The following is a 124,687-nucleotide window of genomic DNA, read 5'->3' on the forward strand; positions in this document are numbered from 1 at the left end:
TCCACATTTCTGATGCAAAGAGTGCTTTCTCTCCAGGGTACTCTCTTTAGACTGCCTCGCTAGTACAAAGTCTGCCTGTTCTGTGTCTGCACCTCTGGCAAAGCCTCAGCAGTTTGTAAAACTGCTGAAGACCCAAGGCTCAGTTTCTGGTCTTGTTTACAAAGACCTATTGCACTTGTTCTAAAAGCACAATTGCTCACAGCAGGCCCGAAGCTGTACCTCCCTGGGTCTGAACTCAGCAGGACTCACAATCATTCCAAGAGAAAATCTGGCAGCTGCACAGCCAGGTAAGGGAGCACCCAGAGAAGAGAGTTTTCCAGAACCACCAGAAATGCCCAGAACCAGCAGCGAAGCGGTCATCCACTGCCATCCCAGCCCAGGTCAGACCAGCTCACTACAACTGTCCTGTATGCTGAGGAATCGCCCACTACTCAGGCAGAAGCGATGCACTCTCAAGCTTCCTTGATTCAATGGTTTTATTTTGCATCACAATACTTCCAGAGGACAGAGACATGCACATTTTACATCTTCATCTTTAGCTCTTTCCCCAACCCTTTAAGAGAGAAAAAAAACACCTGCAAATTGAATCTTTTTAGTAAGTGCCAACACTGTTCTGGGCTCTGGCTAGGAGACAGTCCCTGCCCCAAAGAGCTTCCACTCTAAGAGACAGAAATCCAAAGATGAGGTTCACAGGGAAACAAGAAGGAAGGTAATGTGGTTTGTCATGCTGCTGGTGCTATACACAGAGACTGGTACAGCTTTTTGTGCTGGCAGTCAGTACAGAGACACTGAGCAGACACACACTGCACATGACACATCTTCCCTCTGCAGGTGTTTGGAAGGGAGAGGGTAAAGAAGCTCTCAAGAAAGTTCTAAAGGCAGCCCTGTGATGAGGAAGGCATTTGTTCTATGTAGAAATTTTTGCCTATTTACATCCTTTTTTTAAAAAAGAAAATAAAATTCTAGTCGAGATGCCCAAACCCACCCATCACATCAGCTGCCTCACAAAAAGGACATTTTCAAACAATGTGTTTCTAAAATAAATATACGTATCCAAAATGTGCAGTTCCTTACTGAAAAGCAGCCATGGAGTCTGATTAAAGCAGCAACTGTTCAGAACACCTTTCTCTTCAATAACACATGAAGGAGAGTCCCAAGCAACAAAGAACAGATCCTTAATAAAAGAAACATATAGGATTGTGTTCTTTATAGGAAAGGACAGAGCATTTTCCTCTTTGCTAAAAAAACAGTGCTGCATGATAAACCCCTGCTCAAATCTTCTGGGGTTTCCAAGCAGTGAAGCTCCATCTTTTCACTTGTTAGGAAAAAATAATTAAAAAAAAAAAAAGCAAAGCACTATCCCCTGACTGAGCAAAAACTTTATCTTTCTAAAAGAAACACTGAGCTGCTCTTTCTTCCTCTCCCCAAGCTGAATTCTTGTGTATGGGAACAAGACACTGTCCTACAGAAGGACTGTCACAGCACAGGGAGCCAGGGGCAGCTCGACCACAGCCAGGAGACTTCTGCTGCACCAGTTTGGGATGGTCCAATGTGGAATCAATGTTTTGCTGTCAGCACCTTGTATTTCAAGGGCTAGTTCATTGCCCTGAGCTCCTGCTGTCAGGAGCTAGGCTCAGTTTGGCCAGTATTAGTCACAGTGCTCTAGGTAATAGGAGGCAGGGTACCCTGTTCTGCATCTCATCAGGCAGCCATACCACTCTAGGAAATCAGTCTCCTTCTTGAAGGTTTCATTCAGGTTTTTGTGGTCTTGTATGTCCTCTTACTTTGTAAATTATTTTTCTACCTATTTAGGAGGAGCAACATGCCCAGACTAACAACAGTGGTCAAGTAGGCAAAGAATAAAATGTGCACAATGCAAGCTCTACATAGGTTTACAATGTGCTGGTCATGCATAAACCCCTACAGATCCTGGCAGGCATTTAAACTTTTAAGTTGATGGAAGATCAAATTGCTAATGAACTGACTCCTGAAGGGACTGTAGCCAGCTTCAAATCACTGGTAGGCTCTGCATCTGATGACAGAAGACTTAAGTCATGTCAAATCACTGGTCTCCTACTTTAGCCCGTTTTGCTGTCAAGGAAAGATGCTGCAAGAAAAGAAAAGAAAAACTGATTAGCATATACAGCACAATTGGACTAAAGTTCAACTACAATGTGTTCAGTCATTTCAAATTAAAGAAATTCTTATACAAGTATTAAAGACAACCCTTCCCAAGCTCTTCTTGTTACTGATACTGCTAAAATAAACCTATGAAATTGAAGACCTACAGTGTGATTCTGGCTTGGTATAAAATACAATCTTCTAGTATTTCTGTAAAAATGCAGATAAAGGTGTGTGTGCTCCCAGCAACACAGCTGCACACACACTAGGAGTAGGTGCATGAAGTACAAGACTTTAACTAATGTATTAACACTGCAGCCATAGTTGCACTGGACCGTTGAACCTCCAGGCTCTTCAAGGCCTACCAAAGTGCAGAATGAAAGCATGAAGGAAGTCACCCCAAACTTAGCCCATGAAGAGGTCATATCATAAGGGGACATTATGCCGTTTATGGGATGTTGCAACATGTAAATACATGAGCCAAAAGGGAACAGATCTGATATAACTGGAACATGAGCTCATCTCCTTTTTACACCACACTTGCAGAATGCAACAGGACAAGGGGGAATGGCTATAACCTGCCCGAAGGGAGACTGAGCTGAGTTCTTAGGCAGAAGCCCTCCCCTGTGAGGGTGCTGAGGCGCTGGCACAGGGTGCCCAGAGAAGCTGTGGCTGCCCCATCCCTGGCAGTGTTCAAGGCCAGGTTGGACACAGGGGCTTGGAGCAAGCTGCTCTGGTGGAAGGTGTCCCTGCCCGTGGCAGGGGTTGGAGCTGGAGGAGCTTTGAGGTCCCTTCCAACCCAAACCAGTGTGGGATTCTAAAAGGTATGTGCATGCAACGGAATTTGTAATAAAGCCTTGCACAAATAGCAGCTTTCTTTTGCCATTTCAATTTTGAAAAGAGCAGATTTTTATTATTTTTTTTAGTAAATGTAATTAATGCTCAAAAAAAGGCTCTAAATCCACTCAAATTTGCAAAGCATATAAAGACTCTCCTAAATTATTATGTAACCTATAACCACTGCCTACCCATAGTGCTCCTCAGAAAAGTCCTACCAAGTGCCTATATTCAAGTGTAAAATGGTTGAAGGCTTCGTTTACTAGTGATACTCTATTTTGTAAGTTTGAGATCATGTCTGTTGGCTGGATTATAAGGAAAAAGCTTTCATGAATCAATTCAGTATATTCCTTTTTATATTATAACCACTAAATTAACAAAACCAAATTATTTTTGTACCATTAAATAGACAACAACAAAACACGAACACATTAGAAGTTCAGATGCAAGAGTTGCTAATACAGCAATGGTACCATTTGGGCTTTATGCTGATCCTGTACTGCTACTTGCTGGTAAAAATGAGGTGCCAGTTCCAAGAGCCATGCAGATTCTACAGCAGTCACATCTCTCATGTAATATTTCGCAGTCTGTATGACTTCATTGTAGACTACCCTAGGAGAAGGAAAATAAAATTTAAAAAGTGTTTGCTTTATAGCAATGAGGGAGAGAGATGAGAACAGCATTATGTTGGTGACAACAGTAAAAGAGGGACATGGAGCTGCCAGATCGAGTCCAGAGGGGGTCACAGAGATGCTGCGAGGGCTGGAGCAGCTCTGCTCTGGAGCCAGGCTGAGAGAGCTGGGCTGGGGCAGCCTGGACAAGAGAAGGCTCCTCAAGGGGAGACCTGAGAGCAGCTCCAGTGCCTAAAGGGGCTGCAGGAAACGTGGAGAGGGGCTTGGGACAAGGGCCTGTAGGGACAGGCCAAGGGGAATGGCTTTAACCTGCCAGAGGGGAGACTGAGATGAGCTCTTAGGCAGAAGCTCTTCCCTGTGAGGGTGCTGAGGCACTGGCACAGGGTGCCCAGAGAAGCTGTGGCTGCCCCATCCCTGGCAGTGTTCAAGGCCAGGTTGGACACAGGGGCTTGGAGCAAGCAGCTCTAGTGGAAGGTGTCCCTGCCCGTGGCACAGGGCTGGAACTGGAGGAGCGTTAAGGTCTCTTCCAACCCAAACCTGTCCGTGATTCTATATTTAGACTCGATATTTATACATAAATCTAGTATGTAGTTTCACAGTATATACTGACAGATTAGTACTTACAGAATGACAAGGAAGTCTTTATGTTATCATGCAAACTCTTACCTCCTTCCCTCTGGTTTTCAGAATACTTTACATTAATACAACCTTTAGAGTACCATTAAAAACACCTTTGCTTACTATTAGGACATCTGGATGCAAGGTGTAGAAGAAAAAATATTTCTTACACTGGAGCCAAGGGGGACTCTTAACAGATACTTTGGAAGAGAGAATATTAGTTACTCTGTGATACCATTAATAAGGATTCAAAAGCACCAAAACCCTGGACCCATAACAAGTAGGGCACAAACTACAGCATGACTATCTCTGGTGCCTGTCTACAGACAGTCAAGATAAGGATTAGAGGTAGAAAACACCTTTAACTACTACCAGAACATTTCCTGTAAGAGATTTAGAAACAGAAACCCCTGTGGACTCTATCACTGCTGCCAGCATGAACCGCTTGCCAGCATGGACAACCTATTTCTGAAGTCACCCTTCAGCAGGAAAAGAAATTTTTACCAAGGAAGTGCAAAGCCACGTTATCTGGCCTCTACACACAGTAGAGCTGCAAGCCCACAAGGTTTGGGGCCTCTCATTAATTGGCATTTTGCTCCCAAAAGCAAAGAGGAACAAGTCCAAAATTCTCTTCTCTGCCAAATGCAGCCAAGACACACAAACTAATACAACTAAAGAGAAACCTGAGGGAAAAAAAACAAGAACACATTCAATATACACCTGTAACAGAGAGACAAAGCCTTCAGTAGAGGATGGTTGCCCAGGCAGCAGTAGCACAGAAATCAGAGTTCCTGAGCAAGTTAAACTCCTGTGTTACAGGACCAAGGGAGCCAGTAGTGTTTTTCAGTTGGTTGTGGCAATATCACAAGACCTACAGAGCTACACGCTGCTTAACTCAGCCCTGAAGAATCAGTACAATGAGCTGGACTCATTTCTGCTTTGTGAGCCAATGTAATTAGTGGCCAAGTTCCAATCAGTTATACTTCTGTAAATCCAACACACCAGGTGGAGGAGTCCAATTCAAAGATAACAGATGACATTGGCCAAGTTTATCTTTCGAAGTCTCAGCAAGAGGCAAAGAAGGACAAGAGTCCAAACACCTCAGATGGATCATGCTGCCTGATTGTTAGGAATGCATCTATTTGTCATCTGAGCATCTCTGACACACAAAATGAAACTGTAAAATCCTCACTAACACAAAAGTACAACCATTTCTTTCCTCAACCTGCTAAACAGCCAGAACTTGTTGCATCAGCCATTTGCAATTACTGCAGCACCTACCTGACAGAATATTTCATAGAATCATATCCCTAATAGGTTTAATAAAAGTAAATTAACCCTAGTTCTATATAGGTACAGAGACTACTCAAAGAGCAGCCTGCAGTGCAAGATATGGTGCCCGTTAAAGCAGGGTTACCTGACTCTGCTTCCCAGCCTCTGCAGGTTTTTTTGGCAGCTAAATGTCACTCTATTTCCCTGATTTATTTGGACACTGCCTACACAAAAATTTGCAAAGGAAATAGCAATTGAATTCTCACTGGGGGAACCATGACCTTCTACATCTATTCCTCCATTGATGGGGAAAGGTCATTCATGAAAATGTCTGGATGCTGAAATTGTCTTTCCAAGATCACAAAACAAGTGAAAGCAGTTTAACTTACCAGCGTGGAGGTTTCTCTGCATACAACACTGACGTGGGGTGGATATGAAGTTCCTGGTCATCACGGATAGTCCTTGAAAGCAAAACAGCATTTCAGACTGTACATCTATTCATTGTTTAACAGCTGTTTCCTTTCATCCCCAGTAAGAATGTTAATAAAAGGGAACAACAAAAGAGCTGGAGAAAATTAAACCCATTTGTGTTTAATGAACAGATGAAACCAAGCTTAAATCCTGCGCAAAGGAACAATTGACACTTTAATGTCCTAGGAGTTCTACCTATATTAAAATGAAAAAGCAGCATTTCAGGCTTTTATTAAGTGCCCCTGAAGTGCTTACCACGCTGTTGCACTACAACTGTACTTGCTTACATTAACACAAACTAATTACTCTTAGAAACAGCTTCCCACTATCAGCAACTTTATTTACATTTGCCAAAGAGAAGAGATAAACACTAAAGCAGTTTGAAAATACAAAACTTCACATATTTAGTAAATCAACTGTCATGTGTTTCTTATTGTAATTGTCTAAAGAAGCATCTGTGTGTTGACTATACTCAGACCTATCCAGTCAAAGGAGCTTTTCAACTAAGCAACAGTTGTAATGAAACTATATATAGTTACCTGTAAGCTCCAGTAGAGTGGAATTTAGCTGCGTTTGCAAAGAATCCAGAAACTATGCATCTCAAAACAGGATCTGGATCACCTGAACAGAAAAATTTTCCTCTAAAATAAGTCAATGTATTGGTAAAAATACCTAACATACCACTTAATCATCTCAAACAACTTTTTACAATGCATCATGCTTTAATAATGAAGGCTGGAAGGAAGACAAGCCTTGCAATCTCTTTTGACTTTAATTTCACAGCAAATCAAGATCGCCACGTAAAAATCTACTGCTGCCACTGGTGTCTCCCTGCAGATAGTTTCACAGTCCTAAAAGCAACCTTGCAGGACAGCTAAAAATCAACCTCTGATTTTTCAGAGCAGTTAAAGACAAGTGCTGAGAACTGTTCGTGGCCTCCCTGCATGCGCAGCGCAGCTGGCAATCAGCTTCCAGTTGACTGTACATCATTTTGAACGTACTAGAAATATGGCTTATTGGAAACCCAAAAGAGGGAACAGAGTGATCTATTTATGACTGTTTTGGTAAATCTGTCCATTCAATATATAATCTGTGGCTATAATCTCTTGCTGGAAAACATAACTAATAAAGATCGGACTAAATGTTAATTGCAAAAATTGGCTAAAATGCTCTTCTGTGCTCATTTTTAGGAGAAAAATCTGGGTTTAGTTAACCTTATTTTTTGGCCAGGAAGAAAAGACTTCAAAGATTACAAGAAAAGCATAAAGAGACTGTCAGTTTGAGAGACTATGATCAATATGTACTGGACAACAGGTTAAAAACAATGTTCACCTTCACTAGACTTCTTTGGCACTTTAAAGCGGACAAGAAGCTTTTTCAGCTGCTCTCTTACAACAGAAGCTCTTACAAGCCCTTTGTAGTTCAGAAAGTGCTCCTGACACCACTGAGAGCTCTTGCTGTGCTGTACAGTAAGAATAATAAAAAAAATCACAATGAGATACAATCAGCAAAACAAAAGCCAATCTCTTTGGATCACATAGCCTTGTTCTGCCTTTCTTCTGACTCCTACAACATATTTATTATTGTTTTCCTGAAAAGTACCTATTTACATAGAAACTAACAAGGATACCTAGCCCAAATAGCTACAAAACATATTTCAAACAACTTCTAAATAGTAGCAGAACAAATACTATGGGGTATTTTCAAACAGATGCGCTTGTTTCTTCATATGTGGTGAAAGAACAGCATCAGTCATTCCTTTCTCATACATAAATGCACCATCTCAAACTAGTATGTTTTCAACCTCAAAATGTAAACAACCTTTTTGGTACACAGTTTTCACTGGTCTTCTCTATGCAAAGAACTATTTCTCCAGAAGCCAGCACTTACTCCAAGAGCCTCTCTCTGCATTTGGCTATTTCTAAGAGAATTATGCAGATATAAAATTTAAAGGGCAAAAATTCAGTTGGTGCCTGACTGATTGCTTTGGGCCTGGGAAGAGAGAAGTCAAACACCTGTGTGGTTACACCGCAAATATATTAATACAGAAGTGTTTCATACCAGCAAAATATACTTCTCCAAAACAGGTCTAGCACTTCACAACAGTTAAGTAAAACCTGAGTTTGCAGAGAAGTACTGAGATGGTGTCAAACCTTTGGGTAAATCCATAAGGTCAATGAAGAAGAGGACACGATTATCAACGAGGCAATTTTTTTATAAAAGACTGCTAGATTTAGATGCAGTTTATAATCACTAAAACTCAGATATATCCAAAGAAAAGATGAGAGAGTATGAACTTCATTAGGAATCTGGATACCTGTTTTTCCAAGCCCTTTCAAAAATCCCAGTCTCCTTGAAAAAATAGTTGTCTATCTATGAGACTTCTGTGCTGTATCCAAACCAAACTGTTTCTATTCCCTGTTCAGAGGAACTACAGAAGGTCTGTGACAAAATATGACCAGAATATCTTTTAAAGCAGAATTATCAATAAATAAACTTGGTAAGTCCTCAGCTTTGAGGAAGCTGTATCCAGAACTTCCAGAATCAGAAGTGAATTCAACCAGAACACTTCAAGTTCTTCCCATTCCTGCAAGTCCACATACACCTGAAGTGACTTACTTTGACAAAGGCTTCATACACATTAAGCATAGTGAGATGATCACCCTCTTCCACAGCAAACTTTCTGTGTCGCCTGGCCTAGAGAAGAGGAAATAGTTTTTAACAAGCAAACTGATTTTTGCAAAAATTGGTTCCCTTAATGTACATATTTTCTGGTGACTGTTGCAGTTCTTACCATACAGGGTAGTTCCTGTAGGCAACAGCAATGTTTTACTAGCCCACCTATATTCAGGAGCACTTCTAAAACTGAAATTAGAAAAATGAACTGAAAATGAACCCCCAAAATCCAAGAGAAGGATGCGTTAAAGTGAGGCTCCAGCTATATCCTAATACTTTGTTCTTAAAAGGAAGTGGTGTTTGGGGAGGTTTGGGTATTTTTAGAAAACCCATATGCTGAGCAATATTGGCTTATAAACTTTCATATCTCTAGTCTTCAGAAGGAGGCTTTTAACATTAGGAAAGATCTCCAATGTTCCCACTGTTACTCAGCTTCTTTTACCTATAACCAACAGGCACAGTTCAATACCTTGTTTTATTTTCATACAAACTTGCAATCTGTAACAGGTTTCAATAAAATACTTGGCAGAATTCCAGAAACATGGAACTAACCAGAAGAAAAGGAGACACAACCGAACTTACAGCCTGAGACTTTTGATTTGGAGGGATCACAAAGATGTTCTGAATCTGCATCATGGCAGCAATTGTCAAAATCTCCTGGGAGCAGCCAAAATTTCCTGAGGAGAAATTCAGTACAGGAAATCACCTTCCATTCAACTTACCCACATACAGAATAAAAAGGAAAAGAAGAATATATTTTATAATACATAAAACCAAAATACCTGAACTCCTGGTTTTTTTTAGTATAACAGTGAACGTTTTAATGGAAAACTTTAAAGACAAATGTGTTAGATTTATTAGAGACAGCCACAAGTTTAACCAATTTTTATCACTAAACACCATACCAAGATGAAGCATACAGTTTGTTTCAAATTTAGCAAATGTCTAGTATTACACTACCATTACAAGTGGCAGTGTCCTCCTCTCCTCATCACAAGACTAAGAATAAAATCCGACTTTTTTCCTCCTACCTGATTCCAGAAGCATCTTTGCAAACATAGGATTCAAAGGAAACTCTGCTATTCTCATTCCAAGAGGCTCTGTTAAACGGCAGTGCATATCCAAACCTGCAGTATATTAATCAATGTAGCAATAATACAGGCAAAAGAGCACAGAAAGTCTTCTTTAAGGATTTAATAAGTACTAAAAAGCAAAAATTACAACCTAAAATATACCAAATGCACCTAGGAGGTGCTGAATGTATATTAAACTAAGCTTTAAGGCACTCCTTAATACCCAAGGCCTTGAGTGATATGATTTAGTGTAAGGTGTCCCTGCCCATGGCAGGGGGGTTGGAACTGGATGATCTTAAGGTCCTTTCCAACCCAAACCATTCTATGATTCTACGATTTACTCTGCTGTGGGACAGTGGGTTGTTCTGGCTTTTTTCAAACGTACTTGAACACAGAAGTTTCTTCATTTTGACCAAGTTCCATTGCTACTGCCAAAGACTTAGCAAACCTACAGTCAATGCAAATCAAAGTCAATGCAATGTCCAGAGTGCCTATTAGCTGTTAGACTTATGCATCCTCTATTTAAGTATTTAGCAACATCTTTGTTCATGCAGATGGGAAGCAGAAGGAGTCCTCATGAGAATGAAAAAAGGTACAGTTATGGAACAGGCACAACTGTAGAAAGAGGAAGCACTGATGGTGTGGTGGGGTAGGGCATCATTTTTCTGAGTCACATCTGCTGAGCTCATGGAGGAAAGTATTTTAACTTTACTATAATCTAAACTAGAGATGTGCAGCTGATGAAGACTGCCTACAGTTTAGTCTGCCTCATGTATCAGTAACTGAATTGTCAGCCATGTTCCAACTGTAAGCTTTTTACTGGCATTGGGACAGGAGATAGCTATGACAGCTTGCTTTTTGATTCCCAGCTATCACTGAGCAACCCTGCACATTTATCATTTTAGTTGTGTAGCTTCCTACAGTCAAACACCTGCAGTAAGGTTTACCCACGCAAGCCACTAGGTCCTATTCCAACCCAGAGCACTATGCTGAAATTTCAGGAATGATTTAAACGGAAAGACATTTCCTTTGCAAGAGGACATAGGAAATAGAATTAATAAAAACAGCAAGAAGAAAAGAGCTCACTACAAAAGGCAGCAAAGAGTAAGAACTGCAAAAGAAAACTGCAAGTCAACCAAGTTGTATGAGGTACAACAAGGAGGCAGAGCACAAGAGAAAAGCTACAGTTGGGATGAAGGAGAGCTCATGAATAGGACTTTGGAGCACTGCTGATTGCATAAGTAACCTCAGCAGAGAGGACTGAGGAAACACAACTGTGGCCCATGCATTATGTAAACATTATTTGTCAAACCATGGTGCCAAGACCTCCACAGTTTTACTTCAGCTCTGCTTCCCAGAGAGAAGCAAAACCACAAATCAAGTCAAGGAATGCAATCTTTTATAAGTCATGTCAGCATATCTAAAACCACACATACCTCTATCAAGTGTTTATTATTTGATATGCTATCATCTCACTTATTATGGCAACGTAGTGATTCACTTGCCACACCCTTACACTGTCCAACCAAACCTAATAGGCCTTTCATATGTCACAATATTTTCCTCAGAAACAGGTATAAAAGGCAGCTTGTGTGAAATGATGAAGTGATATAAACACCAAATCACAGACACTGCAAAAATGAAGGTCTGATAGCTTTCACTTAACGAGTGCAATATGAGAGGTTTAAGAGCTACCACAATTACCACCTTAGAATATGCAGTCTTTCATCTACAGAAGGGTAACTGCATTACTACTAGCAAAAAGGATAAATTACCATCTTTTTAACTTTCTACATGTGCATCAAGCCAAAATCCTTTGGCTTCTGCTTAATCTTACAAATTTCAATGCAGTTTTGCTCATGCACGGATGTCTTTGCAGCGGTAAGCCTGCAATGGATACTAGTTCAGAACAGGTAAAAGTTGCCTTGAAATCATCCTGGAAGCAACCATTTTATTGTATCTATATAGGAAACTGGAGATCTTAGAAAAAGATGCTGCAAAGATTTTTACTGAAGATGCTCATAAGAAACTATTCACTTACTGTGGCACTAGTATGTTACAGGCTGAGGGATTAAAACTCTATTTTTAGGTAGAGCGGTTGTTTCTGATAGGTGACAACTCACAAACGAATCTTCAACAAAACCCTGGATCTGAAGCGAAGCTAAAAATAAATCCATTTTCTACCTGCTTATTTACTTCCGAAATGATTCTTAAAAACAATAAACTCCAACTGACAATTCAGACTTTCAAAGCATCAAAGGAGAAGGCTGAGAAGAGATACTCCTGACTGTAAAAATCACTGTATCACTGTAAAAATAATCAGTCTAAAAACAGTGATGTGTTTATTCAACAGAAGTATCTCAACCTGAAGAGCATCTGCTTTTCTGTTGGCACTGCACTGGCACAGTAGGGTCCTGACCCCCATTTGCATGTAATTACAATGCAAGTGTTGAAATACAGGTTCACACTTGCATAAGAGAAATGTAATCCTTACTGCAGCTGCAAACGCTTGGGAAACTTACAGGAAATCTCCATAATAAACCATCTAACACCTTAAACTTCAGCAATGTTTAAGAGTGAATCTGAACACCACACACATTTCTTTACATCTTCATCGACATCAGCATTCCTCTGCTTTGCTACAAAAGCTGGGCAGCCAAGAGAGTAACAGCTCTGTACTGCTCTGTGAAGTTACCATGAGCATAACACTTTTGCCAAAACATCAAACAGCTAATCAGTAAGTTTTCTGACCTTCCCTCTCCACCTCCCCAGGTGTTTTTGGCTGTGAATTCATCTTTGAAACGTGCTTCTGAGCCACTGTGAAGGTCCTTATTCCAAGCTTGGAAAGGCTGCCAAGAACCGAGTGCCTGAAGCAAAACCCTCCTTTGCAAGATGGAGCTGAATCAGCACAGAGCAAAATTATGGCCAAGCAGAGAATAACAGTTCCATGACAATAAGACAGCAGACTGCCACAAGTTACAACACAGCATTTCTAAGTGATGTCAAAATAGTCACAAACCTTTGGATGCTTCCAACGTTTACACAGTCTCCATCACACTACCCTTTTCTTCATGTTTATATTATAGGGCAAATATTGTTAACTTTGAATTAACTACAAACATTGAGTTAGAGTCAAATTGTTTCATTTTCACTACTTCTTCTTGTGCCAAGTTGTTATGTTTAAGTTTGCTGCATTCAAAAAGATTAAATAGCTGTCAAATACCCCAACAATATAACAGCCCTTCCTATAAACAAAATCAGGCAGCATTCATTCCACTCACAACAAAAAGGAATCAAAAACTGTGTATAAAAATATTACTACAGTGTGACTTGAGTGTTACAGGTATCCAACAGCAGCATAATGAATAAAACAGAAATTAACACTTTTACAGTCATAGAATACCTCAAGTTGGAAGGGACTCAAGAACCACTGAGTCGTGCTCCCTGCTCCTCGCAGGACTACCTAACACCAAACTACATGACTAAGAACATGGTTCAGACTCTCTACTGAATTTGAGAACAAGCTGTGATCAGTAATTCATAGAATCCTAGAACAGTCTGGGTTGAAAGGGACCCTAAAGCTCATCCAGTTCCAACCCCCTTTAAGGTCTGAAGAAACACAGAGGATCTGCCTAAGAGAATCACACCAACATCCTCAGCTCAGAGCCCTGTTCCTACCAAAGATAAATAGCTGGTTCCTCCCATGAAGGTGCAAGGAAATACACAGATAATAGCTATAAAATATGCTTGCTCAATCTAAACACTTAATCTGTAGTTTATACTCTATGAAATGGATTTATAGCTGCTCCCAGAAAGTTACTGCTGCCTTTTGCTTGCTTACCTGTCTGAAACAACTGGAGGAAAAGAAAGTAAGTTCAGAGGAGACTTAGGTACATTTTAAAAACATGCCAACAGACAGCTTCCACCAGTCAAGGCTGCGTTATCTCTTTGTCAAAGCACAGCTCTCAAATGCAAGTTTGATTAATGTCCATCCAATCACCAAATCCAAATTAACAGGTTTTTTCATAACTCATGTAACTTAACTCTCAATAAAGCAAAGCATAATATTTCTCACCTCCTAAGGCATACAGCAGTTCTAAAGCTTGCACCATTGACTGGGCAGGAGGTGGCTGTGGAGAAAAAAAAAAAAAGCTCATTATTTAAAGCTATCATCACAGAACACAAGTTATCACAGAAATTCTTACACCTTCCTCTTCTACAAAATCTTGAAGTTCTAATTACCTATCTTTCTACTCCTGTATAGTAAGGAAAGAGGTCTCAGACTCTTGCTTTCACCCTTCCACTGACTGCAATGCTGCGAGTCAAAATCATCTCAACAAGCTTAACTTCTAATGCCACCATGTGAGTTTTCCACATCAATACAAGAGTAGCTAGAAACTTTACAGAAAGCAAATCTAAAACTTGATACTGCTCTTTTTAACAAAACAGACAAGCACTGGTTTAGTTCTATAGGTATCTTTTCCCTTCCCCCCCTTTTTCTTCATAAATTCAATGCAAAGGGACTACAGTTAGTTTGCAGAATCTGTTTGCCTTTCTAGGCTTTTCTTGACTCGCCAGCAATCTCTAGAATACAAAAAGTTGTTGTTTCGAAGTTGTCACACACATTACTTGCACTAGTTGATTCCCAATGCCCAAAGCTGACAACAAGTTATGCTTTCCAAATTAACAGGGCAATGGTTCTGTGTGTTACCAACCAGTCATTTACTGATTTTCCTTCCGAGTAAGGAAAGACGACAGATTTTACAGCCTAGGACTCACTGAAAGAAAGGGGAACCTGAGCACATTGTCGATGCCCAAAGCCTTCAGCTGCAAGATGACGGGTGCAAGGTTACTGCGCTGCATCTCGGGAACAGTGGACTTGGGCAACTTTTCAAAGTCCTCCTCTGTAATGGGAGAAAACAAAGCCATTCAGGACTGAGATTCAACTCCACCCTGTATAGTCAAGAACACAGAATCATACCTGTTTCAAGTTAAAATTATCAAGTATGAATTAACAGGTGTTAAAAGAACTCTAACTCAAAGATGATCTTTCTCCAATTACTGCATTTTAAAGATGATTTCTTTTAAACAGAAAATTCAATGGTTTTGGCTACACTGCTGATTCGGCAGCTGCCCCAACTGTACTTCTACTTGAAATGTTCTTCACAGAAATCTGCAGCAGCAGCTCCAGAAGTCCTTATATTAGAAACATAGAATCACAGGCTGGTTTGAAGTGGAAGGGACCTTAAAGCTCCTCCAGCTCCAATCCCTGCCACGGGCAGGGACCCCTTCCACTAGAGCAGCTTGCTCCAAGCCCCTGTGTCCAACCTGGCCTTGAACACTGCCAGGGATGGGGCAGCCACAGCTCCTCTGGGCACCCTGTGCCAGTGCCCCTTTAGGCACTGGAGCTGCTCTAAGGTCACCCTTTAAGGAGCCTTCTTTTCTCCAGGCTGACCCAGCCCAGCTCTCTCAGCCTGGCTCCAGAGCAGAGCTGCTCCAGCCCTTGGAGCATCTTTGTGGCCTCCTCTGGACTCGCTTGTGCATCTTTTATCATTCTCCTATCTATTGCTGAAAGAAAAAACACACTTTTGTTCTTTATCTAACACTAAAGCCACTGTAAAGCAAAATGGAAGTCACATCAGCAAGTTCACCTTCCCTACATATCAGATTACTGACCTGTATAAAGCCTGTAACATTTACCAGAGCGGTTCCGTCCTGCACGTCCTGCTCTCTGATTAGCTGAAGCCTTAGAGACTGGAACCACCACAAGACATTCAATGGCTGTTTTGGGGTTATATGCACGAAGCTTCACAAACCCACAATCAATTACGAATACGATTCCGCGAACCGTGATGGAGGTCTCTGCAACGTTGGTGGCAACTACCACCTACAGACAGACACAGTGAGGACATGGTGAACTCCCCAGTCTCAATTGCACCATCAAGGCCTTGCATCTATGAACCAGGACTCAAATACAAGCCACGTGAAAGATCTCAGTAACAGACAGTTCCAGTAAACACACTGGAGTACAGAACGATACAGTAATGCAGCAGACAGAACTGTCAGCTTGAAATAGCCTAGTTTTTACAGCTTCATAATCACTTTCTTATCCAAATTTATTCTCTCTTCATAGAAGAAGATCTCGGCAGTGTTTGCAGAGAAAAATCACTGACTGTAAATCAGGTGTTTTTATTTAGCAAACTATGTGAGAACAAGTATTTTCTTTCTTCTCAGTTCTATTGAGCTGTTCCCTGTCACACTGGAGCAAGGCAGGGGATAGGAGGAGAACAGAGTTAAGTGTCCCATGTTCAGTATCCCTGGACAGATACACTTACTTCCTGAAATATCAAAAAATAATTATTCCCAGATGACAGAGAGAAACCTAGTCCTTATATCACCTGAAATTAAAAAAGTAAATCTTGGAAGTTAATTGACTAATATCATACCCTAGAGAGAAAAGAAGTATTCTGTGGTTCTGTGGTTTATTTATACTCAATGCTCTCCAACACCAGATGAACAGTTCTACTTTTTAGTCTGCAGTATGAACAAAATTATAAGAAGTCACCCTGTGTAATTCTGTGGGCTTATCTCAGCCCCAACACAGGCTCTGTCTAAGAAGAAAGCATTAATCATGACCAATTATATAGCTGACTATATATTTTTTTCTACTAAAACCAGGCAAGTTTTAACTTGTTTCTTAGATGAAAATACAGCACTTACCCACTCTGACACTAATTTTTCCATTAGAGGTAGGAAACAGCCATAGACACTTAGACCACAAAAAGAAATAAAACCAGGTAAAAGACTTAAGAGTATTAAGAAGCTGCAACTGGACATAGAGAAATACGAGGTTGTACAAAGACTCTTGAAAATTGAAAGTTGATGAGGTTAACAGGAAAGTTAGAATTAACATGTCTAAGACTGATCAAAGGTGGTAAGGGAAGCCAGAGAACATGCTCTTGGTTCAGTTTGAAAACTGATAGGCAGTGTTAGGAGATACAGAAAGACTCCTTCGGTAAGTGTTTGCAATAGTCTCATGATGTGAGCCAGACATACGCAATCTGTGTAATGCAGATACCCCTCTGGGTGGTAGAAATTGAGACATACACGGCAGCCTTACCTTCCTGACATTGTGAGAAACTCTCTCAAACACTTTCATCTGCTCAGGAGAAGGCAGCCCAGCATACATGGGGAGAACACGGAGGTGTCTTTTCATTCCAGTGCGAGAGAGGGCCCGAGCCTGTTCTATGAGCATGGAAACAACAGTCTCCACTTCCTCCTAGAGCCAGAGCATGACAGGGGACAGAATGTGAGAGGTTTCACTTTCATACCACACAGCTGTCACCTACATACAAAAAATGCACCAAAATGCCATAGTTCAAATTGTTCAAACCCTGGGATCTTCTGACTAGCTCAATTTTGTAATATTCTTACATAAATTGCTATTCATAATAAATATGTGTTCACATTAATATTTTTGTTCATTGTTATTTGAGACAATGTCACATCACAAATACATGAGCAAAATCACCAGGAAAGGACTGAACAAAGCTCAGGAGGAAGCAGGCATATTTTCCTCCATCACAACTTGTGAGAGCAAAATAGGAGGCCAATCTATTTTGACAGTGCAGTATGCTGTGGGTCTTGATCAGGAATGACACAGTAACTTCATTAGCACCTATTGCTCAACCACACTTAATCTCATAGATCAACTGTGGCATCTCACTGGTAAACACAGACAACAGAGGATCAGACATTGCCTCCTGAGATACCCAATTCATTCTTCTAAAAATTACATCAATAGTGAAGATGAAGAATTTTTTTTTGAAAATATGCAAGATGTTGTTGAAGCTCTTCAAGGTAGCTCTTTACTGGAAAAATGATATGCTACTCCTCAGCTGCAAAGTGAGCTGACAGGCATAAATAGAGAGGAAAAGACAAGTAAATTTGTATCTCACAGAAATTTGTTTGTCTGCCATGTTAATGATGTTAAGCCCAACAAATGTAAATTCCATTTGCCTTAACTATTAGCAATGACTCACTGTCAATTTAACAACTTTGCAGGTGTGACTAGCACCAAAACCCCCCACACTATTCCATTTATTAACAAGGCTGAAAGTATTAAATGGGAAAAACTGTTCATCACTAGCTTTGACAAATTCAGGCCATACATTTTCTACAAGTCTTTGTGACTGGCCTAATTCTGCTCCCATCAATGTAAAAACGTCTGTCATCTTTAATGTGACTAAAAGAAGCACAGCTAAGGAAAGCAGGAGACTCAGGGCACTTCGCAAAGTTAACAATTCAGTGTTGTAAGGCAACAATATTGCTTACGTCTGTACCTGCCCAGTTAAAAATGCCAGTATATCACCATCATTCTCCATCTGGTGAATTTTCATTGCAGTTTCCACAGTTGATTTTACATAATCTGGAACAGGACTACAAGGAGAAAATAGGAGAGACATTAGCAGAAAAACAGGTAGAGCCTCCTCATTTCCATAAGGAACAAAAAGCAAGCTAGCTTTTGGAAACTACACAACAGCCATACCACACTTAGCTCATGATGAATCCTTGGGAATAAGCAATTAATTTGTTTCCTTTCCACTACAGAAAGCCTAAAAACATGTCAGCTGCTATAAGCTATATCCAAATGTTTGCCAGATTGAAGGTTACACCTTCTGGGAACATCTAAGCTCTAACATAGATCAAATGATACCACAGTTGCATACCCTCCTAAGCACCATTGACAAGATCAAACACACCTCTGTATGTAAAAGATGTCCACTGGAAACGTTCTCCCTTCCACAGTAAGTATCACGCTGGTATCTTTGCTGGGGTCACCAGTATCATTTTGATTAAAGAAATTCTTGAATTTCTACATTAAAATAAAAAGAAACACTTTCAGTTTGATATTTCAAAGAATGAAGGGAGAAACCTCAAGACATGAAGAAGTTCAATTACTGCAATTTGGGTGTTTTATTCATAAATTTGACAGCGCCAATTTAAAAATTTTAGATTTAGGGTTTGTTGCCTTCTCTCCTGTCCGGGATAAGGCACTTGACACACACAGAGTCTTGCATGTTTATTGTTTTTGAGAAGCAAAGATTAAAAAGAGGTAATAAAGTTACTTAGAAGAACTGATGACTGCTGGACAAAGCAGATATATAAACTTCATAATGGATCTATAACAGCAGCAAAGTCAAAGCTAAGAAGAACTTGATTGGTCCTCAAGGTTTTGGGTAGGGCTTGCATATTCTCCATTTCTGGATGAGCAAGTATATTTTACAGCTCTTACTGAACGCCACCATCTCACTTGGTAAAAGCATAGGCTAATTTAGGTTTTTGTCTTCTGCATTGCAAGACACCTTCATAAATTCAGTTTTATTGCCACAAAGTATTTTAAATGCACAATAGCAAAAGAATGAAAGTTAGGAACCCAAATAATCGATCTTGACTTTCATGACCATTATAGAGATACCATAAACTTTCTGTATTTAAACAAACATTAATATAGTCATACTAACCATTTTGTTATTATTTTTACATTACCTGTAAGCTATTTGAAACATGCTATTTTTGGCAGTTAAAATTTTGCAAATGCAGAGTACTGTAGCATTATCTAATGTACAGAATACACAGCAGTGCAAGTGCTACCAGAGCTTACAATCAAAAATTTATGGCATGTGATATTTGCCACTAAAGGAAATCTCAGTACACCCACACTTTCAGTGCTGCACACAAGCTCTCAACACCGCATCTCATGAAGGACACAGGGGAGTGAGGAAAGAGGAAAAGTACAGAGAAACGCAAAGAACACAATAAAGGAAATGGAGCAGCTGCCTTATGAGAGGCTGAAAAGGCTGGGGCTCTGCCTGGGGAGCAGCAGTTTGAAAACCCACACAGCTGAGGTGCACAGAATCAAAGGTGACAAAGTAAGTAAATGTAAAACTGGTGCTGGTTATTGTTGTGTTAATAAAAAAAAAATGTGAATCCCATACTAATAGAACCAGGAGGTCCTTGATGAAACGAGCAGAAAAGGAAGAAATTAAATAAAGTACTGCATTACACAGCAGGTGGCAAACTTCGGAAAATTGCTCTCACATGATGTCCTGAAGACTTACAGCTTCATCGAGCAGATCTGAAGACAAATTAACAAACAGCAGGCCCATGAACACATACTAGAAGGAAATTGCAGGAATGCACTGTGTAATGTCCCTATTGCAACCACTGCAGGTGCTGAGGCAGCTCACAGAGAACAGACCCACAGCAGCTGCATGGGCTCCCACACTCTCCCTAACCAGCATGTCCTACTGCTGCTGCTGCTCCAGAAAGAAGACTGGGCTGGATGAAACACTTCTCTGATCTAGAAGAGCATGTTTTCTGTTCCTACTCAAAATTAAATTAACATTTTTAGTAAGTTACATAAGTTTCCACAGGCCACAAGTCAATCAAGCGAACTAGTAGGATCTCACTGCAATTGAATCTACTCATTTATCACTCATTTTTACTGGTCTGTGGTTGTCTCAAATTACTCCCATCAGCAAAACAGAGATAAACCAATGTCTCTTACTAGACTAGATTAAGCCAAGGGAACATCTTTTCATGCAACAATACCAATGGGGGGCTGGAAGGAGTGGGGGAAGGAGGGGGAAGAAAAACAGACATCAGTATATGAGAAGCAGATTCATATTTATATTCACTTCCAAAAAAAGTTTGCTAATACAAAATGAAAACCAAATGCAGCAACTTAACTACTGCAGACTTTTTTCCTGCATTCTTTCCTCTCTTCTTTGCCACTCAAACAGCAGTAATGTTTCACAAGAAGCAAGCCCCACAGAGAATATATATATATACACATATATATATTCATATACATATATATATATAAGTGGAGTTGCCACTTAAGGTCAATTTATTTCAAACCACACTGGAGCTATACCTCTGCATCCAAGGTGGCTGAAGCCACAATCAGTCGAAGATCCCCACGCTTCTTCTGAATCTAGGATAGAGACCAAGAACACCCAGAGTAAAAACTGTTTTCTGAGATATAAGGCTACAACCAAGACTACCAATAACTGCTCTTTAAAAATACTTTGACAATACAAAACAGCTGAGGAACTGAAGCACACTCATCACTCCACAGATCTAACAGCCTGATGGCTGGAGGTTTATATATTCATTTTAAGGGCATTCAGCCTGTAATCATTATTGTTTACTTGTAATTTCTGGTAGGAGTCAGATCTTCACCAGGCTGAAAGTCAACAATAACCCCCTATGAGATCACTTCACATGATCAGCAGCAACAGAATGAAGAACACCTTTTTGCTAATAAGGAGACATTTCAGCACTGGGGGGAGGAAACACGAGGATCCTGAGTGACAGATGTCTACAGTAAATAGTTGGGCATGTACAACAGGCTGTAGGATAATAAGGAATCAGAAATCACCCTCTCTCAAATGGATTCACTAATCAGCCATCAGGATCAGAGGTTTAACAAAAAGGATGAAAATGAAAATGATTACAGAGAACATTAAAATAAATAACCTTTCTCAGTAAGCCAATGGCAATATCTGTATAAAGAGTCCTTTCATGGGCTTCATCCAGCATGAGGACACTGTGAACAAAGCAGAAAGATTAAGATTTCAAAAATGGCTTGATGATTGACACTAGAATCAGTGTCTTCCCATCCTCCAGAAATATCATTATTTTAAGTCTGCTACTGGACTATTACTGTGCACATCCACTTAGAAAACTGTGAAAGTTAAAAAATAAAAATAAAAAAAATCACAAAACAAGGTAGGGAGAAAAATGTAGATAACGTGGCCCATACACACTCCTCTTTATTCACGCTAGCTTTTGGAAAAGAGTAGAAAAAAAGGGTCTGGCTTTACTGCACTGCACGGCTTGCCTGCATACTGGAATATGCCTGCTTTTGTTGTGATTATTTTTAATTTGATTGGCATCAGAAAGAAAGTTAATTTAAAACTAGTAAATTAAACAGTTCTTCTAAAACCCACTTAGCTTTTGTTCCAAAACCACAGCAGCAAATCTTGCTGAGTTTGGTGTTGCAATGATCAACTGATTTTCTTTGTCTTTACAACATCAAGTAGTCAAACTCCTAAAGTAATTTTCACATCTTTTGGTATTTAATTTATAATAACTATACCTCAGCCTAAAAAAAAAAAAAAAAAAAAAAAAAAAAAAAAAATCACTTATTTATCAAATTACAATTCAGCCAGCATTCATTCCATGGCTCCTTACCTGTATCTTGTTAATAAAGGATCAGCCATCATCTCCCTCACCAGCATACCATCAGTTAGAAACTAAAAGTGAATACAAATTAAAATGTAAACAAAATCCACCAACTAGTCTGAATTAGCCACATGATTTTTATAGATTACTGTTGTGGTTGAAGCCCAGCTGGCACCTCAGAACCACCCAGCCATGCACTCACTTCCCCTCTTGTTCCCTCCCCGCTCCTGAGGGATGGGGAGGAGAATCCAAAGAATGTAAACCCCACAGGTTGAGATAAGAACAGACCAGTAACTAAACTATAATGCAAAAATACTACTATTACCGCTAATAAAAATAGTGGTAAGAGAAAAAACAAGGGGAGAGAATATGAAACTAAAAGGGGAAAGGAAAAAAAAAAAACGGTAAACACAAGTGATGCCGAATACAATTGCTCAGCACCCAGCAACTGATACCCAGGCCTTGCGGGTGACTCCCCCCAGTTTCTATACCGGGCATGATGTGCTGTGGTATGGAATACCCCTTTGGTTAGTTTGGGTCAGGTGTCCTGTCTCTGTTTCCTTCCTGCTGTCTGTATTTCTGAATGCTAACCGAGAGGTGATCAGACTGACTGGTTTCTAATCAGTATTTAAGCTATTTTTATATTAAAAAATACAATAACAGGTTGGCAGCACTGGAATGTGGCAATAGAAGTTTCTTCACTGTTGTCTGTAACACAGCTAAATCAGCTCTACCAGTAACATCCCGCATGTCAATGCAATGCTGACCCTCTCAAAGTAGACCACGTAATATCTGACCAGTACACAAACCTTCACATGTCAACAAAATGCAACATATAAATTTAATACTTCCTACTAGCCCATGGAAACCCAACCAACTTTATGTAGTCATCAATAGTTTGATCTGGGATTCCAAATGTGGCCTTGAACTAGGCAAGAACTGGTGTGCAAGGTGAAAACCTCCAGATTTCCAACTCCAAATGATTAATCATCACAATCAAAAAAAAAAACCTAAACCCAAATCCCAAAAAAAAACTCTGAAGATTTCAGCTGCATTTAATGAACAAGCATCTCCAGTTCTTCCGCTTTTAAAAGGGCTACTAGCCTCAGTAATCAGAAATCTAACTAAATTGTCTCACTCATCATCATTGCTGTTCCAGCATAAGCAGACTCTCATCTGTATCAACACAAGCAACATTAATATTGCTCACAGTACTGAAGAACAGCTGCAAAGCTTACTATTGAATCCACATCACATTGCACTCAGTCAGCCTACTCATCTCATGTTTTATCTGTGCTTTTAACCAAAATCTATTTTTAGGGTGGCAAGGATACTTCAGCTGTGATTCACTGCAGCCTTTCCCTATGACTTTGTGTGACGCATCAGGTCACACCAGCACCGTACCAATATCTGGTCACATCTCCCTTGAAAATACCCTTTAATTTCACAGTGTGGCTGCCAGTCTAGCAGAAAAGAACACGTACACACTTAAGTAAGGTTTGGATAGCCACAGCCTTTCCAAGCACACTTTCGGGATACCCACCTGGAAAACTGCAATGTATGTATTCTCTTTACTGGGCATCATAAGGTTCTCATTAATTTTGTAAAAGTACTTGGAGAGTTTCAGCTAACCCTTTCAGAGTAACCACACACTGTTCATATTTCACCTTAATTCTTGTAGCTTGTGGATCCGTGCAGTCATCAAACCGAATACAATATCCAACTTCATGCCCCAGCACTGCACCTCTTTCATCAGCAACTCTGCTTGCAATCTGAGAAAAAAAAGATTTTTACAAACAATAGACAGCTCACAGCACATTTCTTCACTGTATCATTATTTTTGTAGAGAATTGGCATCAAAACAGGAAATAGAGCTGATGCTTCCAAACAATTATTTGTTCTCATTCTAACAAAAAATTCTGTTTGACATAAACAGTGCATACTGAACATACAACTGGTAAATGCTTTTAAATATTTTAGTGTAATTTAGTAAATGTTTTAAGCTGCTTCTAATCAGGAAAGCCATAGAGATACCTTTCTGTGATAAGCACTCTGACAGACCTACAAAGGCAGTTACTCCACCAGTCACAACGCTGAGAAAGGACCACCTCGCAGCAGTTGTGGGAGTGCAATTTAAGAACAGTCGGTATGCAAAAAGGGAATGAATGCAGGGATTTGGCACACAGAAAGAAGTTACCAGGTAAGCTGATCTGTCCCTGAACTTACTCAGACTTTCTTTTAGTTTTGTTTTGGGTTTTTTTGAATAAAGATGCTACTGTACTGTATAAAGATAATACAGAATCTTCTATGCAGAAAACAGATGACAAACTGGCAGAATAATTAAAACAAGCAACAGTACTACCCTGGACCAGTTTTAAGCCAATAGCTCCTTTAGCTAAAAATCTTGAGTTATTTAGACTTATTCTACAGATTATTAGATATTATCACGCCATGGTTTCAGCAAGCTACAAGGACATTTAATACCTAACAGCACAATAAAACCCCACAATACATACATTAGTACTAGTAGAATTCCAAGGGCAAGCTACTTTCAGTCATTTGAGTGACATTCTAAACCATACCCACAGGCAGTGAATTCATGACACTCCCCCCCCCCCCCCCCCCATACTCTAGATGAGAAAGCAGATTAGCACACCTCTTAAAATAAAAGATCACTTTCAATTCAAGACAAAGCAATCATCAACTATATCTCTCATCTCCCTGTAAAAGCCATACAATCCACACAGTTTGCAACAGCATTGCAATGGAAAATCCTACTGTGTCTATGTACTAAGCCCTGCTTAAGTAATTGTTTTATTTTAGGCTTAAAAATAATGTATTAAGACATGAAAAAGAAACGAGAACCAAGTTTATTGTGAGAAAACATTGCAGCATACACAACATCCCCTGTAGAACTATGCACTGTCAGCTGGATGTTCTGTGAAGGAGAAAAGGGAGGACACTGCAGGCAGACTGTCCAAAGCACAAGATGCAGATCACTGCTGTTTCCCTCTCCATGTTGGATACAATCAGAGAATACTGGATGAGATGAAAGGGCAAGCTGCATAGCAGCTCAGTCTACTACATTTTCATGGGAGGCATAAGCTGATTTGCTGCAGGTACACTTTAATACATTATAAAGAACAAGCAAAATGAGATTTACAAAACTGCACCACAGTTTTCTGTAAAAGGAACGCTGCAGCAGAAACTTCAGCCCACTGGGTCAGTGTTTGGCAGCAGTTATGAAAACAAGGAGTACTGGATGTTTTCCATACAGACTTTTTTTATACTTATTCTTTATTACCAGAGAGCACAATTTGTTTCCCTTGGCATCCCCTCTTCTTCTTCTTGTAGTACATCTAGCTGACATTATGCTTTCTCAGACCTCCTATGTATATATGTCTATATAGGAAAAGATATATATATATTTATACAGTAAAAGACTTCTCACAATAAAATTGTTGTTTCTTTTCCATGACATTCTTACAAGGCAAAAAACAAACCAAAAAAACATGCAAATTAAAACCTACAACAAAAAAATAATACAGAAAAGAGATTCAAAAAGCTTTGGTGTGAATTGCTAGAAAGAGGTACACAACCTCCTCTTTCTTTCAACAGCTATGTTACTGTACACAGATTTACCATCACTACTTTACTTTGTGAAAAAGTTAAGGTTCACGCACAGTTCTTGTCCAGAATCAATCACAGCCCTGCACAGGTCTAACTTTCATACGCAGTTCTGCCGATTCCACACAATTTTTTTTTCAAAGCTTCTACACCTGCAATTCTGGACTTGGAATTTTTGGCAAGACCTACTAATCTAGTTGAATTCAGCATATAGTACCAGCAATTCCGTGAGGAAGGAAATATCTGCTCATCAGGAGCACATGCCAACACCATTCCTGCTAATAAACTGGAAGTTATAATGACATTGAACTGGAAAAATAAGGACATGGAGAAACTCACTGAAACAGCAGCAACCCGACGAGGCTGCGTCACTCCAACAACTCTTCCTTCAGCTGCCCAGCCAGCTTCTGCTAGGTACTGCAAACAAATATTGAGTGCAAGAAATGAACTGGTCATGCTGTGACTGCAGTGAGGTGTTAGTTCTCCGCACTATGTGCTTTTTGCTGGTTGTGACACCATCTGATGCACATCCTCAGACAAAACAGTTACTTAAGAGACTTTGTGCGTTTATTAATCTCACCATTAGAAGTAATACAGCATAATACAATCTCTCCTAAACACATACTATCAGAAAGCACCTACGAGCAGTTCTTTCAGTTTTAAGTATTTTTTAACTTCTTAATTTTTCTCTTCTTTATTTTATTACCCCTTGAAGAAAAAAAGCTAAGCAGCACAAGCCCTGATGCAGATGACATTCATCACTGGTCTGCAATTTTCCAAGTTACTCAAGAACCAACTTCAAAACATTCTCAGACTTTCTACATTCCCTTCACAAATGAGAAAATTTTGCAAACCCGTGAAAAATACAACATTCCAAAAATTCCCAAAAGGAAAGCTCCTAAAAAAAGTGTACTTTATTTCCCTACTTAAAAACATATTTTCAGCAAAATTTTAAACATTACTGATTATCAACACCTACTGCTGCACAGTAACTACTATTTGTACCAGAATAAACTACGTGTTGTCTCCGGTCCTTTCCTGTAGAGGAGGGAGGTTTTACATTACAGACATACCAGCTGCTTTTATTTCTCTCCTCTCAGTCGCACACACAAGCACAGGGGACTTCCCTTCTCACAGTACAGATCCGGGTTGCTGGTTTAACATTTCATGTAAAATACCCCAAGGGAATACCTGATTTTACCAAGTTAAACAGACGCTTACTTGTGGAATCTGGGTTGATTTCCCACAGCCTGTTTCCCCAACAAGCACCAGAGTTTGATAGTTCTCCACTAGATACAGAATGTGATTTCTTAGCTGAAACAGAAGATGACATTCAAGTATCAAAACCAGACGTGTACAAAAATAAGAGACTAATTAATGACAATATTTACATATCAGGCAGAGACAGTAAATTCATTTTACATGGATTTACTGCCAAAAGCTAAACAGCCCTTTAGAAATCCATAAGTGACATACAGAACATATAGTAAATAACACAACCTGTAAAACTGTCAGTAACAGCTGTCAACCAGGACAATCAATTCCAATAAATAAAGAGATCAAGGTAATAAAATTTTTACTTTATGTTGTAAAGTGATTCTATATTGCTCTTTCAAAAAAAGGCATAAGAGACAAACATCATACAACAGATTTAATATACCCAAAAGAACTTCTTTACCTTAAAAATAGGCAGCTTTTGTCTTTGTTGTTCAATAGAAAGGGAAGCATAAGGATTATAGATGACAGATATGCTACTGCTCTCAGCAGGATTCTGTCTCTCCTCTGAGACACTGACACCAGGACCTTCCGTGCCTAGATAATATAAGTCAATTTTAACTGGAAGAACACACTTCTGTGTACCACAGTACAACCAAAATAAATATATTCCTGATGAGTAGGAATAATGGGTAGCAGCATATATCAAAAGACTAACTTTCCTATTAAAATAGTCAAAATATCAACTACAGTAAACAAATGCTTTCAAATGAAATCTGTGTCTTCTGCTGGTTAAATAGAAATCTAATGTGAATAAGTATTTGGATTTTAAAAGGATGATAATTGAGGGAAAAACTACATAGGAAAAATATACAGCAAGATCTTAGGAACTTTCTTCTTTTTCTGTGCAACAGTTCAGATACAACTTCAATACCCTTCCCAGAAGTATATCCATGAATTTTAAGCCACCCATTCAAACAGGTAACAGAACTTCCCTTAACTAATAACAACCATATAAACATTCAACCTTGCATGCTTACGAAATACACCAGTTGTTTCACATCTGAATTTACCTCAGTAAATTAAACTTAATTTATTCCTGCGGCAGATTACCATAAAACTACTGACAATCAAAAATGCTGAATCATGCAAATTAACTAGAAACAAACCCTCAACTCAGTAAGAGAATGTACCACATCTCTAGCTACAGATTCAACTGGGAAGGTATGAGGGCAAGAGAAAATTCCCATGTTTTGCAGGATTTGCTTGTTTGGGCTTTTCCTATTTCTCCCACTGCTTAAAAACAGTTAGTCTTTATTCAAGTTTTATAGCAAACTGATTGAATTAGAAGAGTGATTAGCAATGATTCCAGGAACTATACACTCCCCAGGCACCCTGGTTTCCGCTGGGATAATTAACTTACTTCCTAGTAGCTTACAGATGGAAAAGTTCAGAATCAGGGACTTGACTATCTGGATCTTGACAAATCAGCAGAATTAATGAACATTGCTGCTCATCACGTACCAATTTTCTTTCACAGCATTTTCTATGTTTTTTTTTAATACACCATTGCCATCATGTTGCATACATATACATGTTGTATCTACAACATATTACTATGATATTCAAATGATTAAGAAGCTCTTTGCTAAACTAACCTTGCCTATGAAATACCTTTGCAAGTCACAGCATACCACAACACAGTGGGCAACGTTTTAAAACTGCCAAACTCACACCCACCAAGCTCCCCTTGGGGCAAGCAAATGGGAAGGTACCGAACTGCCCAAACCACAGGGGAACCATCACTGAGCCACAGCACAGCCGAGTCTCACAGGGAGCTCTGGAGGACTTCTAGATGAACACTGCTTACCACAGAGTCACTTACAGGGGTTGCTCAGGTCCTCAGCTGGATGGAGACCCCACAACCTGACTGACTGCTTGTTCCACAGCCTGACCACCCACAGAGCAGAAAAGGGTTTTCTTGTGTTTAAGCTGACTTTATCACATTTCAGCTTGTGCCCACTGCCTCTGGTACTACCAAGTAGGCACTACCAAGAAGAGTCTGGCTCCATCTTCTTTACCCTCCCCTACAAGGTACTTACATACATTGAAAGGATACTCCTGAGACCTCTACAAGCTGCACAGTCCCAGCTCTCTGAGCATCCCCCGTCACATCACATGCTCCAAATTCTCAACCACACTCGTGGCCCTTCACTTAGTGGACCTCCTTCAGTAAGTCCCCGTCGTGGTGCTGGGGAGCTCACAGATCACCCAGTGCTGAAGGGAGGGATCACCTCCCTCAGCCCAACAGCAACGCTTTTCCTCACCCAGCCCGGGATGCAGGCCACCTTCTCTGCTGTCAGCGAGCACCAAAGGCCCGCACTCAGCTCACGGCCCACAGGGCTCCGTGAGCTCCTTCCTGCTGAGGGGCTCTCCCTGCCTGTGGCAACTCCCAGGACCTCGCACCTGCCTTTAACTTCCTGAGGTTCCCCTGTGCCCTTCCCGGAACCCGCGAGGGGCAGCGACCCCACCGAACCATCACCCCCCCAGGCTGAAGAGGGGCTGCACCCCGCCACCCCCGCTAAAGGGCAACGCCGGGCTGGAGCCACACAGACCCCGCCGCTCTGCAGCCCCGGCGGCAGAGAAGCAGCACGTTTATCCGCTGCCCTCGGGGCCTAAACGCCGTGCGACCCCCAGAAGCCGCTGGGGGCAGCGCTGCGGCCTCGGCTCAGGCCGGGGGGGGGGACCCGCCCGCAGAGCCCCCACACAGCCCCTCACCCGGCTTCCAAAACCTCACAGGTCCCACGGGCGCCGCCATCTTGGGGTGAGAGGGTAACCGGAAGCGGTAGAGCGCGGCCTACGTGACGCGCCGTGCGTTGCCATGGTGCGGGCACCCCGCGGGGCTTGTCCCCGGCCCCAGGCGGCCCCGGGGCCTCAGGAGCCAATTGCTTTTGTTGGGGGAACCACAGAACCCCAGCCTGGTTTGTGTTGAAGGGACCTTAAAGCTCACCCAGTTCCAACCCCTGCCACGGGCAGGGACCCCTTCCACTCGAGCAGCTTGCTTCAAGCCCCTGTGTCCAACCTGGCCTTGAACACTGCCAGGGATGGGGCAGCCACAGCTTCTCTGGGCATCCTGTGCCAGCGCCTCAGCACCCTCACAGGGAAGAGCTTCTGCCTTGTTTCTAACCTGAACTTCCCGTTTCAGTTTGAACCTGTTGCAGAATGACTCTAAGAGCAGGACCATAGAACACTGGAGGACTGTGCGAGCAAGGCAGGGGGTGGCCCCCACAGGTAACCGGGAACCGGACATGGGAGGAGAATGTGGAGGAAGCTGTGTGGGGCTGACCAATACTGTTGTGCCAAGGAGGAGTGGCTGAATACCACTCCTACATATATGTAAACTGCGTCACAAATGAAGTAGAAGTTTGCTTATCACCCATATTGGGTTGGCCTGTCTGCTTCTCCTCGCCGCTTACATGAACCCATCACCCCTTGTCCTGTCACTGCAGTCCCTAACGAAGAGTCCCTCCCCGGCATCCTTGTAGGCCCCTTCAGACACTGGAAGCTGCTCCGAGGCCTCCCTGCAGCCTTCTCTTCTCCAGGCTGAGCAGCCCCAGTGTTCTCAGCGTGTCTCCATACGGGAGGTGCTTCAGTCCCTCATCATCCTCGTGGCCTCCTCTGGACTTGTTCCAACAGTTCCATGTCCTTTTTATGTTGGGGACACCAGAACTGCACACAGTGCTGCAAGAGGGGTCTCACCAGAGCAGAGCAGAGGGGCAGGATCACCCCCATGACCTACTGCTCACCTCCTGTTGATGCAGCCCAGGATGTGAAAGCCAGCTCCTGTGGGAGCCTCGCTGGTGCAGGCAGGGAGCGGAGCGCTGCCCCAGCTCTCTGCAGGCAGGCAAAAGGCCCTGTCAGCTGCCACCCCTGCGTGTGATGGGGAAACCATGAAATGCTTTGGGCATTTCCCTGTTTTACTGGCAAGAAGGGCTCCGGGTTTGTAGCACCATGTGCAAGCGCCATGCTGGTAGTTCCACACGCAGAAACAGTGTTGCTGAGGACCACCCTTCCCCTCCAAGCCCAGAGGAAAACAGTAAAACAAATACTGCAGGACCAGGGCAAGTCTGAGCCAAGCCCTCCAGATGTGACTAAAACGTATAACCTGGGGGAGAAGCTAGGATTTAACAGAATTGAGAGATTGCCTAAAAAAGTCCTTCTCTTGTTGATCAAGTAAAACTAATCACCTCCCTGCTCCACATGAAGGATGCCTCCACACTACACTAAAGTGCACCACAGCTGTGGCACTTTACACCAGGAAGCTGAAGGACTAGAAAGAAAACAGTTAACAGTCATTAATAGATCCAGTGGTGCCCTACCGCGGGCTCATTACAGCCTGTGACAGTGGCTGGTGAATCAAATTGAATGTAAATTTTGAGTTAATTAAGTATAGGCTGGAGTAAAAAAAAAAGAAAGAAACGGCTTCCAGTAAGTTTAGTAATGCTGTCAAAATTAATGCTCATGGAAAATAACACATTTTGTATACTTATTAATCACTCGCCTTCTTCGAGAATGACTGGACACAGTAGCAGTGCAGTTGTGGATTAACACAAAACCACACTTCCCAACGCTGTACCTCCACCGCCACTTTTTAAGTCAAGTCTAGGTATCACTTGAGAAAGAGGTTATTCAGTTAGAATTAAAGACATTCTTAAAATTCTGAAAAAAACACATTGAAATTTATAACTAGATTAAGTCCACTCTATCAGAAATAAACACAACTTATCACACTATTTTGTATCATCAAGATATTAAGCAACTATTGAGAAAAAGTCCTACTAATGGCACGTGGAGTTACCTGTTAAATGATGAGATGAATGATAAAGTTAAAAACTTACAGTTGAGAAAACATATACAGATAATTATTGTGAAAATAGGATTGCAAAAACAATATTCTGCATAGAGTACAACATTGTATAGGTTTGGCTTGTGAAAAACACAAGAATAAAAATACATATATTTCAAACTTCTTTACATCTGGATGAAAGTCAAGACTATTGAACTATAAACTATTGAACATTTACAAATTAGGAGAGTCAGAACTATTACATTTCCATGAGCGTTAAGTGCAGAAGAAAAGGGATGCAGATTAGTCATAACCTAACCAGTACATCATTGCAGTGTCCAAAAAAACGTTTCTGTGAGCTCTAAGTTTCCAGTTTAACGTTATCCTGGTGAGATTTAGCAGAGTTGCGTATGAAGTGCCCCAGCTAAGTTTTAACCTTCCTTTTGAAGCTTAGAACCCACACAACACTTATGCAAGCATATACCTGAGTTTTTTGCAGTAGCAAGAGCCTCAAGAGCAACCTGAGGAACGGTGTGCCTTTGCTTTTGCTACAGCTGCCACTCGTTAGTTGGACTGACAAGTTTCTGCACTAGCAGGCTGCTGGGACTTCAGTGCCTCCATGCACAGCTGCCTGGGAGGATACAGATAGCCTATTCATTTGGGATTTTTGGTTTTCTCTACAAACTGATTAAAAAAAAAAAAATCAAACTTGCATGAAACCTTGAGAATAAATGGTTCTGTTGCTGATTTTCACATTATTGCATGCCTGGTTGAAGTAAGGCTTTTGAGAAGCAGCAGCAGCTTCACAAATTTCAGATCTACTCAACTAATAAATACTTTAGATATTCATTTATTGATTTTTATCTAAATTTTTCTAAATATCTATTTAGATAGACTAGATATTGACTAGAAGTCAATAATGGCTTTCCAGGTGTTAAGAAAGGGTTTGTTTTTTTTTTTTCTAAAAATATGTGTCTATTTAGATAGATATTTATTGCATGATGTCCAGCAAGCCAAGCATTCTTATAATTAAGAAAAGGTCATTTGGAATTCAATCAAAACCCTTGTTCACCTGTGTTACCTCATCCCGCCAGGCAGCACAGCCTCGCATAAAGATAATGTAACATTTGAGGACCAGTAACATGGTACTGATTTACCTGTTTCTAGGCTATGGTTACTCTGCTTCAGTTCTGTGTCATTAAAACATTCATAGGGAGCTTGTGCCACACAGGACTGATTCCAGTGCCGTGCAGCAGTCCTGCTATTCATCTTTGGAAGACTTTTAAGCAACATATTTCCTACACCTAAATTACTTTAAAAAAAGATTTGAGTTACTGAGCTAAGCCACTGGTAACCCATCAGCTGAATACATGTGAGAGTGGCTGACAGATACTAGAAGTCAATAATGGCTTTCCAGGTGTTAAGAGGGGTTTTGTTTCTTTTCCAAAAACACATCTGAGCTGAAGACAATACCCTAACTGCATGTGTTGATCTGCATTATAGTGGTCTTTGAACGAACCCACAATGCCAGGATCACTTCTCTCAGTTCAAGGTTTGTTTCCCAGCTGCTCTCACGGACATTCTGTGAGACAGCACTGGACATGGACAACTGGATGTGGTTCCTGAGGTTCTGCTTCTCGCACTGAGTGAACGTGCAATTCATCTCTCTATGATCCAATGTGGCCTCATAACTAGGGAACCATTCCTCTTAGTCAGTGGAGGAGAGGCATGCATTGCATTATTTGACACGTAGACGGCCTCCCTCGAGGCATGCAGCCAGCTTCGCTTCCTTTTGAGATTCCCTACAAACGCTCTAAGATACAAAAACTCCATTCTGGTCAAGTCTCTGGAAGCCACTGTTATACTGACCACCTGGTCCAACACCTTATTCTTCCTGCAGCTGGATAACTCTTTGAGGTTGATAGGCTTTGACCGTGCATAAAGAATCCGAAATTCCAGGTCAAAGTGTGCAACTGCAGGACCTGACAGGATCAAAATGTTACTGCTGTTCAGCTTCCCATCTGTCCACGTGAAACTAGCAAAGGAAAGATGAGAAAAATTTGAGTTAATTCAAAATAAATGGTAGTATTAACTGAAAATTCTCTTTCATCATATTAAGTTAAATCATTCCTATAATCCAAATGATAGGCAGCGTGCACTTTTTAGGACAAACATTACACATTTACTCTGACAAGGAAAGCAGTTTTGCAACACGGCTGATTTTCCTTTCCATGTAAAGAAATCATGCTAAGCAACATAAAGAAATTGGCACTTGCCTGTAGGAGCCTGTTGTCACTCTAATGCCATCGATTAACATGAACTTCTCACGGACTTTTCCAACAATTTTGGCACCCGACCTTGTGTAGTATGTGTTCCCCGTGATATTTCGAATTCTCATCAACTGTTAAAGATAGGTGTCATGTGGATTTCAAAGTAAACGATTGTGTTTAAAGGAGTAACACACAACAGTGATCACTGAGGAACTAGCAAAGGCTGCTCACAATGGCACAAGATCCACCCTCTACAAAACAAATGATAATTTTGTCTTTAGTAGGCAAAGAGATGGCATTAAGGGGCAAACCCATAAGCTGGTTGTGCAAAATCTGGCTGTAAAAACTCCTGTCACTTAACCTCAGAGGGAACAAGTTCCACAGAGCCCCAAGAACCTGCTTCTCCACCAACCTGCAAAGTCTCAGTGAGCCTGACCAACTCCACTCATGCTTTAGGAACTGGACATTCTTCCTGCATTGCCTTTAATATTCAATTAGTATTTGTGCTCAGAAAGCACCTGTAACATCCATTTACAAAGATTTCAGTTTCTCTATTCATTTCCTTCTTATGCTTAAATCTTCAAGAAAGAGCTATAGCTACATAAACCCCATTTAAATTGTGGCAGCAGATACAACAGTTTCTTCTTGTGATACCTCAAAGATCACAGCCATAAGAGGATCAAGTCTGTCCCTATGAATATGACAAGGCTCACCTTTTCCTGTTCAAGGTCAACTCCCAGATCCTTGCACATTTTTAGAAAGTGGGAAAATGAAGACTGATCTAGAAGGATATAGGCTTTAACTTGCCGCTGGCTACAAGCTTCCAAGAGATCTTTGAAGATATCAGTGTCTGTGAAGGAATCCATCACCAGGGCAATCATCTGCAACAAGTTTCAGAAGAAATCATTAGGCTGGTTCCACAGCACCCCAAGGCAGATGGCACAGGAGGCATTTGACCTTCAACTTAAATATCCCCCTATCTCTGTCTTCCCCCCCCTTTTTTTTTGGTTGGTGGTTATGAAACATGGGACAGACTTCTGTGATCTGATATATCCATTTGTTGTTCACAGGACCGCTGGAACATTTACAGATGTAATAGAAAGGAAAAAAAACTGATTAGAATAAATTTCTGCAAAGAGAAGGATGTTTTAGTAAAGGTGATTACCGAGTATAGTACACTGAGGTACGGGAGATACAATATACATCGCCCTTCACTATGATCCTGTCCCTGTATAAATCAGAAAAAAAAAACTGAGCTTATGGGCAGAAATTGTTGCTAAAGATTCTTTGCCCCAGTTTTGCTATCATTTAACTGATTTATCATAGAATCATAGAATGGTTTGGGTTGGAAAGGACCTTAAGATTATCCTGTAATTTCAACAGTGGACATTGAAGCTTCTTTTGTTTCTGTTTTGGTTCCATAGTCACAGATAATCTACCCTGAAAGCCTATTGCGGAAAGACACCTTTTCTGTCTTTAAAAATCAGAGTTCATCATGAATTAGCAGCAGTCGGAGCTCCTGCATCTAGTCAGTTGCTCATGGGTTTTAATTAAGGTCATTCTAAAGCATTCCCTTTTTTACTACATAACTTCACCTTCCAGGAAAACTTACAGAAAACTGAGTGTTTGCTCCTTTCCCCCCAACTCCAGAGCACTGCCAAGACCTACACAGGCAGAGAGACACTTGACACCTCTCCAAAACCTTAAGTGAGCTCATGAACAAGTATTTCACATGAGAAAAAGAAAGACATTTTGCTGCCAGTCTTCTTCATCCACGTTAATAACTTGGGTGTAACAGGAGCACCGAGTTCAATGTGGCTATGTGATGGAATATCTCGGAAGAAGCACAACAGTAACAAAATAAGTGCATCATTACTTCAAGTTTCTTCCTAACCCTGACTTATAGCAAAACCACGCATCTGCTTCTGTGGGAGGCAAATCTGGTCTCCGATTCCTTGGCAAGAGAGATTTTTTTTCCCCAGGAACAGATATTTTCTTCAAAAGCACTGCCAGAAGAAAATGATGAGCTGATTTCCAAAGTGTTTGTTCTCCAGAGTCTATCAAACTTTTCAAGTGAGAAAACAAACAGTATAAGAAAAACCTAAACCAACAACAAAACACATAGACTGAACACAAACGTTTGCCTGTACCCGGTGCAGGACATGGACACAAGAAGTGATTAAGAGAGCCAGGAATATGTCACTCTCAGGTGTCAACCCCCTGAATGAGCTTTGTAATGCTTGTACTTTCATCAGTGTGGGAGAACACCTTGATAAGAATAATAGAATCCCGGACTGGTTTGGGTTAGAAGGGACCTTAAAGCTCCTCCAGTTCCAACTCCTGCCACGGGCAGGGACCCCTTCCTCCAGAGCAGCTTGCTCCAAGCCCCTGTGTCCAACCTGGCCTTGAACACTGCCAGGGATGGGGCAGCCACAGCTTCTGTGGGCACCCTGTGCCAGCGCCTCAGCACCCTCCCAGGGAAGAGCTTCTGCCTAAGAGCTCATCTCAGTCTCCCCTCTGGCAGGTTAAAGCCATTCCCCTTGGCCTGTCCCTGCAGGCCCTTGTCCCAAGCCCCTCTGCAGCTTTCCTGCAGCCCCTTTAGGCACTGGAGCTGCTCTCAGGTCTCCCCTTGAGGAGCCTTCTCTTGTCCGGGCTGACCCAGCCCAGCTCTCTCAGCCTGGCTCCAGAGCAGAGCTGCTCCAACGAAGCGTTCTTTGCCCGACGGCGGTTTTAAAGCCGCTCGGCCCCGCTGAGCGCCACCCGAAGGGGACGCCCGTCGATGCCGTCGCCGATCCCCGTCCCGGGTCGCAGCCCCGCTGGAGCAGGGCCCCAGGCGCATCCGAGCACGCAGCAGCCCCGCCGCGGCCGCACTGACCTGCCGCGCGGAGCGGATCTGGCGCCGCACCGCCTCCTTGCAGCCGTAGATGCTGTCCCCGCAGCCGGGCTGGAAGTGCGCCTCGACCCGCGTGAGCCCGCGGAAGGCGCCGCTGGCGAAGCCCGGCCAGCCCAGCTCCAGGGCGGGCGGCTCCACGTCCGAGCGCTCGGGGAAGTAGGTGAGCGACGAGGCGTCGAGGGAGGCGCCGGCGAAGGGCTCGGCCGCCGGCTCCGGGGCCGCGGCAGGCGGCAGCGCGCCCCGCGCGATCGCCTGCACCTCGGGCTCCGAGAGGAACGGCGGCAGCTGCTCCCGCCGCAGGAAGGCGCGCAGCGCCTCGGGGCCGCCCGCCACCAGCTCCTCCAGCGCCAGCCGCTGCGCCTCGCTGTACGGCCCGGGCGGCCGCGGCGACCAGCGCCCGGCGCCCTCCTCCAGCCACTGCGACGGACTCGCCATGGCGCGGGGCGCCGACCGGCTCGGCTCGCCCCCGGCCGCCGCTTTATAGCGGCTCCGCGGGCGGGCCCCACCCTCCGTGGCTCTTCTCCGCCCCCCCGCCCTTCCCGCGGCAGCAGCGGGCGGTCGAGCAGGCTCCGCTCCCCCCGGCGGCTGGCAGAGGCGGCTGGGATCAGCTGCCCAGGGAGAAGCATCCGCAAGCACACGGAGCTCGCATTAAGCGGGGAGAGTTAAATACAGCCCTGGCGCTGCTGACCCGGTAATCAAAGACCTGGTCCCCAGGTTGAGGAGGGCCAAGTCCCTCCCCCGGGCAGGCGCCCCAGGGCAGCCTGCTCTGCGAGGCCCGGGTAGCCGGAGAACGCCAAGCCCACGGACGTGCTTAAGAAACATCTGGGTCCAAAACAGCAAACAGCAAACACAGCTCTGCAACGATCAGGTGAAAACCCTCACGGCAGAATGAGTTTATTTGTAAACTGCTGCTTGTTCTTGTGAGAGCACCGTAACCGCCGCACAATGTAATAAAGGTACATAGCACGCAAGTTGATTTTACATACACAGAAGCACTGCTGAGCACAGGCACTCGAAATTGCCCTTGACAGTGTATCTCAACTCCCTTTCTGCTACCTACTTCACTCCCCGTGTTCAGCTCACAGGACCAGTTTCTTACCTCTTTGAGCACAGACAGAAATTTTCCTCCTCAGCCTGCACCTCTCGGTACATCTGCCCCCCTCCTTACGGAAGGAGTGGTTGCTTTGAAATCCAAGCAATAAAAGTAGCTAAACCTCTTTATCCTACATAGATATCGATATGATTTGAGAGGTGGGAACACCTAAGTTAGTAGAAAAAAGCATTTCTCTGTACACTGGAGTTGCAGCCTTTTTGTGGTTTGGATATTTTTCTTTATTCCCCCATTCTTTGCTGTTTACGGGAATATTAAAGACAACAGCTTAAATGTGCCATCTACTGGACACAAGTGTGGATAAACAGGAAAATACACAACCCAGACTCCAGTTTGACTTGGCTGAATAGGCCGGTTGGTCACTCACATGCAGGGCCAGTGGAGAGCAGCACAGGTCAGGTCTTAACAGAACCTCCACACTGCTCAGACCAGTAATCCAGCGAGCGCAGACACATGCACAGACTGCTGCTGGCAGAGCCACATCGTGTCCCTGCAAAGCAACTTAACCTAGGATGCATTTAATACTGAAAACAGAATATATTGAAAAACTAGAGCAACAGTGCAGCTCCTTAACCCAAGTTAGTAGTGGGGAAAGGATAAGCAGAGCAGGAAACAGAGTTTTTATTTTCCTCACTCTCATACTTGTACAACATCACAAAACATAACCCATAACATTTTGTAGTGCATATCAGTTTGCTTTTAAGCAGGGGCTTTGTCATGTGCCTTCAGTCATTGTCTCACCTCTACATTTTGTACAGGTCTCTTTATAGAAAAAAGATGGCTCATATGTTCCTAGACTGAGCCAGAGCTGGAAGCTCGTTTTACAGTGCTACAACTGAAATTGTTTACTCTGTGTAACAAGCTGTACAAGAGACAAAGTTCCCTGAAGTCATTCCAAAAGAGGAGTCTGACAGGTGTGGAACAGCAAGGTATAGTAAGATACCATAAGGATACAGCTGAGATACCATCTCAGCTCTGCTCATAAGCACAAAACCCAACACTTCAGCAACACCTTCCCATCAGTAGTCATATAGGTCCAACAGATCCATCTTTTAGTTCCAAATACTGAAAACATTTACATCAGGACTGTCTCTAAAATAAGTAACAGCTACAACAGTATTAAGTTGCTACTTCCCCGTCCTGGTTTTAAAGTAATGCTCTTCTGAGAATGTGTGCATATATATGTACATATATACACACAAACACACATATATGTACATGCACAAAAGTGTGTGTGCGTATACCTACACAAAAACATGAGGGGATGATCAAGCTGAAGAGCTAAATTAGTTCAGGCCATTTCAGAAGGTTTGAACAATGGGCAAGGGACACAGTTGAAGATAAGAACCTGCAGCAGCAGCTCCATTAGACCCTTCACAACTTTAATGGATGAGTAATGTATAGATTGCTGAAGTCAGAATAAAATCAGCTTTATGGCTCTTTATAAAGGTTGTTTCCCCTCATGCTGAAGATAAAATAGGTAAAAAAGCCAATACTGAAAAAAAAAAAAAAAAAGGAGCATTTCTTGATGTCACTGAATCTGCCTCCAGGCAGGACCCCTCCGACTGCGGTTCTGCCAAATATACACAAAGCCAGAGCATTAGCAATCCTAGGACACAGTAATCAGTTTACTTTCCAGGTTATACATCCAAAATTAAAATGAACCTTCACCACTAACTCATATAAGAGGAACAGGCAAGTACTTATCATACAAATAAACACCTTTTTATTGCTTAAACCGCATAGTATAAAACAAAGTGCTGAAGGGGTATGCACATGTGTATTAAGAAAAGTCCTGGAAGGAAGTGGAATCAGCAGGAACAGAGTGACTGAAGTTTGAGACTGGAGATTGTGTGTTCTGCATTGAGTGGAGTCATCGTTTATTCTGAGAATAGAGGGAAAGGTCCCGGAGGCTGCGCAAGCTGGCACTGATGTCACGCCTCTGTTTCAAATGGCATCTTCCCATGTACTGGGACACGTAGCTTTCAGGCTCACGGCCCCTCCGGGATAGGATGTGCACCATGTGGCTCAGCTTCGACCTGATAGTGGAGTAGTGGAACTGCCTCTCTTTGTGCAGCTTTTGGAAATACTCTGCCCTGTGACGGACAGGATATTCAAAGGACCGAAGAGAAGATGCCGAGCCAGTAGAGCTGGCAAGAGAGCACTGGGATGAGGATGAAGACAGTGACCACAGACTAGAACTTGATACAACCTTTCCAGACAGAGAAGATCCTTCTTTTGACAACTTTCTGTGAAGCAGCGGTGTTTCTATGTACTCACTTTCCCTTGTCTGTGTCACTGCAGTTTTCAACAAGACTGAAGTCTGAGTGCCCGTCATTCTAGCAGTGACTGATGCCTGCGTGCCAGTTTCTGCTGTCACAAAATAGGTCTGCGTGGCAGCATTACACACAGTCACTGCCTGCTTCTCTTCCCATGGGCCAGTTTGAGTCGATGTGCTTCTCCAATCCACAATGGCCACTCGATTGCTGAACTCGATTGCCTCATCAGAGGGGCAAGAATGCCCCAGGTTACAGGAGTTTTCTCCAGAACTATCTTCAGCCTGATCTGGTTCTTTCAATGGTTTCTTTGGAGTACTGGACAATCTGGCAAATTCTGCTCTCAAGTTGCCTTCCACAGTATATTCTTTAGAGGACTCTATTCTGCTCACCAGGTGATTGAATATCCCACTGTTCCTGCAGCTGGACAGACACTTAGGGCTGATGGGCATTGACTGGGCATAAAGAATCCTGAACTGGAGGTCAAAGTGTTCAACCACTTGCCCTGACAATAGCAGCAAGTTACTGCTGTTCAGCTTCCCATCGGACCATGTGAAACTATCAGGAACAAACCAAGAGCCACAGTTAATCTCCAGTGCATTTCAACACATACAGTTACAGATAGCAAGACTTAGCTTAGAACTGCTGTGCATAAAGGAGGGTATAAAGTTCATAAACTATTCATTCTCCTTCAGGAAGGACTCTATTTATCCGTGGCCAGGTGCTTTGCTAGCAACAAGTTGTGCAAAAGAGTTTTCCAAAGCTGTTTCCAGTTTTGCATTAGCCCCACGTAGGCTCAGCCAGTCCGCTTGCCACTGGCTTTCATTAATACCAGGCAAACAGCAAAGGTCATACATTCTTCTTGCAGAACCCCCCCTTTCTGTAGCTTCACTAGCACCATCAGACCCCAGTACTTGCCTGTAGGAACCTGTTGTCACTCTAATGCCATCAATTAACATGAACTTCTCGTGGGCTTTCCCAACAATTTTGGCACCTGATCTCAGGTAGTACGTGCTCCCCGTGAGGGCTCGAATTCTCAGCAGCTGTTTCAGAAAAGGGAAAACATAATAGCAGATCTAAGTAACTTTCAAAAAGTTTTAGTTAGCAATTCCACTTAAAAGCAGCCATGCACACTATGGAAGGCAGCAACAAAATGAGCTTCCTCACACTGTCTGCACGTGTTAATAGTTAAATTTCTGTTAGATTAGGAGAGTCTGTAAAGAGAACAGCCAGTTCTGATTCATTAGTGCCCAGGAGGCTAGAAGTGTTCCCCATCCAGAGAAGCTCTCACTGAAGTGAACATAAGCCATACCAAGCCATGCTGTAACAGTTATGTCAGCCTATATTCCTCTGAATTAATAAATCACCCGGGTCACATAATCTAAACCCTTTCAAAAGAAAGTAACTGTGTATTAGGAAAGAACTGTGTATTAGGAAAGAGCTATACTACCCTCGAGCTGTATTTCTGCTTCTTCAGCAAGCAGTTCCTTGAGCCAAAGAACAAAGCTACTTACATCTTGCAAAACTAATTGCTTCCTCAGGATGCGGATCACAGTGCACACCCAACCCAGCACAGGGTAGGCTGCAGCTCCTGCACACAGGGAGCATAGTGCAGGACATGTGCCTTTTCTGCATGGCTTTTGCCAAGTTTGTGAGCAGTTTCACATGTTGTGTTAGAGACTGAAATCGTGAGATATTGAGCCTTGATCTTCAGAAGTTGAGAAACATGTCAGAAAATCCGCTTTCACATCAGTTACCAAACAGACAGGACGCTGTAATCTTCCAAGGGAGTCTGCTGGTTTACAGAAGCGTAACTTGGACATCCGTAACCATAAACTGTAGCACAAAAAATAAAGCCAAACCACTCCCAGGCACCCACAGTCAGTACTTACTCTTTCCTGCTCAGGACAGACTCCCAGATTGTCGCACATTTCCAAGAAATGTCGTAGAGAGTCTTGGTCAAGAAGGATGTAGACAGGGACTTTGCGGTTGTTAAAGGCATCCTGAAGGTCACTGAAGATATCGGTATCTGTGAAGGCATCCATCACAAGGGCAATCACCTGCAAGAGAAGTGACAGCATTTGTTTCAGGGCTTTATTTTACACAAGGCCAGATCACTACCTCCCCAGCCATCTTCTGCTTCCACCATTAAGGCCAGATGCACATTTCTTTGTCCTGCTGTGCAGGCCCTAGCAACTTAAAGATGTCTATATTCCCACAGTGTTTCTGCAAATTCCTTGTGCCCTGGATAGCAAAGAGTAAGCCTAAAGAGCTTTTTCCTCACCTCTGCTGCGGCTTTTGTACACTTTCACATCCTGCTTGCATACATAATCTCCTCTAATGTGGCCTTTCAGTAACACTGTGGAAGCCATCACAGCAGAATCAAATTCCAGACCAGCCACCTCCACCTCCTGTTCTCCCAGGGTGCCATACCTCCTACAGGGAGCCACTGCCTGCAGGAGAATCAGCTCGAGTGACCTCCTCACTGTCACCACTGAGCATCTCACAACCCCCGACTGATTCCTTTATTTGGTAGGAAGGGAATGCTGTCCCTAAATAAGCTACCAAGACATAAGCTAGTTCTGTGACAACATACAAACTGAACACAGTTTCCAGACTTGGTGTGCTCCTGTTGACGCGGGAGTCACGGACAACGCAGAGACAATCAATGTGATCAAGCGATTGCCAAATTTATGACAAAGCCTTAACCCCTTATATACTATTTCTTACATGCACTCACAGTGATTTGGCATATTATGATTGGATGCATGTCTTGAAGACCCTTAATGACTAACATATAATTGCTTAAGCACAGGTGTGAGAACTTGACCTCGAAAGCTTGCCAACAGTCCACAGTTCTCATTAACTCAGTGAACTCCAGCTTCTTCTTATCTTGCTTGCTTAAGCTTCCTTGGGCCTCTCATGGCCTTGCTGTATCTTTCAGGATTATTCAGAGTTTATGTACTAATTATCCATTCTCCCGTGAGAACACTGTCTCCACATGCTCCAAGTTTCCATCGCACACCTTCACGAGAAATCTTCCCACTCAACCATTCTCTACAGGAGGCAAGTCCTAAGATGGGGAGATGTTCTTTCAGCAGGCCAAAGACAAGATGACATTCCTGTGTTTATGAACCCCCTTCTCTAGAAAATTCAGAGCCAGATTGAACATCATTTTGGTGCAAGAATTCTCACCCTTCAAAATCAGGAGCACACATCGCTGTGGGACCCAAAGATTGGATTTCATGACTTTCCTATTCTCTGTCTATAAGAGCAGCATCGGGAACAATCACTGCTGGTACCCAGTGCCTGCCCTTGTCAGATCCATAAGGCATCTGCACAAGGTGTGCCTGCTCACAACGCAGCTGCTCTGTGGGTGGCATTGCCTGTACTTCCCACAAGAACTGGCTAAGCTTTGCATTCCCACCTGCGTCATACTCCCTAAGGGATTGGCTCCATATGGATGAGTTCCTGGGCATAACATACACAGTCACATTGGTATTAGTTTATGCTTGTGCTTCTTACATCTCTCCTGTGGCTTTCTCCACCCAATCACTTGTCTAAGTACCAAGGACGATAAAGAAAAATAAGATGGTTTTCACAAGATCACATGAGTAAGAAAATAACCCCTGAACACAGAAAAATTCACACTAAACACCTTGGAAGCACTAATGCCTTCAAATGACTGTTCAATTAATGGTATACTTGGGTTCTAATCCTAGAATCAGCAGCTGAAAAGAAATACACTTTTATTCAAAACGTGCAAAAGTACAGTTATGTTTAGAGGAGGGAGAGAAAACCCTTTTCTCTACACTCATCCATTGAGGACTGCAGACGCAAGATAGCAACAGGGTCCCCTTTAATCACTTGAACTGACTGCATTTGAGTGAATTGAGAAGAACCTGTACAGCATCTGAAGTCTTCCCATTTCTCAAGTTCACCCAAAGTATTCAGACATGACTGCGCAATATCACTCTGCAGCTGACAGCCAAAATTTCTCTCCATTCCGTGTCTACAAAAAGCCTTCATGTATCAGACGCGTACACGGCAGCAGCAGGAACAGTTTCCCTGGCTTTTGGTTTGGAGCAAGGGAAAGCATTTGGCAGGATACTACATGCAAGAACAGCTTTTTGGATAAACAGGTATTTCCATGGAGTTTCCTGAGTCACCAGAGCAGTCTCATCCACCTGACGAGATCCCTTGAGAACAGCCCTCCCTCTGTGACCGTTTCTGGCGAGAAGCCCATAGTTCATGTCATCCTCATACACACCCTAAGCTCCTGCACTCAGAAGGGGGCTAGGACCAAGCTCAGTTGCTGTGCAGGGTGTGCCATGTGCACACACGTTATGCAGAGCCAGGGCTTGCTTCACCTGGCCACTGAAGAGGAAGCTGTACATTTAAATTCCAGCTAAGCCCATTGAGTGGCTGCTCACCAGAAGGGTGGTTCCCTCTCGCGGGTTACAGTTGGAGGCTATAAACTCAGGTAACATTATGAGTTACAGAGAACAGTTAGAAGTCAGTACGCTGCATGACCTTCAAGCCATACTCTGCACCAGATCAAAACAATCCACTCCTGTAGGAGGGAAATCCTGCTAAGAGCAGCTCTGCACATTACTTAAAAACAGCCAAAGAGATGAAGAAGGGAAGAGGTAAAGAAAGAAGATATAATCAGAGGGTTATCACTTAGTAAATAAAGTTTTTTAAGAAAGGCCTTTTTTTGGTGTCATCCCTATTTATAACAGCAGGAGGTTTCTGCATGCAAATCCATTTTGCATAGCACATTGGTAAGGAACACAGAAAAGGAAACCTTCCACTTTGAACAAGAGCAATTAAGTATGTAAGCAGTGGGTGGTTTGACCGTGAACAGCAGCAGGGGATCTACAGGTCGTACTGGGGACAGAGAACACTTGGCCCACTCCTTCTAGAGTGACAATAAGGAGAACAGCAAGATATCATGGGTATAGCACATCCACAAACACGGAGGAATGAGCACCAGTCGTGTATTTATAAGATTGTCACAGAATCACATCATAGAATCCCGGACTGGTTTGGGTTGGAAGGGACCTTAAAGCTCCTCCAGTTCCAACCCCTGCCATGGGCAGGGACCCCTTCCACTCGAGCAGCTTGCTCCAAGCCCCTGTGTCCAACCTGGCCTTGAACACTGCCAGGGATGGGGCAGCCACAGCTTCTCTGGGCACCCTGTGCCAGCGCCTCAGCACCCTCCCAGGGAAGAGCTTCTGCCTAAGAGCTCATCTCAGTCTCCCCTCTGGCAGGTTAAAGCCATTCCCCTTGGCCTGTCCCTGCAGGCCCTTGTCCCAAGCCCCTCTCCGGCTTTCCTGCAGCCCCTTCAGGCACTGGAGCTGCTCTCAGGTCTCCCCTTGAGGAGCCTTCTCTTGTCCGGGCTGACCCAGCCCAGCTCTCTCAGCCTGGCTCCAGAGCAGAGCTGCTCCAACGAAGCGTTCTTTGCCCGACGGCGGTTTTAAAGCCGCTCGGCCCCGCTGAGCGCCACCCGAAGGGGACGCCCGTCGATGCCGTCGCCGATCCCCGTCCCGGGTCGCAGCCCCGCTGGAGCAGGGCCCCAGGCGCATCCGAGCACGCAGCAGCCCCGCCGCGGCCGCACTGACCTGCCGCGCGGAGCGGATCTGGCGCCGCACCGCCTCCTTGCAGCCGTAGATGCTGTCCCCGCAGCCGGGCTGGAAGTGCGCCTCGACCCGCGTGAGCCCGCGGAAGGCGCCGCTGGCGAAGCCCGGCCAGCCCAGCTCCAGGGCGGGCGGCTCCACGTCCGAGCGCTCGGGGAAGTAGGTGAGCGACGAGGCGTCGAGGGAGGCGCCGGCGAAGGGCTCGGCCGCCGGCTCCGGGGCCGCGGCAGGCGGCAGCGCGCCCCGCGCGATCGCCTGCACCTCGGGCTCCGAGAGGAACGGCGGCAGCTGCTCCCGCCGCAGGAAGGCGCGCAGCGCCTCGGGGCCGCCCGCCACCAGCTCCTCCAGCGCCAGCCGCTGCGCCTCGCTGTACGGCCCGGGCGGCCGCGGCGACCAGCGCCCGGCGCCCTCCTCCAGCCACTGCGACGGACTCGCCATGGCGCGGGGCGCCGACCGGCTCGGCTCGGCCCCGGCCGCCGCTTTATAGCGGGTTTGAATCCAAACAGCGCCGCGCCGCCGCCGCCAGTGGCGGCTCCGCGCCCTGCCCCGCGCCCCGGTTGGCTGCGGCGGAGCTGGCCCCGCCCCTCGGGCCCCGCTCGCTGAGGCCGCGGGAAGCGGCGGCACCGGCGAGGTCGTTCCCGCAGCCTCCGGGCCGCGCAGCCCCGGCGGGGCCCGGCTCGGGGCGCCCCGGCGGGGCCCGGTCCCCTTCCCCCGCCAGGTGCTGCGGGCCCTCTGCCTTCCCCCGAGCCCAGCCCCCGCTAAGGACCCCCCGTTTGGAGCGCTCTGACGAGCGCCTGATGTCCCGGAGAGGACGAGACCCGGGACACGCAGCCCCGGCGCCATCACTGCTGCTCGCCCCCATCGCACGCTGCTGCGACCGGCTGAAAACTGAATGTTCTACCTACCCCCTGCCTGGGTTTATTCTTCCAGACAAGTCCTGGAGCTGAGGGGGCGGCACAGACATTTAAGCAGAGTCCCCAAATGTAAACCCAGGAAATAAAACTCGGTGGCGTTTCTGTATTATTAAAACGAATTTAATATAATCTTTAAATTAAAAAAATTAATCTATTAAAGACATGGAGTCAGGTGCTAATACTGTCAGATATACCCTTTTGGCATGAGTTTTACATCAAGTTTAAGATTTTATGCATTGCTTCAACATGTTAAGAAACCATCTTCATACAGTAGCAATAGTGTCAATTCCATACAATATCAAATATCCTTTTTAAAAAAAAAAAGTTTTAAATATATTAGACTCTGATTGCCAAAATGCCATTTTATACACAAAGCTGCTAATATCATGTACACTTCTTACATTTTTGTTTTTCACATAAAATACGTGTAATCAAGTTTTATTGGTACATCGTTTACTACTGATCACTGGAATCACGCATTATTGCAGAGGGCTCGCTGTCATCTGTGGCTACCCCAGACATGCAGCAGCACCAGGGCCACTGACACTCCCGCAGCCCGCTCGCACGCTGCAGTCTCACGGCTGAAGTCGCAGAGCTGACAGCGCTGAGGCTGCACCTGCACTAGTTAAAAACCCGTATCTGTGTCCCGGCTGCGGGTGGAGATAATTGCATTGGTGTAGGGTTGGGAACAGGTATCTTGAGCGGAGTCTCCTCAACCATTCAAACTGCTTCAGCGGTTGAAATACAGCAGAATATTCCAGTTCAGAACTGTGCGGCAAGTGCTGCCTGAAGAATCCAGCAGTACTCGAGCTGGGAAGTCCATTGCCAGTTTGGCCAACGTGAGTACAGCAGAATAAAGCTGAAGAACAACCAGGGACCACAAGCTCTGTGGTACAGCCACAGGCAAAACAAAACAAAACAATGTACATATTAGCTGTGCTTTGTAGTAAGAGGCGAGAGTGTTGCTACAAGCGTATTCTGGATTCTGCCTGCAGAGAACTGCTATAACAAAGTAGGTCAATGCGATTTGGTGAATTAGAATGAAGACCCTGTGCAGTTAATTTCTGTATATTTAGGAAGAGAGAGGAGGTTATCATGAAAGAAACAGAAAAAGCAAATGAAAACTTCAAAATCTGGTATGCTCTGAACTGTTCTCTTGCAAAACATTCTTCTGTACAGGCACCACAAACCAACCCAAACCTCAATGACTTCCAGCTACCGAGTCACCTTTAGCAAGTATGATAAGGCACAGAAATATCCAGATGCAGGGAGAACCCCTTCCAGCAGATGGATACCAGTTCATCTATGGCTCACTGCAGACCAGTGCTATTGCCATCTCAGTTAAGGTATTCCTATTTCATGGTATTGCTGATTTAGTTTCCGCAGAGAAGATTTGGGTAAACAGAGCTCTGACATTAAAGCAAAAGGACACAGAGCAAGTTGTAATGCCATTTGGGAGCTTGTAACTTCTTCAACCCTGTGAAGTAAGACTGCTCAGTAAACTACAGAACTCGCCACCTCCACTGAGTATTGCAGCACTTATTCCTTATTGCTATTGCCCTACAATGCTCTTCTCCTTCCCAACCAGGCGTTCCTCATCCATGTGTTTCTTCAGCCACTGTCTTTGAGATTGTACAGAATCACACCATCATTCCCAAGACTGGGAGGGTTTGATGATTTTGGAGCACCACAGAGACTAAGTAATCACATCACTTGGTATGTGAAATACAGAGCCAGGTCTGACATGAAACAGACCCCAATTATGGTACTTCAGCCCTTATTTAACATTCTGGGATTGGTTTGAACTCAATAAAGTAGAAAAACAATTTTGAGAGACACCTTTTATTTTCCATCTAAAACAAAGTCTTTCAAAATGAAAATAAAGCTGCTCTCATTAACCAGTGAGCCTGCTAGAAACAGTGTGACTGCAGCATAAAACAAGAGTTTGCAAGAAGGGTTATTGTTATGTGCAGCTCTGCCTGCAATAGACCCAGCAATACACCCACATTCTAATCTTTGTGTTTGAACAACTACAGCCTTTGGCTTACTGCTAACAGAAGTGGGCCTCTAATCCGATCTTGAATCTAAGTGCAACTTCAATGTTTATTGAGCCTAAAGCCATGGAGTATAGCATAACTCTCCCCCCTCTTCCTCCCAGTCTTCCTCTAATAAGCCAAGTGGCCTTGGCAGTCCTGGGGTAGTGGTTGGACTTGATGTGTTAAAGGTCTTTTCCAACCCAGCTGGTTCTGTGATTCTATGTGCTAGATACACCAGTTACAACATGATTTCTAGTTTCTACAGCTTTTTAGCAATGCTAATGAATGAAACAGCCAAGTGCCTTGTGCTATGTACCTCAGAGCTTTCCACTGGGTCAGCCTTTAAAACGCTGAGATATTAAAAAACCACTACTGTTGTAACACGGCTAAATTTCATAATAAAAAGCCCTGTTCCCAGAGGTAGGCTCCTACAATGCACATATGAGAGTATCTGTGTGCTTGTTATTCCCGCAAAAGCCTGTTTGTCTCTACAAAATAGTTCACCAAAATCCGGTTAAATATCCACTTCACAGAATTGCTCATCCCATACCTACAACCAACAACTCTGCACGTGGCACGAACTGCCAGCTCCTTCCCTGAGCATATCTGCCAGTGCCCTACAGGCAGCGGCTGCTACATCCCAAGCGTCACCAACACATAAGCATGAATCCATACTAGGTCACTCTTCAACTGCCTTCCAAGTCCCAGTCTGATGCAACTTCAACCCAAAGCCAGTGGCAAATAGGTGGCATGGCTGTGAAACATACCCTGGAAGAGTTATTGATTACTGACTCTCATCTGAATAAGAATTGATCATCAAAGAATTGATGACATTTGATCAGACACCACTGGACTTCAGTGAGCCCATTAGCTCACAGTGACAGAGCCAAAAGAGCTGTATTACAGCCAATTTTACAATTACAATACAATGTCCAATTAGGGGGATGTTTTCTAATCTAGAACCTGTAATATCTTTCTCCTGATAGAAAATTAATTGTTGGTTTGCTCAAGATCACAGCTGGAATAATTTAGGGGTCAAAAGAGTAAATTGTCAGCCTGGTAATAAACTCACAGGTCCAAAAGAGTTTCCTGCACCTCTGCAGCTTCCAGGAGCTGAGAAGGAGAAGCCCAGAGCCTTGTATCATCATATATCCAGCCCCACTGATGGGCTCTGTTTGCTGGGGTAGCCCTTGACAGTCACTGGCAGCTTAAGTCATCTTTGTATAGTCTAGAAAAAAGGCAAGGCTGTGAGGATTCCCATGTGTGAAGTGTAGTATCGATGTCTAATAGCTGCCAGCTAGAAGGAAGATGGGTGGAAGCTGCATTCACAGTTGCCTGGCTGAAGCACAACTATGTGAGCTGGATGTAATCCACTGACGATTTACAGAGACCCAAACAGGCATCTGTTTTCAGAGCTTGAAATTTGAACTGCTCAAGAAAACATATGCAGGCAAGCAGTTATGTGTGCAACAGCCCCTCTGTGCAGAAAAAGGGTTGCAGATTTCAGTCAATTCTGTCGATACAACTTGTTAACCGTGGCCAGTCCCTCAGAGCTGTGCCCCCCAGGGCACTCTCTTCGCACCTCCCCAGGTATGTAAAGACTTAACTGAGCCGGTGCCAGCGCCCCAGCTCATACCATGCTGGTGTCCCTCAGGCAGCCTGTCACAGCTCACATGAACCAAACTAAATCACTGGTGTTGGCAGGCCAACTGCTCAACAGCAGAAACCTTGCTAAGTATTGCATGGTGCTAGGCAACTCCCTTATGCAGAGGCATTTAAGTCTTCTTCTGACAGCTATTAACCACTACTGATGACTTCAGAATGGGAGCTGGAAAACAGACCAAAAGAAACAAACCTCGTGCCCTGCTGCAGCGTTCAACTACCAAAGCAATGCTTTAACAGTTATTTATCAGCCAAAGGCTGCAGGTTAACGAAAGTGCTGTAACCCTAGGGAGATCAGAAATGCTCTCATGGTCCTTCTGGATTAGTGTCACAAACCGTTCCTCCTCATCCCTCCCAAGCCCTGTGGTTCTGGAAACCCAGAAGAAATCAGAACACAAAGCGTACTGCCCCTAGTATCTGTGCTGAGCAGAGAGTAAACAAACAGAATCAACAGGAATGTGGGATCACCAAAAGTCTTTTCAGTTTTAAACAAATTAAGAGTCTAAATAGTACAAATAAGCTTAAATTGCTTATCCCAATATAGACCTTTGTCAGTATTTTATTGCAGTAAAATTCTATTGCCAGGGCCCTGTATTGCAATATCAGTTTCAAAGCCTGTGGAGTGAAGCCTGTTCAGGAAGAGTTCTGCTTCAAACCTGATGGCAGTCTGCAGTGATGACCGTACTGCAGTGATGAGCAGAATGGGACCCAGCCAGTGCACAGTTTTTGTTGGTGAGCTGTCACTGCAAGGAGATAGCACCTTGCAAACTTCCTAAAGCAAGTGCAGCACCGGTGCTTGCTCATTGCTCAGGCTGTAAGTGCTGGATCCAGCTGCATGGAACACAGCTCTGTCCTTTCCTGCAAACCCATGCTGGGGTTGATCTCTCCTCCAGGATATATGCATCACCCAGAAGTGAACACTCAGGTCTGAACTGTCACCTTCCTTGGTGATTAACAGCAAGAGGCTCCGATGCAAAGATTTTCATTCAGATCCTTTCTTTGTTCCAAGGCATCTCATGACTTCCCAAGGACAGGGAGGCAGAGCACCATATCTTCTTCCCTAGGGAGGAAGAGTAGGGCAACTCTTTTTACATCATATCAGTGTGCATCCCTTCCTCTCCTAAGAGCCTTGCACCACCTGCATTACTCATTCTACTGCAATGAAAGTAATTGGCAGGGTAAAGTACAATTTGAGATGAACGTGCTCGCCACAGGCAGGATGTCCATAACCAAATTCTCCCTTTGGAATGCAAACAACCTGGCCTCTGTGATAGATCCAACCAGCCTACCCATGCCCTGTTTCCTCTGGGGTGAGAAGCAGATGAGACTAGGAAATCCTGCAGCACCCATGCACCTTCTCTTCCATTTCCTCCATGGGAGCTTTGAATTTCAAGAGGGGTGGATCACCACTGGACACTGTGTAATACACTGAGGTCCCATTGGAGCTGTAGGGAGAAGTCCTGGGTTCGATTAGGTGCGACTTGGCCTCACCCACATTCTCGGCAACACCTCCCATGCCGCTGCCAAAGTGGGTGCTGAGGAAAGGGTGGTTGAGGAGTTTGGCTGCAGCCCGCTGCCGCTTCAGTTCAGAGAGCGTCTGATGGTTGTGCTCCTTGTAGACACCCCAGAACTGCTCCGTGTCAGGGAGCCCGGGGTTGCTGTAGGGCAGCATGTGGCCTGGATTGCTCTCAGGGTCAGCATGCATGCTCCAAACGTCCCCATTGGAAAAGGTGTACTGGTAAGTGCTGGCAGATGCCATGAGTCCGTTCTGGAGGGGGATTTCAGAGTCACACTGGGTACTTTTGTTTGCTAGCTCCGGAAGGAGGGAAGAGTTCTCCAGCAGTGAATTCTGTAACAAGAAGACATGAAAGAAGAGCATCTTCTCCCATCCCCCCTAGCACAGTTAATCCTTGTGACAACTTCCTAAACCTGCTCACACTCAGCCTTTCCACCAGACAGGTACTGCAGCACAGACACTGAATTCACCCACTTAACAGGACCCTGTAACGCTGTGAGCCCCAGCCAGGAGCTGCTTCCCCACTAGGAACATGGAACATTAACTCAGAAGGACTCACTTTGGAAAAACCCAAATATAGTTAAATAAGCATATTAATTAACATGACAATAACCAAATTAAATGAATAACTGCAGAACAAGGTTACAGTTCTTTTGTGATTACCAGTTTGTTACCTATAAAGAGAAATGCACACGGCATTTTTCCTGAACTTCCAGGTTCCCTAGGGCCTTATCTCAAAACCAGACAGCTGTAAATCCAGCACCATCTTTCCACTTTTAATGGGCTGTGCCAGTTCATCCCAAATGAGGATTTGGTCTTCAGCTTACATCTGATGGATGAGATTTACAGATTTTTCAGCCACCTCCAATCCCAGGGCACTCACTGCTACTGAACCTGTGCTCCCTGCCCTCCTTGGTGACTCCCAGAATAGAGAAGAGATTCCTTACAGGGTCTGTATTCTCCTGGTCAGGCCGAATCTCCCCAATTTCTCCAATTAGGCCCGAGTTTCTTCCTTCTTCTGCTGCCCCCAGTTGCTGCCAGACAATGGCCTCTTTCTCACATTCCTTCCTGTAAAGGTTTGTTCGGTCCGAAAGGCTGGCCCTCCTCACCACCTTCCTGTGGGACAGGGGAGAGGGGCATCGAAGCCGTGAGCAGGACATGACAGTTCCTCTTACCCCATAGATCTTCTCACCACCTCCTCATGCTTTACAGCCTCTTCCACTGCAGTGGAATGTGAAGTTAGCTTCCTGGCACCCACGCAAAGCAAAGGCACTGGTGTGGATATTAAAAGTGGGAGGAATTTTAAGGAGCTTTAAAGTAGTAATTGCAAATTTGTGTTAGATCTGAGACAGCTCACCCAATGATCTACTCTGCAACCAGTGGAGGAAATGTAGAGGGAAACAGGCCACGAGCTCTTTAGAGAGCTTGTGGTCTGCAGGACTGCTTTGGTGTCTAGTAAACATCTTCTAAAAACCTGTATCTGAGCACAGATCTTGGCCACGAGACATATTATTGAGAAGCTCAAGTTAATCCATGTGAAGCACTGATTCTCCTACACCAGTATCAGTAGTTTAACAGGGTAAATTCTCACCACTTGCTCCTCTGCTTGGAGCAGTTCTTAAACCACGACAGTGCAAAGCCATTTTCCCCCAAGAAATAACACCTCTTTCTAGTGAAAGAACCCCCCCTCAAAGGAGCTCTGCCCTCAGCAACCAAAGTCAGCTTCTGCCTTTCAGAGTTCATTCAGGAAGGACAGACAAGTTTTTCTCTCACCGACCCCAGGGTGTTCTGGAGTCACATCTGGGTGGCCAAGCTGCTGCCCTCGGTACCCTGTGGGATACAACACACTTACCCCCGGCTGCCAGTGCTGGATGTCCTTCGGCTCAGGGAGGATTTATGCCTCATCTGAGACTTCATGATCACATCATGTTTGTGTTTCAGCTCCAGAAGTAATACTTTGAATTCCTCCTCTTCACACAGATCTATGGCACACACAAACCAAGTTGTTAATCAGACAGTTCAAATGTGGTACCATTAACACTGGTCTGCCTTTCTAGTATATACAACTACAAATGCTAGAAGGAAGAGAAGGGAAATTTAAGCAGAATATGCTTAAGCACATTATTTTCTAAACAAATTAGGCAAGACAGAATGGCTTGGACACCTTAACAGGAGCAGAAAACAAGAGCTGCTGATTGTGACAGGGGCTCAGCTTTGCAATGATCCAGCTATTCAGCTGGATCATTTGTCCCATTCCTACAGGATGTTGTGCCTTTACCCATGAAACATGTGAGTTCACCACTGTACCAATGCTTCAGGATGGGAGTACAAGAAATTTCTGTAATTAACAGAGTGCAGTTCCCCTGAATACAGCACTTTTTTACTTAAGCCTCCAAAACAACAACAAAAAAAAAAACCTAAACCAGAGCAGGACAGAAGACAAGGACTTCCAACCTTCCAAATGAGATGCACAGATTTTTCAATAAAGACTCAAAAAGCAAAACTAGCACAAGGTCACAATACACAAGGCCAGATGCTAGCATTTGTACTTCCAATCTGTTCCAACACCTGTGTGTGCTTTCCCCTTCCTCTCCAACCCCTCAGAGCTTAGCACACTTCACTGCACCAAGGCAAAGTTAGACACCCAAGTATTAGGGCTGCACTCAACAGCTGCTCAGATCAAAGACTGCAATGGAAGAGCAGGTACCTGTACCTAGCACAGGTACAGAGGGATAACATGAGTGGAAACACATGGGAGAAAGACTTGGTGCTTGAGAAATGCATTCTCTTTTGGGTTTATGAGCAGAAAGAAGCATTTTCAGAAGGACCAGAGTAGGTGCCTTAAAACTTCGGTCCCACTTAAATAACAGCAACTTTGATTCTAAAGACACCTGGAAAAATTACATTCATGCTTCTGAAAGCACCATGTGAAGACTCCAGCATGCTCAGGGGGAAAAGGGCTTTTTTGTCTTTTTTGCCTTTTTTTTTTTAAGCTTAATAAACTCACCTATTGGCATCTCATCCAAAGATGTCCTGGCACTCAAACTGGCCCCATGGGACACAAGCAACTCAGCCATCTGCATCTAAAGGAAGGAAAAGAAAGCCAAGCTGATAGAGGTATTTTAGGCAATCACTTTCTTTCTCAAAGCTGAAAAGTTGGAATAAGATAAAAAGCAATGGCCTGCATGCTCAGCTCGCCTCACATTATTCTGGCACATGTATGGACATACTTCCCCACATGTATGGCCACTGCATGGACATACTTCCCCTGAACTTTCTCAGCAGCAGGTTCTTTTCGGCACCCCAAGGACCTCATCTGATGCTGTCCAGAGAGTGCAGCCCTAGTACAGGTTTCTTCTCCGTGCAGAGTACTTTATAACTTGCCCAGGCAAAAAGAAACATTACCCTTATACATGACACTTGCCACAAAATCATTACCTGTCCCCAGAAAGCAGCAGCATGAAGAGGTTCCCAGCCGTCCCAGTCCTTAATATCCAGGCTTGCCCCCTGGTCAAGGAGGACTTCAGCTGCATGCAGATAACCATTGGCTGCAGCTATATGCAGCTAGGAGATAAGGAACAGAGCATGAACCACCTGCAAGGACCACGAATGGTTTTATACACCAAGTTTCAGTGGAATTTCTTGGATAACGTCTGTGTCTAGATCTGGACAGGCAGCACATTCCACATTTGGCAGATGCCATCAGATCAAAAGCAGGTTGTTCCTGTTACTAAAACTCAGTATTACCTGCATTAAACATGGACTTTTAAATGCTGCCCAATTAGTAAGGAAACAGCACCATTAAAATGCAAGCCTGCAATGGGGAACATCACCCACTGTAAACTGCATTTCTCATGGCAGAGGAACGTCTCCTCTGCCCCATTTAAGTGCCATAGATGTCATTTTTTTTATCACATTTTCAGCCTGCTTTGGTCCCGATTCTCTCTGTGCAATTGCGCTTCCACTCACACTATAATTATTTTCACCATTTCAAAACCAAATCCATTTTAATCCTTGGCTACTTTTACTTAATGAAATACGATTTTTCAGATATTGGCTTCCAGCTACAACCACCACTTTGGAGACACCAATAACAGACTCCTTTAGTCCCCCACAACACTTCATGTCTCTGATGGTTTTCATAACTGTGGTCTGCTGTTGCATCTCTGAGCAAAATACTAACCTAAGCCTTAATCTGAACTCCAGTCAGCACCCATCCTGCTTCAGCCGTGCTGAAGAGGAGAACGAAAGCTTCTTCTCAAGAATTCCCCTGTGGATCCCACCACCCAAAGCTGAACCCTTGAGTGGAGATGAACTGTGATGCTTACTGTAATTCAATTAATTTCTACATAAATTCTATAGCACTGGGTCATACCCTCTAGAGGCCACATGAATTAACAAGGAATCACTTGGGGGTGATATTAAAAGGGAGGCCAAGAGGTCTGCTTAAATTTATGTATATAATCCTTGTTAAAGGGGAAAGCATGCTAAAAAATATGCTGGGAAAAAAGCTTCAGTCATCCAAGTTTATCTTGGAATGAGCCTGTGCTCCCCTTACACTTCTGGTATATGCTACAGGTGACAATTTCGATTAAGAAACCTGAATACACTGCCATAGTCTGACCATCAAGCAGATGTTCACATGTGGTCTGTGTATCAGTTATGTCTGCACCCAAGTATCAAATGACGAAGGCTGCATGCAAGTCCGAACACATACGGTAGCACTACTGAACTTTCCCTGGGTTGGGACTTCCATAAGCAAGGATTTAAGAGACACTTTTTCAGCTGAAAAAGGAGGGAACAGGACTAGGATTGTTCAGATTCTTGGTCCCTGGATGACAGCATCCAGTCAAATCAGATGCCAGCTTGCTTTCTGCGGTACGTTTGTCCTGGTCGCTCTCCTTGCCCAGGGACAGGTGCCATCCTATATGAATAAACATCGCAGTCCACCAACTGTGCATGAGGCAGATGCTGTGCAAAGCAGAAAGAAGAGGCAGAAAGTCTTCAGATTGCCCAACACCAGATCCTGCTCTCACGAAAACCAGAGGGCTCACGTCTGCTCCACAGGAGTCAGATCAGACTACACGACTAGTGAGAAGCAAGAGGTCACCGGAACATCTTTCAGTCCTATCTCCCCACGGGTTAAGTACGAGTGCTGCAGTCTGCAACTCCTCACTGTGGGATTTCTTGCACCTTTTTTTCGAAGCTGCTGCTATCGGCCACTGTCAGACAGGACCCTTGCTGTGGGACCTGAGCTGCTGCACAACTGGCAGAGCTCACATAGACAAGGGATTTGCTTCAAGAAGCGCAGGGTTAGACACTAGGTTATGCCAGCTGTACTCATGGACAGCTATGTGACAATAAACTAAAGCATGGAACAAGATCCAAACAGCTTCCTCACTCCTCCCAGTGACCTGCACATGTTGATTTTGTGTAGCTCCTGCCACAGGGCAGGTTTCGTAGCCTCCAGGCTGAAGGAAGGCAAAAGTGAAGCCGCCAGAGTTTTACTCACCAGTGTGGCACCTTGGGCATCAGTCCTGTTCAGGTCCTGTCCCGTCGCAAGTATGTCATGAATGTCACAGATCATGACCTGCTCCGGAGCAGCCCGCATCTCATTGATTCTTTCCTGTGTAATCCCTGTTAAAATTCCAGTTAGAGAGAGGAGAGTTGGAAAGGCCTGTCCCTCTACTGCTTAAGAAGAATTAGATTTATGATTCCTGGTTGATGTGACCTCACATCGTTTTCAGAGGCTTTGTAGGTGAGGGGACTGTCCACTGTCCTTCACCCTCATCATTATTTAGGAATCAGAGAAACGAGATGGAGTCAGGCTTAAGAAATTGTGCCAGGCAGCAGCATCCTGCTTTTCTCTAGAGGCAAATCATGAGCTGAGAAACAAGGTAATTTTTAGTACTTCATTGACCCATTTTTGTATTTACATGAACTCAGTCTCCTTACCTTGGTAGGCCATGCAAGTCTCAATGACATCCAGAGTTGGCTCATCTTCACAGAGGTCGTACGGCATATTGCCATCAGCATTCACTGCCAGCAAGTCTGCTCCACTGCAAGGACAGAACTGAGTTACACAAGAAAGGACCTCAGACATCCTAGAGCAGACAATGCCAAACACTGGGATAAATGCTTAGGAAAAACTAACTGGGGTTTAATAGTTGCCCAAATGCCACCAAGGACAACTTTGGTTGTAGCAAAACAAATTAAATCTCCCCCATTCCTCAAAAGGCCCAGGGAAGACTGTTTCTGAGCTTGGGATCATGACATTAGGCTACCAGAGCCTGAATTTGATGGCAACTACTCAATACAGGGCAGCCTACAACAATTAAGTCCATAAGCTCTAGTTCCTCACCTGTCAGCCACCCCCGTGACACTCCCTTATCTTCATTCAAGACTCAGGAATGCACTGTGTTGTTCCACATTTATTTCCTCTGGTTTTATGCCCCCCATTCAAAAATTGTCTAACCCAAGTAGGAACATCCTCCAAGGGATGACTGTTGGCATCCTCTGCTCCACTTCCATCATTATACTGCCAAAGAAGGGGCAAATTGTCAATGCCAGTGTCCCTAATGACAGCATCACAGGGAAAAGTCTCCCTTTGCAAGGGAGGAGCAGCAGGCACTGCTGTGCAAGGCAGTGGGTTAACACTCTGCTCTCTACACCACCACTCCAGGAAATGGGGGAGAGGGCTCCATTACAGAGCCAGGACTACCTGCTCCGTGCAGGAGTCACAGCAGGTGCCCATTAAATGCTGGGCATGGTACAGCTCAAAGCACATCTGGTTTCTTCCTCTTTACTGGCAGGCCTAGAAGAGGTTTGAGGCTTTGGTCAAGTCAAGTGGAAGGTCCAATGCAAAAACCTCATGTCCACACCCTGGGAAACAAGCATTACAAGAAGCTAACAGGTTACTAATGAAGAGCCAGTAAGACAGGTCACAAAGTTCACTCAAGATTTTGAGCTACGCAAACATGCTGCTCTCCTACCTCAGTGTCTCTCTGACTACAGCTGGAAGACCTGAAGTCGTGTTTAAGAGCTTGAGGGTGCATTCTGCTGCCTGCTCCTATTTCTACCTATCCAGCATGGTTCAACAAGCAGAAACACAGGCACAGCAGAATACAGGTCAATTGTGGCAAATTTTGGCCCAGTCTCCAGAAGCTTCATGAAACAAAGTCAAGTCACCTAGGGTTTTACTGTGTGTCCTCAACCTTTCTGCTCTTCCTCCTCCACCCTCTTTTCCCCCAAGCAGGAAGGAGTCCAATGAATAGCTTGAAAGCACGGAATAATCACCACTGCTGCAATCTGGCAAGGCACTAAGCAGTCTCGGTTTCCATCCACAGAAGCTGTGGGTAGAATCAGATCTGTAGAAAGGGACAGACACAGAAAAGCCACCTACTGCTGGATGAGGATCTTCACCAAGTTGATATGACCACATGTAGCTGCTGCATGCAATGGAGTCCACAGCTCGTTGTCCTTCGCATTGACATTGGCCCCGTGGCTTAGGAGAAGCTTGACTATCTCTTCATAGTTATCTATGCAGCACTGGTGAGGAAGAGGTACAGACAGATAGGTTTTTTTAAACCTCGGGAAGATAAGGGCGCACACCTGCTCACTTATACCAGGGCACCCAGACATGGCAACCTGCAGTGCTTGGCAACAAGCATCTCCAACAGTTAAACACCAAATCGAGCACAAGTGGTGAGAAAGGTACCATGCAGAGCACCTATGCTGAGCACACTGAAGGTCACTGGTGTTTTACAGGGCCTTCTGGTTTGGGGACAGAACCAATAAATGTGTGCAAATGTGCACACAGCTTCTGTTTCGGCTAGGTCTTCCATATTCAGGAGCAAACATAGCAGAAATTCACCATAACCAGTATAACCACATACCAAGGGATGAACTGACAAGCTGACATTCCCTTTTCTTAGGGAAAATTCCACACACTGGCATGTGATGAGTAAATATCTTCTCAGCAGCTCACACTACCTACCATGGTTATCTCAAGAGATGTCAGTTGGATTCTCAGATTATGAGGTACTTCAAAGGGCAACTTTTATTTCCTGAAATAAATCAGCATCCTTGATGCATCTACACCACAGTCCCAGGGGCAGCCAGCAAAGAGGAGCTCAGTCGCTCTCCTTCAGGGAAGATGGAATCTGCTTTCTGATCCATCTTGCGCTCACTTCATGAAGTGAGTATGCTAAAGACACTAAAATAAGATTAACTCTTCTGCAAGGAGCCTGTTTGTGGCCTACACATTACTGCAGACCCCCACAGCAGACTCACAGCTCAGCACTGCAGGATGGGCTTGTCCTGGGGCTGAATTACAATCCACAACAAGCATTTTTGTAGCTGAGTGTCAAGGACCCTTTATGTATTTCTATTTCTTAGAATATGCATTTCTATTTGGATATGGAGGTGAGGTTAAAATCATGCCTGTTACACAGCCAAGTTACCACAGGAGTATAACTGCATCTTTCAGTGGAAGCAACTGCTTATGGGCAATAATGTTCACTTAGGAGCTTCCCTTTCTTCAGCGATTCAGTTAATTCTTGTGGATGCAAAATCCCCACCTCAGCTCCCAAATGCACCTTTACAATAACTTAATGTTCAGTGGGCAAGGTGTGATTCTCCATGGATTCAGTACCTAGAGGGGAAAGTGATGAGGCTGTCAGCATTTCTCCATATACATCTCTTAGGAGAGGTGGTGCTGGTGGTGGGGAACTTTTATTCTTCCAGAAGCCAGTTTGCATTTTTAAGCAAACATCCATCCAGCTTTGAAGAGAGCAAGTGACTTGCAGAAGAATTCAAAACCCAGAGTTCACAGGAGCATTTACAGAAGGGACAAATGGCAAGAAACCTGTGAGTCCCTGTCCTGCACTCAGAGCAAGTGTGACAGCTGCGCTTCTATTTCCAATGGCAGTGGAGGTGGCTGTTCTGGGCACAGCAAGTCCCATGGGCCTTCTGCAGCTACTGAGAATGAGGACACATGAGGAGGGGTGGGGATGGGGGCCTTAAGAAGACCAGAACAACCCTTATGGGATCAGTGGAGAGCCCTGAGGAAGGACAGACACACACCACTACAGCAAGTCTGTATTTTACTGCTGATACACAGACTTTGGGGAGTCCCTGAGCCTACAGAGGTCATCAGCCAGCTCTCCAAGCACCCTGGGCATCACTTATTTAAACCAGTTTCAAAACTCATCAGTTGCCAAAGTCTCTAAATGTGAGCCAATCTGCTTTGAGAGTTTATAACCCAGCCCTGCAAGAACTAAAGGGTGGGAGAAATGTTGTTCATGTCTGAAATCCAGCCCTGCTTCCTGAGCATTTATTACGATCGAACAAAGTCTGGGATATAGCAGCAGCAGGGTCTAATCTCACTTTGCTCCCCAGGAAACGGCATCACCAGCACAACACAGTGAAGTTTCACTGCTGTGACTGAGCAAAACAATGAAACCCAAGAGCTCTCTCCTTTTACCCTGCGGGTCTGCTCAGAGGACAGTGAGAAGGTACACAATAGGAGCAGCAGGGACCTGTGTCCTCCTCCTCACCTGATGCAGCGCAGTTAATCCGTCTTCATTGCACAGGTCTGGGCTGATGTTGCTCTTCAGCAAGTAACACACTGCAAGGGAAGGAAACAGGAGGAAAGGAGAGTCAGACCACTAGTCCTAACACATCTCTCCGTCTCAGCTAGCCCTGGCCAGCTCAAGGCAAAGGCAATCCACACCATCAGGGTATTCCATTGTGTTCAGAGCTGGAGGAGACCTCGCACCCAGGGCTGATGTCAGCCTCCAGCCACTACAGTGCCAACCAGAAAAATGCCTTCTTGATTTTATCCATGTCCTTGGTTCAGCAGTAGCAGTCATTTTTCTCCTTCTTAGTAGCTGGTGCAGTGCTGTATTTTTGACTTTCAGCCTGGGAACAGTGCTGATAACACCGATGGTTTTAGTTGCTGCTCAGTGATGTTTAGTCTGATGAAGGACTTTGTGAGCCTCATGCTCTGCCAGGGACGCGGGGAAGCCGGGAGGAAGCAGAGACAGGACACCTGACCCAAACTAGCCAGAGAGGTATTCCATACCACAGCATGTCATGTGCAGTATATAAACTGGGGGCAGTTACTCGGAAGGGTTAGATCACTGCTCGGGTCGGGCTGGGTATCGGTCAGCAGGTGGTGAGCGGTTGTATTCTCTTCCCTTGTTATTTCCCTTATCATTATTGGTGGTAGCAGTAGTGATTTGTGTTATACCTTAGTTACTCGGCTGTTCTGATCTCAACCGTTGGGAGTTACATTCTTTCCATTCTCTTCCCATCCCTCCAGAAGTGGGGAGAAAAAAGCGGGGGGAGTGAGCGAGCGGCTGCCTGGTTCTGGGTTATCTGGGCTTAAACCACGACAATCCAGAAGAGAGCATCAGCACACAAGCTTCCCCAAGCTCCCGTCTGCACAGACTGCTGTCACAGCCAGGATTGTCACAGGGTTGTGCTGGAACAGTCTACATTTTGATCTTGTGCTTGCAACACCTGAGCACAGCCCCCACACACTGCAGCCCGGCAGAGCTCAAGGGTAACCGGTGGTTTGGGCATCTGAATGAAAACAGTAAGAGAAATCTCACAGAGGGAAGGCCGAGGTCTTCCCTCAAGAAGTTATCAGTCTGGAAGTTCAGGGACCTGCCACACCTCAGACTCACAGGGGTTGCTTTGGACAGTGCACATAAACTGTTGGGTATTTGAAGAAAGCTTCACAGAGGCTTTGTTTTGAAACTGCTCCTTTGAGGGGAAAAGATAAGATTTGTTCCGTCAAAATGTACGTTTCTGAAACACGTGAGAAGTCACCTGAGGTGAGAAATAAGGCTTGCTCTGAGGCACAGATCTTGCACCAACAAGCCTGGCATAGGGCATAAATAGCAATGGGAACTGTTCAAATTCAACACTGCTGGCAGATCTGGATGATCTATACCCATCTTCTGTTGTTTACTTCTTCATTCCCTGCTTTTCCTCCAGAGATTTCCCTACCTTATGCTTTTCCCACCTCAAATGTCACTGACAGCACAGTGGCATTGATTATGAACCAGCCAGAGATAATGGCACAAGCCAGAAGTTCATAATCATCTCCCTGGGCCATAGTAGCAACAGATATCCAAGTCCCATCTCATTCGATGGCAAGGATGCAGCCATTAAGTGAAACCAGAGCTGCAAAGTAAGGAACACTGGCAAAGCTGGAAGGGCAATAACCATCTTCAGAGCTGGCAATCCAAAGAGCTGCAGGGCTGGTGACTCCCAAAGCCTCCTGCAGCCTCTGCTTCTGTAGACATGCTGTTAGAGGGAGCTCTTTCCCCAGCACATCCATAGGGAAACCCATTGGCAGGGCTGTCCCTGGGCACAGAGCACCTCTGGCATCCAAAGGGGACCATGGAAAACATCTCCACAACGACATCAATGTTGATTTATGAAGCTTTGTTTAAAAGAGCCGGAAAACACACTCACAAGGAAAGCAAACCGAAAGCAAAGTGGAATTCTGTCCGGAAGCCACCAGTCTGACGTTATCAAACCGGCAGCAAAGCCCAGAGGAGGGAAACAAACCAACTGCCACGCATCCCAAACCAACCACACTGCATCACAGGCTGTTCCATCCTGCTCGGAACGACTGCTGGCATGCATGTTTGCTGGCAATCGTACCAAAGCTTTGAACCGTGCTCGAGGAAACCGACACAAAACAGCAGGAAACAACAAAGAGCAGAACTCACCCCCCACAGGAGCCCAAACTGCCTGACGTGCTCCAGCTCAGAGGCTGGGGCTGGAAGCCCACACCTCCGCCCAGCTGGCACCCCAGCACTGCGTGCCCTACAGGAACAGCAGCACTGATACCCATTTCATGACTGTGTTTCTACTGTTTCTGGCCAGCCCCAAGCTCCTGCTCTCCTCATCCAAGCCGACTGATAGAAGAGTCATTCACCAGTGGGTCAGTTGTCTCTTATTTACTTTGGATCCTCTGCCATCAGGTTTTAATTGAATCTCAGTCATTTAAAAGCCATTATGTACTAATGATGTACAGCTCCATAATCATGCTTTGCCTGATTATGGAGCTTTGGACAAGTTGATGCTGGTAGATTAACCTTACAAGTGCTGTCTTTCCATGGGAAGAAGCAGCATAAATCTCAGCTTGCTCTGGAATATGGGCGTTTGAAGGCTTTGCAATCATGGCTTGACAGAGCTTGTAAGAGTTCTTGAAGGGTTAAGATTCAAAGAAGGATTTTTGAAGCCTAAAAAATTGGGGCTGTTCAGCCTGGAGAAGAGAAGGCTGCATGGAGACCTTCAGTGTCTGAAGGGGGCTACAAGGATGCTGGAGAGGTGCTTTTCATCAGGGACTGCAGTGACAGGACAAGGGCTGATGGGTTCAAACTGAAACAAGGGAGGTTTAGGTTGGATACGAGGCAGAAGCTCTTCCCTGTGAGGGTGCTGAGGCGCTGGCACAGGGTGCCCAGAGAAGCTGTGGCTGCCCCATCCCTGGCAGTGTTCAAGGCCAGGTTGGACACAGGGGCTTGGAGCAAGCTGCTCTAGTGGAAGGTGTCCCTGCCCATGGCAGGGGCTGGAGCTGGATGAGCTTTAAGGTCCCTCCAAACCAAACCATTCTATGAAAAGCACATTTGTGAGTTTCCCATCGCCTTAGGAATAGGAAAGTGAGGTCACAACTGTGACAATTTGCAGTGCTGGGAGCTAGACCCACCAACTGACTCCACTGCCTACAGCATGAAACAACATAAGGGAAAGGGACCTGAGCAAGCAAAGTGCTTCTCCTCAAGCCAGCTGGTGCCGTGTGCCTCACTGTGCAGCCCAACACCTCCTCCAGGCACAAATGATGCCAGGCAGGTAGGAAATGAACGCTTCAGCTCACGAGGCCACAACAAACTTGTCACCTTCTGTCAGGTCAAGCCTCAGCACAGCACTTGTGAAAGGAAGTTCCACACACACCATAGACACAAGACAGAGCACGGAAACAGGTCTTCTGCGAGCTCAGGTCACCCCAAGCCAAACAGAATAGGCTTTTATGGGTCACATTAGCAACTACAGCAGACAGCAGCCTCCCTTTTAACACTTACCATTGACTTCTGAAAGAGAGCTCAGTGCTTAAAATACCAAGCTCAAAATCTGTCTTCTGCATGTAGGCGAGGGGCAGGTGGGCAGAAGGGGCTGGATGCGTGGATCTACTTTATTACATGTCAAGCACAAGTGGTGGGAAGCAGTTTCAAATGTATAGCAAATGAAGGAATGAAAATGATTACAATAGGAGCTCAGTGAACAAATTGTTGTGAATAATTCATTGCAAATTATATTAACTGAGCAATCACTCACATGTATTTTCCATTATTCTGCTTGCTCTGCCTATAATTGAACCTCTCACATGCCATGATGGTGCACATTAGTCTTCAGTTTATAGTTTATAATTTACATCTGTGCTGTGTTAAATGGAAAAAGCTCCCACAGCAGCTGTGAAAATACAGCCCTGGTTTTCAGTCATCCTCCATCATGTGTCCTGGGGCAGCCTCAGACAGATTCTCCTCCCTGGACACGAGCAGTGCCCGTCTCAGGAGCTCCCTCTCCTCCCAGGCATGTCCAAGCCTCACTTGTCTTCCACAAAACCTATAAATCAGGGGTAAGAAAAAACCCCAACACTGCTCAGGCCCTAAGGAAAATCGAGAACGGGGTAACCAGCTCTCACCTGACAAGACGCAACAGCACCATTGCTTTTCATTGATGTTACTTCCTGCTGAAGTTTGCACTAGAAAAAGCTTTCCCAGAAAAGTTCCTGAACCAGATGAAGATTTTTCCATGGAGAAAAAAACACCTTTGCTAGTGCACTTCCTCCTAAGCTACACTGTAAAATTCTGGACACTGTTACACTCCCATCTATACCCAGCATTTGCATACCACAAATACTAGTATCTCATAAGAGAAAAAAACAACTGAAATGGATGCAGATACCACAGAGGGAAAAATACCAGCAAACAACCAACCACCTTTCTGATAGGAGGTCCTGAGTCATCCCAGAACTGTACAGTGGCCAACTGTCCATGCTGGGAAGCAGGCTGCCCTGAGTGCTCAGAGTATACATACACACAGCCCTCTGGTTTCACAAATTCAGGCTGATTTTGTCCTTTTCATTTGCTGATTGCTTCCTGAAAATATTTAAACTCTTCTCGTTCACTTCCCCATTCTCAGAGCACCTTTAAAAGCTACAATTACACTGATGCTCTGTGGCACTAGTGTAATTCCTGCATGTTTATACCTGTTACACACTCAGTAATATGAAGTGTCACCTGGATTAAGAAGGGTGCTTTTACACACTTCTGGAAGCCACTTCCTCTCAAACGTAGCTTTAATGAAAATCCCAGCGTGGTGGTTGCTACTCTTCCCAGCATTACAGTGAGACACTGGCGGTGTCTGTGCCCCATCAGTGTTGGCAGAGGTGTCAGAGGCTGATCCTAGCCGGCGAGGCACGGTCCTGCAGATGGACTCAGCTACTTCAAAGCTGTATTTTTACTGCTATGGTTTTGCAGAGATATTTATTTCACAGGAGAAACATTGCCAGGAAAACAACACTGAAGGTATGAGCACCCTGCCAGGAAAGCATCCAGCTTCCTAACTCCATGTACTAGGGTACTCATATTTAAAAGCGTATCTAAACCCTGAGCAATAACAGGATGAATTTACTCAGCTTTAATCCTCCAGTCACTGCAATGTACAACTGAGAGCCCATCCTGGCCCCTTGTTAAACTCTGCATCTTCCTAAAGCTTTTTGAAAGACAGAAGTCCCCTCTGCAAACAGAACCGCACACTCTGGGGTTCAAACATTTAGTACACCTCAAAACAAATACAGCCCAGTTTGCCTGCTGGACCAGCAACTGAGACATCCCCTCCACCGTGACCACCATGCTTGCTCTGGAAGGTTCAACGCCTGTTAAGACTCTTTGCACCTAGTTTATATGCCTACAAAATCTGGAAAGCTTGGAAAGAGACCAGCAGAGCCCCGTCTGCTTCGTGCCATGTTCATACGGGCAGGGACGTTTCATGCAGCTACACTCAGCCCAGGGGCTGCTTCTCGCAAAGAAAAGCTATTTCTGGTTTTGATGCTTTTTGCCTACAGAGGCATTCACCTCCTGAGCCCCAGGGAGTTGGGAAGCTTTTCCTGCGGAGCCTGGGCCCAGTTCAGCCATATTTTATTCCAGCAGGTAAGAGCTGTCAACAACTCCTATGTTTAGTTAATGCAGAGTCCAATTCTTTCTACCCTCTTTGTGTCTGTTTCAGTCAATTTTTGCTTTATGTTTTACCTCTATCCACACAAGAAGAATGCTATAAAGGGATAACCACCTACAGCAGTGCCTTGGATGAATGGCCAGGTGTCCAGCCCTACTGCATCCCACATTTCTCCTGCCCTGCATCTATAGGACTTAACACTCTTTCTTCAATGGCTGCCATCTACCTGGGATTGCTCAGATTAGTAACAGTGTGCAAGTTACCCATCTGCAACCAGCAATGCTCAATGGATGCAGCAGATACAAAGCCAAATTCATTTCAATAGGGAAAATAAAAGTTAGAGGATGATGCCATCTGACAAGCCTTTCTAAATATCATGTTCAAAAGCATCATCATCCTTTCCTCCTGCTCAGACTAACAGTAAAATTGGTCCATGCAGGAGATACCAAACACATAAGGAAAAAAGTGAAGTCAGAGATTATTTTCTGGGTTTTCCATTCCTCATCTGTTATTGGAAGAATAACTAAATTATGTCAGTGTGGTTTTTAAACAGAGGATGGGCTTTAGAAGGGATGAGTGTTTTATACAACCTTTGGGCTCAGCTGCCTTCAGCAGGATTTCTGTGGGCAGGGAGCCAGGAAAGCAGATTCCCAACATCATTGTGACAGGGACACCTGGGCTGCCAAAAAGCCTCTTCTCTCTTTAGAGCAGGTATGTGAGTGGTGTCAATTTAGAGTACATAGAAAGCAAAAATTAAGTCAGACTTATGGATGTACGGATCAAGGAGACCAAGGCCAATTTTCCCAAGGATGACTTGGAAGCTGTAGCGATGAGCAGGGCAATACTGCCTTTTAGGGTGCAGTGGTGCTCGGCAGAAAGCACTGACCAGGCACAGAGGGAAGCGTCCCACTTCGAGCAGAGCCACACGAGTCAGTGTCCTGAGCAAGGAACACCAACAGAGAGAGAGAGGGAGGAGGGACAGCCACGTCCTCCAGGAGCAGCTTGATAGCAACTTACACACGAGTCTGCACCGGAAATGGTGGGTGCAGGCAGGCAAGCAACACTATTGCTTCTCTTTGTGTTTCAGGCAGAGTTAGCTGAAGGTCACCTACAGAGTCAGTAAAGGCTCAACAAGGACCTCCCGTTCTTCTACTGCTCTGGCTACTGTCAGCTTTCTTCCTGCAGAAAAGCTCTTCTTGGAAGTCACGACAACACATGCAAATGCACCCAGACAACACAACATCAAAGCCTTTTATCTGAGGAGCACAGAGGATCCTGCTTACATACCTGTTCAGAGACTACTTTTGATGTAGTAGACCAAAATCTACCTACTGAGACATGCAGCAGTCTTCACCTGTGATATCTGTACTAAGCTTATTAGAAAATAAATTTAAAAAAGGTACCAAAAAGGAAATGCAGAAAAAAAAAAAAGAGAGAAGTCTTTAATAGAAATCACAGCTTCGGAAGTGTTCGGATAAAAGAGAGAAGTGGTGTCAGGAGGTAAACTTCTGCAGTTGTCTGAGTACAAGAAGAGCTTCCCCAGTCACATTAACACAACAACAGATGATCTGAGGAGCAGCACTGCAATAACTCCCAAGCTCCAAGCAAAGCCAGTTGGCCAGTGTTTGCAAGAGGATACTCTAATACGCTCTGTGCAGCAGGAAATGGTTCATATTGCCATCTGAAAGTGTTACTGGGTTCCAGAGTCAACAGCCTCTGCCCCAGCTCGTATTTCAGGCACCGTGCGGCCTCAGCTGAGCAGCTGTGTGTTGACCTGAACCACATGAATGTTTTTAAGAGTCTCCATTATAAAGCAGGAAACTTTCTATTTAGAGTAAGGGAAGAGGTGCTGGTGGCAGGGTGGGAAGCACACATCTGCTTTCCAAGCCGCCATGAATTAATGCCAAACAATTCCCGCAGCAGCAGCCTGCTAACCCCAGCCCAGGAGCTCGCCCAGGAGACCAGGCTCACCCCTTTGCTGCTCCTCAGGTCCCGCTTCAGAGACCCCTTTTCTCTGTTAGACTCACAGAATCATGTAGGTTGGAAAAGATCTTTAAGATCACAGAACAGAAGGGTTTGGGTTGGAAAGGATCTTCAAAGCTCTCTCCTAGCTCTTGGCAGCCAACAAACCCTTGTCAGAGAAGTCGAGAGAATTCATTCGTGAACATCATCCTGTAAGGCACCCGGCACTGCATGGAAGCCAGTTTGTACATTTAAGAACTGAATCAGAACTTAGCACCTGAGCTTGGCAGAAATGCAGGTTCTTCACAGTTACAATAATACTCACAATGTATGAGACAGGCCAGAGAGAAGGTACAGGAGAAATCTGTGTGACAGCTGCTGTGCACAGAGGACACTCATCCCCCAAGCCAGGGGCTGAAGCTGGAGACCATCCAGGGCCTTGGGCCTGATCCAGCTGAGAGTGATCTACTCAATAAAGACCATGGCATAAGTTTGCTGCAGGTTGCTTGTTGTGCAACCCAAATTTAACACAGTTATCTTGAGCATCCAAGTTTAAAAAAAAAAAAATAAATAAACAAAAAGTTAAATTCTGTAATATTTCTTAATTTCATTGAAGAAGGTTTGAAATCCCCTTCCATGAGTCCTCAGGGACTGCATATCAGCCCTTTAAATTAGGTCAAAACAACTTGGCATGCAGGGACATGACCTGGGTTGGTGGACACCCTGATTCTCAAGTGCTCTGCATGCAGACCTTGTTTAATCTTACCTGCTTCATCACACACACATGACAAATCACTCAGACTTCTCCTGTCACAAGTTCTACATGACTTCTGCTTCCCACCACCTCAGGTAGGAGGTTCTGAGTGCTCCCAGGCTGGATGATGCAGTCTGTGTGATGCTGGGAGGTAAGCCCATGGGAAGCAGCTTCAAAGCTCGACAGCTCATTTTGACTTTTCAGAAGGAAAAAACAGTCCAGCCTGTTGCCTTCCCCCACCCCTGCCATTCCCACAGACACCAAAGCACCGACCTTGTGCAAGCTCACAATGACACAGCTTGTGCTGCCAGCTCTGCTCTGCTGAGCTTTACTGCAGCACAGCATAAGGAGAAAGAAGCTGTGCACAGGGTCAGGAGCAATTTCCTTTTTAATGAGTGGCTCCTTCACTTTCAAAGCCACCTCAGTCAGCTTAAACCTTTCATTTGCAGAATATGACTTGAATTGGGCAAAACCCTTCAGATCAGAGCTGGTTGGAGAGAGAAAACCAACTCCCCTTCACAAAGCACTGAGGAGTCATAATGATCTTGAGGTTCTTTCCAATTATCATCATCCTATGATTCTGTGTACATCATGGCAGAGGAAGAAGGATGCTCCCTGAAGGGAAGTCTGGGGTCCAAACCGACAGGCACAGCTCACACCAGGCATGTCAGATCAGGACCCCCAAACATTTACCCACAACAACGTTTGGGGTCAGCTGAGGAGTCTTTTACTTAATGTAAAGAGGAAAAGAGCTAAAATTCTCTGCCTTAGTGCTTCAGACCAGGTTACTGAGCACAGGATGGTTTGTGTTGGAAGTGACCTTAAAGCTCATCCAGTTCCAACCCCTTGCCATGGGTAGGGACACCTGGTTGCTCAAAGCCCCATCCAACCTGGCCTTGAATGGTTCATGCTGTTTGAGATGAGCACTTTCACCTCAACACAGAGAGGGATTTGGGTTTTTTATTCTTTTTTTTTGTGCGCGTGTGTATTTTCACACTGAGCTCATTGATACTGATACAATACATGGGTTACACCACCACATTAAAAGACTCCTACAGCTCTTATGCAGGTTTAAAGCATCCCATTTATCACACTTCGAACGTTAAGGCAAGAAGAAGAGCCAGGCTTGAGCTTTGCATCCTCTCCCATCAATTCCACAGTATAATATTTTGACTTAAAAACATAGTAACAACAAAATGCTTCAGTAGCTACCACAACTTTAATAAGTTCATTACCACCACTTTAATAAGTTCATTAATTGGCTGCTTACACTGCTCTGCTGACAGCAGTTACAGGCTGGAGAGGTGGGTCCCAGTGACAGCACAGGGAACCAGGAGCTGGTCCTGGGATGATGTGCAGTCCCCATGCAACCAACTGCTTGGGCCAGATCCAGCACTCCCTGCCTTTTTCCTGCTACCAAACCTGAAATTCAGTATCTCCAGTGTGACTGCCCACTTCAGCAGCTTATGGTGAGAGAACACATATTTTTCTGCTGACCAGCCTCCAGCTGAAGAAGCCTGCAGCATCTTGCTCAATGCCCTTCTCAACAGCAAGTTGCTCAAGAGCAGGAGTGGGGGTGGCTAGCTGTGGTACAGAGCCCTTGCAGACCAGCATGAGGACAAGATTCAAAGCACTCTGGTCCATGGAGATGCCATGGACCACTTTATCCCCCATGAAATAAATTGGGAGGGTTGCACTCTCATTCACTAAGCCAGAGATATAACCTTCCTCACACACAACAGTCCTGTCCTTCAGACACAGGCAGAGATCCACATGCTCAGCGCACTTCATGCCAAGAGCACAAGTACCTGTTTTGGAGATACAGGAGATCTGATCCTCGTTACTACATCTGTGACCAGTTATAAGATCCCTCCTCAATTGTTTTTGGCCCTACCTTTGTCTGTAAAAAACAGTCTTAAAAAAATTCCTTCCTCCCAAGCAGCTGTTTGTGACAAGTACTTCCAAGAGGTTTCCCGCATTTCACAGACTGAAGCAAATCCCAATCCAAGCTGCCATTACCACCCAAGGTACTGTTACAACAGAGAGAACCTGTTTCTTTCTGTACATCTCATCATAAAGAATAACTCCCAGGGAAAGAAGTCAACTAGACCAGGAGCTCCCAATGAGGTCTGGATCTCACACAAGCAGCTGCAACCAGTACAGTTATATAATGGAAACCTGACCTACGAACTTTGAACCAAATTCTAGCTATTCCCCTTTGAAAAGCGAGCTCATGAAGGCTGAACACTGCTTCTGGCCAGCTCTTATAGCTGTAACCTCTGGCTTGGCTCCATGGACAGGACCATCACCGTTCTTCTATCCAGCACACCTGGAAAGAAGGGGATCACCATCAAAAGGAGAGTTAAAATGGGCCTTGGTTGTGTAAATTGCATAATCTGTGCAACCTATTAGTAGGGAACAGAGCACATTTTGCCGGCCAAGACCTCCATGCGTCATCACCTACTTAAGACACAAGAAGGCTCTGGCTCTACCTCTTCCACCTAACGGGGCACTAGAAGCACCGAAGGAAGGGACAGTTTCCCAACAAACATTCATCCCTTGTAGATCAAATGGTCGCATATGGTGCTCTGGGGACAGAACAACTGCGGGGCCTAAAAGAAGCAAGATGACAATTAAGGCTTGGCATGAGGCACAGATAGATTTCCATTAACCTCTTCACTGCTGAAGCCTTGCTCCTCAGCGGAGCTGTTCTCCAAGAGGGTTGTTTCTCTAGACAGACCCACTAAACCAAACTGGTTTCAGGTGTTCTGTGCCTGTCATGCACAACAGCATCAAAGAGACTAAAATTGGGCAGTCACACCACGGATCAGAAACCCAAACAATCATAAAAGCAAAGACGAAGGCTCAGCACGCAGAGGAGAGACCATCCTCACCACAGGGAGAGGAACAAATCACAGCAGCTGGGATCTGCAGAGGCATCCTGGGAAGGGGACAAGGCATAAGGCAAAGCCACTTCCTCCACCACAGCACGAAGCCCCGCAGAGTTGGGAATTCAGACAGACCTGAGCCCCAGAGCAGCCAGGTGAGATGTGCAACCCCCTTTGGATTCCTGTTCTGCAGTGAAATTCCAAGAGCATTACGGAGGTTCTTCAAGGAACTGTGGGAGGAGCAGGAGGAGCTCTTACAAGGAACTCCTTGCATTGTTAGCAGTTTCAAGATGCTTCGCAACTGTCTGGTCCCTCCTCCCTCCACCCAGAGTATTTAAATCATGGAGTTTCTTCAGACAGTGGACTAGATGTGAGTGACAACACTTCTCCAACTTCTTGGCTGGCAATGCCTTCCTTTCCAATATTCTCACCGGAAATAAGGAGAAATTTGCTGTTGAAACGAAGCACATCCCCTAGGACTAAAACAGCAGCGAGACACAGGGGCCAGGCTACACTGACCCACTGACGGGTCTCATTTGGCCACATTTCTGGATCAGCTCCACGTGTCCACATCACGCAGGACACTGCAGCACCCCCCACAGAGAACACTTCCCTTCCACCAGAAGCATAGCTTGATAAAAGCTGCTGACCCCAGTTCGACTTCTCACAGGAGCCTGATGAGCCTGGGGTCAGGAAGGGGCTATGTGAGCCTCTTTGGAAGATGCCCCTTCGCCTGCAGCCGCCTCTCCAGGCGGCCAGTCCGCACGTGGCAAAGCCGGCAGGGACACAGCCAGGTACATGCTGGGCATGGCACGGGACTGCAGTAACTCTCTCCAACCCCGATTCACCCCACGGCCGCAGCGGCAGAGCCGGAGGAAGCCGGTGCCGGGCGGCCGCTCCGTGCGACAGGAAGCGCAGAGGCAGCAGGTGCACCGAGATTTCCCCCAACTATTCTTATCTTGTCTCGCAGTAACTCGAGGCTCCTTTCAGAACTGAGGCCTATTCAGCACAAACAAACAAGCTGCTGCATTCACTAACCCCTGCTGTGTCCGGGAAAGCGCTGTAAATCACATGCACAGACGGGGTTTACATGCAGAAAAGACAAGGAGCACACATCTGCCGTGATTTTATGCCATACCGGCACACTGAATGGTTTTATGCTCCTAAAAACCAGGGAGTTAAATTCCAGGCTCTCACACATTTTAATCCTGAGCTAATTTTTCTTTTTTCTATGCTGTAGCATATATCACCATCATCAAAAGAGCAGAACTCACCAAAACCAGATTTCCTGAAGATAAGAGTACAAGAAAATGATGTTTTCTACTGCAAATCAGTTCAGCAGAGGCTCACTAAAACATAATTGACAATTATTGTTTTCTTTTTGACAGCTAGTAGCAATTGTCTTCTCCTTAAATCCAGTGCACTTGCCAATTTAAAACTAATCTGTCCAAACAGGAAAGAAAATATCGGGCAAAAAAATTCCCAGTGAATATTGGCTAAGATTTACAAAGTTATACACCAGAGCATCAGCAGCTACAGCACCAGACAACTCAACAGCAATCAGGGTAAATCCAAGATAGCCTTGTGGAAAGAGACATCAGGCAAATGGAAAATGAATAGGAATAGCTAAACCAGTTTAGATTACCCTGACAGAAGTAGATCAGAAGAAAACTAACTCGATTAGGAGGGAGAGTCCCAAGCAGCCTGCCTCCAGGATGCCACCAGTGTGGTGATGCGGTCCCTGACAGAAGCCAGCACTTGGACTAAGGCAGGACATGCTGGTGTTCCCCAAGGGACGCTTGAAGTGCTGAACCTTGCAGGAACAGGGAAGCCCAAAACACATCATGGATACTGGTACCTGGACCAGCTGAGACAACTAGAAGCCACCAACTTCTCCATCTCCCCCATGAGACTAGCTCATGCACAGCTACCACCACTGCTTACAAGTTTCTACTGTGCACTAAGTGTGGCCACCCAGCGACTTGCTGGGTACCTGTGCTCCTGCTCCACTGATCACCCATAAAATGGTTTGGGTTGGAAGGCACCTTCAAAGCTCATCTAGTCCAACCCCCTGCAATGAGCACAGGGACATCTTCAACTAGATCAGGTTGCCCAGAACCACATCCAGCCAGGCCTGGAATGTCTCCAGGAGACAGGGAGACAGTGTGTTACAAGGAGAGGTTTTAAACAGATGTGAGCAGCTCAGTGGGATCCCTATTTCTTTCCTGTTCCATGGCTGGAAAACCCACAGGCCCTTCCACATCTAGCTGCAATTAAGGCTGTCAATCCCACTTCACATGAGGAAGTCAATCAACAAATGCTGCCCTTCAACTAGAAGACAAGTCTTTGAATATAAGTGAAGGAAGAATATTTCCTGTTCTCTTGTTCTCCTTAGGATAACTGGACAGATCAACACTGCCAACATTCCTGTTACTAAACACTTGAGAAATCTTAGAGCAGTGGGTGATACAGTGCAACGATGACCCAAACCTTGAATCCAACACTACAGATTCAGTACTGCCCAAACCTCAGATGAGTTTGCCTTGCTCTGAAGAGTGATAGAAAACTGGCACAGATGAGAATAATTTGGGTCAGGGGGTAGAGCAGCAGCTTCTTCACAGCTATTTCACAGCCTCATGATTAAAGTGATGCAAGAATAAATCTACGACGAAAGCACACTTCAAATCCTACTTAGATGCCCTTTAAGATCAAATTTAAAACTCACTGGCCCTTCTAATAAAAGCAAAATGGATTTCCAGCATCTCTCCATGACCCGCTGTCACCTACCAACCCAGATACATTGTGGTTTTGGCACAGCATCCAGCAGCAGGTTGGAAGTTGACTGGTTATGGCTTAGACTGGAGCTTCATATCACATTCAGGACTCACATCATTGTTTTGACAGCAACAGCTTTAGGAGGAAAGAAAACCCTGTAATCAAGTGCCTGACAGCCAGGAGGATGTCACTGCAGATCCACAGGGACTGGCTGGAGCTCTGGCTCTTTCTAATGTCTGCTATTTCAGGTTACCAAACACAGATTTTAATTAAAAGAAGAGTCCCATTTAAGCTCCTGTGGAGCCCTGCTCTTGCCTTGCAAATACAAACTGACAAGATCTGAAGTGAAAAAAACCCAGGTCTGAACAGTTCAAGAGTCACGGAAAGGGTCTGAGCTCCTAAGGAGGTTGGAACTTGTTCTCTGTGCTGTCCAGCTCCAGGTCTCTGAGTTAGGTCCTTGTCTCTAGAGCTGACAACCTCTCCAGAGGGTTAATCACACACCCCAGTTCATATCTCACCTGTCTCCTCTGACAACACATGAGAATTGAACCCAACACTGGTAGACAGATGGAGAAAGTGCTCTTCTTTCCACATCCTTAACATGAGTGAGATATCTGTCTTCTGCTGCAGGATCATTGCTCATTTCCAGCTCAAGAGGCTGAGAGTTGGGATGGATTTCCTGGCGACTTCCTTCTCACAAGATGCTGGGCAGACTGTAGACGCTGTAGATGTCCCACATCAATGAAACTTTTGTGCAGCAGAGCTGTTTATGCCTGTGCAAGGACTTCATGATTTTCATTCAATAATATTCTGACATTAAAATTTCGCTTTTATTGAACTAGGTCATTTTGATACAGGGAATCCTTCAGATTGGATAATTTGAAAGACTTGAAATCTTGTCTCGCTACATTCAAGCCTTATCATCATCAACCAGAACCATGTAAGTACAGCAGTTAACCTCCAACGTTCGCTGCTCTGAATCAGACCAGACTGGAAATATTTTGAAGGTGCTAGAATCTCTCCCGCCCACTCAAAAGGTGGCCGTTTCCAGGCAGGTGTAGGTGCAACACAGGACAATGTACAAGCTGTGTGCAGATAATGCTCCTCTACTGTGGAAACCATCAGCTGCCAGCCATGGAAAACAGGGCTTGGTGCCTGTCAGGGTAATTCCTGCTCTGGAATCCCCTTTTTAGAGGTGGACACTGTAAAAGTAGCTCTAAGGAGGAAATAAATAAATAAATAAATAGTTGGTTTTGGTTTTGTTTCCATGGGGGAGGTGTTGGTTGGTTTTGGTTTTGTTTCCATGGGGGCGGTGTTGGTTGGTTTTTATAATTAACAGGATTTCACTTGTCAGCCCAGGTAAAGGCATACAAAGATAAATGAGACTTTGGAAGTTTCCTATTGCAATTCAGAGCTTGGTGCTCTTACACTCGAGGCAGGGACCCCTCCTCTGTGCCACTGTGAAAGCAAAGCTAGGCAGAGCAGATGAGACCACCAGGAAAAAAGGAACTGAGACCTCCCCTGAGATCCTTGGACAAACTGACAGATGCTGCAGATTACAAAACGCATACGGAGCACGAGAAACACAACAGAGCAACCAAAGCCTGTTTCCTACATGAGTAACCTTTACAGGCAGTCTCTACCTCACTTCCTGGGGAATCCAGAAGCCAAATTCAGCAATAAGCAGTTGCAAATTGCAGGGACCTCAGTGGAAACTGCATCTGCTTGCAAGTAGCTGCACATGGGCTCTTGTTCCCTGAATTCAAAGGAGCGCAGGTTGCTTGATTGCATCTTGGCTCTTGATTGCAAATGCATCAGCAGACAGAATTAAACAGTTAGCTTCCTGGCCTCGCAGCACGCTCTGAGTGACGGGCTGGAGGGTAGGCAGGGCTCAGAAGAGGTTTCTAACAGTTGGGCCAGAATCTGACTTTTTTGATTTCCTTTTATTTTCTGTCAGTCACTAACAGTGGGTGATGAGGTTCCTCAGAGCTCTGGCCAGGCTCCAGGGGAAAAACAAGCAGGGAAAGCGGATGTAAAAGCAGCTCTGCACTAGGTTATAAGGCACCACCTGAAGCAGCTGCCATAGCAACTGAGATTAAAGAAAGAATTAGAGCATTCTCCACAGAAGTAGGAAAACTCACAGTCAGTAAGTGTGAGGATGGGATGCAAAGAAAACAGGAAGATAAATATAAGCAAGTAGGAAAAATATGCAGAACTGAATGAGAAGCAGGGCCACTCACACAGGTAAATGTGCTTGTGCTGTGGACATGCCTATAAATACACTAAGATACCTAACTCCAGCCTCATTAGCAAGCATTTTAGTTACAGTTGATCCTGCCTTGGGGCAGGAGGTGGATTACATCCCAAGGCCCTCTCAACCTCTATTTTCCATGATTCTAGGAGGAAGAAATCTATACCAGCTGAACTGAGCTGGCCTAAATCCAGAAAGGCAGGAATTTAAATCAGGGAGGGAGGAAAAGATGTAATACGCTCTTCAAGTTCTCCCTGACCAGAAGTGGCAGAAAGCAAAGCCTGCAACCACAGTTCACAGCCAAATTCTCCCTGCCTGGAAACATGTTTTCAGCTGTGTCAGGGTAAAGCAGACAAGTGAGGTCTAGCTCTGCAGGAAGCTTCACCTCCAAAAATATTAATTTCCCCACCAAAATTCATTGCAAAGAAGAGTTATGTGCTCAGCTGCAGAGCTCTGACTTTGGGAGGAGGTTGGGTTTGGAATTCTGGGGTTTCTTTTTTGACAAAATACACCTGAAAACAGAATGATGCTGCAAAATGCCAGGTACCAGTAAGCCCTCACGAGTGATCAGGCTCGTGTTGTGCATCCTTTTGCCAGAATTGTATTAAATATCATAACACAGCACCACAGCAAGACAAAGCCTTGGCTATGGGAGGTCACAGCCAAGGTGGGAAGACACACAATATTTTACTCCAGGTTGCTACTGCTTATTACCCACAGGATACCAGAGTCTCCAACTGAGCTACTATTTATACTTTCTAGTTTCTCATTATTGGAGTGGGACAAAAAACATGGCTAATCGGAGCACAGGAAAAAGCACACACCTGGAGGGCAGCCAGGCAGGCAAGAAACATGGTGCCTGCAAGAAACCCCATGTCACAGCCCCTGAGCGAGGAGCTGGTGGGGCTGTAGCATCAGAATCTCTGCTCTGGAGCCAGGCTGAGATAGCTGGGCTGGGTCAGCCTGGACAAGAGAAGGCTCCTCAAGGGGAGACCTGAGAGCAGCTCCAGTGCCTGAAGGGGCTGCAGGAAAGCTGGAGAGGGGCTTTGGACAAGGGCCTGTAGGGACAGGCCAAGGGGAATGGCTTTAACCTGCCAGAGGGGAGACTGAGATGAGCTCTTAGGCAGAAGCTCTTCCCTGGGAGGGTGCTGAGGCGCTGGCACAGGGTGCCCAGAGAAGCTGTGGCTGCCCCATCCCTGGCAGTGTTCAAGGCCAGGTTGGACACAGGGTCTTGGAGCAAGCTGCTCTGGTGGAAGGGGTCCCTGCCCATGGCAGGAGTTGGAACTGGATGAGCTTTAAGGTCCCTTCTAACCCAAACCAGTCTGGGATTCTATGATCAGCCCTTCCATGGCATTACCCTAGCAAGCAGGCAGTCAGGCGCAGTGCTTTTTGTGCTTGATCCAACCCATACCTATCTCCACACTCACATGCCTTGGTCCCCTTCATGCAGATGGCAGGCATTGATGCCACTGGAACACCACAAAGACAGCCAAGCTGGGAAGTTACTGGCTAGAAAAAGCTACCAGTAAGCATTATCAGGTTCGGACTGGGAAGTTCTAGCTTTGACATTTGGCAGCCTGTAGTTATCAGAAAATAAGCAGCCATATAATGCTGCCTCCACACCCTTGGAAGCAGAGCAGCCAGGCCAGGGAAGGGAAAGGTTAAACACCTTGGTTGTATGCAGGAACATCTCCTGGCTGAATTAAGGTTCTGTTGATAATCTGCCCTTGGCTGACCATATCCTGACGTTCCCGGTGAAGGCAGCAATTGTGTCCTGAGCTCTCCCTGCTGTGATTTGGCCCGGCAGGGTTTGTAGAGCAGATGGTGACCTTACATATCCTACCTGCTGCACCTTGCACACACAACCCTAAGAGTTCCAGCCTTTGCTCCCCATTGCACAGACATCATTTCAAAAGGAAATACTCCTTACTCACCAAGGAGCAGCCACTGAAAATATTAACAAACCAAAAAAAAAAAAAGCTCCATTTGCATTTAGCTTCCAAAGTTTCCCCTCCTGAGCACATTGCAGCCACATTTTGGAAGCCAACTAAGTTACTTAAGCCTCTTCCAGTAAAAAAGAAAATCTATGATTGGCAACAGTCATTGGCCAATTCCTGTTTGATTTTAAAGCACCTTGAGTCCAAACAGACTGTCTTTACTGGAGGGACAAGTCATTGAATGCAATATTTATGCGCTCTTGTAATGCTACTACAAGGAACATAAGAAGCATTTTCAGTGGTATCAGAACCAGTGGAAGCTGGTACATGTGTAAGAGCCAGAAACTGAAGCAATGTGAAACCAACCCAGTTGCATCTCACACACACTGAGAACGCATGCTCTGCCCAAACAAGGTGCACACAGAGAGATGTGCCCATGGAGGTGTGGGCTGCTGCTTAAGTTTTGATCAAAATAGTTCCAGGCAGGATCCCCACATCACCATTTCTCAGCAAGGACATTCGTGTACACGTTTTCTAGCCTTGTTTTAGTCAAGGAAAGCAACTGCTGACTGTGTGGGGCATGAAGGGAGACTGCTTGCACTATGACACTTGCTGGGAGTCGAGAAACTCAAAAGGTGCACAATTTCTAGTCTGGAATAAGTCTGTTTCTCAACTCACACATTTTGAAACAGCAAGCAGCAATGCTTAGTGCATGTGGCAGCCAGTGCCCAAGAACAGACACCTCGAAAGGGATTATGAAGACACTTAGCAGAGACCAAAGCTCTTCTACAGCAGCTGGTGTCACACTTTATAAACCACATTCTGAAGTTCAGGAATGTGTTTTATCTCATTTTGTTATTTAATTTATTTTTTTAAGTATTTCTGATCAAACTTTTTTGATTAAAGAAAGTGTTTGAAAAAGAATGTTTGGTTTGGGGAGGGCAAGGGCCTCATCCCAGGTAAACCCAAGATGGACTTTCAGCATTAATTTTCAAACAGAAATCTTGGCATTTCAAGCTCTTACAGAAATGGGAATAATCATCCCACAGGACTGAAATCCCACTATGCCAGGAAAAAAAAAAAAGAAAAGAAAAAGATCATTTACTTGTTATGACAACAGAGAAAGTTGCATTTTCAATATCGCTCGTGTTCCCAGATGCCAGCTAGTTAGTGCCATATGCAAGCAACCCCAGGTTGGCATCGTCTCCAGATTGCATGAAAAAGCCAAGTTAAATGTGGCCAAATATGTGAATCTGCTTTTGGAAAACATACCAACCCCCATTAACAAAATTAGCAAGATCCATCATTGCCAAGGGCTCCCACATCCAGCTTTCCAAGGACCACAGCCTTCATTTCCACACCTATGGAGTTTAAAGCTCAAGAAGCACCCTTGTTATTGAACTGAAACTTTTCGTTTCTGATTCAAGGCATTCCCCAAACACCCAGATAAACTCAGGCTACTCACAAGACAGAGAAAAAGTTTGGGTCCCCCCCCCGAGCCCTTCAAAGGGCACCAAAGCCAGGAGAAAAATCTCAGACAGAAAATCTCTCTATACACTTGCTCATAGATTTGGACATAGGAACCCCATGTAAAAAGCTTCAGGAGACTAATAATGTGGGTGGAAAATTAAAGCACCTCATAAAAGGTTTTTAGTAACAAGGGAACAGATCACATCACCTTGTAAAGGTTAAAGACAGCAATTTATAGACACTAATTAGGGCCTCTTTTTAAAGTGCCTTTCCAAATGACAAGGTTGGGTTTATTCCAGAAGGGTGCAAAGGGAGCACGGAAGGAGGTGCCTGGGGATGGCTCCTAAAAGGCTTACCATGCTCATCATTACCGCAAATGTACAGTACACTTAAGGGTCTGCAAGAAGTGAAACATGGGGCTGTACTGCTATGAACAAGCTGTGCAATGCTTGTAACCCTCCCCAGGAAATCCTCCCCATGCCAGTGCAGAACACAGCCAGCCCCAAGCTTGAGCCTGCTGCTCTGCTAACGGGGCCCATTCTGCTGGATGCCAAGTCCAAGGCCAAACCCAAGTCTTCATTCACGTTCTGATCACCACCCCAAACGACCAGCGTGTACACAGTTAAACTGCTGCAGAAATGCTGCTTTATGCAATGCTCTGGCACTGAGAGTTTTGCAGGATGAAGTGCCAGAAGGTGGGAGCTGAAGGACTTTGCAGCGATGCTTCCCAGAGCCACGGCTGGGAGGAAGCAACTCTCACCTAAGAGCAGGAGAAACCAGGGCACTTCCAGTGCTGCTGAAGGTGAACCAGTCCTTCAGGGGCTTTATTTCACTGTTGGCTAGCAGAAGGGAACGCAGTTCACCCACCAGCCAACACCAGCACCACCAGCTTCTGCAGGCAGCAAATCACACAACAGCAGATCGTAGCTTCTGCCTGAGAGCTCATCTCAGTCTCCCCTCGGGCAGGTTAAAGCCATTCCCCGTGGCCTGCCCCTACAGGCCCTTGTCCAAAGCCCCTCTCCAGGTTTGTTGTTAAACCCCTTTAGGTCTTGGAAGGCTGTTACAAGGTCTCCCTGGAGCCACACGTCTGTACTGGCAGCCACTTTACCCACCTCTGGGATGTCAATGTATGAAACACCAATTCCTTTTCCCCTGCTCTGGAGCTGCTTTTACAGGAGCTCAGTGATGCAGAAAGACCTGGACACGACAGCTCTGCAGCCACCAAGGCTGCTTTTGGGGCCGCCATGCTTCCAGGGAACAGCCTCCTCACCATGGTTTCAGTCCTTGCAGGACAGCTTGAAGGGCCACAGCCTTCATCAGCTCTCACAGCTCCTTTGCAAAACCACCCGCCCACATTCCTGCTCTGGGGGGTTGGACTGGAAGGGTCCTTCTGACTCTAATGGTTCTGTGATACTCTCCAGGATCTCTTGCCTTCACTCCTGCTTTGCCACCATGCTGAGAAACAGCGTGTTCTGCGACACACCAGTCACCCACGGACAAGGGCCAGGTTGGACACAGGGGCTTGGAGCAAGCTGCTCTAGTGGAAGGTGTCCCTGCCCGTGGCAGGGGTTGGAGCTGGGTGAGCTTTAAGGTCCCTTCAACACAAACCAAGGTGGAATTCAAAGAAACCTGCATTTCTTATACGGGAAAGATGCCCTCTCCCTCAAGGCTGTCACGTTTGCCACAGGCTCGGTGGGAAGCTGGAGTGGCCCAGCACAGTGCCTGTGCCATTGATGGCAGAAGGAAATGGGGGCTGGGATAGCTCTGGGTGCACAGGAGCTGCTCTTTCAATAGCATCTTGGCAAGGCACGGGCAAAGGACAGTGAAGTGAGGATGTCCAGGTCCTGAGGGACACAGGGCTGCTTCCTGGAGGGCAGGGCAGGGTTGTGCAGCAGGGACTCCATCTCACAGGGCTCAACCCACTGCCTCCATCAGGAGGTTACATCACAGCACAAGACACCTCCTGGACAAAGAGCCAACCCACTAACTAACTTCATTGTCTCTTCCTCAGCTTCATTGCAGACCCCCTCTGCCACTGCAGGAGGGACAGAGTTCCAATTAAACAGACAAGTACACACTCACACAGGATGGAAACACAGAGCCGCAGCGGAGACACGTGCCCGCTGCACCCCCAGCTCTCCAGCCTGCCTCACGCCAACTCCTCAACTTCTTCATCATTTATACTTCACCTCCCCCTCCACTTCCCACACCCAAGAAAAGATGATTCATCCACCAAAACAATTACCTGGGACCTCCAAGAGCCCACAGATTCCCCCACTTTGGCCTCACGCACTGGATAAGGAATATTCCCAGTCTGGGATCTTTGTTTGGCTCTGTCCCCTCCTCCCCTTCACACTGGTTCCACGGCACAGGGGGGATGGAGCAGGGACAGAAACTGGTCACACACTCTTTGTAAATGACCACAAAACAAATCAAATTTAAAAATGTAAGGCATCTGAAAAACCCAGCTCCAGACTCCTGCCCTCCCCACTGTGTGGAGAGGTTGATTTTGCACCAACAGGGAAGTGCCTTTATCACATTTAGTGTAACCAGCATCACTTCGAAGAACAGCTGATGGTTAAAGCCAGCTACATGGGCTTGCCTATGGAAAGAGGTCAAGTGTGAGCAGCAGGTCAAGGGAGGGGATCTGGATGAGCTTTAGGGTCCCTTCCAACACAAACCATCCCGTGATTCTGCCATTACAGTACCAAGAGACCTGCAGCAACAGATTTTGCCTTACAGGAAGAAAGGAATGAAGCTGTGAGCTGAAAGCTCAGCTCTTGCATGCCCAACAGCCAAGTGTCCGTGTCCACACGTGATGCAAGACCGTTGTCCACAAGACCTCTGACACCAGTCCATTAGCACACCAGCCCTGCTCACTGTCACCAGCGTGCACAGCCAACCTCCTCCAGTGCCATGTTTGCACACACCTCTGCCATTTGTGCATCTCTCACAAAATACAAAAGACAGACAATGAAGGAGCTTCCCTGCTTCCAAACTGTCCAGATCCAGAGCCAGAAAGCACAGAAAGCAAAAGTACATGGTCGGGCCTCTCAAAAACCCATGGCCCCATCACACCCTCCAGCCCAAGCACTGAGCAGGGGCAACATCACCACATGAAGAGGATGAAACACTTGTTATCCACTCCAATGCTGTGAGCTGTCATTTACAGGCAAGCAGCTGGGTACCAAACCCAAAGCCATACCCTGCCAAGTATCTACCAGCACAGGCAGAGTTGGAACAAGTCCTAAATCTGTCATCTCAGGCAACATTTACAGACACAATTTCACAGTAGGGCTCTCGGGGGCTTCGCTGCCGGAGCTCTCCTAGAGGACTACAACAGCTCAGAATACAGGTTCACTGGAGCAAAGAGCCGGAAACAACTGTTAAACCTTTATAGCAAGGAAGAGACAAATAAAACGCTGCAATTTCCAGGACATTACCCCAGGTCTGCTCTCTCAGAAAGGCTACAAATGCACCAAAACCATGGACGTGCAGCAGGGTTTGTCAAACACACTGCCCAGGCCATCAGTGTCCACCACCACAGTGCTCCAGTCCCAAACTGCTGCCAACACGCACACAAGGACAGGTTACAGTGCACAAAAGGCCTTCTCAGAAACAGGGACATGACTTTGGGGAGATTCCTCACAAGAAAAGACAAGGTTCTTGCCTTCCATCCACCTATCAGGGAACTATATAGTGCTTCCTGCAAAAGATGCTGGAAACTAGAGCAACATTCCCCACCAGAGATGCAGCTCAACTGGCCACATTTCCTTGGCATCTCCCTTGTCTCCACCATGGCAAAGGATCAGGTAGATCACACTGATAATAGCACCTGGCAGAGCAGCAGCCCCAAAGGCTGCTCCCAATGTCCTCTAAGAAAGACTTTACTTCTCTGCAAAGAAGTAAGCTCCAGCTCCCCAGCACTTACAGGCTTCCCCCACACTTTGCTGAGGTTAATGGAGATCAACTTCTAGACTTTCTTCCCTTCCTCACTTCAGATTTTGAAGCAAAAGCAAAGCACTTTGATGCACTTTGAAGTGGTGCAATTAAACCAAATTGTGAACAATTTGCAGTTCTCTTCTATAGGAAGCATTAAGCAAATCTGTGCTATTTTGAATGAGGAGGGAAAAATCATACATCCCTGTAGCTCTCATTCCACCCCCCCAAGCAGGGAAGCTGAAGAGATTTACACTGACATGTAAAACTCTGTGACAGACTTCCATAAAAACCACTAAAAGAGGCACACCCAGAAGGCAAAGAAATGTTTCACACCTTCTGTAAGCAGAAAGTGTGAAAGGAAAGATGAAAGCTGCCTCCTCTTCCCCAAAACCTCGGTCATAACCCCTGCCCTATCCTGGCATTCATGTGCCCACTCCTGATGTCAACCTAGGTAATGCTGGTGTCACACAGTGTTTTGAGCACTGCACAGCTATATCAGAGATGGCAACACTCTAGAGACCAACAGCACGTCAAGGGTAGTCCAGTGCACGGATGCCAATGCAGATGCCTCTGAACACCAGAGCACAACACAAACCTCACACATAGCCAAACAAAGCAATTCCAGACACAAGTGTCATACCTTCCTCCAAGTCGTTCCTCAGAGAAGCCTCCAGCAGAGCAACGCTGGCTTCAAACGACACTTTCTTTCGGTTAACAGCATTCCTCTTCTTCTCATGCTTCCGCTTCTTATGCTGCATCTCCTTCTCATACTGTGCCCACTTCTTCAGCTGCTGAGCCCTCCGCTTCTGCGCTGCCCGGAGCCTTTCCAGCGTGGGCATCTTATCCAGCAGCTGCAGCTCTGTCAGGAGGTCCACATGGGCATCCATGGCTTCTGCTAAGAGAGGGAGCAGGGCGAAGGATGTCCCAGTGGGAAACGATGCTCACCGCAAGCCTTCTGGATCGCAGCTGCCCGCTGCTATACCATCATCCTGGGGTCAGGCAGGGAAAGGCCCATCACAGTGACCAGTGTAATGTGCTGGAAACCTGGAACAAGGAGGAAGGCATGAGGCATCAACTCATCATCCCCTGCGAGGAGCAACCAAGACCAGCCTGCTGGAACACCGACAGGCAGCACCTACCAGCTGAAAAGGCAGCTCATGTAACTGCACTTTAACTGCTTGAATTGAGCAGCAATACAGAGAGCAGAGGGGACCAAGGCTGCAGTGGCAGAGCCCAGAGCAGACACAGGCACAAGATGGGGCCATCCCAGCACAAATAACCCAGAAGGAAGAGGCTGCAGATAAATGGGGATCCTGGCGCACCAAGGCCTAGCAGGTTTTCCCACAGGAGTTCTACCCACCAGGAGTATCGCCTGTGCTCTTCTACACCTGCCACTCGAGCAGCTTGCTCCAAGCCCCTGTGTCCAACCTGGCCTTGAACACTGCCAGGGATGGGGCAGCCACAGCTTCTCTGGGCACCCTGTGCCAGCGCCTCAGCACCCTCACAGGGAAGAGCTTCTGCCTCAGAGCTCATCTCAGTCTCCCCTCGGGCAGGTTCAAGCCATTCCCCTTGGCCTGTCCCTACAGGCCCTTGTCCCAAGCCCCTCTCCAGCTTTCCTGCAGCCCCTTCAGGCACTGGAGCTGCTCTCAGGTCTCCCCTTCAGGAGCCTTCTCTTGTCCAGGCTGACCCAGCCCAGCTCTCTCAGCCTGGCTCCAGAGCAGAGCTGCCCCAGCCCTCGCAGCATCTCGGTGGCCTCCTCTGGACTCGCTCCAACAGCCCCTTCTCACCCCAGCCAAGGGCAGACGGACAGCACATAGCTCTCAGGGAGGCATTACTAACACTTAAACCACCTCAAATACTTACAAACATAGGGGCTTGCGTTCATTTCTCTCTTCCTTCAGGTTTGTTATTTACGAAATGCCAGCTCATTCTGGCTCCACTGTACAGACTCCATAAGTGCATCAACAAGAGCAGCTAAATCACAGCCCCAGACTCTCTGTGACCAAAACACCAGAGACCTCTGAGCAGCACTATTCACAGAGCCATCAACTGGGTGACCCATGGGCAGCATCCTCTGCTGCACAGGAGGAGGAAACATGCCCCAGATTTAAGAAGCAGCAAGGAAAGGTGCATTTGAAGTGAAGCAATATCATGAGCAAATTGTATGAGTCCTTTCCAAATTGACCTGCACAAAGCAGGCTGAATGGCCAGGTGAGCATGCCTGTGAGCTGAACTGTAAATAACCATGTAAGAAAATAGAGATGTTATGGTTCAGGCAGCTTGAAGGAAGGGAAGGGGGGGAAGAGAGACCATGGAGAGCTTAAATATTCACAAGCACCTGAGAAAGCACCAACAGGGCAGCTGAAGCCATTACTTTGTCAACTATCCTGCCCCAAAGGGGAGGAAGAAACAGTCTCTCAAGCAGTGAATACAAAGCGTCTATGGGTAAAATAGCAGCAGAAGAGGGGTAGCTAGAACAAGATGAGAGACATGGTGAGGATACAGACCTTACTCCACCCAGGAAAAGCCACCATTCATCCCTTTTCAGAGGGGGAAGCAGCCCAGTCAGAGAGGCTTTACCCTGGGGAGCTGCAGGGAAATGTCCATGCCATGCAGCACATCCACCACGTCCCAGTAAATTCACAAGGTTGAGACATCCACTCCTTGCAAACACCACTACAGACCTTTCACAGTGGTTTGACCTTACCTATAAATATCCCAGCTGACTGACAGCAAGACACACCATTTCCTCTGGAGATAATTGGTTTGAGAATTGAAAACAAACAAACTCAGCCAGAGCACACACAGGCAGGTCTGAGCAGTCTCTTTATCCAGTAAGTTACAGAATCCTAGAATCAACCAGGCTGGAAAAGACCTTTAAGATCCAACCGTTCCCCAGCACTGCCAAGGGCACCACTAACCCATGGCACCTTGGGCCTTGTCTCCACGCTGTGTGAACACTTACAGGGACGGTGACTGCAGCCCTGCCCTGGGCAGCCTGTTCCAATGCCTGAGCACCCTCTGGGGCAGGAATTGTTCCTCAGCTCCATCTAAACCTGCCCTGGTGCAGCTTGAGGCCGGTTCCTCTTGTCCCATCCCTTGTTCCTTGGGAGCAGAGCCCAGCCCCTCCTGGCTCCATCCTCCTGTCAAGTTACTATAAAGAGCAAGAAGGTAAATAGAAGGCCAAGGGCAGCTTCAGCAGCACCTCTAAGCCATGTTTTGAGGGTTTCAGGATAAACTCGAATAAAAAACCACAACAACTGTGTTCCATCCCATAAGAACTTAAGATTGCTAAAAAAAAAAAAAAAAAAAAAATGCTTTATGCTTTAGTTCCTCATAGCAACAAACCCAAATCCTTGCAAAGCTTTTTATAAGAGAGATACTAACCTAGAAATCAAACACTTGCTTGAGATGGAAAATACCAGCTCATGACTGGGAATGTCAGGACACAAGGAAAGTGTTCCAGGGCTGCTCCATGGCACGAGAGCCCCGCACAGCTCTGCCTGCCCACAGGGATTCACGGCAGCCCCCAGACACCCTGCCCACACGAGCAGTGGAAACGTAGCTTTCCAAAACACTTTCCTTTTGGGGCAGGCACGGTTTCCAAGCACAAGCACTTGGCTGGAAAGTTCTTCAGCACCCCCGTGAGCTCTGCCCCTCGCAGGCATTCCTGGGGAGGTATCTGCCTTGGCGATCTCCGCTCCAGTAACACAGGCTGCAGATCTGAAGCCCTGTTCACAATACCTCGAAGGAGGGGAGATAAGGGCAGGAAATGCCTCTCAGCATAAAACATGCGGCACTCCCACCCTGCTCCTTTTCCAGGCCACTTCTGCCATTGTTTGCTGAAAGATGAACAAATATTTTCCAAAACACACCTGAAGCAGAAACAAGGACCTACTTCTGCAGGGCTAGGTTTTCCTAATAGCAAAGAAACCTTATTTCAGCATTTCCTTGTTTATTCAAAAAAGGCTGGAGTATTTCTTGGTGGTATTAGGACTGCACCTTACAAAGAGCAACAGGACATTGATTTATAAAGAAAGGAGAAGTGTGGCTTGTTCTGCTTGCCGGTGTTTCAGCTTTCCTGCACACACCTTGTCCTCTAGCAGCTCTTCTGCTCTCACACCAGAACAAAAGGGAGATTCCAGTGGCCTACAGAGGGGAATAACCTGGAGAGATCAGCAGACACCAAGAGATTTCTGAAGTACCAGCCCCCAGCGTCTCGTCAGCCCAAGCAGCAATTGGATCTCTAATGGATCAGAGAGTTCACCCTGCAGAAGACACCGCTCAGCTTCTTCCAGACTGAGGTACAAATCCCTTCACCATCCATGGGCCCCAGAGCCTCAGAGAGGCTTTGGCTCCATCACTCCAGCTGCCTGTTTCCAGGGACCTAGTTTCTTCCTGTACCAAACAAATGGCACATTGACTTCGTACGGCACAAACTGGTGGGTGTAACTATAGCCTAGTTTCAGGCCCCAGCATTCGTTCACCTGCAGAGCGACACAGAAGCTGGCTGCGTCGCTGTGTGGGTGCCTGTGGTTTGCAAGGCATCACATTTTGGTTTCTGCTTTATTCAAAGGCAGGGGAGGGAAGAAAAGCGATGTTTCTCATGTGTGACAGCCACGTTTCCATGAGCTCAGCGGATCCGAGCTGCCATGCCGCGCACATCCTGCCAGGCTCACGCAGCCCCGAGGCGACAACGGACCATGCCTTCAGGGGTCAAGAGGGAGGCCAGATGCTCACAACTGTATTGTGCTTGTGCCATCGCCACCCTCTGGATGCTGTGGCAGAGCAAGACCCACTCCAACCATGTCAAAGATCAGCCCCTACAAAAGGCATGCAAGGGAAGGCAAGCACCTTAGTATGAGATTCATCTCACTGAGCTCAAGAGGACTTTCGGGGCACTGGTTACTCACTTGCAGTACAAGAAGAGATGGCAACGCTGCGAAGTGAGAGTTTACCAAGCCAGTGGTTGCTACAAGCTCCTCACCACCAGCCCTGCCTGGAGCAGTCCTTCAGCTCCTCTGCACATACTTCTCTCCATGTGGCATTTAGAGGCTGGCATTTGCCTCCCACAAAGGAGAAAACCGAGTGCACTCATCTTTGTGTTCCAGCATGCACTCAGAGCTGCCTCCCTTGACCTTCCTACAAAGCTTTCAACTTGCAGACACTTCGCCATAACATTGCCAAGGTTGGAGCTGGATCCATGAAAACAGCCACACTGCTGAGGGATGCTGGGGAGACTCCTCATCTCCCCATCAGACAATGAAGCTGGAGCAAAGACCTCCCATCTCCCCAGGGCACTACTTAAAACACAGCATGACACTGAAGCAGAACACAAACACTTCAAGAGCCCTTCACTTAAGTGTCATAAATTGATTTTGGTTTTATTCCACTTAAGAATGAATACAAACCATGGAAGAGCAACCCTTGAATGAGACACCTTGAAATGAAATAGTTTAGCAACTCAACAATTCTTTTGGGTCATGCATCTTTCAAACAAAGATACAATTCAAGATCCAGATACGTGAGCAGGCACTTCTGAAGTCAAGGAAATTGTTCCTACTCACTGGATTGCTTGTGGGAAGGCACCTGCAGGATTGGGCCCAGCCAATTAGGTGAAGCATCTGCCTTCACAGCATAAAGTCAAGTGAGTGGCACAAAGAGCAACACCCCAAGCTAATTTTCTCTCACTGGAGTAGTTCGAAGCCAAGAATGAAAGCCTACAGCAAGGATAGGAGCACATAAGCAGCCTGCAGAAGAGGTGGCTGCCCCATTTATTTGTTTCACCAAGAGTCAACTCCTGCCCCATGGCATGGTGAGGACCTGCTAGATTTACCCCTTCTGATTCCTACGAGGGCAAAGGCCAACCTGTTCTATTCCTGCCCCATGACATGCTAGCTGACAGCCCACTGCAGCCTTTTGCTGAACCCATCCTCCAGGCTTCTCTGTCTGGCGTCACATCCAGGATTGTCACTGGTGACACAAAGCAGCCAAAGACCCATGTTCTGCGTGGTTGTTTCTGCTGTTGGCCAGAATCACCCGGACGTCTGGAGGAAGCAGCAGAACAGCTCTTCACTGCTTGATCCCCCATGAATGGAAGAGCTCAGTGGCAGCTCAGCAGCCATCACACTGTCCGGAGACAGCCAGAAAGCCAGCGAGAGGAGGAGGTGACAGAAGGAGTGGCAGGCACGAGCAACAGGGAAAGGCCGGCACAGGAGTTCAACTGTTCCCCAACAGAGAACAAGGTAGAGGACACAGGGGGGCTGCTCAAAGCATGGATGTGCCATGGGGCTGGTCATGCACAAAGAACTGAGGTCCATCCCCTCCCTCCCTGCAGCCAGACCAAGGCTGAGAAGGGCAGCAGTGTCCCCTCGCCCTCCCGAGAGGAACACACTCCAAGTCATTCCCCGACCCATATCCCGGCTGAGCACATAACAGTGCTGGCTCTGCCAAGGCACTCCCCACGCTCACAAGCTGCTCCCTGCAGCATCCTGCAATAACTTTGGGAAGACGGGAAGCCAAAGCTGCCCTCTGACCTGTGGTGAGAAGAGCCAGCCCTGCTCTGGAGTCAGAGTTCTGGGGTTTGTAGGTGTTTTGGTTTGGGCTGTTTGTGCCCAAGAGGGTCTTTCATGCCAAGACAACTATAGCCCAGAACCAGGGTTTCCTTCCTTACTACAACTGCTCCTCTCATCTCCTGCCTTGTGGAAAAACATTTCACTAGAGCATTGCCCATAAGGACACTGCATCCAGCCCTACCACCCAACTACCCAAACTGTTACAGCCTTATATACCCACAGCAGGAGACTCAGCCACTGGGTCTTCCAAATGAAGAGAGACAGTCAGGTACCAACAGCAACCATACAGTAGACTGTGAAGGGGAGTTCAACTCACAAGAGGCATACCTGCCCCTCTGAGGAATAATGGTCCCAAAACACTTGTTTTCACCTGCAGTGCTCCAGGACAGCCATGTTTCCTACAGAGCCCAGGGAAGGAGGATAGGATGCTCGAGGTGAGAGGCTGTAGGGGTGAGCACTTCAAAGCACTGCATTTCCAGCCTCCTGAGGGGTTTGCTTCTTTTTCTGAAATGGATTCCGTGATTCTCTAATATCACACGCTGCCAGACAGGTTGTGCCACATCCTCTGACTGGCAGCGGGCACTGACCATCATCTCCTCCAGAATGCCAGGGCTGGCAGCAAAGCTGAAGTGGGAAACTGGTAACACACACCCTGGGAGCACAGCCCAGGGCTGGGCACTAAACCACAGCCTGATAATACAGCTACACCACTACCTTCAAAATAATATGCAACAAACCCTCCCCCAGAGCTCAGGAGCATCCAGTGATGAACAGATGAATGCAGAACAGGGCCACCTGTCTGACTCCAGGCAGCAAACTACTGCAAGAGCTCCACTCCCACCTCAGGATTATTACTTGTAGTCCTGTGCTGCAGCCATGAGTGAAACTTTACTTGTCCCTTGGTGCGACTCTAACAGCTCTGACTGTTGCTTCTGGTAGCAAGTTCTTCTTGCACGCTGCATGCGATGCTCCCTGCACCATGCTGCAAGCCCCACAGCACCCACAGGTTAACCACATGGAGGAGTGAAAATGATCAGGACTGTCACTGCACGATTCAGTTGTGCTGGTATCTCAGAAGCAAACAGCTCCTTCCCTCACTCAGGGCTTCTGCAGCATTTCAAGCAGCAGATGCTCAGCGCTGCCAGATGAATGGTTCCTCCTGAAGGAACGAAGAGGAAAGTGTCAGGAACCATCACTTTCATGAAAAAAAGAAAAATAAGATATTTCAGCCAAGAGCCCTGAGGGGCTCCTTCAGTCTGCCTGTGGAGCTGGTGAGGAGGGGCAGGGCAAGAAAGATCTCATCAGAAATCAGGAGTTTCAGGAGAGATTCTTGGCTTTCCCACAGGTTTCATGCATGCAAAGTAAGGAACCTCATCTATGCCCCAATTACCTTCTTGAAGTGAAGATACTGTTTCACCTGTCTGCAGCAAAGGAAGTTTCAGTGTTTCACTGTCACTTTGGTGCTGGAGGTGCATCGACATTCACTTGTGTTTCCAGCTTCATGGAAAGCTCAATATTTAAAGCTAAATTCGTCTCCAGAGAATTAAAAACATTTTGGCCTGGCTGCTTTATTTCTGATGATCTCTCCCTCCTCAATGAGCTCCTTCCCAGCAGTGGGAATTAAATACAAGCACAGGGAAAAAAGCAAAACAGGAAGGAAAAAAGCCCTCTCTTTGGAGCCAGTGCAGCAGCAGAACATGTGAAGTGCCTCATTCCGTCCTCCTCCCAACTGTCCCACTTGTAACAACACTGGCAGTTGTCTGAGGAAAGCTCCTCAGTATTTTCACTCTATATTTCCTGTAAACACCCCACACAGCACAATATACATTCTTTTTCCTATCAATATTTCAATGTGGGCTTCCTTGAGAAAAGACCTTCTGTGCCAAGCAGTCCTCCCCCTCATGAGCGTGCTAGAAACACGCTGCTCCTTCCAGTGGCACCTCAGTGACGAGCAGAACAGATCTGCTCATCACTGCTCCCCAGATACATATACCTCCTGTCAGAGAGCTGGGTCTTTGTTCAGTGGACACAGCCACCATGGCTTTGCTTCAGCAGGACACAAGCGCAGGCACAGACCACACACGTGATTTAGCAGCACACCTGGGCATTAAAACCACCCAAATGCAGCGCTTGCTTCCCTCCACATGGCTCCTGTGCAAAGCTGCTCCTTGAGCAAAACTCCCAGTGAGAGGCAGTGGGACTTACAGGCGTCTCAGAAAACCTTCATCTAGAAGCTCTGCAGAGGAAACTCTCTTCTATCCATCTGCCCCATGCGGTGCTGTTGAGGCTGCCACTGTTCTGCACAGAACTGTCCTTGCCCAGGTAGATTTTCAAATCCAGAAATTTCATGTGGATAGTTTTTATGTTCACTACAAGTTCCAGGTTTTTCCTCCCCATCCATTTTTCTTCACAGAATCCCAGACTGGTTTGGGTTGGAAGGGACCTTAAAGCTCCTCCAGCTCCAGCCCCTGCACGGGCAGGGACCCCTTCCACTAGAGCAGCTTGCTCCAAGCCCCTGTGTCCAACCTGGCCTTGAACACTGCCAGGGATGGGGCAGCCACAGCTTCTCTGGGCACCCTGTGCCAGCGCCTCAGCACCCTCACAGGGAAGAGCTTCTGCCTAAGAGCTCAGCTCAGTCTCCCCTCTGGCAGGTTAAAGCCATTCCCCTTGGCCTGTCCCTGCAGGCCCTTGTCCCAAGCCCCTCTCCAGCTTTCCTGCAGCCCCTTCAGGCACTGGAGCTGCTCTCAGGTCTCCCCTTCAGGAGCCTTCTCTTGTCCAGGCTGACCCAGCCCAGCTCTCTCAGCCTGGCTCCAGAGCAGAGCTGCTCCAGCCCTCGCAGCATCTCCGTGGCCTCCTCTGCCCTTGCTCCAACAGCTCCACATCCCTCTTGTGCAGCTGCCCCAGAGCTTCCCCAGAACCCTCCTGACCACAGGCTCCCGAGGCGCAGTGGCCAAGCTCCACTCTCTCTGGCTCTCCCTCCACATCGATGGGCACAGTAGGCTCTGCTGGCCCACAGGTTGAGGGGTAGCTCCGGGTGGGTGCTGGGTGCACCTTTGAGGGTACCCTGGAGTTGCAGCTCCCTTTTGCTTCACAAGGGTGAAGCGTTGGGTTTGCCTCCTGCTTTCTGGTCCACCAGTGAATCATTAAAACCAGATATCCTGGGCTCTTAGCCACTGCCTTGCTACTCAAGGCAGGCAGAGGAACACTGCAGTTACTTTGAACTTGAAAATCTAACTGCGATTTTGAAGTGAGTTAAAAAATCAGAAACTAAGTTGGGGCTCAATTTCAAAGTACACCCGAAAAGAAACCATCCCCTTCTAACCTAGTGCAATAGAGAAAACCATTCAACAGCCTGTACATCTGCAGGGAACACGCACTAATTGTACTCATTCATTCTTTCCACAGATGAGGACTGCACAAATGAAGCCACGAGCAGAACTCTCCCCTCTACTCCCCAGTGACTGCACCCGAGGCAGCACAGACACAGGCTTGAGGCAGCGCAGAGGACTGCAGAAAAGGCAATGCTTGAAGACCAGGAAATCTTAGTCCTTTGAGATTTCATTACATACCTCTCCCCTCTCCCCCTTTGCTCTCCTTAGCAGAAAAGCATCTGCTAACAAAATTTATCTCTAGCATCAGAGAAGCAGCGGGATTCCTGCCCTTAGGCAAAGAAAGACAGATCAGAACAGGATTTCTGTGCAAACACGAACTGAATCCCAACTTCCCTTGCATGAGAGCAGCCCCATCTTCTGTGTCAGGCAGTTAAATATTGAAGGAAAGGCATGCAGCAGTTCCAATTATGTGGAACAAAAATTAATTGAGGGCATAAGTCTCCGATTCAGCTTTCCATTTATTTTTTCCACAGCACATTATGTGTGAGCATGGCTTGTAATGCAGGCACCTGCAGGGAAAGCAGCCCAATCATCTGCAGCACTGATATTACCTCCTTTTCTTTGGTTTTGGTTTTTTTTTTTCCTGGTTAAAGATTCTGGGTTTTATCAACCCTGCAACACAAGATGTGTGGAGTCTTCCCCTTCCTGACATTTTAAACTACACATTTAGAGAAATATCACTTGAAAAACAACAAATTTCCCCCTAAAACAGGCTTTAAAATAAAACGGAGGCAAAAAAAAGCTAATTTCCAAGCGCACCACAAAAACACCATTGCAAGAGCCCACACCCTTCCCCTAAGATACAAATTAAAGCCCTGCTCGCCCGCACCCCAGTCTTTATAACAGAAATCCTTCCATTGTTTAAAGTCACTTACACACGTTATGGCCCATGGGAAAAGAAAAAAAATCCTGGGAACAGCCCTATTCTGGCACAGCACCGAGGCAGATAAGTGCCTGGATTTTCCATCTACAGCTTCTAGGCACCTCAGCAGTGCCAATACGGGATGTGTCAGCAGCAGGCCTTCTGCAGGCTCAGACTACCAGACCACAGACACGAATACCACATAGCCTGCTAGCACCAGGTGTTGGCCCCTGGCCACAGGACAGATGTCACCAGCCGGGCACAACCATCACCCAACCCAGAGCACCCAAGTGCCAGAGTCAAGCACACCAAACAGCCGCCACAGCACCAAGAGAGGTGTGGAGAGACTCATAAGAAGCACTGCTGGTAGAATGTTGTGGTGATTCATGGTGGGCTTGGATACAACTGGCAAGATTTGGAAGAGTTTGCTACACACCTCACAGGAGGAATATCGATTCTGTGGGAGATTTAAGAGAGGATCCTCTTCCCAACAATCTCATTTATCCTTTTTAAATAGCATTTGTAGTTAGTTATTGCTAAAAAAAAATGCTTTCAACTCTAATGCTTATGGGTACTCTTGAGCATATCCATAACCATTCCAACAATCCTCAAAAGATCTTTACCAAATAACACAAAAATATCCCCTCTAACCCATCCTGCATCCATCAAGAAGCCTGTATGTCTACTCAGGATGGTGTTGCCCACCTTCCTCTGCTGTGCAGGGACCAGTGGGGCTCCCACAGGCTCTGCTGGGACAGAGATTTGGGTGAGATTTGGGGGGAAAATTAATTAGCCGTGCTATGGTGCAGGACGCTTTGCTCCATATGGCTCAAACATCCAGATTTGTTTTCTAAGACACAGCCCTTATACCTTGGGGAAGCTTCCCATGACCCGGCCGCATGCGCTTGCAACTCAGAACCCCCCTCGTGTGCCATTCTTTCACCCCCAGAGTGTGAACAGCAGGTCGAGGGAGGGATTCTTCCCTGGGAGGGTGCTGAGGCGCTGGCACAGGGTGCCCAGAGAAGCTGTGGCTGCCCCATCCCTGGCAGTGTTCAAGGGCAGGCTGGACACAGGGGCTTGGAGCAAGCTGCTCCAGTGGAAGGGGTCCCTGCCCATGGCAGGGGTTGGAGCTGGATGAGCCTTAAGGTCCCTTCCAACACAAACCAGCCTGGGATACTATGACTGTTCCACTGCTAAACCATGCACATTTCACCCTTCCACTCCAAAGGGCTCATCCTCCTGTACACCTAGCATTTGTAGGTCAAAGTCCAGCATGTAAGAAAGGGGCTTTCCCTGAGGATGCTTATCCAACACTAAGAAACCTTCAGCACAGCAGGCCAGACTACCCTGCACGTGCCAACAATCAACATGGTACCATGGCTACAGGGTATCAGCATCAGCCCATTCACACAGCAGCAAAGATCAACACTACCAGATGCTGTTACTGCAGAGCAATCAAGACCATTTTCCTTGAAGCCTGGAGGAACATGGTAAGTGCATCTGCTAGAAAGTTCAGCCATAACACTTCAAGGGGACAAAGGCTTCTGAAAATGCAGATCAGCAGAAACCCCAGCCACAGGAAGCAGGCTGTGGCTGCCAGGGCTTGGCTGAGGAAAAGCATCTCCACCAACAGCCCCTTGCTTTCACCTCTGCCCAAGCACAGCTCCAAAGTAACTTGCCTTATGTTAGACAAGGGTCATCAGATTGAAACAACACGTTTTGCTAGCAAAATGCTAACAAAATATTAGCACAGCTCTCTGCAGTGCCAACATCGCCAATTTCAGTCTCAAATCAGACACTCAGAGCAGCTTGCCACTGCCTTGCTGGCAAGGCAGATTTTATGTTTCTAAAGTACCTTATTTTTAGGCACAGTTATCAACCTGCACATCACCATACATGCCCTACTTTCTGTGTTTTCTGTACCTACTCTTGCCCACAGTCAGAGATGGTACACTGCCTTGGCTTGCTGCTCTGACCATACAGTTGCTCTGAAATTCAGTTTCAAATATTTACCACTTCTCAGTTTGAAAAGATGATTCTGGATGCTGTAAGTTAACTTCACTATGACCATGGTACCAGAATTGCTGGTAATGCTCTCCTCCTCCTCAGTCTAGATCTTACTTTGCTTCTGCCATTTCTGGGATTACAAACACTAGGGCTTTGCTGCCACAGGCCAAGAAGAACCAAAGAGAACCTCATGATCCATGAGCACAAGGTTCAGCCATCCTTCTCTGCTGTCTTAATATGCAGCCATGCTGGGTGTGCAGACAGCCAGACCTGCCCAGGGCAGAGACTGTTTCCAAAGATACGGAGATTTAAGGGCCAGAACTCAGCTGGGAAGAATGGCTGCTCTTAAGGAAGACTTTCTGGCAGGCATCCTGAGCACAGGTGCACACCCTGCCACTCGGGATGTACCTCAGTTGAGTATTTGGTCCGAGATGCAGTTTTAATTGGATAGCAGAAAAATCAGTGTTCTGGCAATGAAAATGCAGGTCAGGTAGCAGGGGCATCTTAAAAGGCAGAGATCTGATCTGGGCATGAAGATGGTGGAGATGGCCCTTCTGTATGTCAGATCCACAGCACAGCTCCCACCAGCTGCTCTGGTGGGTTAAGGAATTCAGCAAGCAAAGCCTACCTAGTACAAAGCCCCTCTTAATTTAACACACCAGATGAGCTCTTGCTCAAGACCTCACTAATAAAAAGCCAAGTCCTACACAAATTCCCAAATCTAGGCTTAGTGCCTTACAGTAGAGAAAACAATGGTGTGTATTAGCAGACACTTCAGAGCCAGCATGGGGCTCACACCTTCCTTGGTCTTTATCCTCTGATGGGTATCTACCTTTGAGCTGCTGAGCACTTGCAGCAGAATTTGTGCCTGTGAAGTGCTGCCAACATCCAGCATTGCCACTGTAGAGCAATGCCTCATACTTGGGGTTTTCCCATACAGATCATTAGAGATGCCATGACTACACCGTAATGGCCATGGAGCAGTTGGGACAAAAATCAAGGGAACTGGCATAGATGAGTGAAGCTGTGCATTTCCAGCCTTCCCTCCTAGGCTGTTCCCTTTCTCCCCTTCAAAAATACCCAACCTGCAACTCCTGCACCCTCCAGCTCAAGGGCAAAGCATCGAGATGTGGCTGAGAAGCCCCTCAGCTATAGAGCAGAGACCAGAGCTGATGAGCAGACTCACAAGGAAAGTCTCTTGGTAACGCAGGGTGAGAGAAAAGGAGGAGAAAATTGCTGCCAGCTTGTTTGTGTGCACTTAAGGTGGCATTTCCAACCCTGTAATTGCTGCATAATGAATTTAGCAATGGAGTTCAAGAGCTATGATTCATTCAGGCCAAAAAACCATGAGTCAGCCCCTAAAGAATCATGAGATGTTAAAATTATATACATTGAACTTGAGCTTGTCAAATCCGAAGGAGCAGCGTAACAGCAGAGTGCCTCAGCACAACCCAAAACACTGTGCAAACATCCCCCTCCTCCTCCCAGCCCAGGCAGGACAAGAGCAGCCCAGCCACAGCACATTGTCTGCAGCTGCCACCTGTGCCCAGCTCAGGTCGTTGGCTCCAGCTCACATAAAGGCACCTGATGCTGTCTCTCACCCAGAGCTCACACTGTCTCACACAGAAAGGGAGTAAGGTCCCATCCAGCCTAAGATCTTTGTGCAACCCTGCATGGTCCTCAGGGGAGATGAGCACTCGGGATGCTCATGCCACTGTGCAGGACCAGCACAGAAGCCATACAGAGGAGGTGAGCAGATGTGGCTGTGGAAAGCTCCAGCCAGGGTGCTAGAGCAAACCAGGGAGGTGGGGGTGGGACAGGAGTGCAGATCTCTCCATGGGATGGAGCAAGAAACAGGGCAGATTTCCTACAGAAAAGGATGCAAGTGTCAAGGAGCGCGTGTGGATTGCCAGGAGGCAATGCAGAGAACACCTCAGGAAAAGTAAGATTTTTTTCCTGCCTCTGCTGGGTGATCTTGCTTAATTCATGCCCTGTATTCTGTGCTTACAGAGCTTGCATATAGGGAAAGTTATTTTGAAGTGAGATAGGGTGCGAATTCAAAGCAGAACAACTATTCTGGGTTAACTCCCCAGGTAACTTCTTATTCTAGAATGGCAGGATCTTTTCCTAGTTTAACTCACTTGAAAAATAGATTAGGCCAATGGTTCTCATCTGCAAAGCCCTGGCAGCTGGCCTGCTGCTTTGAGAGCATCTTTAATTAGAGCCTGGATACGGGGACATGGGGGCTGCAGGATGCCCACAGTCCAATCTGGAAACATATTAAGGTAACCCAGGAAAGAAACAACCGCCTGCCGGAGGGCTTGCATGGGCCCGGCTTGGGCAGGACCTGCTGCACAGCAGTTCTTCCTGCAGCAGGCACACGGGGACACACTTCGGTGGGGGGCAGCTCATGCAACATGCTCTGACAGCCATAAACGAAACAGTGCTTGTGAAACCCATGAGCTGCACTTTGCACCAACCAAATCCCTTCTCATAAAGCCATTTTTGTTTGAGGCTCATTTGAATTTACCATTTATCAAGCTTCCCTTTAGCCTCATTAATCACAACCTATCAAAGCTCTTTCAAATGCAAACACAGAGAAGTACCCGGCAACTGCACTTCTCCTTTATCCTTCTCCTGCTGGAATTATGGAAGGCTAAGGAGCAGGAACTGCCTCCTGCTTTTCAACTGCTTCCCCCGGGATGAAATCAGCTGACTATCCCGAAAAAAAACCACACTGATCTCTTTCCCTGCCAGCCAGCAACATACACGGGCAGCAAACATGTCGGGCAGGAGAAAAAGCATCCCTGGGAAAGTCGAGGGGAGGCAGAGAGGTGGCTCCCAGCAGCACGCGGATGCTGTCTCTGGAACCAGGGACAGCCAAGACACCTTTGGCAAAGGTTTGGCATTCCCTGCCCAGGCTTCTAGAGCCAGAAATCTCACAGCTCAGCTAATCCAGGTCAAACCATACACCACTTGTTTGCTTTGTCGGGGTATTAAGGCTCAGCCTTCCTCAAGCTATTCTTTTCTTTCCCTTGGTGCCTACATGGCTGCTAACCTCAGTACTGACACACGTCTGGAAGACCTGCAAGGAAAAGGTCCATTAGGAAAAATGGCATTACTCTGAAAGTAACACCAGCTCATGGAGGCGCTGAGGGGTGCTGACAAGTTCAGACCCGGTCCAGTATCACCAGTTCAAACTGATGAACCCTTTCCCACTTTGCCGTGAGACTGGGGGTGCACTGTTCATTCCTCTCACCTCCCAGAGTTCACCAGTTTTTTCCACTGCCATTCATCCATGCTCCTTGCCCTATCCAAGTGCAGGACTGGCCCCCGAAGTGGGAACTGTCCTGACTGCCAGGGGGAAGGTGCCAGCAGCCAGCGATTCACGTCCACTATTAACAGTCCCTCGAGCTGTGTCCCACCCTACGCCAGCTGCCGAGCAGGACCTGGCAGAGCAGTGGGCTTTGGCTTACTCAGAGCTGCAGTCTGCTCCTGGGTACTGTGGTTCTCCTGCACCTCCACCCCAGCCAGCAAAGCGCCAGGGCTCTGCTGTCCTTTCAGGAGTCCTAGAAGCAACCAGATTGGAAAACACCTCTAAGATGACCAAGTCCAACCGTTTCCAACTGCCAAGGCCACCACTGCCCCATGGCACTGAGGCCTCGTCTCCACAGTGTGTGAACACTTGCAGGGACAGTGACTCCAGCCCTGCCCTGGGCAGCCTGTTCCAACGCCTGAGCACCCTCTGGGGAAGGAATTGCTCTGAATACTCAGTGTAAACCTCTGCTGGCACAGCTTGAGCGTCACCATCAAAGAAAAATATTTTAAAATTTAGGATATATATATATAAAGAAAAACAACGTTGGACAGCAAGAAATGACAGTCCACAAAATAAAATGCCCTAAAACAAGACTTGGACAAGTGACACAGCTGGTGCCAACCAGCAGCAACACAGGCAGAACGGTGCTGTCAAGATGAATGAGCAAGGGGAGAGGAGATGAGGAGAGGCAAGGAGATTAATAGAAGACGACAGATTTCTAGTAAGATTGAGATAAGCCTCTTTAAACTTCGCTAACGGATGAGCCAGCCGGCAGGGCCGTCCCGGGAGGTGCTGTAACCTGACTAACAGCCTTGCACAGAGCCGCCAGCTGACCCCTTTCACACATCCCCACTCACTCCTGCGGCTCTTCCAGCAAGAAGAGCTGACAGCGCCGTGCCTGGATGCTTCTACATCAGCACCTGCCTGCCAGTACAGCCCTCCTTGCCAAGGAGCCACCAGCCCCAACTGCTTTCCACAGCAAGCAGGCAGCGTGGCCAGGCTGGCAGCGGGCACAGTGCACCCCGTCCTGTGCTGCTCCCCCGGCCAGCCACTCAGCAGCTCTGGCTGCCCACGCCGGGGCTAATCCTGACCCACGTTGCCAGCACCCAGCCACAAGCTGCCAGGCGCGTCTGAGGGGCACATCGCTCTGGAATAGGGCTTTGCTGAAGCACGGATGGGGATGGCAAGGTGATGAGCGGGGCCCCTGAACCACACTTCAGCCTCCTTAAATTCAGCTCTGCTGGGATCCCTGGCAGAGCCAAGTCCCCCAAAACCATTACACCCCAGTGAGCAGTTTCACATCCTGAGGAGGAGGAGAGGGTTATCCACGGAGGAGGGACAGCTTGGAATGTTACGATTTTTAAGATCCCCCCCCCCCTGCGCTCTGGGGAGACCCCCACTGCAGTCCCAGATCCAGCTCTGGGGCAACAGCGCAAGAGGGACATGGAGCTGACAGATCAAGTCTAGAGGAGGCCACGGAGCTGCTGCGAGGGCTGGAGCAGCTCTGCTCTGGAGCCAGGCTGAGAGAGCTGGGCTGGGGCAGCCTGGACAAGAGAAGGCTCCTCAAGGGGAGACCTTAGAGCAGCTCCAGTGCCTAAAGGGGCTGCAGGAAAGCTGGAGAGGGGCTTGGGACAAGGGATGTAGGGACAGGCCAAGGGGAATGGCTTTAACCTGCCAGAGGGGAGACTGAGATGAGCTCTTAGGCAGAAGCTCTTCCCTGGGAGGGTGCTGAGGCGCTGGCACAGGGTGCCCAGAGAAGCTGTGGCTGCCCCATCCCTGGCAGTGTTCAAGGGCAGGTTGGACACAGGGGCTTGGAGCAAGCTGCTCGAGTGGTAGGGGTCCCTGCCCGTGGCAGGGGTTGGAACTGGGTGAGCTTTAAGGACACTTCCAACCCAAACCAGGCTGGGATTACATCATTCTTGATTTCTTATACTTTCAGGAACAATACCTTCAAAACCCGATGGAGGTGGAGTGAATACCATGCACAAATATGACTGAGTTTAGTATGTCTCCTTTTCAGTGCCACAACAAAAGCCCCTAAGTGTCTGAAACTGGAGGTATCACTTGGGGCAGCAAAAGGTTTCAGAATGCCAGTTTGTTTGATATCAGGCAAGTTTTTCTTCTTAGGCAAATTGGCTGGTGATATAATTTGCCCACTAAGGTCACTGAATCATCACCTAGCAGTTTCAAAGGAGACAAGATGATCTGCAAGCCAGTTTTCCCCCTCCAGCCCTATGAGTGATTCGAAACGCAGTTAATGATAATGGCTCATAAGCATCTGGCAAAGGACTTGAGAGTGCAATGTGTTGCCCAAGAAGAGACTGACTTCTTTCACACCAACAAAACTAAGCCTGTGAAGAGATAGGACCTGATTTTGCTATCTCACTTTACAATGATTAAATACCCAAGAGCTCCCAAACTTGAGTCAGACATAGGTAAAAGCAAAAAGGAGAAGCAGATCCAAAACCACCTTAAGGAAGGTCACACTTTGCCACCAGTGAGCAAGAGGCCTTTTTAAGAATGGGGATAAGAAAGGAGCAACATCCCCAGAAGACTTAGCACGAGCCCTGTATTTTCCCGTTTATGTAAGATAAAATTCAGACATGCCCTCAGCCACAAAAGCTTCATTATTTGTCAATCTCAGGCTCTGTAACCAGTAAACACCGGTTGATGTTTTTCTTCTTACTGGATGAAACGTGCCTAGAGGCAACAGGCATTTTATAAATTATTAAACCAAGGGAAAATGAGGTTCCAGCAAAGTGGCTGCAGAAGCACCAAGGAGCTCGTACAATTGGTACCAGCAACTCACACAGAGTCATTTTTCATGCAACAACAGACTCAACAACAAGACATTGTTAGGAACAGGCAGCACAGACACGTGGTCTTGATGGCAAGAAGGCGACGCACTATCTCAGCATTTCATTCCATCCACCACAGATATCTGAAGTTCAACACTTTAAACCTGGGTTTTCTCATGAGATACACACATTTTCCAATCAGAAGGAAAACAAACCTCTTTGCCTTTTGGGGGGCTTTTTCCAACCTCATGAGACATCTCAAGACATGAAGTAAAACCCATAAAAATAATGTAATAAGTGTATCTTCAATATCATCCATTGATCCAACCCTTAGCGTAGAGATTAAAAAAGGGAAATCATAAATTAAATCATGTTCTGCATGTTCAGGATCTAATACGTTACATCTTTCACAACAAACACAAACCCCTTCCAGGCTCGGTTCAGTTCCAGCCAGAAAATTCGCCTCTTCTCAACCATAAACCCCTCCACCTCGGAAAAAGCACAGAGGAGTGGTGGCAGGGCTCAGGGTCAAGGTGGAAGGCAGGGCAGGCAGGAGCCCGAGGCTTTCTTGGGTTTGTTAGGAGGACTCAGGGTTCATTCAGGGTTTTGTCCTGGTTTGTGAACTCTCTCCTTTCCCCAGCCATTTGTGAGAAGCCACTTTTCCTGTGATGCTATTGTAGCTTGAAGCATCCTCCATCCTACCCCTCGAGTGGTTATCACAATGCAGAAAAGATCTTTTCAGAATAAGTAAGCAAAGATCTAAACATGAACTTGTTGGTTTGTGAAGTCAACCAAAAGCATCTCTGGCAGCACTGCCACCTCAACCGCGGAGCCTGAGAAGGGGCTCAAGTTCACGGTAAAGTTTGCCTGGTCTGCCTGTACCTGAACGTGACTGTCTCCAAGAAAGACCTTCATTTCCCACAGAAACCAGCAATTGCAACCCTGGTGCCATTTCAGGAATTACGGTTGCTCGTATTTCTGCTATCTCCAGTGTGTTTCTTCCACACCGAAATCATGCCAAAAGGGACAGGGTTTCTAGAGGCAATAAGCAAAACCCACCCACTAGCAAACGCAAGAAATTAACGTCCTGCGCGCTGCAGAATGCCCCTCGACACAAACACGTACTCCAACGCCAGCGAAACCCTCCCGTGGAATAAAAACCGCTTCAAAAGGTACGCGCGCCCTCGCCACGAGCTGCGCTGCGGTACCGCTGCCCACACGGACCGAGGTGACCCCGGTGAGGCGGCTCCGGCCAGCCCGGTCCAGGACCGCGCGGGGCTGCAGTTACCCGAGCTCCGGGCCGCGGCGGGGACCCCACGGAGCAGCCGGGGCGGGGAGCACGGGCCGGGGACACACCCGAACAGACGGACCCGCGCGAGGGGCTCACGGACACCTCCCCCGTGCCGGGAGGCCCGCACCGCGCCCACCGCATCCCGCTCGGCAGCTGCCCCCCCCCCGCGACCGAACCGAACGGAACCGGGCCGGGCCCGCCCAGCTCCGCCGCCACCCGGCCCCGCACTCACCCGCAGCGGCTCCCTGCGGCGCAGCGGGCCCGGCGCGGCAGGCAGCGAGCAACGGCGCCGCGCAGCCCCGGCCCCCGCCCGGCTCCGGCTCCGGCCGCAACTCCGCCCCGGGGCGGGGCCGGGGGGGGCCGCGGGGCCCGCAGGTGGCTGAAGCGCGGGGCGGGGAGCGGCAGCCCCGGGGGTGCGGGCTGGGCTGGGGCTCGTTGGGGTTGCGGGGGTAGAAGCTGCGGCTGCCCCATCCCTGGCAGTGCTCAAGGCCAGGTTGGACACAGGGGCTTGGAGCAAGCTGCTCTGGTGGAAGGGGTCCCTGCCCGTGGCAGGAGTTGGAGCTGGAGGAGCTTTAAGGTCCCTTCAACACAAACCAGTCTGGGATTCTGTGATGATCCTATAAATAAAGACCTAAAAGAAGGTCCCCAAGCTGCGGTGGAAGGCAGCCATCACACCTCGGCCCTCCTGCGGCTGCCGAGTGTGGCTGTAGCTGAGATTTGCCCTGGCTGCTGGCTGAGCACAAGCTGTGGGATGCTCTTGCCTGCGCTGACAGTGGAAGGGCTGGGGAGGGATCTGAGTTAGAAACTGGTTTGCCCTTGTTTCAGTGTAGCCAAGCACAGCAGCAGGCTCCTGTATGCCGCAGAGTGAATCGATGCTAGGGATGAAGTCCCAGAGCACTTTTGAGGAGAAACTACATCCCCAATGCAGGTAACCAGTGTAATATTCACGTCAGGCTGTAAAAGCACAGTGACTGAGGCTGGCAACAAACACCATTCCTGAAGTATGCCTCATGCCCATTTTATAGACGGACAAAGAGAGGCAGATAAGAGTCTTTGCCAGGAGCCAAACCTGTCTCCAGAGCTCGGAGAGAAGCCAGAAAGCCTCCTGGGCCAGGGAGCGGCACTGGGAGCCCACGCTTACCCTGTGCGGGCTGGGAGCCGTGCAGAGAGAATTCCTGATGCTGCTGTCAGGTCGTGTGTCTGGGACGGGCTGCCTTTCCAGGGCTGCCTTTTCAGGAGGTTTGGAGGATTAATCACCACCAGCTCTACTCCTCCTTGAGAAAGGGCCTCCACCCAGACCTAACAGATGAGCAGGGAGAAGCTCTGACCATTGAGCAGCAAGGTTTCATTCAAACGTTCTTGCTCAACAAATGCCTTCTGGTTTAAAATGCAACTCACTCCTTTGAACAAGACAACATAAGGGGAAGTGTTTATGGGTAATAAACCTGGACTTTGCAATTGATTCTACAGAAGTGTGAGAGAGCATCCAGAGCGTGAAAGTCTGCTGAAGGTGGGAGTTTTCTCCAAGGAGTGTCTGGGAGCTCTGTCAGGATTCATATATTACTGATGCAACATGGCAGAACCGTGTTTTAAGAGTCACCAAGTGACACATGGAGACATGTCTTATTGTGTACAAGCTTGTTTTATCGCTGTATTTGTACATGCAAAAACCTGGAAAACAAAGCTGATGAGAAGAATGCCCATGTCCTCCTCTTCACTGGATTCACAGAGGTGTAGGTGCAGAATGAGACGAGAGGAGAAATTTTTATCCAAGTTACAGTTTAGTTACAGATCATAGAATCCCAGACTGGTTTGGGTTGGAAGGGACCTTAAAGCTCCTCCAGTTCCAACCCCTGCCACAGGCAGGGACCCCTTCCACCAGAGCAGCTTGCTCCAAGCCCCTGTGTCCAACCTGCCCTTGAACACTGCCAGGGATGGGGCAGCCACAGCTTCTCTGGGCACCCTGTGCCAGTGCCTCAGCACCCTCCCAGGGAAGAGCTTCTGCCTACGAGCTCATCTCAGTCTCCCCTCTAGATCTCAGACAAGACTTAGATCCTCACCAGCCAAAGACCTTGGCAGCCATGGGCTTGCACAGAGCAGAGGCAGGTTTCCAAAGCCCAAGTCTGGCAGCTGGAGCCTCAGCCCAGGGCACTGGAGAGCCGAGCAACGCTGGACCAGTCTCTGAAGTCCATGATTCAGTTGTTTGTTTATGTAAAATGTGTTGTAAGCACAGCTGCTTTCTGAGGCATGTATAGTAATGATGGGGCAGTCACACAAACTGGCTCCACTCCAAACCTGTGAGTCAATGCAAAGACCTGAAATGCATCTGAACAGCTAGAGGATCAAAACCAAACACCAAAACCAACTCGTTTGCTATTCAGATCTGGATATGAGCATTGTCATTGGGAAGATAAGTAACAGCTACCACATAATCGGGCCCTTGTGGTGCCCAGAGCTCAGGAATGGAGAAGGTGGAGATCCAGGGCAGAGGGAGGGGTGCACATGTCAGAGTGCCTGTAGGCATCCTCAGCACCCTCGGCTTTGCTGGCAAGTCAAATTTCTTGCTTCTGTTGCCAGCACAAAGCTTTGAAACTAGAGTAGAAATACAATTTATTGCTCTTTAATACAGTCAAGATTCTTTGTTTTGTTTTTTTTTCCTTTTTTTGGGGGGTACAAATTTAAAAGATTAGAGATCCAGGTTAAGAAAAAAGATATTTCAAAAGTAAAGTTTCATAAAAAGCACTAGTAAACATCCAGCATTTTCAGAGGCACAGTTCCTAGCACCTCCTTCCTTATCCAGTGTTCAATGCAATTTCACAGGCAGTTCTGTTTCTTTAGCAAGTTCACTATTTGCTGGAGAGGTTTCACCTGGGCCCAAGAAGAGGTTTCTCCTCTTGTGCTTTTGTAAAACATGAGTTACTCAGCTGTCACACTAGGTGCTGGCCACCAAATTGCTTCTTCTGGATTAAAATCATAGATGGAAACCTGCAGCAACTGAAGGACACTCAGCAGACCCTGTAGGTCGGATGCACAAAGGGCTGCCAGTCTTGGGCTGTGCTGGGAGCTTAGTAATGTAGAAGTGAGGGGACAGTAAAATTCACATCCTTGTTCTGTAGAGCACGTGCCTGTCACTCGCATGGTGGCAACTTGTCAAAACAGCAGGGTTGAGCGTGGGCAGGCTGCAGGGGAGTCAGGTGCCGCAGGAGGAGCTGTGACAGCAGTGCCATGCATGGGCTGAAGCTGCTGCCCCATTTCCCCTCTTGTTTCCTCAATTTGCATTTCCATCTCTGCAGGCTTAACTCCATGGCAAAGTTTTCTTTTCATGATCTTTCAAGGTCTCCCAATGTATTTTACCCCAGCTAAGAGTTACCATCACTAAGAAGCGATGTGGATTGTAAGGAAATAGACCATATCCATACTTAAACCTACTGCAAATGAGCATGAGCATGAGCCTCTGCAAAGCAGAAGAGCAACCTACGCTCTGGTGTCCTATGCAATAGCCCGGCACAGCTGGGCAGTGCTCATGGGCAACATCTGGCAGCACACTAAGGGCTTGGGATAAGAAGCAGCAAGCCATGACACGAGAAGTGAAGGCAGAAGTTGGTCACGGTTGGTGAACATGGGCTGCTTCAAGCACTGGGGCTTGCCCAGCGCAGGAGGTAAAGTCAACTGGGCAGGGGAGGTTTGGAAAACACCAGGAGAGTGCAGGAGATGAGAAAACAGAAGTGTTAACCTTACAGTCTTAATGGCGAGGGCAAGAGGGTTCAAACAGAGAGAGCAGGAGGAAATGAGCAGTGCAACACAAGGGGAATTGTGGAGTGGTGGCAGGAGAGGAGCGATTCAGCTGTGGATTGTGGGCTGGTATGAAGGAAGCAGCAAGGGACAAGAAAAGGAAATTATGCTCAAACCAAGGGGTGCCAGTGGTGAAACATGATCTACAGAAAGATACATGAGTCAGAACACTGACATTGGTTATTCTCTGTAAAAGGGCAAACAAGGGAACAAACAACAGACACAAGGTCTTGGAAAGTGCTGAAGATATGGAAAGGCTCTCAGACATCTTACAGAAGGGCACGTAACCAGGGGCTGAATGAAAAAAGAAAATTAGGCGAAGGAAATCAGTAAGAGAGAAAAGGACACAGAAGGGTACCAAGGGAAAGCTGAAAGCAGCAGCAGAAATATGGGACTAAAAGAGATGAGGGGTGTATCTGGGATCTTCATTTCAGTAGAGGGCTATGAAAGGAAATCAAAGATTAGATGAAGAATAAACTAGGAGGCAAAGAGAGAGGGTACAACAGATCTGGCTCAAATCAGCAGAACAATAAAGTGCTGCAGCCAGAGAAGTCAAGAGTAACTCATCTTTCATTCTTGGGCATGGAATCAGTAAAATAACAATTTTGCAAACGTTGGCAGGAGGGGCCTTGGCCTTGGGGACTGTTACTCCATCTGAGCTAAGAAAGCCTACACCAGCCTGGGCAGGAGGCACTAAACTGGCATGATGACTTCCCAACACTCCAATAAGTTATCGAAGTGTATCCTCACCACCACAAAAACCAGCAAGACTTGGGGCGGTGCCGGTGGCAGTTTGTACCTTGTAAACACAGCGAAAGAAAAAAGATAATTGATCAACACCCACTGTTTGCACAGCTCACCCTTACCAAAGGCTGCTATTCCTTCCTCCTCTTTCCCGGAAGCACAAAGGCAGCTCTCTGGAGGAAGGGTTGCTTTGGTGGCGGTTTCCTCCTCCCAGCTCCTCACACAGTGCAGCAGTTCAGAGCCCACTGGAGCAGCAGCAGCACCTTCAGTAACAAGGGCTTTAATCACAGAATTAATCCCTCCATTTTCTGTAGCGCTTCAAGTCCCCTGCCATGGCTCCTGCAGAGAAACCTGTGGGGTTGGTGCCACCTCCACAGGCTCTGGGGAAGAGCCTCTCAACAGCACAGCATTTCCTTCTGCCTGCAGTGTGGGGGCTGAAAATCGTTTCTGTTCTCACGGCTCTGCATCGCGTTTCTCTCCTCCAGCCCTGGGGTGGCAGCTGGTGCCTGGTGCTCCCCTTCCTCACAGCAGGTGGGGGAGATTCATCAGAAAGGTTGTCTCAAGGTGCAAACTTTGCAGCTGGCTGCAGATGTTGAAGGTCAGAATTAAGCTGCTTTAACTCAACACCTTTGCACCTGTGGGAACCTTTGAGAAGATGTTCTGAGGCCTAGATGCAACTCGCATGCAAAACATAAAAGCACGGCACACTTCTGGTACCGCACAAGCTCCTTGCACTAACACATTATCAACAGATGCTGTCTTAGTGAGTTTAGAAGTGACAGCAACTCAAGAAGAGGGGACCCTCAAACAACAGCATCCAAATGACTTTGAATCAGAAGTGAGACCCTCTGGCTACCTGAAAACAGGCGCTCATGGTCAGTCCTTGGGTCAGTGCTGAAGGCTTTTAGGAAATGATCGCATTAGGCAAAGTAAGAGTATCCTAAAAGATCTAAGCACTGGACTAAAGAATTGTTTAGCTTTTAGATAAGATGATGCTATTTCATTTGCAGTCACATCCACTTTCTTCTCTTTACGGAAATAAACCATCACTTCTGATAGTGTCCTTGAATTTGTTAATTTCTGGCCTTGAAGAAGTCATAGAATCCCAGGCTGGTTTGTGTTGAAAGAGACCTTGAAGCTCTTCCAGTTCCAGCCCCTGCCACGGGCAGGGACACCTTCCACTGGAGCAGCTTGCTCCGAGCCCCTGTGTCCAACCTGGCCTTGAACACTGCCAGCCCATAATTCACCTGTGGAACAGGGGTTTCCTTCACATTGTATTTCACAAAGCTGAGAGAAATCTGGGAAATTCTTGCCATGCTCCTGCTGTCCAGCCTGGGCAGAGACCTGCACAGAAACCCAGATTGGAGCTGTGCTGGCATGTCTGGTACAGCTGCAAAATGGGGTCTCCTGCATCCTAAGAGACACCCACACCACGACATGTTTCTCTGGCCTCTGGTTTCTTCAATCCATTAAAAAAAGTAAACATACGGAAATAGCCCAGACCCAAGAACATAGGCCCAGATCACAGGAGCCTGCGGTAAATACAGAAAGCAACACTTTTTGATTTTGATTTTGAAGGCAAATGCCAGTTTTTCAGAAGTCTGCAGCAGTTAGAGGGAAGGTCAGAGCACTGCCAAAGGAGAAACATGACATTTTCTACCCACTATCACACACTGATCCCATTAAAGGGCCTTCTACCTTCTGTTGGACAGTCATTGATTGGCGGTTAATTAAAATATCTCCTGTTGCACTCCACTTGAAACTCATCAGTGACCGATCATCATCAGAGAGCTTTCTCCCAAGTTTAAGAAAATATTGTGCAATAATCTGGCTTACACCAAGTACACAGGGTATGTAGCCAAACAATCCTCTGTGCCATTCAGGTATTTGACAAGCTGAAGTGTTTAAGGGTGCACCTGGCATTTCTGTTCAGATCCACAAGAGTTTAGTGTAGTTTTGAATCCAATCTCAGACAGAAACTTGGCCTCAGACCCTTTGGTACAGAAAAACTGGAGGCAGGTTTCCTGAATCCCAGGCACAAGCCCCTGGTTTGGTCTGACACTTGCATCACACAATCCTTGAGTTGAACCTGCCCTGCTGCATCCTGAAGCCTGTTTAGTTCCCGGTTCTGCTGCCTAAGGAGCTTCATCTTCCATTTTCCAGATGAGTTTATCCATGGGGAGTTTCTCTCCATCTGTTCCCATGGCTGCAGTGCTTTCTTGCAGGTCCTGCTCCTCTCCTAAGGGTGACCACACACTGTTAGTTCCTTGGACCAGCACCCCAATGAGCAGCCCATATCCAGCATAACCCCTGCTTGTCTCTGAGTCCTTCCATCAGTGTACCAGACAGCTGTACCTGGAAGGTCTGACTTCAGAGATGCTCCAAATTCATCAGGTCTTGATTGTCAGTGAAGTGAAAGAGCACAAGGATACTGTTAAGGCTGGAATTGCTGCTCAGAGCCCTGGGCAGAACATGTGCCTGCCCTGTCAGGAAACAGAGACACTGACGGCTCATGCATCTTTAATGATGCTGCTCAGCACAGTACACATTTGATAGCTGAAGGCATAAAAGACTCACCAGGAGCAGGAGTGTTAGAAGTCTTTGTCCATCTTTCAGGGCCGGATCTAGTTTCTACAGTTAATGAAAGTCCTTCCCATTAGTTTTAGCAGGGCTGGACCCAGAGCTGAGCAGCTACACACAAGGACAGCTATAGCTTGGACATAGAGCTGTGGGAATCAAGGACTGGGTTATAGGGATTTAAACACAGACGTTTCATGTTTAGGGCTTTCTCCTCCCTCAAAAGGGCAGCCTCAGTGTCAGGTGCCCTCACCGTGGTGTTACTCTACAGATGAAAGAGACTGGTGCAGCGGCACTCAGGTAACCAGGATTATGTTGTCAGCAGTATCAGTCTGTCCCATCACACATGCCCAGTTCCAAGTGAGGTCAAAATGCTTTTCCTCTTTAAACCCGTAAGTGAACATTTAAATAATCAGCAATTAGGAACAGTGGGAGCTAAGCAACACTAACGGAAACATCAGGAGGCATGAGCAACTCAGCCCTTTATCAAAGTTACCTGACAATAGAAACGCAGACTCAAGGTTAAGGTATCTGGCCTTAACTGCATATTCCTTATTACACAACTCACATTACATCGGGATTTCTTTTTTTCCCTAGGCTGTTGAGACCTGGTTTAATGATGTAGCAAGACAACAAACAGCAGAACACACTCAGAACAAGCCGTGTGTATAAACAGTTGGGGGAATGCACAGTCACTCCTACCACAAACCTGGGTTTTATTTTTGCAGCATCCCAGACTGTTCCCACTTTTAGTGAGCTTTTAGCAGAGCAGATGAATGTTTTCTCCTTGCTTAACGCATTGAGCAGTCAGTCCAGGCATGGCTCTACATCTGTTGCAGGCCAAGATCCTCCATATGTATTCCAGTTAATCAGCTTTGTTAATGACAGAGAATAAATGAAAGACCATCTTTCCATTGAGATCCAAGGGTAGACAAGACTGAAGATGACAGCTGTAACCAGAGAAGCGCTGCTGCTGATGTACACTGTGCTAGAGTATTTACAATGAAAAAAAATGTTTCTAATCACTATTAATTGGGAGTTTCCTGTTCTGGGAGCTCGAGTGCTTATTAAGTGTGGCAGCAGCCAGCCTGATGACAGACATGACTCTCCTACAGTTTGTCTTTCTAATTTCTTTTGACACAAGGATAAACTTAGAGGAAAAATATATACTAAGAGAAAAAAGGAGCAAAGACCAAGACAATGCTGTTCACAGGTGAGTTCAGTTCACACACTCCTCCATTTCCTAAGAAAAAAGCTGTTATGTCCTAGTTCCAGATGTCTGGTTTGCTGACTGATCAGGGAGACCACAGAGGGCTTCATTCCGTTTTTACCAACGTACCATGGCCCCTGTCCCGGCAGGGCACTTTGCTATTGCTGTTTACACAGTAACAGAGTTAGTACTGACCAGAGTTACTGTTGAGCAGAGCTGATACAAATGTGCCTGTATGGGTGAAAACCCACACCACTGCAGAGAAACTTACCAAACCCAAGCCTTTGCCGCTTACATTACATAAACATCTGCAACATAAATGCCCATTTCAGTCTGAAAGAGTTCAAGGTGTTGGCTCAATAGCAAGGAGACAAGGAGGGAGCCATCACACTACTCAAGTTCCAGGAAGAGAGAAATGTAGAAGGATAGATGCATTATGAAAATATAAAAGGATATCGGGTGCAGTTATTGCAAAGCACATGAGAACTCTACATGTTGGTAACTGCTTAGCATTTAATTGCTCTTGCTTTTAATTCCACCCACAGGTAAAGGAATAAAGCCCAGTTTTTGAAATAAGTCCTCTCTGAAACACGCTGTTCAGAATCCCCGCAGAATTAATGGTGTAAGGACTCGGTGCTGGTTACCAGGACTTGACCTGGGGACTCAAGGCACTAAACACACCCAAAGGAAAGGGTGCCCAAGTAGTACCTGGTTGCCCCCTGTGCTCTGCAAGCCTAATGGAACCACCACCCCTAAACCCGCTCATTTTCTAAGTGTTTTCGAGAAGGATTATTCTGGAGGAGAGCCAGTGACTGTTTCTCATGGGCTTGGCGCCAGGAGGTCAGGGACCTGTTTGCTGGTAGTGCAGGTATGTTAAGGCTTGGGCTGAAACAGAGTATTTGGGACAAACAGGTTTAGTCAAGAGTGCCAGTGACCTGAGCACGTCCCTTTAGAGTCCTGCCAGTTTTGGTGGGGACTCACAGAGCTGCACCTTGGTGGTGGAGGGACTGTCACCTTCCACGGATGTGTGTGGAACCAGATGAGCTTTAAGGTCCCCTCCAGCCCAAACCATCCTCTGATGCTATGATTTTCCCCATGCTCAAACCCATCCCACTGAGCTGACCTCCTTCCTGCCCACTGCCAAGAGCTCAAACCCAGCAGACCATCAGACACCCAGAACAGCCAGAGCTGCTCAGGATCACTTTTATTCGGCAAGGATTAGAACTGCTCCAGTCAAACGGGCCATGTAATTGCTGCAGTACTGTTAGAAAGCAAAGTGGAGGTGGGGAATAGCTCATGCACCATAGTTAGCGGCAGGTGATTAAGTTGCAGCGAAGTCACAGGGCTTTTTCTTCCTCTTTTTCTGTGAAAAATTCAATTTGCCTTCAGGGAGCTTTGGCAGCTGATACTGATCTAATCCCCCCACAGCCCAGACCTGCCCTGCTGCAAATTTCCACCTCTATCAAGAGCACAAAACCACATTCCTCTCCCCAACAATACAATGGCCCTGGATCCACTTACCTCAGCCCCCGCTTAAACCCGGGCTGCAAAACACGTTATACAATTGTGAATCCGAAGTCAAATCCCTGTGAGGCCGCAGGTACAAACGCTGGAATGCTCTTTGCTGCTTTGACAAGCCCTAAAAAGCATCATCAATATTTTCTATAGTTCTTTCTCTAAAGGCTCACAGCTTTTCCTTCTCCTCCCGGCTCTGCCGGGCTCTGGAACCCTTCCTGCTCAGCAAACACGCGTTTTCTTTTGTCCTGCTGGTGCTGAAATTGACATCTCTGTTCATGGCTCTTCCTCCCCTCCCAGCACACCTGAGTGCCCACTGTTGGTAATAATGTCACAGAGATCCAGGAGGGAAACTTAATACCAAGTGCTTCTGGGGAATCAGCTCAGGGAGCAACCGGAGGCAGAAATTAGCCCGTATTTCCCCTGTCAGCACACATGCAGACGGCTGGAAGCGCACTCTCCTCCCTCTACATTCAGGAGTTTAAGCAAATAATTTGAAGGTCACATTTCTGAGCACGAGTTGTTTCAACAGCCTCTTGGTGACGCTTTGCTCGGCTGTGCTCTCCTGAGGGTACAACCTGAGTGTCGAAGTGGCCTTTTCCTCTGGAGGGGTGGAGGGTGGGTGTCAGCTGCAGCCACAAAGAAGGAAAAAACACAAACACATCTGTGTTGCACCAAAGACTGGGGATGGAGGCTGAGGGCTCAGTCATGAACCACTGATGTGAGGACAAGGCTATGGCGCATCATATCAGGGTGCGGATGAAGTACGTTCCAGCTGTGTAACTCTGCTCATCCTGAATTTCAGGAGAAGATAAACGCTGTCAGGCTCAAGGCCTTGGTTGCAGAGGATGCGCTGTTCAGAAGATAAAGGGATGGGACACCATTACTGGGATCGTGAACTCTCTGGGATATACCAGGGCGTTGCAGGGATGGGCAATATTGCCAGCTGCATGGGATGCTTCACCCATGGGCAGGGAAGTTGCCATGGAGGATGTCCCTGGCTTGTGCAAGTGCACATTATAAAGATGCACCAATGCACCTTTCCAGAGCATCCCCCATTTAGATGGCACCACTGGTGGGCTCAGCACTGACAGGCAAGTACATTGAGGTGGGTGAGGATGGCTCTGTGTGCTCAGGCTCCCAACTTGTACATTCCTTTGCTGAGATGGTGCCACTCACACCAGCGATGAGCCCCTCTGAAAAGAACAAGCCATTGGACTGAGCGTGACAGCAGGGAGATTTCTACTTCTATACTGAGTTTCTGCTTCCCAAAGCGGTGAGTAAATGGAGCTTAGCCAAAAAAATGGGAGAGGTCAGTAAAAAACGGAGCATGTCTTCTGGAGAGCTCTGACAATCAAAGGCTTTTCTGTGTTTTCCATGAAACGGTGCTGGGAGAAGGAAAAGAAGCCACTCAGGAAACTCCCATTGCTTCTCCTGTGTCGTGTCTGCAAGGTGTGCTGATTTCGGCTAGAGTAGAGCTGGTTTTCTTCATAGTAGCTACTGTGGGGCTATGTTTTGGATCTGTGCTGAAGACAGTGTTGATAACACAGGGATGTGTTTGTTACTGCAAAGCAGTGCTCACACAGACAGAGCCAAGGCCTTTTCTGCTCCTCACCCCACCGCACAAGAGAGCAGGCTGGGGGGGCACAAGGAGCTGGGGGGACACAGCCAGAGCAGCTGGCCCTGACTGACCCCAGGGATATCCCACACCATATGGGGTCATGCTCAGTGTATAGAGCTTGGGAGGAGAAGAAGGAAGAAGGGATGTTGGGAGTGATGGCCTTTGTCTTCCCAAGTCACCCTTTTGCGTTATGGAGCCCTGGTGTCCTCGTGGCTGAACTCCTCCCTGACCACAGGAAGCGTGCATGGCATTTGCTTTACCTATCATCATAGAATTAGACTGGTGTGTGCTGGAAGGGACCTAAAGCTCACCCAATTCAAACCCCTGCCATGGGCAGGGACCCCTTCCACCAGAGCAGCTTGCTCCAAGCCCCTGTGTCCAACCTGGCATTGAACACTGCCAGGGATGGGGCAGCCACAGCTTCTCTGGGCACCCTGTGCCAGCGCCTCAGCACCCTCACAGGGAAGAGCTTCTGCCTAAGAGCTCAGCTCAGTCTCCCCTCTGGCAGGTTCAAGCCATTCCCCTTGGCCTGTCCCTACAGGCCCTTGTCCAAAGCCCCTCTCCAGGTTCCTTGTCTTAAAGTGCCTTTATCTCACCCCATGAGTTTTCCCACTTTTATGCTTCCAGTTCTCTCCCCCATCCCACCATGGGGGAGAGAAGTGGCTCAGTTGTGTGGGAGTCAGTTGCCAGCTGGGGTTAAGCCACAATGGCAAAGGGCGATGGTGCAGGCACAGACCAACACTCCCTGGGATTCTCTCCCTGCATCACAAGCAATGCAGTTTGCATTCCATACATCCTGCTTTGATCCAGCCAATGGCTTAAGCTTCTTTTTCCAAACCCAAAATTATTTAAAAACTCTTCCTATTCAGTTATTTGAGGGAACTCCCTTTTCTCTGGAGAAATTATTTTACCTTATGATCAGTAAGGAAGAAATTAAACATGATCATATTAATTATGGTTCATCATATAAGATAAAACTGTAATCAAGTGGCTTATATGTCTAAAAAGTTGGGGCAGCAGTATTAAGAAATTAAGACATTAAAGGCCTCCACTGATTTTAAAATGTTTAAATTATACATCTCAGAAGAAACTGATGCCACATTTAGGGAGCTCCAACCCTTTTATTTTTGAAGTAGGAGCTGAAGGATGAAAACACTTTCAAAACAGACATAGTTTCATTTTTATTTCAAGAAAGCCTTAGGATGCTTATGGAAAAAACCCAAGGGGGAGCTGAGGGGAAGTTGGTTTCGGTTTGGGGTTGGTTTTCCCTAGATTTAAGCCAAGGTACCTTCTTTAAAAAGGAAGGGGCAGCCTGGCTTAAAATCCTCTAACAGAGCCCACGGAGCAAAAATATGCCAAGGAATGAAATCCGCCAAGCTGGAGCAAGAGAAATTGTCCCTTCTGGCAGGACCTAACTGCTGGGTTTCCACCAGCCTGGTGGGGACTGCTGGGATCTGTGGTTCCATGAAGTCAGGCTCAGGTCTGAGGACCCATGTCCTGAGCCAGAAAACCCTGGAGAATTCCTGTTTGCATTTCAGGAAAACACTTCCCCAGTTCAGGACCGGGAGCTGCTGAAACACGCTTCCAGGAAGGATTAAAATAGGGAATTGTCAGTGTAGCTTCTCAGAACACGGGCGGGGGGGGGGGGGGTTGTCCTCCGGAAACACCAGAGCGCTGTTCTGGATTCAAAATCAGAACAGTGGGATTTGGGGGGATACTTTCATGCTGCTGCTGTTTTCTCACTATCTGCTTCTCCCAGAACAGGGATGTTCACATCTGAACCAGCTCCACATTCCGCGTGGCTCAGTGGAGCAGTGTAGCTCGGTCCTGCTGCTGCTGCCCAGTGCAGGGAGGTATTGGAGGGCACTTGAGAGTTAAAGTTCTCCTTGAAACTGTGACCATCTACTTAAACGTTCCCTAAAGCCTAGAGTTTGAGATAAAACCCCTCTCAATGAGCCCTGCTTCCCCAGTTGTCAGGTTGTACTTTGACACCTGACAGTCAGTTGTTCATGACTGCTGGCTCCTGTGACTCAAATGATGTCTGCTTGTAAAAATTGCCATCCATTGCTCACCCAGCTTGCAATTAAAGACTCATTTCCAAACCCTGTGAGGCACAACCAGTGCTTATACGTATATCAGATGCCAGCATGGAAGACAGCAGGATAGGTTGAAGGTGGTATCATACTATCACAGAGTGGGCTGGGTTGGAAGGGACCTTAAAGCTCATCCAGTTCCAACTCCCTGCCACAGACAGGGATGCCTTCCACTAGAGCAGGTTTGTGGGCTCCTCTGGCCTCACTCCAACAGCTCCATGTCCCTCTTGTGCTGTTGCCCCAGAGGTGGATCAGGACTGCAGGCGGGTCTCCCCAGAGTGCAGCAGAGGGGCAGGATCCCCTCCCTAAGCTGCTGCTCACACTCTGGGGGTGCAGCCCAGGACACAGTATAATATTATAAAGTGCATTTTGAGTTGGGTAAACATTCTCAGGGGGGTTACAGCTCCTGGGAACAGTCTGCTGTCTGGGGAACCTGCTGTGTTGTGAAATACAGTATTTACTGTGATTTTTAAAATGCGTTTAAGAGAATGGGCTCAGGGGTATTGCGAACAGAAACTATCCTCTCCATTCCTGCATCATTATTGAAGTTGTTTGCTTTCAATACCCAGAAGGATTTGGGCAGTGAAGGCCAGAAACAAAGCCTCCTGTGAATAGGATCTATTGCAAAAGGCATGGATATGTAAGTTTTACAGTACACTGGGAAGTGAAGCCCTCAGAAGCTCGGAATCATTCCTTCCTCAGTTGAGCCCAACAAGGCACGGGTGGAGCAGCCAGCAAACCCCGAGGATGCCAGGGGCAGGAAGATTGGGCAAAGCTCCCCAGATCACACGCTGGGCATCTCCCAGCTCTAACAGACACAGTTCTGCAGCCTGAACCCCATACAAAACCTCTGCAACCTCCTGGTTGCTCCCTTAGAAAAACATGACAAATCCCCACAAATGCCAGATTCTTCTTTGCATCTTTTCCACCCACTGGCAGTGCAGCACCATCCACTGCTCCAGCCTGGCCATAACCGCTGCTCACATGAGATGCTGCTGTGAAGGGGAAGAGGGCACAAGCCATCAGCCTGGCGACAGTCCATCATAGCATGTGACTGACTCATCTTCCCCAGGTGATGGGAAGTCGTATCCCAGCACGCTGCCACCATGGCAGGGCACCAGCCCTTCTTCTTCCCAGGCTGGAGCGCACTGGTATTCAGCCGGGCTCAACTCTTCCTGTTTCCAGCCAGAAGACGCCCCCGGGGCTGTGCATCAAAGTCCTCCTGCAAGCAATGTCAGCCAAAGTGCATAAACAAACGCTCAAGAGAGGTCGTGGCAGTTCTCACAACAAGAAGCTACCAGCTGTTAACAAAGGATAAAAGCAAAAAAAAACCAGAGCCCTGGCCTCCAGTTCCTTCCATCTGCACCACCCCTGAGCAGGAGGGTGTCCATCACTGAGGAAATCAAAGCCTTCCTCTCCATTGTTTCCCCAGCAGCAAGAACAGCCCGTGGCTATTTGCCACCATGGAGCTGGATGAAAGCAGCCTGGGGCTGTCATACAATAGGCCCAGAGCTGCTGCTGCCTTTGCACCTGCCCTGGGGGCTGCAGGGAAGCCCCTCTCCCAGAGCAGAGGCAGGGCTGGGCTTACCGGCCAGATGCAAGAGTCCTGTCCCAGCCCTTCTGGAGCACAGCTCGGGGCTATCACACCTGACCCACAATATCCACAGCACAGTGCTTCGAAGGGATGGTCATAGTCCAGCATGGTTTTGCTACTGAAAAATCCACATCAATGTGGACCTCTTGTAATTTGGATACCTTAACTTGTCCATTCAACACAACGAAGTCCTGCAATAGTGATGGATCCCATGGAAACAGGGGCTCCAGGAGGACCACATTCACATTTCACATGCCTTCCTGGGTATGTGGTGTTAACCAACTGGAATTATTTACAACCTTCTTCCTGGTTTACACACATGATCACTACTGCTCCTATTCTTATACTTCTCCCTCAACATCTCCTGGAGGTCACTACCAGGACAAGGCCAGAAGAACCTTTGATCCAACCAGGCAGCTTTGTGTTTATTAGTGTCAATTAATGACTGAGACTGAAGAAAACTATTTTGACTTAACAACCTTGCCTTGTCTATGGAGAGTGTGTCCACACTGTAGTGACTGGTAAAATCTCAAGTGCCAACAGCCCAGGAGTTCTGCTGGTGTCCCTACCTGTATTTGCAAGGATCTAAGCCTCTTCTGCTTCATCCACACTCTCAGGAGCTTGTTCCAACATGGTCTCCATCAACAGCAATACTTACAACAGGGCTGAAGAAGAATCAATGAACCATGGAATGGTTTGTGCTGGAAAGCACCTTAAAGCTCCTCCAGTTCCAATCCCTGCCACGGGCAGGGACCCCTTCCACTAGAGCAGCTTGCTCCAAGCCCCTGTGTCCAACCTGGCCTTGAACACTGCCAGGGATGGGGCAGCCACAGCTCCTCTGGGCACCCTGTGCCAGGCTGCTATTGGCATATATTTCATTTATGTTATATATATATATTGCAAAATGTTATATTATATATATATTCCAAAATAGCTATTAAATGAGGACCTAAACACTTTGTTCACCATTACCAGCTAAAGCAAGGTTTGCCATATGGGGACTCTCTTTCAGGGAGATTTGTATCCTAAATGGGGCTTTTCATGATAAATCCACTTAGTATTCCTCCAAAATTCCAGGAAGGCAAAATCCCCCACTCCATTTCATTAAGGATGAAGGAATGCCAGGTATGTGGCAGGAATGTGGGGTGAGAGGAGGAGTGGGGTGTATTTTAACTAAGCTGTAGTGTGGTGAAAAAAAAAAAAAAGGACAATCTATGGATCAGGATTTGAAATGTATTTGTTCTTGTATTGCTTCCTGAGAAGCTACACCAGCCATGGCAATGCACATGCTTAACCCGAGGGAGACAAAACTCAGTTTAAAGATGCAAAAAAACCCAACCCTACCACATCCAGAAATCAGAGGTGCTTTCCTCAGGGCTAGAGAAGCTATGCAAGATCTTATGCCAAGAAGCTCACTAATAGCTCCAGTGCACTGCCGGCAGATGGCATCTAGCTTGTGACAGCCCTCCTGTGCCCATGGTGGGTTCTCATGAACACTTCACTGTGGATACACCTAAGAAAGCAGTTTGTGACCTTCTTAAGGCTCATTTGTTGAGCCAGACCCGGCGAGAACAGTGCACTGAGCTTCCACAGGGGCGAGCTTCCTCTTGGTAAAACAGCCTGACTATGGCTACTGCGAGTCCAGGGAACTGGATGCCCTCACAGAATCTCACTGGCAACATAAAAGATGCTGTCCCCATCAGCACAGCGCATTTATTTCCAGACAGATGAAGAGAGAAGATGCTTCATACTTCATCTCAGCCCTGAAATAAATAAAAAGCTAAAAAACTAGCCCTGCCTAAACCCAGGAATTTTAACAGAGAGTAAAAGCTTCTGAGTCAGACTATAAATCCAGCTTGCTTCATATTCTGACAGTGGTCAACAGCAACTGCTCCAAAAGAAAAGCACACCTGCATGGAGTGATTCTGACCCTCCTATACACTTCTTCCACCTTCAGACACCTTCCACTTGGCCCATTGTGCATTAAGCATAGATGGGTCTATTCGCCTTCGTTTTACTTGACCTCCCCTCCTAACCCACAAGCCCCTTTCCAGCCTTCCCACCATCCTTAATGTCCTCTACAGTAACCACACATTCTGCTAGTAGCATTCTTGGATTAGCTCTGCTGTTCCAGATGCTGAGGCACAGAACTGAGGTCAGAGCAAACAGCCACAATCTGTCACGAGTGAACAGACACAAAAATGGATGAAGGTCTCCTGACTCTGGGTGCAGTGCTCTCATCACAGTCTCTGCTGCATTAAGAAATGGAAACTGAGCCCACTGCTCAAAAAGTGGAAGGAAAGATCCTGAAGGAGGGAGCAAAAGGAGCCTGAAGAACTGGCAAACCATGTCAGGGGTTAAAACCAAGCAGCTTTGTTGAGGCTGATGCTCGGGGAGCAGCTTGCTGTCTGCACGAAGCAGTGGGAGTGAGCAATGGGAATCAGCACAGCTGCTTCATGCCTGGCGTATGGAACCAGAGTAGAAATCCTACCATATGACTTTAGGGATAATGTTAAATCTGCTACAGCATTCTCCCCTCCCCTGCTCATCCCACACAAGCTTCAAAACTTCTGGTTTATGACTGCTAGAGGATCACTGCAGACTGTCTCTGGAGGGATAATCTTAAATTTCAAGTGACAGTTCATGGGCATCTTTTCTTTCTTCTGGAATGCTGCCTTACACAGCACATTAAGTATTTTGGAGATTAGTAACTGGAGCAAAGCATTCTAATCTTGGTGTCCTAGTGGAGATTTAGAAAAGAACAGTTCATGTTTGAAGTTGCTGTGGCACAGGAAACAGAAGAAGCCTTGAAGACCAAAAGCAAGGCTCGAATGCAGCTCAAATGGAAATCTGGGACATTAAACACGTGATCCATGTTTAGTCTCCAGGGCTTCTCTCTGACGTGGTGTTTCCACTCAGAGCAGGTCTTAGGGACACTGAAAGGTGGAACCCAATTTGAGCTCTCTTTCAGAATAAATAGACCAATGGCTGTTAAACTGAAAACTTGTACTTTTGTATTCTTTGACCTGAATTAGGTGATAAGTGAATTGTATAATAAGGTTACAGGTTGCTTTGAACTTAATATACTGAGGCTCAAATGGGAACCACTTGACTATCTCTGAACTGGCCTCTGTACGTTGCAGCTTTTAGGACACCAGCCACAATAAACACAGCACAGGCTCTGGAGCTGCCTGCACAGCAGCTCACTCAACAGCAGTCCTACCATCACCTGGCAAAGGCCCTCACAGCATCAGTTTAAGCTTTCTGTCCACAGAATGATCTTTGTGACAACTCCTCCTACTGCTCCTCACACAGCCTGAAGTCCCATTAAAAAGAGGCCAAGTATGGGCCTTAACTGGCCTGTTTCCCTCTCCCCCCTTCCTTTCTCTTTCCTTTTTTCTCCTTCCAGCACCAATGCTCAGGTAGCAAATCCTATGGGGCACCTGAACTTAAATGGCTAAAATTAATCCTGCAATGTTCACGCTTCTCATGGTGCTAATCCAAGGAACTGAATGACCACCAGCTCCTTCAGAACAGCCTGTGACTGATGACATTGTCCAAGTTCATTAGTTACTCCAGCTATCGTGGGGATAAAGTAACATACTAACAGCTAATATTTAGGAGATTATACAATTATGCTTCCTTGAAGCTGTTTAAGCAGCTGATCTGGCATCTCTGTACAGAATTATACAGCTCTGCTTTGAGTTAATGCAAGTGAAGTGATTGGCTCAATTTGGCTAAACATTTAAAAGTAATATAACCATTTGCAACAGATGCCCTTTTAGGCCTTCATTTTGGAACAGTTTTACGCACAATACCCTCTGATCTATTCAGCAACCAAGAATCCAGGTTTCTGTATCCCGAGCAGCCACTTGTGGCAATAGTTAAAGATGTGTCAGAAAGGGGTCAAACAACAATGGGATATCACATACTCCAGGCCACTGGTATTAGCAAAGACATGCTGGTGTTTCAGTACAGCATGTTTTTCCACATTCTTTACTACCCACAGAATTGTCGTAACAGTCCTGAAGGTTAGTATGCCTCCACGTAGGATCATTAGTCCAAAATTAAGGTTACCTGAAGGTAGCAAGCGGCCTTCTCCTCCT

At 46.5% G+C, this 124,687-nt stretch overlaps 4 protein-coding genes and 1 long non-coding RNA gene across 9 annotated transcripts; all 5 read right to left on the minus strand.

Annotated features, from left to right (window-relative positions):
* Positions 1–1,876: 1,876 nt before the first annotated feature.
* DHX35 (DEAH-box helicase 35) lies at positions 1,877–29,695 on the minus strand. Of its 3 annotated transcripts, XM_061441467.1 has the most exons (23): positions 29,573–29,695; positions 27,258–27,391; positions 26,801–26,893; positions 25,919–25,996; positions 23,620–23,724; positions 21,962–22,023; positions 21,245–21,314; positions 20,640–20,699; positions 18,463–18,575; positions 18,043–18,139; positions 16,821–16,979; positions 15,377–15,587; positions 15,125–15,268; positions 14,480–14,604; positions 13,776–13,830; positions 9,659–9,754; positions 9,210–9,304; positions 8,571–8,648; positions 7,284–7,413; positions 6,491–6,572; positions 5,870–5,941; positions 3,432–3,570; positions 1,877–2,107 (listed from the first exon to the last, which is right to left on the minus strand). In XM_061441467.1, exons 1-23 carry the CDS (start codon positions 29,610–29,612, stop codon positions 2,063–2,065), a joined length of 2,283 nt encoding a protein of 760 aa, XP_061297451.1. In that variant the 5' UTR covers positions 29,613–29,695; the 3' UTR covers positions 1,877–2,062. The 3 variants fall into 3 exon arrangements, with proteins under 3 accessions (XP_061297451.1, XP_061297454.1, XP_061297453.1); XM_061441470.1 differs by lacking the exon at positions 15,125–15,268 and having other exon boundaries at positions 15,401–15,587; XM_061441469.1 differs by lacking the exon at positions 15,125–15,268.
* A 3,335-nt stretch (positions 29,696–33,030) lies between these two features.
* On the minus strand, positions 33,031–37,266 carry LOC133262376 (protein FAM83D-B-like). The gene is made up of 4 exons (XM_061441475.1): positions 36,786–37,266; positions 34,624–34,791; positions 33,917–34,041; positions 33,031–33,675 (listed from the first exon to the last, which is right to left on the minus strand). Exons 1-4 carry the CDS (start codon positions 37,236–37,238, stop codon positions 33,300–33,302), a joined length of 1,122 nt encoding a protein of 373 aa, XP_061297459.1. The 5' UTR covers positions 37,239–37,266; the 3' UTR covers positions 33,031–33,299.
* Positions 37,267–39,448: 2,182 nt separating this feature from the next.
* Positions 39,449–46,311, minus strand: LOC133262467 (protein FAM83D-A-like). Its single transcript, XM_061441663.1, has 4 exons — positions 45,815–46,311; positions 42,083–42,250; positions 41,109–41,233; positions 39,449–40,748 (listed from the first exon to the last, which is right to left on the minus strand). The coding sequence occupies exons 1-4, from the start codon at positions 46,265–46,267 to the stop codon at positions 39,788–39,790; spliced, it is 1,707 nt and encodes a 568-aa protein (XP_061297647.1). The 5' UTR covers positions 46,268–46,311; the 3' UTR covers positions 39,449–39,787.
* A 4,594-nt stretch (positions 46,312–50,905) lies between these two features.
* PPP1R16B (protein phosphatase 1 regulatory subunit 16B) lies at positions 50,906–105,775 on the minus strand. Of its 3 annotated transcripts, none has more exons than XM_061441473.1 (11): positions 105,668–105,775; positions 85,832–86,235; positions 61,515–61,585; positions 59,360–59,505; positions 57,913–58,016; positions 57,470–57,594; positions 55,396–55,521; positions 54,965–55,040; positions 53,810–53,939; positions 52,905–53,073; positions 50,906–52,290 (listed from the first exon to the last, which is right to left on the minus strand). In XM_061441473.1, exons 2-11 carry the CDS (start codon positions 86,076–86,078, stop codon positions 51,769–51,771), a joined length of 1,716 nt encoding a protein of 571 aa, XP_061297457.1. In that variant the 5' UTR covers positions 86,079–86,235; positions 105,668–105,775; the 3' UTR covers positions 50,906–51,768. The 3 variants fall into 3 exon arrangements, with proteins under 3 accessions (XP_061297457.1, XP_061297458.1, XP_061297456.1); XM_061441474.1 differs by lacking the exon at positions 105,668–105,775 and adding an exon at positions 101,004–101,383; XM_061441472.1 differs by lacking the exon at positions 105,668–105,775 and adding an exon at positions 87,695–87,935.
* A 6,138-nt stretch (positions 105,776–111,913) lies between these two features.
* Positions 111,914–112,372, minus strand: LOC133262600 (uncharacterized). Its single transcript, XR_009741360.1, has 2 exons — positions 112,319–112,372; positions 111,914–112,189 (listed from the first exon to the last, which is right to left on the minus strand). It is a non-coding gene; the product is annotated as an uncharacterized LOC133262600 (long non-coding RNA).
* Positions 112,373–124,687: the final 12,315 nt, after the last annotated feature.

Source organism: Pezoporus flaviventris, unplaced genomic scaffold (genome assembly GCF_033815535.1).
Source record: "Pezoporus flaviventris isolate CSIRO_AGI_PZ_B2104156 unplaced genomic scaffold, CSIRO_AGI_Pfla_v1 ptg000213l, whole genome shotgun sequence".
In the NCBI taxonomy this organism is placed as follows: Eukaryota; Metazoa; Chordata; class Aves; order Psittaciformes; family Psittacidae; genus Pezoporus; species Pezoporus flaviventris.

Excerpts from the sequence above, each read along its gene's own strand:
- DHX35 (XM_061441467.1), bottom strand. The coding sequence starts at position 29,612 with ATGGCGGCGCCCGTGGGACCTGTGAGGTTTTGGAAGCCGG. Across the intron at positions 18,140-18,462 it reads GACATCTTTTACATACAGAG|TCCTGTTCCAGATTATGTAA; the intron begins GTGTGTTTGATC and ends TTCTCCTTGTAG. Across the intron at positions 8,649-9,209 it reads CAAATCAAAAGTCTCAGGCT|GCCAGGCGACACAGAAAGTT; the intron begins GTAAGTTCGGTT and ends CCTCTTCTCTAG.
- LOC133262376 (XM_061441475.1), bottom strand. The coding sequence starts at position 37,238 with ATGGCGAGTCCGTCGCAGTGGCTGGAGGAGGGCGCCGGGCGCTGGTCG. Across the intron at positions 34,792-36,785 it reads AGATCCGCTCCGCGCGGCAG|ATGATTGCCCTGGTGATGGA; the intron begins GTCAGTGCGGCC and ends AACTTGTTGCAG. Across the intron at positions 33,676-33,916 it reads GTGACAACAGGCTCCTACAG|TTTCACGTGGACAGATGGGA; the intron begins GCAAGTGCCAAT and ends TTCCTTTGCTAG.
- LOC133262467 (XM_061441663.1), bottom strand. The coding sequence starts at position 46,267 with ATGGCGAGTCCGTCGCAGTGGCTGGAGGAGGGCGCCGGGCGCTGGTCG. Across the intron at positions 42,251-45,814 it reads AGATCCGCTCCGCGCGGCAG|GTGATTGCCCTTGTGATGGA; the intron begins GTCAGTGCGGCC and ends CTTCTCTTGCAG. Across the intron at positions 41,234-42,082 it reads TCTGTCCTGAGCAGGAAAGA|CTGCTGAGAATTCGAGCCCT; the intron begins GTAAGTACTGAC and ends TTTCTGAAACAG.
- PPP1R16B (XM_061441473.1), bottom strand. The coding sequence starts at position 86,078 with ATGGATGCCCATGTGGACCTCCTGACAGAGCTGCAGCTGCTGGATAAG. Across the intron at positions 61,586-85,831 it reads GAGGAACGACTTGGAGGAAG|TGTGTTACTTGCTGAAGAGC; the intron begins GTATGACACTTG and ends CTTCCCTTGCAG. Across the intron at positions 57,595-57,912 it reads GACTTGCATGGCCTACCAAG|GGATTACACAGGAAAGAATC; the intron begins GTAAGGAGACTG and ends GAATTTTAACAG.